General features: G+C 31.5%; 1 protein-coding gene across 3 annotated transcripts; it reads right to left on the minus strand.

The window, feature by feature from the left end:
• Positions 1–22,689: 22,689 nt before the first annotated feature.
• Positions 22,690–104,421, minus strand: LOC134707509 (uncharacterized). Of its 3 annotated transcripts, XM_063567311.1 has the most exons (13): positions 104,324–104,368; positions 92,995–93,098; positions 90,222–90,309; positions 83,420–83,661; positions 39,801–39,872; positions 38,678–38,749; positions 37,764–37,835; positions 37,173–37,244; positions 36,039–36,199; positions 34,786–34,953; positions 29,308–29,325; positions 26,202–26,341; positions 22,690–25,835 (listed from the first exon to the last, which is right to left on the minus strand). In XM_063567311.1, the coding sequence occupies exons 4-13, from the start codon at positions 83,599–83,601 to the stop codon at positions 25,809–25,811; spliced, it is 984 nt and encodes a 327-aa protein (XP_063423381.1). In that variant the 5' UTR covers positions 83,602–83,661; positions 90,222–90,309; positions 92,995–93,098; positions 104,324–104,368; the 3' UTR covers positions 22,690–25,808. The 3 variants fall into 3 exon arrangements, with proteins under 3 accessions (XP_063423381.1, XP_063423382.1, XP_063423383.1); XM_063567312.1 differs by lacking the exon at positions 90,222–90,309; XM_063567313.1 differs by lacking the exons at positions 90,222–90,309; positions 92,995–93,098 and having other exon boundaries at positions 104,324–104,421.
• Positions 104,422–125,295: the final 20,874 nt, after the last annotated feature.

The following is a 125,295-nucleotide window of genomic DNA, read 5'->3' on the forward strand; positions in this document are numbered from 1 at the left end:
TCCAATTGATGGATTTAGGCTCACGATATTTCGGACCTTTCGATAACACGTTTTGTAGAGAAGTATTATTTATAATGTTAAGGTCTCCGGTAATAAAGTAGCCAGTAGGATTATATGTGAATTGGGAACTAGCACAAGTGCAATCAGAAGGTTTAGACTTGAAGTCGTCAATATCGAGATCCTGCAAAACGCGTTTGTAATTGAAAATTTTAGTTGCAATAGGTTTGGTATAGGTATAAGAAATTATTGGTACAGACTGGTCTTTGAAATAAGGAGGTATTTTCGATTGATCTAATTTATGATGAAGGATATTGCCTTGGTTGACCCCATCGAGACCTTTGTTGGCAAAGGAAAGATTTAGAAAATATCTTTTCTCTTTTTCATCTTTTCCAATGCGAACTGGCTTGAAAAGTCTGTGACTTGCAATATCCGAAATTATAGCTTGTAGTTTGTATTGGTTTGAATGAGGGTTTGTAACAGTGGATTCCAAACATAAATTGAAAAGATAATGAAGTTTTGAAAGGGGTAATGAATAAAGTTTCGTGCGAATGTGATGAATACCTAACGGTTTTTGTATGATGGCAGCAAGTCATTAATAGAGACATCATGCAGAGAGGGTGATGTATAATGACGATGACCATGACTACGTCTACTTCGAGGAGTCGAGTTGAAAATATTCATCACATTCACCGAGTTACACGAAGGACTAGCTATAGATAGAATACCTTTACCATCAATTTTGTCATTGCAGCCATACGGTGTTGCAGTTCCCAATTGTCTAATCCAGTAGTCTTCTTTTTGTCTACGGAGAGTCGTTGAAAGATTAGGATTGTTAGAGCTATGGTATATCTTTTCGATAATTCGAACTGTCATAGAAACGATGGAATGATCGGGCTGATTGAAATGCTGGTATAGAATGTCGTTAGCATTGAGGTTAATGTCTGATCTCGGACCGCACATACGTTTGTTTAGCCTTCCTTTCGTTTCACCGACGTATACCAATCCGCAAAGGTTGCACTCTAATCCGAAGACCACATTTATCGATTTACAATTCAGATCATCTTAACTTCTGGTAAAATATGACTTCTTGGTCAAATTGCTAGTGAATTCAGCATCTGTAATTAAAATAGCACAAGTTTTGCAGCCTTTGGTCTCACATTTTGAAATGCGACAGTGTTGAACTGTGTCATAAAAAAACAAAATGTCCTTAATGAGAACTGAACAAGGCTGTATATGTGTAATTTTGCTGTTGTCACTAGGACGATGATCTGAATGAGTAACTGCTGACGTGTGACGGAGGATCATAATTACAATTTAGCTATACAAAATAAAAAGTTACGCCAACATAAGAAGTGTATTATATGCCTTTTAAAAACAGTCTGGTGAAATTTACATTTCATATTACATTGCTCGTGCCCTCCGATGAGATGGTAGCTGAGAAACAATATCTCGTTTGAAAAAAAAAACAATCGAAAGTCTGTAAATTAAGGCAACAGTAGTATACCGCGGTTCGAAACTCATAAATTGATTGAAAAAAAACCCAAACAAATCTGGTTTAAACTAAAACTGAGGGAAACGCATCAAATATAAGAAGAAAACAAAGACACAACAGAAACACAACATTAAAATGTAACACACACAGAAACGAACTATAATATAACAATGGCCATGACTTGGTACAGGACATTTTAAGAAAAAATGGTGGGTTGGACCTGGTTTTGTGACATGCCAAACCTCCCGCTCATATGGCAATGTTAAATATAATAAAAAAAAGAAAATATTACATGACAGGACGGCAATACAAATAAACGATAAAACATATAGGACAGAGAAACACACGAATAAAAGTTAGCGAAAGGCCCCAGATTTAAAATTTAATACGTCAGACGTGCATTTCGTCCATACAAGACAAACCAGATGAAAAAAAGTTCGAAATCCATAACAAGTACAAAGTTGAAGAGCACTGAGGAACAACATATTGCAATATGTAAAAGATGTAATGGTCATTAAGAAGCTGGATTTTTCATCTACTAAGTATTCAAATACAGTAATTGTGTCTGAATTGAAATGTATTTAATTAAATGATCTATGTGATATGCAAAACTGTTCAGAAGTCAGAATACTTACACAACCTGGTAATCTTTAAGTATTGTTGTTGTTCTTAAACAGATTATTTTCTGCTCTTGTACAGTCCTCATTTTATACTCTTAAGCTATTTCTTGAAATGCATTTATGTTGGAAGTGTCGATAACTTTGTGATTTTTGATTTTAAATATATTTTAGTGATTAAAAAAATGACCAAATACTTCAATCGTAATCAGTAGATGTTAGTTGTTTTTTAAGGAAATCGCATTCGACGAGGTCCTACATGGGAAAAAAGCTAAAATTTGTGCGAAGATTAATATAATTGGCAAATATGACATTTGATATTTCAATCACCACAATGCATTTTGATAGAAGATCTAAGAAATTTCTATTATTAATCGTTTTAAACGAAGGCAAGTATGGTCTTTCTTACAAACAGTTTAAAGTTATATTTTCTTTGCAAAAGTATGTCGGAAAAACCCTCAATTCGTACACAAGAGTTTATGAGCTTTATGTGTTATGTGTTATGTTACCTAATGAACAACGTAAACTATAATAAGATGAAATTAAGCAACTATACAACATTTGGTCTTCACAGTGGTAGGAATTTGAGTACATGAAACCTCTTTTACTTTCTATTTTGATATTACGATGCATGAATTCATTGCATTTATAATTGGTAATTTACAGCAAAAATTTACATCAAATGGATTTTTTTCTATCTAAAATTAACATTCTATGAGCACTTGATATTCACCTTCATAGATAAATAGTGCAAACTTACGTGTATGTTCTATCTTAAACGTAGAAGTAAACTACTTCTTTTTTATAAGTCAAAGTTGTTTGGTATTAAAGTACGACTTTCAATGTACCAAGAATTCTATGATGAAAATTCATTAGAATGCATTCATGTAAACATTTACATCAGCAACATCATGTTTATTTTAAGTATCAATTTAAAGAGAAGTAGGGAGTGTCAATTATAAAAAGTTCTAACAAGTGGAAGATGAAAGGAAACTTCATTAACCTTTTCAAATTGATGATTAAATTGTGTCGCATCTCTAAGAAATTCACTGTATATATTCGAAGGGCTTTGTTGTGTTTTAATAAATCAATTTGCCTAAATGTTTTTTCACGGTTTTTGTCCTCTCTCAAACTGACCAATTTGTGATCAATTTCGGCAATTGCTAATCCTTCACCTGATTTTGACTAAATGTTCAATATTTTAAGGTAAACAAGCATTCAGTAACTCTAATTAGGTGGCTGAATTTGAACATGTTTATAAAATTTCAATGGATTTTTAAAAACAACCTATCAGTAGCAAATAGCTAAATATATAAATTTTAAGGATTCATTTGTTTTACACAGTTTGTCGTTTGCTTTTTGTTGCACTTCGATGTTCAGTTGTTTGGTTGTTTTCCTCTCGATTTCAGTTTTTGTACCCGAATTTGATTTCTCTCAATTGATATAGGACTCTTGAACAGCAATTTACTAATGTGGCCTTTATTTACCACATGATTAGTTTGAAGAGATTATATCAGTCTGCATCTTTGAAATTAAAGCAAATTATAATAACTAAAAAACGATCTTTACGAGATGTATATTTGTATATAGACATGAGACATATTCGTGTATATATCCTAGTATAATATAAATTAATGTCCATTTCCCTGAAAAATTCTCAAAGGTTTTATAAAGATACCAAATAAATATTAAGTGCTACGTATGTCCGCTGAACGAAATTAGCATAAGTTATATTCTTTCAAAAATCTATTGGGTAATTCTTAATTGATCTTATTGTTATGATAAGTTTATGTGAACAATTACATATCACCGTTATACCTTTGAAACAGAAAAATCCTTAATATTGCTAGCTTAAATCCAAACATGAACGTCTCTGAAAAGACATGGATTTTAGAAATGCTTGTTTGGTGCAGTATAATTGATGCCCTTTAATGTCATTTTCAATTAATCTGTAAAAAATCGTGTCTATATACCAGCTTTGATTATTTGAAATTACCACCATTTTTCACTTCTCGTAACATCAAAATTATTTCATTTCTCCTTAAATACTGTTCTTGCACCTATACAGGAAGTTTTATCTAGCTCTTATTGTATAGTTTTATTTTTGATATTCACACGTATGTATTTAAAAGTGTTAGATTAGTTTTATTGATATTAAAGAAATTTCTTGGCATTCCCAAACAAAAGATTTTATACACACAGAAGATCAATTATACGTAATGACAACATTATTTTTATTTACCTGTGTAGGAAATGACGCCTACGGAGTATACGATATTCCCGGTCTTTTATTTTCTATCCTGATTTCCTTGATAGAGGGTTTATGCTCACAAGAAAGATATAAAACCAAGTGTTAAAAAATGGCGAAGTTTAAATTCTTCCTTCGTAAATTTTAAAGACGCCATCACGAGTTGGTTGACCAATATAACATTACCGTTTTCAAAGATGATAACGGATATGTTCCTTATTTTGTAACAACAAACCCCTTCCCTTTTCACGAATGTGATCGACCAAGTCAGATTATTTACCGGCTTTGTTTGAACATGACCAACACGACGGGTGGCACATGTGGAGCAGGATCTACTTACCCTTCCGGATTACCTGAGATTACCCTCAGTTTTAGATGGGGTTCGTGTTGCATAGTCTTTAATTTTCTGTGTTGTTTCATGTGTACTTTTATTTGTCTGTTTTTCCTTTTTTTTAGCCATGGTGTTGTCAATTTATGTTCGATCTATTAGTCTGACGGAGATCTTTCGTTCATCTCTAACACGTCAATGCGACAGCAAAAATTTCTAATTAAACTGTCCAACAACAATAATTGCAACAAACGTTCAGTTACCGAAGTACGATATGAGGATCAAGATTTCTGACACAATTTTAAGTACCTCATATATTTAGATAAATTTTCTGAATGATGTTATTTTTTCTTTTTTTAAAACAGAGTAACTGCCTCCTCCATACGACTGTTTTTATTTTCGTTTTTTATATATTCTGTTGTACTATAATTGAATTTATCTAGAAATTTTTCCGCCTCATAAAATTGAAAATACAACCGTCAGTGTATGTAAAGTGCAGATCCTAAAATATCATTTTCCCTGTATATGCCATAAATTTCTGATGTAGAATGATAAATAAACAGACGATTTATTTTTTTCTTTTTGAAGAAAATGAAGAAAATTCGTTAAAATGTATATGATTAGAAATGAATAATACTAGTAAGACAATGAACGAGATGCAAACAGGGTTTAATCGCGCCTAAATGCATCCAGCTGTGAAATATATACCGAAATAGGTGAATATTTTGGACATTTTACGAACAGATCGCGCAGGTGATTTAAAACTACCAGGTAAGATGTTGTTGCAGAAAATTATTCATTTCAACACAATTATGAAAGTTGTTTAACGTAGAATAGGTTTTGTACGGAAGCGTATTAGGGACATAGAAAAAAATAAAATTGGCAGTGAACTTTATTTTCAAAGTCGAAATTTTGACATTTCAAATCTCGAAATTTTGACTACAACTTGAAATGTTTACTTTTCAAATCCCGAAATTTTGACTTCAACTGAAATTTTGACTTTCTAAAATCTTAAAATTTCGACCTTTTTTAAAGTCGAAATTTTGACTTTTTTAAAACTCGAAATTTTGACTTCATAAAAAGTCAAAATTTCAACTTTAAACTCAAAATTTCGACTTTTTCTAAACTCGAAATTCCATCTTTAAAATCTCGAAATTTTTATTTCAAAGTTAACATTTTGATTTTTGAAATCTCGAAATTTTGACTTTTTCTAATTACTTTGAAAACTTTGATGTTAGTATTCAAACACAGTCATTATAATTTTAGAAGGAGTAGACATTGACGCAAATTATTAAAGCGTCATCCACACATTTTTGCAATTTATATTCAGAAATTGGTTTTGTTCTTTAATTAAGATCAGTTAGTATTTAATATTGAAGAGTTTCTTTCGGAAAGAACCTGCATTTTGAAAGAACATTTTTTTTCTCCATATTCCAGGCATGTTTTAGTTTCCACGTCACTGTCATAGGATCGACAATCTGATGATATTTAGCATCACAGTTTCAAAGGCCTGTTTAGATTCCCAATAGCAAGTCACTGACTTTGCCTTGTTTAAACAATGGTAAATCAAGTAGCAAAAAATGCCATGCATATTCAGAACAACCAATGAGCTGCTCAGTTTTCTAGTTTGGAAATTTTTAATTGTTGGTTCTTTTTTCTGGAACATTGATTAAACCGTACCAGTTGGCATTCTTATGACACAACTATTAACCCTAGTCTTTATATATTAGACTGTTGAATAAAGTATGTCGTAATAAAGGTGTGTCGGAATAACGAGGTTGTCTTGATACACATATATCATGTATATGAAGTCCAGACTTGAAATATGTATTTGAACGAGAAACATATTTTATTTATTCTTCGGCAAAAAAAAGATTTTCTATCTAAAATAACCTCTTTAAAATGGATTAGTTTATTAAAATATGCTTATCAAGTTTATGATGTATATGGCTCTCCGCTTGTTGATATAAATGACTGTGAATGTGATAGACGCAAACGTTTAAATACTGAGGAAAATCGAAATTTTGAGTTTTAAAAAAGTCGAAATCTCGACTTTAAAATAAGTCGAAAGTTCGAGTTTAAAATAAGTCGAAATTTTGAGTTTAAAATACGTTGAAATTTCGAGTTAAAAATAAGTCAAAATTTCGAGTTTAAAACAAGTCGAAATTTTGAGTTTAAAATACCTTGAAATTTCGAGTTTGAAATAAGTCGAAATTTCGAGTTTAAAGAAGTAGAAATTTTGAGTTTAAAGTTGAAATTTTGACCTTTTATAAAGTCAAAATTTCAAGTTCAAGTCAAAATTTCGGGATTTGAAAAGTCAAAATTTCAAGTTGTAGTCAAAATTTCGAGATTTGAAATGTCAAAATTTCGACTTAGAAAATAAAGTTCACTGCCAATTTTATTTTTTCTATGTCCCTAATACGCTTCCGTAGTTTTGTTATTCAGTTTCTTCATACTGAAATAAATTCCACTATGATGCTTTCTTTATGCAAGTCATGTTTACTGTCGAATAATGAAACTATTCTTTCATTTTCGCTGTAGAGCGATTCATTAGTATTGTATATGCGATGCATTTTCACTATGTGATTATTTTTTTTTATCTATTAGTCTTGATTTAGCCGACTTGCTCAAACAATAGATACAGTAAGAGAAGGATTAAATAAAGTTTAACTTGCGGACGAAAATTTGATTTAACACTCTATTAATATAAATTCAATAGAAATAACGTTTATTTCAAATGTATTCAATTTAATTTCTTATAAATCCGTAGGGATTTTTATCCTTGGTTTTATATATCCATTTCCATGACACTTTATCACTAATTACGTACATCTTGATATAGCTTAAACCGTTGGTTTTCCCGTTTGTAAGGTTTTACACTGGGGCCCTTTACAACATGCTGTTTAGTGTGAGCCAAGACTCCATATGTTAAAGACCGTATTTTGACCTATAATGCTCTACTTTTATAAATTGTAACTCTGACGGAGAGTTGTCTCATTGTAACATATGCCATCTTCTTATATCTATATATGGCTCAAACCGAAACGGGATGGGATAAAAAGGGATAAAAAAAAAAACACACTATGCTTAATATCAGTGTTGTCAAGTCGTACAATTTTGCCTAACCGGTTACTCGGATAGTCTTTCGACCGATTAACCGGTTAACAGGTAGTTTTAGGTCAGGTTTGAGAGCCTTACCTAATGTTCGTTTTCATAATACGATGGATTATTAAAAAAAATGGAAAATGGAAATGGGGAATATGTCAAAGAAACAACAACCCAACCAAAGAGCAGAACAAGCAGAATAATAACACTCATGAGTATTCAATGACTTTCTTTTGCATCATACAGTTATACGTTTTATAAGGATTGTCTGTAAGAAATACTGCCGAAGGTTTACTTTTAATAATCCAATACCACCGTACATGCTATGGCGTTTTTAATATCTTTATATTGAAAAAAAAACCTTCTTGTTCTCGTCAAATTATAATGATCCTTTCTCTTTCTCGCGATGTATCAGAAAAAAATGTGGGGTGGTTCAATTTGAAACTATTAAGCCAGTTACATCAACTATACATTTATTACATTCATTTTGATTTTAGCACAATTTTTTTAGTTGACATTTCGTTTAAAGTATAAAAAAGCCTTGCACATTTAGATGTAGGTCTACGCAATATTTGATCAAAATTAAAATAATGAAGTAAATCCTAAAATTTAATCGGATTATTGATTTAAAGTAACCCCCGATCTGATAGTGTGAGCCAAAATTTGTTCCTGTGAAAAAAAAATCCAATGGAACTTATGTCACAGAAAATATGTTCTGGGAGAAGTTTTTTCTTAGACAATATTATATAATTTGATCAATCTCTAGAAAATAAGTTCATATTTTCCTTACCTAGTGAATTTAGTTCCAGATTTATAAGATTTGCCTTCAATTGCAAATGTATCCCAGGCAAGCACACTCAGTACAGCATTAAGCTTTCATTATGGTTCAAGTGTAACAAGAAGAATTATAATTTAAGTGTAGCAAGAAAATATTTGTTTTTATTTTGTGTGAACTTTGTGTGATCAGTGTCTGAGTAGAAAGTTGATGAACCAGGGGTATGTCAAAGAACGTCTCGTCCTTTTCCTAAAAAAGTTCATCGGAAGGTACCAAGACCTTGTTGAAAAATATTCCGTATCAACTTCTCAAATAATACACGATGGTCTTTATGTATAGATTCTGCGTACTGATGTTGTTTATCATCTTAACAACATGTTTTATTGTTCTTTCATTTGTCTTTGTTCTATTATTAATATTACTTTTACTGTTGAATGGTTTTATGTGATATCCGTATGACGTGGCTCGGTAGGTACTTATACATCTCGTCAATGTGTTTGTATTGGCTTTCATTTTTTTTTGTGTTTTTTGTGTGTATATGCGAATCTTTGTATTTATTTTGTTCTTATAACGTGACTCTTTACTTTAAAAGATCCCGTCAGTATGATATTGGTCTATTATATGTCATTATGATATATTTCTATTATGAATTACTATATACGTTGAACTACTAACGTCAAAATCATTCAATCGCGTAGTGGAATTAACTATTTTTGGATGCTCCTAAATTCTATCTATAACTTTTGGACTAGTTTGAATCGCGGTCTATTTCTGTAATTTATTCTTACATTCTTTTGATTTTTTAACCCTGTATGCTTACATTACCTATTTAAATTTTAAAATTGTTTGTATGCACATTGAACGACAAATTTATGTGACGTATAAAAAATGTTCTGGTGTTAGACACTCACATCAATCAATGTGTTCGTAGATAGTATATGTTTTTGTGTTCTGTTAAATTGTTCCTTTTAAAATTGTTATACGATGATAACTGATGTACCCATATTTTGACTATATAATTATTATTGTGACTTTTTATTAAACGCATCATGTAAATATAACGGAATTTGATGAGACTGTTTTCAAAGTGAGAGGGTTAGCGCTATAGAACCAGGTTTATCCACCATTTTCTACATTTGAAAATGCCTGTACCAAGTCAGGAATATGACAGTTCTTGTCCGTTCGTGTTTGATGCGTTTTGTTATTTGATTTTGCCATGTGATTATGGACTTTCCAAATTGATTTTCCTCTGAGTTCAGTATTTTTGTGATTTTACTTTTTAATCATTGATTTCTATGAACTATGTGCATTTTCGTTTAAAAAAATATTACAGGAACTTATTTAAGTTTTTAGAACTTTTAATATTAATTGAAACAAAATTCATAGCTATGATTTTTTTTACGGGACTGCACTTAAACTCCGCCTTACAAATCTTTAACTGAAAAAAATATAGAAAAAATGTATTTTTAAGAATAAAATATTACATTTTGAGAAGCGTTTTTGTTACAAGCTTGAACAGCTATATATTTGATGAAGAATACATAAGAAGTTGGTATTTCAATTTGAAAATATCATAAATACTTAAGTCATCAACTAGTTTTTTTCATTTGTTGCAAGTCCACTTATCACATAAATCTACGATAAAAATTCCTCGCATCTTCGAAAATTCCACATCGGAAATGATTGCACTAATAGTAATAATTCATCGCATCTATAGTTAAAATGGATCGCTTTCAATGATCGATATGCTATATTATGTTGCTTTTATAAGACTTATTTGAAGGTTAATGTTGTGTTTGTACATTAAAAAGACATATCAAAATGAAAATATGTTGAAAATAACCTTCAAATCATTTTTTTTTTGTATTTTCAAAACGTAAACAAATACAGTTTTCGCATGATCCTTTATTCTACAATAGACATACTCGCATGTGATAGTGAAAATGAACTAGCTGGATTCGCCCTTCATATACACTGACCCTTCTAAATGAATACTGAATAACTAATCATAAGACAAATTGAATATATTAGTTCCTTTTCAAAGTTACACGCTGTGGTGAGTACTGCACAAAGCAAACAGTATTCCTGCAGTCACTTTATATCTTTTCCTTTATTGACCAGACTGTAGAGTAGATGCTAATTACTTGTACAGATCAAACTTATACCAAATTGTCTAAGAAGCTATTTTACTGTTCTTAATTGTCTGAAAAGCTACTGAACTGTTATGAATTGTCTGAATGGCTACTGAACTGATCTGAAATGTCTGAACAGCTACTGAAATGCTCTGAATAATCTGAACAGCTACTGAACTGCTCTGAATAGTCTAAAAAAAACTACTGAACTGTTTTAAATTGTCTGAAAATCTAATGAACTGTTCTGAATTCTTAAAACCTATTGAACTGTTCTCATTGTCTGAAAAGCTAATGAACTGTTCTTAATTCTTAAAACCAATTGAACTGTTCTCAATTGTCTGAAAAGCTAATGAACTGTTCTAAATTCTTAAAACATATTGTACAATTGTGTACAACGGTACAGGACTGTTCTAAATTGTCTGAATGGCAACTGAACTGTTCTAACTTGTATGAAAAACTTACTTACTATTCTGAAGTGTCTAAAAAAACTACTGAACTGTTCTTAATTGACTGCTAGCAAATTGTCTGAATAGTACGACATCAACCATTAACTCATTATGAATTAAGTATGAAAATTAATTGAAAGACTAACAAGGACTAAATCATTACTTGTTTAGACTTTTCCGTTTGTTCTATGATCAAAATTACCGTTCCAGATCAAAATTCATTTACTAATGCTTCTCCTATGTATGGTACATCAATTACAACCACAGTCATGGGCAACATAACCAAAGGTTGACAAGTCTTTAAAAAAGAAAAGGACACAAGCTCAATTGTACTTTCACATACGCAGAGGGTGCGTACATATTGATTATCTTTGTAAGATTTATTATATATGTAAGCGTCCTTTAAGGTTTTTAATATCAAATGTAAGTGTAATATGAATAAAAGATATAGGGTATACATACACAATAAACAAAGAGTATCTAGAGGACAACCGACATTCTTAAATAATAGACAGCTGTTTTCACAATAAAGCAAGCACTTATTCACCCGTGAATAAATCGTCTGCATATACAGCAAAGCATGTTGTATCAAAAATGTCCGATATCTAGGTCACCGCAATTGATGATGAGATGTTGAAAAAATGCAAACGTATTTTTATAAAACATTCAAATTGGATTTCTTTTCATATTCAGTAATATTACTTTAAATTATAAGGAAGTACTTACGTAGAGAACATTTCTTCTTTGTTCCGATTTGCGCTTTCAAGTACATATCTCCAGCCAAGGCTGTCTGTTCGAATCTTTTTATTTATAAACGCATTGATCTGTTTCATATGAATGGAGTTTTTATTAAAGAAAATTACTAGTGTATGGTGAGAGTGAATAGCCGCAATGTGGAACTTTCATCATGATCATTGTTGTTTAACATTTAACGTAGCCTTAACACATATTTTTATTTTTATTCAATGTCAGTTGATGTATTGGCATAAAGAGTGTACGAAACTTTGAATTTTTCGAAAAACTAAGGATTTTGTTATCCCAGGCATAGATTACCTTAGCCGTATTTGGCACATTTTTAGGAATTTTGGATCATCAATGCTCTTCAACTTTGTACTTGTTTGGCTTTATAAATATTTTGATATGAGCGTTACTGATGAGTCTTATGTAGACGAATTGCGCGTCTGGCGTACTAAATTTTAATCCTGGTACCTTTGATTGAACTATTTCCGTAGTTGGGTGGATTCAGCTTTATGTTCAGTTTTTTTACTGTCATGTGATGGCAATATAGTTTCGAAATTCATGTTGACCACAATTCTTATCCATATGTTTAACAATCACCAATATTTAATTTATTTTGTTGCCAAGGTCGGAAAACTGATACTTAGAAACCCCTCTATATTTAACAGTCTCACTTGACCAGGAGACAAATTAAATTAATTTAAACACCCAATATTTCACATACATATACTTGAACAACCAATACAATTACACATATTGAGAGGTATTATGTTTTACCCTTTATCATTATTTTCATGAATTATAAATGTATATCATATTGAAAGATGTGTGTGTGATTATTTTTTTGATTTTGTCGTTTCTAATACCATATAGACATGGCATATCTTTAAATCCCAGATTTTGGAATTGATGACCAATAACTTTAATATAAAAAAACATCCATTCATTAAAAAAAAATATACAACAAAGAAGATTCATTTATTACAGTTTGTTGCATGAAGAATATCTTGACTGAATTATTTCTTTTAAAACAGCAGGTGTTTGTTTTTATATCGGTTATCTCTGAAAAATAATATCAATCTCTGTCATAAAAGGACATCAGAAATATTGTAAATAAAAGGTACTGTTTTTTTTTTTTTACATTCTATTCAATTCCTGTCTTGCCAGCAGTATTCAACGGAAGTGATAAATCTTCCAAGACAACCGTAATTCATTAGTCACATTTATGTTAAGTTTTCAGAACACTAAAACAATATAATGTTAAGAAAATTATCATTGTATGATGAGTGGAAAAATGTGTCCTTACTTATTGCAGATTCTAAAAGATATTTAAATTCAGATCTACAAACATTAACAACACAGCTTAAACGCACATGATAGAACAATATGTAACATACAATGTACTCAGCGACCTTATTTTAATTAAGATATATTTTAACCTTGTGATACTCCTTTCTTGTTAGGTTAGAGAGAAAAGAGAAAGAGATTTCTAAGTTTTGTTGGTTTTGCTCGAATTTGCTAGAATATGTGTTGAAGGTGGTGCCTGACGCTACAGGGAGATAACTCTGTAAAACTAGATAAGCGATTTAATGACGTTGTGTTGTAAAGACAATAATAAGCTTCTCAATGATAAAAAATGGTGTTTGTCTAACTGCTATATAACCAGTGTAAATTTTCTGATAAAACTGTTGGTTCAAAAGTTTTGAAATATTTATATTTTTGTTAAAGGGTCAAAGTAAATACTTTGTCAAACTCTTATGAAATTTAAACAAGCCAAATTAATTTTACTGAAAGTATTGGGTACCACCTTAAGCAATCATTTAAAAATGAAGGTAGACAGTAATATATAAAAAATGTACAGTATTGAACTTTCGATACACAAGTCGTTCAGCAATTGTTTCCGACGTTGAAACGACTCTTAAATGACGTTTGTTGACTACTGCATAGATTCAACTGCTGAGATATGTTTCAATCCAATTCAGAGTTGTCTGCAACAGACATGAAATAACATTATCATTGTTGTGGTACGTGTACGTTACATGTTCTGTTCATATAGTTTATTGATCTTTCGAAACATTAAGATTATCACAGGTGCACTGTTTTTTTTTAGATATAATATTAAAGTATTGACCTGATACTGTACTTCATAGATATACCAAACAAATTCAAACCGAGGCCGGGTGCTTAGAAAGAATAAGCCTCTCATGTTATGCAAACACCCATCATGTCTATTTACACGGTTCAATATCTGACAAAGCGACACATTACACAAAATGAGTTGCATATAGCCGCTTAACCATTGTTTACACCGTTAGTTGAATGTAGGTAATTACAAATAATACTTAAAAGCCATTATGTAGTGTAAAATCTGAAAAAAATGTTGTGAAGAGGAACAACATAGACCATCCGGTATCATATCTTTCTAAATAGGTATATGTCTGAAGTTTTTATATACACAGTATTACAAAGGGAGAGTTGCATTACGTTTTTTTTTATTATATTAATATTTAAGTAGCGACTGATATTTGGTTCTTTTCTATAAAATCTCTTCTCACTAGTATGAAAAGAGGGACGAAAGATTCCAAAGGGACAGTCAAACTCGTAAATCTAAAACAAACTGACAACGCCATGGCTAAAAATGAAAAAGACAAACAGAAAAACAATAGTACACATGACACAACATAGAAAACTAAAGAATAAACAACACGAACCCCACCAAAAACAAGGGGTGATCTCAGGTGCTCCGGAAGGGTAAGCAGATCCTGCTCCACATGCGGAACCCGTCGTGTTGCTTATGTGATTACAAATCCGGTAAATAGTCTAATTCGGTAGCTCAAATTCATGAAAGGGAAGGGGATTGTAGTTACGACGTAAGGAACATATCCGATATCATTTGTGAAACGGTTATTAAAAAAATGGTCAACCAAATCGTGATGGCGTCCGTCAAATTTACAAAGGGATGATTTCAACTTCACCATTTGGAACTCTTGGTTAAATAGCTCCCTTGTGAGCAGTAACCCTCTATCAAGGAAATCATGATAGGAAATGCAAGCACGGGAATATCGTATCAATTGGGAGATATAAACCCCGTATGCAGGTGCTGCTGGAATGTTGATACTTAGAAATGGAAAGTTCACAATTGGAAAGCTGAAATCATCTCTTTTGTCGTAAAGTTTTGTCTTCAACCGACCCTCATTGTCAATTTCATAGAATGACAGTCGCAACAAATTTCGTTATATTTTCAACGATGTGTGAACAAAACAAACAGATATAATAGATTATAAGAATGTTAAAAATAGGGGTACCGCAGTAAACATTGTGTTATGATAATTTTAATCACGATAGACAAAGCAAAAATGAAAGACAAGAATACATGATTTTTGCAAAACATTATCTCTGATTTCATGCTTAGCCTTGTTATATGACTAACGTGCAATTATGAATAAAACTATTTGTCTGCTGTTAAACTCCTATAAATTATCTGTTTCTTAGTATTGAATAGAAATTTTCAAATAACATTTTTTTTGAAATGCGATTATATAGAAGATTAAAATACTCTACATTAATCAGCTGTGATTAACGCTATCGAGACAAAATATGCAAATAAAGCATTTGCTTGATTAATCGTATAAGAAACTATCCGAATAGAAATAGTTCCAAGTCTCAATTTGTAAACGCTGTATAATTGATAACACTCCATCCTTATCCTCTTGTCAATAAACCGGAAACAAAGCGATTCAATCGACCTCTTTTCAATTGATAACCCATGGTGTATGTAACATCATCCTTTTGAATAAGTAGAGCTCTATATTTTAATAAAGTATCTTAAAAAGTAGTATTGATAGACAACACACAAATGCGTACATCAAAATATATATTACAAAGACAGCATAATGGAAGATGCAATTCATTGACATTTGCAATGTGCAAATAATAATAGGTTTTCAAAATAACATGTAATGATTTAATTATTAAAATACCCATTGAGAACATTCTTACTTTTTCCCTTCTAATCCAATGTAAATAAATTCGAATTGAAGTTTATGAAGTTTATGATCTGGTAGGGTCATACAGTAAATGTTAGCTAAGTATAATGTAGAAGTGGGCCAATTCAAATAACAAACAAAACGACTAAGGAAATCATCTTAATGTACGTACATACAAATGTACTACTGGTACTTTTATTTTGACAACCGTTTAAAAAAAATGTGATGTGAAAATTTCGACGAATCCGATAAAACATAATAAATATTTAATCAAATCATTTCAGACTTAATATGATTAAAAATTAATTGGAAACAATAAAAAGAAAGAATCCATACATAAAAATTAAGCACGATTGGATACACGTTATACATTCATATATCATATTAAACCAGGCAAATGCTGGGCTGGACATGTATGCTTTTATTGTAGAATTATTCTTTATTCTTGGTAATGGAGAATAAATCCCAGACTAAAGAAGGTTATATTACAAATAAGAAATATATGGTTTGCAGGTTTGTTTCTCTTTTTTGGTTGATTTCAAAAAAAATTTATAACGGGAATTTTACAGCCCACAATACAAATTAAAAAAAACTTAATGTTGTAGTACGTCTATTGCCCGCGTCACATTGTCCCGATTTTTACGCCGATTGCAACACGATCATGGAAATTTTCGAAATCGGGACTGATCGTATCCAGATCGGACTATTCGTAGTGCCATCTTTAACCACCGTAGAACCATCGGCCTCTTTTCTAGCCTTCATAGACAACTTCGGGAAGGGATCTTAATTTTTTAACATGTTACAAAATTCACGAAGGTGCGTTTGATGTTGAGGGCTCGTATTGAGTTCGCATCACCATCCTCACCATCGTAATGTCACCGGGAATGCATCTTTGAACATAGTATTGCATTCGTGTTTCCATCGTTTCCATTGGGTATTTTTGACATTACGATGTCTACACAAATGAATCACGAAGCTACTCGAAGGTCTTACGATGACACCACGACTTCGTGAAGACCTCATAATTCCGTCGTGTTAGCATCGAATAAAAGTACGAAGACAAGACGTTTGAACTACGACGGCAATAAATCCAGCTAAATATAAGTTAATTTTCGCGCTAAAATACATTTAAAGTGCCATGCGCGATATGCACTGGTCAGTATAATAAGACAGTTAGGAAAGACGTTCATAAAACATGGAGCTCATATCATATGATTCTATGAGAACAAGAAAGGTGACAGCGTTGTTTCTATTAATTCAAATGGAACAAGAAGATCAGCTATTACAGGCTCAGGATTTACTTTGACAAGTAAAATATTATTTTTTGTCAATTTGTTATATCAACACTGCAGGTACACGTATATAGTGAAACCAACTTTTTCTTCATTATTCTGATTTTTTATGTATCGTCAGAGTTGCTGTCACACGAATGTTTACTCCATAACCATTTCGTTTTCTATATGTCATATTTTTTCGCATTTTTTGCTTTCCCCACATTCTTCCTTTTGTCTATATTATAAAAATATTCTCCTGGAAAGAGCTCTTATTGAATAAAAGGGATCAACGAACCCATTACCTGACCTTTAAGATAGATTAGTAAACATGGGCATAATTATGGGTGATTATTCAGACTAGTACACACATTTTATAATTCAAACAAGGCAATGCCGAGCGTGGCATCACCTCGTATATAACATATTGGGGACAAATATGGACACTACATTTGTATATGACACATACAGAAAAATGGTAAATTGAATATGCAGATTTGATACATAAACTATTTTTTAGAAATCAACCAAAATATTCAGTAACCCTTCAAGCCCACGGTCTTCCGTCTTATGATTAAACCAGAAATGAAATGTACAATATAATATATATTCAATATTGATAAAACAATTAAAAACGCGTGACGCCTTCGGCATATAATTCAAATGCATCGTAAGCTGTACACGCCGTCTTTTAGACATAGTATGGCCATCGTGTAGACTCGTAATCCATCATGTAGCCTTCGTAATCCATCGTGTAGGCTTCGGCTGAGATATGAAGCTTAATACCTGTCTTCAATTAACCTTCGTATGTCCATCTTTTGCTATCGTATATAATTTTGGCACCATCGTATAGACTTCGTTATTCATCGTACTTGCTTCGGTCACTTTTTGGTATTTTAACGAGATCGGGACCAACTTCGTACGAACTTACAATTTTCGCATTCGGGTGTCAATCATTATGCCCGTGTCACACTGTCCCGATTTTCATATACGATGGACACCCGAATGCGAAAATTGTAAGTTCGTACGAAGTTGATCCCCATCTCGTTAAAAAACCAAAAAGTGACCGATGCAAGTACGATGAATAACGAAATCTATACGATGGTGCCGAAATTATATACGATAGCAAAAGATGGACATACGAAGGTTAACTGAAGACGGTTAATTAAGCTTCATATTTCAGCCGAAGACTACACGATGGATAACGAAGGCTAAACGATGGATTACGAAGGCGACACGATGGATTACGATGATGGCGCGATGGCCATACGATGTCATAAACAAATATAGTGTCAATATTTGTCCCCAATATGTTACATACGAGGGGATATCATGCTCAACACTGCCTTGTTTGAACGGTTAAATGTGTGTAATAGTCTGAATAATCACCCATAATTATGCCCATGTTTACTGATCTATCTTAAAGGTAAGGTAATGGGTTCGTTGATACCTTGTATTCAAAAAGAGCTCTTTCCAGGAGAATATCATAATAATATAGACAAAAGGAAGGATGTGGGGAAAGCAACAAATGCGACAAAATATAACATATAGAAAACAAAATGGTTATGTAGTAAACATTTGTGTGACAACAACTCAGACGATACATAAAAAAATCAGAATAATGAAGAAAAAGTTGGTTTCATCATATACATGTTCGTGTATCTGCAGTGTTGGTGTACGAGGCGCGTTTATGATTTTCATTATTTTACTTGATATGACAAATTGACAAAAAATAATATTTTACTTGTAAAATTAAATCCCGAGCCTGTAATACCTGCTCTTCTGGTTCCATTTGAATTAATAGAAACAACGCTGTCGCCTTTCTTGTTCTCAAAGAATCATATGATATGAGCTCCATGTTTTGTAAACGTCTTTCTTAACTGTTGTATTAGACTGACCAGTGCATATCGGGCATGACACTTAAATGTATTTCAGCGCGAAAATTAACTTACATTTAGCTGGATTTATTGCCGTCGTAGTTCCATCTTGTCGCCTTCGTACTTTTATTCGATGGCAACACGACGGGATTACGAGGTCTTCACGAAGTCGTGTTGCCATCGTAAGACCTTCGGGTAGCTTCGTGATTCGTTCGTGTAGACATCGTAATGTCAAAACTGCCCGATGGAAACGACGGAAACACGAATGCAATACGATGTTCGAAGATGCATTCCCGGTGACATTACGATGGTGAGGATGGTGATACGAACTCAATACGAACCCTCAACATCGGACGCACCTTCGGGGATTTTTTAACATGTTAAAAAATTTAGAACCCTTCCCGAAGCTGTTCCCGAGGGTAGAAAAAGTGGCCGATGATTAAAGATGGTTGAAGATGGCACTACGAATAGCCCGATCTGGATACGACCAGTCCCGATTTTGAAAATTTCCGTAATCGTGTTGCCATCGACGAAAAAATCGGGACAGTGTGACGCGGGCATTATAAAAAAACGGGACAGTGTGACGCGGGCATAAACAAGACACAACCCTGCGACAGATCCATCCGTTGGATCTCCAGTTATAACTTCAGTTGTCTCATTGGCAAATATACCTCATCTTGTTTTTTCTTCTAAACAACCTATTTTATGTTCAATATAATACGTTTATTTGAAGGATCGATAAGTGTAACAGGATCGTTTCTAAATTTCTGGGCAAGGTAAATCTCTGTCAAAAAGAGGATGTGCTATCCCGTTGAAATAAGTTTTCAAGTACAACAAAACTTCAAAACCAAATCTGTATATCTATGGAGGAATTTAGTAAAGGTTTCAAGTAATTTGTGATAACGAAATCCTTGGCTTAATAATTTGCCAGTAATACATAGATTACGTTCGTTAAAATCAAAAACGTAACAACTAGTTGTGAAATATAAACAACATAAGATTCTGCCTAAGATACATCATCATCAAAAAAGGGTAAATAAGCAATAGGGAAAGAAAAATCATCCCTTTTGTCTTTATTTTAGTGCGTAGTTTTCTGTGTAAAACCGAAATATCTAAATCTAGGAAAGGACAGCTACTACCGATTAAATTTACTTTATTCAAAGTAACATTAAGAAAAATTTCGACAGTATATTCAAAAAGCATGAACGTGACTATTATACTTAGATTCTGGAAAAAAAATGTTTTTATTGGAAAAATGGAGTATTCATATTCGAATACTAGTATATGAAATTAATAAATATCCCCGACAAAAAGATCGAGAAAGAGAAGTATTTTCGGAACAGAAAGACATTAATAAAAAGACTGATGGCACTAGTCGGTGTCTCTTTCATACTGGTAAATTTGTACATACTTCTATGTTGATAAACTTGTGTGTTTATGTTATTGGATGCATATATTAACATTTAGCATGATTGATTAAAGTCCAATGGTAAACATTGCTTGCATAGCAAGTAGACTGGGATGGATTTCCTACGATTGCGACAGAAATTCTACCAAGCTACTATCTTTTGACTCCACAAAGAGTTGTTGCACTGGTTCTTAAACATGTTGGGCGAGTTGCAAACTCCCTACAAGAGGTGAAGAATTTATATAATTTTATAAATTTAACTGTTGGTCAGAAGAAGACAAGTGCAGATATGGGGTATACTTAAATGATATTGCAACCTACATTTTGTCATTCTCAATTGCATGTAAGCAAGGCATCTATAATAAGTCAATAAACACATTTCAATAATTGACCAATATACAGAACGACAAGTTTTATAAATCTCCATATGTTCTAAAGTAATCTTTAACAATACATGCCTGGCTTTCGAATATTGAATCTTGCCAGTTCTGGATGAAGGTAATTCCATATAACCGTTTCGGATGCCCAAATTATATGAAGTTTTATTTTCATATTCAAGTGTCACTACATAATTATATGTTTGCCTGATTTACGGCAGAATTGTATCTCGGCGAACAAATAGTATAAGTAGCAACTCTGACAATGTAGTATTAACGTTATCATATATGGTACCTATTCATGTCAGTGTTTCTGTGTCAACTTTTATTTACTATAGTTTTTGATTTTTGTAACTTTTTAACAAAGCGAAAAATGTTTATATTCAGAACAAGCCAACTTTTCTTTATAACAAATATTTATCTTTGAAATGTGATGGCACATTAACCGCAATTTTGAACCTCATTTAAAATATAAAAATACACATAAATATCTCTTTTAAATTGTATGTTTGATTTTTGCATTGCATTAAAAACATAAAATTAAAATAACAAGTTGCATAAGTTTTGATAATTGCATATCTTGAAAGGTAATCGTACTTTTTTTTTCTTTTTCAATAGGTTACAAACAAGTTCATTGAGTTTATTTTTTTTGAGAATTCAGGTCATTTACCCGGAACTTATACTTGTATATGTTTATTAACACATTTCTGTGTTTAATTTTGTTTCAAAGACTGCAATGGCTTGTGCTATTTAAAATTTGATTCCACTCCACAACATGCATCTGTGATACAAAAACAAAAATAGCAAAAATCAATGCACACACGATTTCGTAGGTAATGCCGAGTCCAATTTTTGATTAACTTTATTAAGATTCTGTAAAAGTCTAACAACATTTTGAAAAAAGTCCCATTAATATATCACACAAAACATGTCTCGTTTTTTTCATTTTTCATTTGTTACATTTTCAATACAAGTCTATTATACTTAGGAACTACTATTACTATAAAGTCATATTTATAGTATCAACTTAAAAATAGTGTATAGTTTATATTGTATTTAAATTGTAAAAAAAAAAACAAACTTAGAAATGTCATAACATGATATAAAAATGTTTCTATAGGGAAAGAGAAGTAATCACTATCGAGTTGGTGAAATAAACATGAACACGACTAAAAGAAGAACAAGTGTACATTAGAGAAAGCGAAATATTTTTCGGAAAAAAAAGAAATTGATGGTAATTATAGAACAAGGGTAATTAATTTAATATGCCAGTTGCGCGTTTAGTGTACATATAGACTTATCAGTGACGCTCATTTTAAAATAGAAAAAAAAATAAACAAATATAAAATATGAAAAAGAAGTATTGGAACTTGTCGATGTTTCATTCAGAATTATTACATACTTTAACCTCTATCTTGATGACATTGTGTATTTTGATTACTTGGATAGATAAATAAAAGTATTGTCTGTGTCATTTTGGTCTTTTGTGGATAGTTGTCTCATTGGCAATCATACCACATCTTATTTCTTATAGCTGGGTTGATTATCGTCCAGTGGAAAACATTACATGCAGAGCAGGCAAACTGTGAAGGTTTCCTTTGGTTTTGACAGAAATTCCAACAAGTAACAGACCTTTTATTACCGATCCCTCAAAGAGTTGTTTGAGTTGTTCTTTAACGTGCTGAGTGTGTGGCAAACTCCTTACACGAGACATCAAATTGATACGTATTCATAATATCTCGTTGCTTATTTATACATACTGCAAAGTCAAACAGACACAATTTCTTTTGATAATTTTTACTAACGGCCGGGAGAAGACAAAGAGAAAATATGGAGAAACTTTAATAATAAAATAAAACCCTAACGAAACAGAACAGGCAAGACATATATAAGTCAATACATTTTTTTTCAACAATTGACAAAAATATACTACGACTAGTTTTAAAAAGCACCTTTTTTCCGAAAGTCAATTCATTAGCGTTTATTTTACACAATAATTTAATATCTTATTTCAATTCTTTTTATTGCAAACGGTACATTAAGGAACATAACCTTCTTTTCGATTTGTTTCTGTATTTTACGCAACACAATGTGCATCTATTGTCTTTATACGGTTCACTATATCTGATTATGTCGTGTAACTATAGAACTAAGACTAAATTGTGAGAAGATAACTCTTATAACATGCTGACAGGAAGAACAGAAAAAAATGGGTCATCGAACTTGTTTTCTTGCAACATATCAAAATAGGTAAAATCACAACACTTTCTATTATAGAATTACTGTATCTCAGTTATATTCTCTACTTTCTGAGTTATCTAACCTTATTTGGCAAAGTTGGAAAAAACTGAGCATAAATATGGTGATTTTTTAGAAATTACAGTCGTCAGTTTGATAAAACGCATTATTTTCAATATAAACATCAAAAGTAGAATAACATACTACTCTCAAAATTTGATCATTTCCTTAAAGACCTAGACCTACTGTTATCTGCTTCCTCAAAATCGAAGCTGGAGCAAGAAACCTGAGCCAACTTTAGAGTAAGAGAGGCTGAAAATGTAAAAGCGATATTCAAATATGTAAATGTAAATTGATCACAAACCCACAACGCAATTAGAAATAAAAATACCCACGAGAAAACAAAAATTCTAGAAACAAAGACTGAGAAACTTGCGCCCCACAATAAACAGGTGATGATCTATGGTGTTCTGCAATAATAAGCAAGTCCTGTGTAGAATGTTTATCCGTTATGTAGCTCATGTAAACATACGTTCGTTGATTAGGCGCATCCGATGATGTTAAATGTCGAGGATAACATGATGCATATTTCGTCCTGTAACTGTTGGTTTTCGACTTAGGATTCTGAATGCCTCTTCAATTCGCGTCTGCATATCATATATGGGTTCTTCCGATTAGTAAGCAATGTTATATTTAGCATGAACCTTCCCTTTTCACGAATGTGACCTACCGTATAAGATTTTTTACTGAATTTATAATAACATAAGCAACACGACTGGTGTCACATGTGGAGCAGGATCTGCCTACCCTTCCGGAGCACCTGAGATCACCCCAGGTTTTTGTGGGGTTCGTGTTGCTTAGTCTATAGTTTTCTATTATATTGTGTCTTCTGTACTATCGTTTGTCTGTTTGTCTTTTTTACTTTTAGCATGGCTTTGTCAGGTTTTTTTTTCTTATAATGAGAATGTTCAACACATGCAGTTATACATGTACATTATAACTACAAAAAGAAAGCAATTTTGAAGTGTTAAAATTGATTTATACACTTTAATATCGGTCCTATAATCCATATTTACAAATGTATCGTACAAAGAAAGAGAAAAATACACAAACATTCTGTATCACAGTCTTATATATTGCAAAGCGGTATGTCATTTTTTCAGTGAATAAAACTTAAAACACATCCACAACATCGGAAAAAAATTAAACATTTAAATTATCCTGTATATTTTACAAAAAAAAACATCATTCGTTCATGTTCAGCTTCGTTCAACTGCATAATCATTAATTGTAAACACATATCTATACTTATAAATTATAATATTTACAAATACAAGTGGTGTATGTAACTAAAATGTATGTAACTGAAATGTATGTAACTAAAATGTATATAATAAAAAGAAATTACAATTCGTTTGTAAATAAACTGTTTCAAGCTAAATTTATATACACATGTCACAAAAATGGTGAGAAAAGTGCTTGTATGGAGCTCATTTAAGCACTGTTTCATGGTCATAATTTATAATAAAATGTCATTTCGTTATGAACAAGTAACTGAAATAAAAAAAGTGTTATATTTGAAGCAGTTTGCAGTTTACACGTCCAACATTGTAATACATAATCTGCAAGGTTAATTTTCCCGCAAACTTAAAACAGCATAATGAACTTTTACCATAATACAAGGGGTACAATCAATATCACGTGATGGATATACACACACCAGATTATAGTCGAACTCGCCGCTTGAAAGGTTGGTAGTTGCATTTTCTTGTTTATATCAATTAAATTTTGATTAATAAGTTGGCACACCGAATGTCGGATAGTATGTAGTTTTAAAATACACATTTTTTTTTGCTAGAAAGCGTGCAGTTATTGCAAACACTTCGACACAGTTCCAACTTTTCGACGGATAACTGTGTCGAAGTGTTAGCATTAACTGCACGCTTTCAAGCAAGGATAATTGTGTATTTCAAAACTAGATAGTATCCGACATTCGGTGCACTACGTTATTTATTAAATTTTATTGATATAAACAAGTAAATACGACTACTTACCTTTCAAGCGGTCTGCTCGACTGTTACTTCCGGTGTGTGTATATCCATCACGTGATTTTGATTGTACCCCTTGATAATAGTGTTTTCGTATTTCAATTAACGTGATCATGCACGTGCGTAAATTCAATCTTATACGCGAAAAAGACGGGACATAGGAAACGTTTGTCTCTTGTCTTTTGCCATAAATTATGTATATTCAATGTCATGTGTTTGTCGTTAGTAAATTAAGTGTGTTTTATATCTTACTCTCATTGTTAATAATGATTGCTAGTTCACAGATTTGTATCTGTATCATTTCGCAATCGAAAAAGGCCATTCTGTATCCGGTTTGAACATAATCCTCTCTCTCTTTCTTTCTCTTGTTTTTTGTATATACTTGTAGCGGACATTATTATTCATTGAAACTTAAGCACACCTTACTTCATTTATTAGACGATAAGTATAGTTGGATAAAGAGTTGTTTCACAAATATTGATGTCATAGCGTTTATGAAAAGAAATTAAAAAAATAATAGTGCATCTGTGCAACATTACATTAAGAAAGAGTAGATCTAACAATTGAAGAAAAAAACTTCAGTGTTTTTTATATTTTTGATCTGATATCAGTTGGATTAATCCCCTTACTCAGCTGCCATGAATGCCCTTTTGCCATTAGTTGTATCACGCACATTGAATTGTATGTAACGTAGTCTCTTTTTTTTTTTTTTTTTTTTTTATCTATGTCCATGCTTTATGGTGTTTCTCCTGAAAAACAAATGGTAAATATGTAAATAAATTTGCAATAGAAATGCAATTTTTTTTCTTCAAAATTTAATATATCAAAATAAATTTATGGTAAAAGTAACACACACAAACTGTTATTTTTGGACTTTTAATAAAAATTAAAGAGATGTGAGTAATGTAAACGTTACAAATTGGAACCAACTTTATTATATTTGTAGAAACTAAAGTTTAATTTCGTGATCTATACAAACAGATATGTTAAAGATAAAAATATTCCGTTATTTATTTGTATTAGAACATACGAAACCATACAATTTAAAAAATTCAAAATCAAAAAATAATAAAACATCAAACAAGCACACAAAAACTCTTTAAAAATTGACTTACGACTGTTGAAATGTCATCCGTACTTTTATTTTTCACTTTTTTCAGCGAACTCATTTTTAGTGAGATTAATATGATGAAAATCGCAATTCCGACAGCAGCAGAAATTCCTAAGACAAGACTGATAACCAATGTTTTTAATTCTGAAAGTAAATAAATAATTTAACGTGTTAGTAACTCGTTGATAGATATACACCCATAAAGAATCAGTGGTTAAAAGGCAATGACATTTCGTTGATACATATGATGTACTTTTACATCTCGTCATATGCGTTGTTTTATTGTACTTTTTTTTCTTCTTGCCTTTCATTTAATGCTGATGCTTTGTCTATTCATACCTTTTGCGCTTCTTAGTTACATTTTATGGTTTTTATAGCGATTTAGATAATAACACACTGTTCACTGCTATAATATTTTTTACATTGTTGCCTATCATGTCTGTTTGTTTTGTTCACACATCTTCAATATGATAGAATTTGTAAATAATGTTAAAGAATATGTAAGATAACAAGTTGTACTGTTTATTCCAAGCTCTGTTCTGGGACATAGCAAATTATGGCTTTAACATATAACGACTATATTAATGGAGGCTTTATCAGTTCAAACAACAACATATTTGGCATGTAAAGATGTATAAGCACAGAGCTACGTCATATGTATCAAGGAAACACAAAAAGGCATACAGAAAAGCATATCAGCTTAATGAAAGACAAGGATACAAAATTATTCATAGAACAATAACACAATAACGGGATGCACAAGTACAGAGCCAAGTCAAATGGAATCACCAAAAAAACATACCAAACAGTAAAAGTAACATATTCATTAGAACAAGTAAACGAACACTATAACACATAATTGATAATTATATACAACGCCTATGCATCTAAGTGAATTTTGTTGTCCATTTGTTTGATGTGTTTAATCATTTGAATTGCCATTTGAATTTTCCTCGGAGTTTTGTATTTTTGTGATTTTACCTTTTGTTTCTAGTTCTGCTCGTTATCGATGTATTGTATGATTGTGGATAATGAACCGCATTCGCTGTTCTATCCCTTTAACCTAAATATTTATATAAAATCTTGTCTCCAAATGAATATAAGCCTTCTTGGGTAAAATTCCTTAATACCAAGTTATTGCATCTCCGTACAGTTTTACTTACTTACTAGAATAATTTTTTTTTTAAATAAGATAGTACTTTACCCGAAGATCCGATGATGTCAAATCTTTCTGCACAAACACGCTCTTGGTTTGTTTCATGATTCTTGAATACGAGTAATAAAGGGGATCGTTGATACATGTTAATATTACGACTTCCTCGTGCAAAGTTGTCATTATATGTGGATGAGGCAATAATGTTTTTGGTCACAAAATTCTCAAACTGTTATGTTTCTTTTACATCCTTTGTTTAAAATATTCAGTCTTGTATAGCTTGCTCTTCAGTGTGGTCCAAGACTCCGTGTTGAAGGCCGAACATTGACGTATAATGGTTTACTTTTATAAATTGTTACTCGGACGGAGAGTTGTCTAATTGGCACTCATACCACATCTTCCTATATCTATTTAGTGTTCTTGTTGACTTTAACATAGAAAGGGGCTTCGAACGAACGACCTTTATAAAGTGGTGTTATTGTATAAACAAGTGTTAATTAAAGACTTAATGTATGTCATGGCTATCTCAAATGAGAAATTCTGCTATGAATGCATAAATCATCAAAGTCACTGTTATTTCTTTTTTTGTCTTTACCATTTATTCGTCACATATTCTCTCTGAGAAAAATAAAACAAAAAATAAATCATAGAACAAAACAAATTGCACTTAAAGAGGAGTGAAAGATACCAGAGGGACAGTCAAACTCATAAATCAAAAATAAACTGACAACGCTATGTCTAAAAACAAAAAGGCAACCTGACAGAAAAAAAGTACGAAAGACAAAACTTAGAAAATTAAAGACTAATCAACACGAACTCCACCAAAAGTTAGGGTGATCTCAGATGCATCGGAAGGTAAGCATATCATTCTGCACATGTGGCACCCGTCATGTTGCTCATGTTAGTGCAAACTCGGTAAATAGACTAATTCGTCAGGTGTCATTCGTGGTGAAAAGGGAAGTGGATTGTATTTACGACATAAGGAGCATATCCGATATCATTTGTGTAACAGTTATACCATAACGGTCAACCAACTCGTAAAATTTACGAAAGGATGACTTCAACTTCACCATTTGGATATTTTTTGAATACTAGCTTCCTTGTGAGCAGCAACCCTCTACCAAGGATATCATGATAGAAAATACAAGCCATGGAATATCGTATCAATATGGAGATGTATACTCCGTAGGCAGGTGCTGTTTGAATGCTGCTACGTGGAAATGGAAAGTTTATAACTGGGAAGCTGAAATCATCTCTTTTGTCGTAATTTTTTGTTTTCAATTGACCCTCATTGTCAATTTCTAGATGTAAGTCAGGATATGATGCATACTTAATTGTATCTGTTGTATCATTTATCTCTAGTTCAATAGGATAGAGGCGCTCAACATAGTCACCAAATCTTAAATTATCTAGTGAGAGAACATTATCTATATAGCGGAAAGTAAAGTTAAAGGATATCGATAGCTTCTTATCTTTCTTTCTTAGAAGTTTCTGTATGATTGCAGCCTCGTGATAATAAAGAAACAAGTCGGCAAAAAGAGGGACACAATAAGTTCCAGTTAGTTCCAATTGAAATGCCGACAGTCGAAAAACACGTCCTCCAAACGTAGGAAATATGTTGTCATCAAAAAATTATGCATCTTGATAATGTCAATTTCAGATAATTGTTTGTTTGAATCAGAGTGATTCTTTATAAAGTAGGATGTATCCCTACCGAAGACAAGATACTTGTATCTACGTTCGCCGTTCTTTTTTATGAAACAAAGCAAAGAACCAACTCTTTCAATTTGTCTTTTAGTTTGGCATGAGGAATACTTGTGTGAAAAGTAGAAAAGTTAAATGTTTTAATACTATTACAAGACGAGAGATTGTTAAGATTATGTGTTTTTTAACAGATCTTTGGAATTATATAGTATATCTGATTCCCGCCACCTCTAGAATATATAAATTGACATACCTGGCCCTGAGGTAGAACCTGGGAACGAAAAAATAACAATCAAACTTTCAATCATTATTTTACTTAAAAGTGAATGTGTGTGCAACAAGATAATGTAACAAATAACATGGGTTTTAAAAATATGGCTGTTAGTTGTAAAATTTGTAACTGGCTATATTGTAAAATGTTGAACACCAAAAAAACTATGTGGGAAAAGGAATGCTTTAAATACAGCTCCCAAATCAACTTATACAAAGTAAAATATTATCACTCGAAAGTAAAATACATCTTTCTGTTTCTGAATGTAAATGTAATTATCATCGGTGCATTTGTGAAAATCAATTCATTTATTTTCTACGCATTTTTGAATTCTAATTCTAATGTGAGAAGAAGGTAACTAATACATATCTAAATTAGATCAACTACTAAATATTGTGAAATAAGAAAAAACGTACAATAATAGAATTTCTTTTTTAACCATTGTATGATTAACGATAAAGACTTTAATTTCCGACAAATATGACTAACATATGTGGGAAAATGCTTCACATTTGTTGGAAGATTTGACGAAAAGAATACCAGAAACAGCGAAACACAAACATTCGCTTATCGTGAACAAATGTACATTACCAGTTGCTAAATTGCAATAAACTAGGTATTTGAATAAGGATAAAACTTGATAATCTGCAGTAAGCGAATGCCTTAAAAATTAGAAATTGCTTTCGACATTTCATTGCAATGGGATAAACACAAACTTCTGATCTCTAATGGATTAAAATGTTTTTCTTTAATTATAGTTTTAAATGTAATTAGTGTAGATAAGGTGTCATCCACCATCATTAATGATATTATAATAGACACACCCGGCCTAAATCTTTAATGAAATATGCAAATTCTGAGAGACGAATGAAAAATCATTTGCAAAACTTTGCTATAAATTTGTTTTTTTATTATCATCAAGGTTTCATAAATATAAATTTGTTTATGAACTCTTTTAGAGAGATATCAATGATGTATATTATATTAACTAATGTATTACTGGTAAATGATTAAGTCAGATATGTTGGTACGACACATTATAACTTCAAATCGTTATAGATATGAAGAATTATGTTTGAAGTTCAGTTATTGTTACACATCCTTATTTTTACAGAGATGTTGTTTACCATGCCTGGATCTATTTAATTAATATTGATTTTGATTTCAGTTAATTAAAAACAAACTACGTAGAATTTAAATTATGTTAAAACAAATATATAAAGTGAACGTAAATGCTAAAAATTAAAAACATCTTTTAATTTTTGTCATGGAACGAAAAGCTAAGGGTAAACCTCAACTTCTCCATTCTACTAGAAGGATTGTAATGTATTTAACATGTTTTGCAATTCAATTAAATGATATGATTGTATATAAGGTAAATCGGATGCATGACTTAAGGGCATACGATACAGTTACAGGGGAGGTAATGACGTTGCTAACGTAAAATGTTATATTCGCGACGTCAAACAGTTACATATCGGAAAAAGATGCATTTTTCGACCGATTTTTATCATTCAAACTGATTTAATTTGAAAACGAGTTCATGAACCCCCATTTTTCAAAACGGTAACTTGTTTCATTTTGCAGGGAGATAATGTGACCCAAATTTAATAAAACTGTAAATAGAGGATTTTTTTTAATTTTGAGAAACATGCAGCAAAAAATGACGTATTTTCCCCAATTCATGAACATTTGAAAAATACGAGTTATTTCTGAATAAAAAATGCAAAATTTCGTAGGATACTTATAAAATACAGAAATTACCGATTATTTAACAAAAAACAATTTGTGTTTATTTTTTATAACAAAAAAGTTATGTCTTTCTTTCGATATAAAAATTACGGCCACAAATCTGAATTTTGAGCAAATATACAAAATTTCGACCTCATTTTACTCGAAAAAAAGCACATGAAGGTATATTTTTTATTACATATTTGATTTATTCAGGTAAAAAATAGCCTATATGCAAGTTTTCACGAACTTGTAAATACAGGATCAAAACTGTATCGTATGCCCTTAAATGGTAAAACAGCAGAAAAAAACCGGCCAAAAAATGGTTTAATGAGAGGTAAATATTTTAGAGAAATATGTGTGTATTTTATTTGTTGCATTTTTCATTTTAATCAAATAAAATATGTGTATATGTAATTATCATGCCTGTTTTACAATTACAACAACAATGTATGTTTTGTTTTATTCACTGTTTCCAAGTTGCATTCCCAAAGGGAGATAATTCAGAAAAATAACATATATAAAGGAATGAGTAGTATTTTTTTGTTTGTTTTACTTTTAAGAAGTTACCAAAAAGCCAATGACGTGAAGAAGAGTTATTTTCTATGTTTTTTCTCCAAATATTTATCCTTTTATTTTGCTATGTCTTACACACATTTATTTTTCCTTCAAAAGACTGAACAAATCTGATTATTTCATAAACAACTCCGTCACCCAGAATTTGGTTGTATATTAAAAAACAGCATAATTTTGACATATGACTTTATTAATCTACCTATAATATAGACCCTTTATCTCCCTTAATCTAGGTTCGACTGTACTTTTAACAACATCAAACTGCAAATGCATTTTGCTTGATGACAGTGTTATTGTCTCTTTGACAAATTCTCCATTTCCATTCACAATTTTATGTCAATAAACCAAAATGCCTGTGCTCAGATGTCATGTATATTTAACAATAAATGACCCCATTTGAAAATGATCTAGACCTGATGCAATCTTACCCGACCAAGTGTATAAACTACACTGTATCGTTTTATAACTGAGAAAATTACAATCAGTTCCACCTTAAGCTTCTGAAGGCATAGGATCATCACAGGTCACTGAACAGGAGGAAATGGTTCACTCACTCAACTGCCCAGCAAGTTATGATAAAAACATGACTAATGTTGCCTTACAAGTGGTATATCTAACAATGCCATAAAAGCGCGAGGTTCGGCCGGCCATAAAAACCAAGTTCAAACCAATATCTTTTTCTTAAAATGTCCTGTACAAGGTAGGAAAAATGGCATTTGAGTTTTTATAGTTTGATTCTGTGCGTATTGCATTGTCGTTTGTTTTTTGTTGCACTTTTGTGTTTTTGTTGTTTTGTTGTTTCCCTCGGTTTTAGTTTGTTACCTGGATTTGTTTTCGATCAATCGATTTATGAATTTTGAACAGAGAAATACTACTGTTGCTTTTATTTATCAAAGTATAGGTCTTAAATGTACACTGTCGTTGAGCTAACATGCAGGGTCTAAATCTAATTATCGTAAACAAATGCACGCTTCTAGTTCTAAGGGTTCAAAATCAAAAGACATAATTACAATCAAATAACACAAAGTAAAAGTTATTCAAAGTAGGTAAAGGAAAGTGAAGAAAAAAATTTGAACGGATTACATTTTCAATTATTGCCGCCGTCACGTAAAATTGGCACCCTGTTTTTTTGTCAAAATGTTCTTAAGTATCGACCGCGTTTACTAAAGATCAAGTTTTTCGATTAGCGGAAGAGAAATCCTGTCCAAATATCCACTACTGTCCTACCTTTTATTGTGTTTTTTTAGCATCAGCAAAGTGCCTATCAGTTGCATCAGTCGTTTGGATTGCATGATTATTTTGATAGATTGCTAAGCTCGTGACACTTTTAAAGCCATAAACAGACATAATTTGATCATCAGAAAAGTGCCTATTTTAATGTGAGACGAGTTGCATCGGTCGTTCGGATTGAATGATTATTTTGATCTTATCTGCTTATGATACGCATAACAGTTTTTTTCATAAATTAAGCTAAATTGTCAAGACAAACGAAATAGTTACAATACCAAATAGCGTTATCTTCATATAAGGATCTGTGTGGCCTTTTTCAAAATTGGTTGCATTGAAGGGTCGGTTTAAAAATGTGTTTCTGAAAAGCTGCAATGGGATTGAAAGACGGAAGTTTTGGAATAATTGCATTGATTTTTCCCCCTTTTAACGTACATCAATTTGTTTTGCCTCGTATTTTGTTTTTGTTTTTGTGTCTGTTGATACCTTTACATGACTTTTGTCATTTTTTATTTAAAACCGTCAGGGAGATCAAATGCATAAACACTGTCAAATGCAATATTTTACTGCCAATTTTACCGAAATTATCGGAAAGTGCTGCTTTCTGTTCTCTAAGGGTGGATTTTTCTTCATGATTTGATTCACTTACACCTTCATGCTTCATAATGTAAAATTGAAATTGATTTCAAAAGGCCAAACTTTCTTCATGCCTCTATTTACAGAGTACCAAATTGAATCAATCGAGTTAACTTTATACGTTTCCACATCAGGTTTACATGCGTCGAATAAAAAATAGTTTAGGACATCATTTAGACGATCAGCCTTTTTGGATGTTATGAGTACTCTTTCTGTATTTAAACTCGTTTTTAAGAATTTGATCATGCTAGCGGATAGCAAACTGCCACTTTCAATATGGACTCCGTCGGGGTTGAAGTAATCGTTACATTCCCCGGGGTATTGGCTAGCAACAACCTGGACTATGATATATTTTTAATTAATCATAATCAAATTAAAATTCGAGAAATATAATAAGGATAAAAAATTATTAACACATACCAACTAAGAGCAGTAATAAAAAATAAATTAGCAAAATGAAATAATAGTGAGCCCTAATTTCAAATATATGGTTCTAAAATATGCAGCAAAATATTCAAAGTGATATAAAATGTTAGCATTAGTACAAAGACATAAACAAAGTATTTTAAGAATGATAAAAACGATAAAGTATCTAGAATGTCTAATATTCTTTTAATATTTGTCTTGGAATGACTAGATAAGATGAACCCAAACTTCTGAACTCTATCCAAAGAAATGTCATGCATTACCAAGCGTTGCAATTATAGTGTTTAATCTCTTATTACGACTAATTTACAAATACAGAAAACGTTTTATTTTAATCTTGTTTTCCTGATTTGTGTTATAAAGAAGGATAACTCGGCTTATCTACCTTTTAAAATGAAATGTGTGTACGGTAGTATATTTACCTATCTTATTTTATAAGAAGATGACGGAAATCAGGCCCCTTATTCCAAATGTGTTTTCATTCAATGAAAGCAAACTATAAGAGCTGTCTTGCAATTTTATATCTTAAAATTCTATCCTATTAATTTTTTTTTCTTTTACACCAAATTATTTTTTTAAGCTATAAAATATACCAAACTTAAAAACTTTGAATAATATGTAGCTTGATTATAAACATATCCGGCATTCATTTATTGGGTTTTATTCTAAGGAAAAAAAATACTTCAAATAATATTTTAATACTTGTTGAACAAATCTATTGATATATGTTTTTTATTAAACTGTATGATACCTGTAAAAAAATGCGGGATAATTTACAAAGAATCTACGCTTAGAGAACATGTATTTTTGCCTAAAATGAATTTACAAACTTTAAAAAAATATTCACACTTAATGAAATCTTACGTGGACAAGGGTCTACGTTACACTGTACTGTTTCATTACTGGATCCAAAACAATCATCACCACCGTCTGAAGGCACTGGATTATCGCAAGTTCTTGTTCGTGTAATTATTCCATCCCCACAGGTCACTGAACAAGAGGAATTTATCCACATACTCCACTGTCCAGCAACTTATAATATAAAAATAGATAAAACAGTCTCAAATGGCTGTACTTAAATAATTGTGACTTATCAATGTAAAATGTTTACACTGTATTTGTAATAACATGAAGGTTGTACAATTATTTAGCATGAACAAATGATCAAATGATCTATTTTCACTTCTACCCTCGTACTCTAAATACAAATTAATCAATTTTGTAAAGTAATCGTTACTTCGTACTCCTAACAACAAAATTGTTCTATCTAAATTTACCTGTGTATTTTGTTTTAGTAACACCGTTTTGTCCCAAGTAAGAGTTGTCTTATCGATACTCTTTCTTCGTCTTTTTTATTACTACCTGTAACACCTAGACACCTACGTTTTATTATTGTATTTGTAGTGTGTCATAGATCAAACTTAATCGTTTAATGTATGTTTATTTCTTTTGTTTAAATATCTTTTTGATCAAGTTCAACAGTTTATTTTGCTGTTTTATAGTGTGTCTTTTTATGTTGTAATGTTACACAACTGTCTCAGGTTAGATGAAGAATTGTGCCTGTTAAAACTTTTACACTCCCCTCTTTTGCATTTTTATGCACCTGTCATAAGTCAGGAGCTTGTTGCATAGTGACTGTCATTTGTTGGTGTGCTTCATAAGTGTTTCTCGTTTTATGTAGATGAAACCGTTGATTTTCCAGATTGAATCGTTTTACACTTGTCATTTTGGGGGCCCTTATAGCTTTGCTGTGATAAAAATGACCGTGATGAAGACCGGACTAGAACCTTTAATTATAAAAAAGGATATGTGGTATGGTTGATGCACAGTTTAAGCATATAACTAATTTTCCTGTAATATTTGAGATCTAGGGAGGGTTCGATTACATAAATAGGATCCCTACTTTCCACCGCCAAACCTGATCAAAACTGGATACTACTTTTACCTCAATACAAATCTGATTAAACTATTGTAATGAAGTTTTGGTCTATTTTACCCTTTATACATGTATACAATGAACGCAATATTTAAAAAAACAACAAAGTATTAAAATATTTTCTCTGAATTGTTTTTGCGGAATTGGCGATACATTTGTGAGCGAGTTTGACTTCACTCACCTATTAAACAAGTTGACGAATCAAAGGAATGGATATCAGTCTCTGTATTAAAGTCATAACACATTGCTTTAAAGGCTCCGTCAGGCATACTTGATTGGTTGTATTTCCAAATTAACAAATCTGTCATATTGCAACATACAAGCGGATTATTTGTCAGTGATCTAGAAAATAAATTCATTTATTAGCTTTTTTTGCTTTTTTTTCAAAGCTTTAACTATTAAATAATTTCTGTCTTGTACTTCTGTAAATTGTTAAAATCATACTGCATCTGTTTTAATGCAATTTAGAAATATATATTTAGTTGCCTGCTAAACGTCTATCGCTAAAACGATGCTTACTGTTATAAATTAGGCCCTTAGTTTTTTCGTTAGATTGTTTCAAATCTAATTTCTTGCCATGACCTTTAGCAGCTGGCTATAAGGTGTAAGTGTGTCTCATTGTTGAAGTCTGTACTGTAATCTATAATTGCTCAATTTCACGTCATTTGAACTCAAGTGGATTGACGTCTCATTTACATTTACAGCGGCGCTGTTCCTGGCATAATGTTGCGTCTATGATTTTTTTTTTATTAAATTTAATACGATATCACGTCATTTCCAACTTGGATATGGAAAACAAATTATCTATACTACTAAAGGAAGAGACCGATTTCAATGATCCACAACTCCCTTAAAATCATAAAAAGTCGGAAATATTTGTGACATGACGTATACATGTAGTGATTTGGACTTCCCAAATTAAAAAAAACCCAAGAAAACGCCAATTTTTTTTGAAAAAAAACATCAAATTTCGGAAACTGTAATCGATCCGTGTCGAATTTAACTTTATGTATGAATGAATAACACCATTTTATGCAATTTGTTTTCCATTTAATAAATGTCTAGTATACGAAGAAGCGTCAAACGATGAATGTGTTTAATGTTGAATAATCTGTACTTGAAGAGTGGATACTGCATAATATTCCTTCGTTTCAAATTTTTCGCAGCAACTATCAAAATATGTCATGATCAGATACATGTTAGTCATGTGGATTACCAATACCAACTGCAAGAAAGCAGCTGACAAATAAACAAAGGTGTAAAAACTTTCAAAATAGGTCCAACTAAGATACCTTTTTCTTATATATAAACTTACATTGTAGTTATATGTGTTATCGCTCTAAATACAGCAGCTGATACCATGGTCAGATTATTGTCCTTTATATATCTGTAAGTGAAATATTGACTCTGTGAAATACGACAAAGTCCTTAGAAATATCGTTAAAAAATATGATAGAATGTACTATTTTGCATGTGTTTTTGTTTGTCGACGCAAATTTAGAAAAGAGGAGAGTTAAATGAATCGAATGAGCTTACTTTTAATTAATTGTGTTTTTTTAATACTTTAGTATTATGTAATTGACATGCATAACTGGTCATGTTATTTCAAACGCTAAAATAAAACAAACATAATCGAATACCTAAATCAGGAATATTTCAATTATTTTTTCTGAATTGAATGGAAAAGATTTGATTCCTAATTAAGGCATTTGACTACATTTCTTAGTAACTCTGCCATATGCCAATATTCGCTAAAACCCCTCACATATTCAATATTCAGTAGTAATATAACTGCTGTAACATAACACAAAATTGTATGAAAGGTAAATAACCGATGTGTACTTAATCTAGAGGAGTGTTAAACGTAAAATAAAACAACCATTATAAGGATATTCGTTTTACTTACACATTTTGGAGAATAACGTTGGCAGAAAATAATCCTGAAGGTAAACTGGTTATTTGGTTAGCGCTAAGATGTCTACAAAAACAGAAGTATACAATGCATTCTTTCGTTCTGTTTGAATCAAATGAGATGCTTTCGATGTGCTTATATGGATAACTTTGAAGAAACGATTTCGCACAGCATACATTTGTACATTCCGATATCAAAACTAAACCAAAAACAAACACGTTTACAGTATATATCAAATTTTTACTTAACAAAATATATGTAATGCGTAAATGGTTTTTTGCTCAGCCATTGAATTTTCTCGTATCGCTATTTTACGGAATTGTCATTTGATCTTGCTGACTGATAATGTCCTTTCTCAGCGGAGTCGAGTGATATGAAAAATTATCGCTAGAAACTAAGGGGCACGTGGTGTTTCTAATGAAATTGACATAAAATTGACATGAAATTGACCCAACGTCGTCATAGGTAAGATAGCAATAAACAGATTATCATTGGTCATCTCAACTCGATTACTTTTATCACTTTCGCCGTACCGGCTAAAGCGAGATCATGAATCCCGTTGAGATGTTCAAACATAATCTAAAAGTACTTAATCAGCTTCTGAATATCATATTCACATGAAAATAGTAACTTATGCTTAAAAAAACTGATTAGAAGAAATTACTTCGTGCTACGTATAATGCATTGATTTTGTAATGGTCGATTTTTAAAATTTAGTTATCTCCTGCCAAGTAGAACGAATGAAATATATAACACATACATAAAATATTTTAAAAAGTATAAATATCTTGACTTTTAGACGACTTTGTGCTAATTGTATAATTATGCATCCACTAGAAATATTCAGTCGCTTCTTTACATTGATGCAGTGAATAAACAATAGTAACTTTTTCAATCCAGATACATACATTTCTGTTAACGATATAAGATCTTGAAACGCATCTGCTGCAATACTGACAATCTCGTTATTATCTAATTTTCTGAAAAAGAATGAAATATCATATACATGAAGAAAATGATATGTTTATCTTGTTATTACTATTTTTTAACAAAAAGAGAACACATTTTGTTTGATTCAATAATTTTCAACTTAGCAATATAAGGAGATATAACTCATATAATTTAACCTTAAAAAAGAAAATTGTAGTAAAATTATTATAAGTAGTAAATTATCACTAGGGTAAACAGTCAATTTATTATAGTGTATTGACAGTTGGGTATTTTGACACCAGAATGATGACCTTATATGTTTCGAAATAAAATAACTTTTTAGTGATTTACTGTTCAAAAAAGAATTGTAACTAGCTTGGTTGGTCTCTCTTTCAGTCTGGTCATGTTAAAAATGCATTCGTGAGATACAGAAATTCTACCTCCCTACAGGAAAACACATACGTTGTCCTGTGGAACAATTTGTTTTAAAAGAAACCTTACAACACATTCTATGTTTTAAGCAACACATATGTTTATTATATTAATTCGGGACAATATATTTAGCGGCAATAGAAGCTCAAAATATTACCAACTCATCTTATATTTGATTTATAACATACTTAAATGTATTTCAGATATGTAAAATGCAATGATAGAAATCATGCTATTGATAGATATCAATAACGTGCGTTTATGATAATAAGAATGTACGACAATATTTCGATGGGATTGTGACCCCAAAACAATATAAATTCGAATAGTCAGGTAAAATGTCAGCATGTGTTACAGTAAATACGCGGATTTTCCTAGTTTTACCTTTGATAAATGATGAATAAAATGTGAACCTTTAATTAACAAGCAGCAAAATGATTTTTTGTGTTCGTTGAACACTCCAGGCAATTGGTTTTTCTCCTGGCATCCTTTGTGTTTTTCCATTTAGTATTCCCTTTTAAAACTGAACACCCTGAGCACATGGATAGTCTCTAACTGAGGTCACTTAATATATTGCATGAATTCATCTTTAAATTGTGTCAATAAATGACTAGCAAGATGTGTGATGTAACATTGAAATGTTTCACACTGACTGTGCAATATACTTACAATATTTTCAATTCTGTGAGTCCAGAAAAGTCGTTGCCCTCAATTGCGATGAGACGATTAACCGATAACAGCCTGAAAAAAAACACAAACAGATTACAGATTACAGATGCATGCAACGTCTTGGGATTAAACAGGTTTGTAGAAACCAGCCTTCAACACCAAATGTGTAAAATTAGTACATTTTTATTGTTGTTTTATTATAGTGTGTATATGAAAATATACAGTGGTTTTAAAATTAAAATTAAAATATGAACGAACTCTTAAAAACAATTTGCTCAGGTAATTTGGGATTAGAGAAATGATAATTAATCCTTACATATGTGTTTTAATGGAAAAGAAGGGATGAAGGGAATTAATTCATGAATTTAAATCTCTTTCCTGACATATTATGAGAGAACATGTTCTCACTGCTGTTCTTCGTCTCACAATCACAGTGAGTATTTCAACATAGAACACATGGTTACCAATTGCTGATCATATATTGTGAATAGCTGGCTGATAAATATATCAAATCTGACAAAATATCAATTTGTTGCGGATCCAAGATTTAAAAAGGAGATTTGAAAGAGCCTGAAGAATTGTTTAAAAGTACACAACATTCACAAGTCCGCAGGATTTGCTTTATGTATACACGTTTGTCTCAGAAGGAAACCCTTGACATTAATTTGTCTTTTTTTTCGATTTAAGGGAGTCTTAAATGATAACTGTTTAAAAACTTTTAATAACATGCAGTTGTTTGTTTCTCTTCTGTATATTTTCAATTACTTTATACACAGTCATGTATACCCGGTTCTTTTTTTTATAATTGAAGTAACTATAATTGGTGATTTATCATATTTTTGTATATCTTGTCACATAAAATTATATGTGTTATACTGTTTACATCTAAGGTTACAAAAACTATTATCAATTCAATATAAACATGGGTCAGAGTACCCTAATTTTAAACTTGTAGAATTTCAAAAATAATTCGTTTTGATCGTATTAACTATTTTCTCTCGCTATAATTCTTTTCAATTGATTTCAATTAGTAATGTCTCTTCAATAAGGAGACATGATGGGGATCTTATTTTTTCTGTAAAAATAGATCAGATTGATTATCTAATTTCTTTTACTTGACTTTTTGTGATATTTAAGATGCGATTAGTGTCTCTAGGTATGAAGTGCGAAATACTTGCACAAACGAAAACTTGCTTTCTAGGGCAAGGTCATTTACAAATATTTCTTTTGAGAATAAAACTTTAACTGAAAATTCGAGTATTAAGTTAACACTGAATTTAATATTACAAATCATACACTCAGTTAATAATATTTCAACTATATAGATATAGGCAGATGTGGTATCAGTGCCAATGAGACAACTCTCCATCCAAATAACAATTATATTTAGCTATATATTACAATTTAAAACTAATTTCTTTTGAGCAAGCAGTCAAATGAATCAAATCCTAGATCAAGCTCTAAAAACAAAGAAATGTATTCAAGCAATACTTGTTTAACTTCAGTATATATTTTTCTGTTCCTGTCATACATAAATAAAAATAAAAATCAAATATTCTGTATTTCTCAATATGAAAATCATATTACAATTGTTATATATATGTTTTGACAACATTGATTAGTTCACAATTCTTTGTTCACTTTCATTATTTTAATCGTCTCTAGACAGTATGTAGTACATGAGGCTATAACAAATCCACTAACTCATAAATTCTTGACTGTTATTAAATGACAGATATAATTTATTAAAACTTGCTGTAACTGTTATGAATCTTAGAAAACATTTTGATTTAAGGATTGTATCTCCCCATTAAAATCTCCGGATTTGATTATAAATTTCAGTTCTTTTCGGCTTTATCAACTGTCCAAAGGTATTCTGAATTTTTGTAGATCTTTTCTAAATTGTTGAGAAGCGCATTGGGACCAGTAACACTTGAACCGTTTATGTAAACACAGCCATTAACAATAATTAGTTAACAAAGGTACCATGATTTTAATTAAGTACGTCAGACGCGCGTTTTGTCTACATAAGACTCTTCAGTGACGCTCAGATCAAAATAGATATAAAGCCAAAAAAGTACAAAGTTGAAGATAAAATTGAGAATGGAAATGGGGAATGTGTCAAAGAGAAAACAACCCGACCAAATAAAAAACAACAGCAGAAGGTCACCAACAGGTCTTCAATGTAGCGAGAAATTCCCGCACCCGGAGGCGTCCTTCAGCTGTACCCTAAACAAATATATACTAGTTCAGTGATAATGAACGCCATACTAATTTCCAAATTGTACACAAGAAACTAATATAAAAATAATACAAGACTAACAAAGGCCAGAGGCTCCTGACTTGGGACAGGCGCAAAAATGCGGCGGGGTTATACATGTTTGTGAGATCTCAATCTCCCCCTATACCTCTAACCAATGTAGAAAAATAAACGCATAACAATACGCACATTAAAATTCAGTTCAAGAGAAGTCCGAGTCTGATGTCAAAAGATGTAACCAAAGAAAATAAACAAAATGACAATAATACATAAATAACGACAGACTACTAGCAGTTAACTGACATGCCAGCTCCAGACTTCAATTAAACTGACTGAAAGATTATGATTTCATCATATGAACATCAGGCACAATCCTTCCCGTTAGGGGTTTAGTATCATACCATCATAACATATATGAGAAGAACATAACCCGTGTCATGCCAACAACTGTTTTTAGAATAAATGTCTTTAGTTCCGAAGCAAAGACGTTATCAGTGACTCAATATTAACGCCAAAATATGCAATCTTTAATGACTTGACAACAGTATCGTAACTATATCCCTTCTTAATCAGTCTATTTAAAGGTTTTGTAAGTTTCTGAGGTGAATACTGACACCTTTGTGCTTTATAAAGAATATTTCCATAAAAAATTGGATGTGAAATACCTGAACGTATAAAAAGTCTGCATGTTGAGTTATATTTACGAATGATGTCTTTATAGCGATGATAAAATTTAGTAAAAGTTTTGACTAGTTTGTGATATCGAAAACCCTGGTGTAATAATTTTTCAGTAATACATAAATTTCTCTCGTTAAAATCTAAAACATTGTTACAAACACGAGCGAATCGTACAAGTTGAGATATATAAACACCGTAAGATGGTGACAAGGGAACGTCACCATCTCAAAACGGATAATTAACGATAGGAAATGAAAAATCATCCCTTTTATCATAAATTTTAGTATTCAGCTTTCCGTTAGTGATATAGATATCAAGATCGAGGAAAGGGCAGTGGTCATTATTAGTATTAGCTTTATTTAAAGTAAGTTCAGCAGGATAAATTTCATTAATATACATACTGAAGTCGTCATTATTGAGAGCCAAAATATCATCCAAATATCTAAAAGTATTATTAAATTTGTTTATCAGATGTTGTTTTGATGGGTCTTTGCTTATTTTTGTCATAAATTGTAACTCATAACAATACAAAAAGAGGTCCGCAATAAGTCGTGCACAGTTAGTCCCCATTGGAATTCCGATAATCTGACGATATACGGAATCCCCAAAGCGAACAAAAATGTTATCTAGTAAAAATTCAAGGGCATATATAGTATCAAAGCATGTCCATTTAACATAGTTTTTTTGTTTATTGCTACTAAAAAATGACCTAAAAGAGTTTGAACATATATATTTACATTCTGATTTTTTGAATGCCCATTTAATTAGGTGTGTGAATTTTTTCTTAATGAGAATGTGAGGCAATGTGGTATACAGGGTAGAAAAATCAAAACTTTGAACAGATTCAAAATCACCAATATGAGCATGCAATTTATCAAGTACGTCCAACGAGTTCTTGACACTCCAAAAGTAATTTATTCCACTATTTTCGAAGGCCTTATTTGAACAATTTATTATAAGGTTTTTAATTGTACCAAGTGTGCTGGTTAGAAGAATAGACAATTTAGTAGTTGAACAATGGCTTGAAGACGAAATAAATCTATATTTGTAAGGGGTTTTGTGTAGTTTTGGAAGGCAATACAAAGAGCATTGAGGATCCAAAATTCTAAAACGTTGTGCCGAATACGGCTAAGGTAATTTATGCCTGGGATAAGAAAATCCTTAGTTTTTCGATATATTCAAACTTTTGTAAACAGGAAAACATGGGAAGAATTTGTACTTAATTTTTAGGCCAACGTTTACTTAGGCTCTTAATTATTGGTTAAGGCATGTATTTAACTATGATCATATTAGTGTTATACATGTATGAATGTTTGATTATATTAGTTTTATACATTTCTAAATGTATTATCATATTAATTTTATACATGTTTAAATATATGATCATAAAAGTGTATACAGGTATACATTTGTATTGATTCGTTGAAATATAAAGATATGTGGTATGATTGTCAGTGAATCAACTATCCACTTAAGACCAAATAACTAGATAATGAAGAATTCAAAGTCAGGGTACGGCATTCATTAATGCTCAAAACAAAAATCACCGTACAGCATTCAACATCGCGCAAACCTCATACAACATAAACTACATGTTTTCAAGTAATACGATATTTTTATCAGAATATGATTGGTATATGGTTGCAACTGTAAACAATAACAGTTACTGTCCTTACTGTTTGATTTGAGGTCACAGTTATAAAGTTACACACATTTTTTTTAATTTATATAGCTCTTGAATGAAATTTGTATACTATTTCGGTACATATTATCACAAAATTAGGAGTCATTACTTGGAGGACATATATATATATTTGGAAAATTTGAGGTTTTAATTACCTAATCTGGGTTAATATTTTGTGGCCGTAATTTTTTCTCAAAGGTATTTTTTTTTATGTAGTTGGTCTTTACAGACGTTTATAACTGAATATACTTCGATATATTCTTACTTCACCACCAAATGATTCGTATAAGTTAAGAAAACTGATTGATTGCATCGATTACTACAACAATCTAATTTTTTTTTATCAATGATCAAAAACAAACTTCGATCTTGCTACAAAAACTTTAAATTTTTGCGACAAAATAAGGATGTTCTTATCCCAAGATTAGATTACTTTAGCCGTATTTGGCACAACGTTTTGGAAGGTTTGGTTCTAAATGCACACCAACTTTGTACTCGTTTGACTTTATAACTATTTTGATCTGAGCGTCACTTATGATTCTAATTTAGACAAAACGCGCATCTGGGGTATAACATTTTTATCCTGGTACCTGTAACTATCTGATTCAGTTGTTTTAAAGAACAGTTTTTAAAGTTAGTGTTAGGAACAGGACAGATTATAAATTAAAAGCTTGGAGGCAATAGTTGTGTGAATTTTACAAGTAGAGAACACATATGATTACTAAGGTAGCTCGGTTGTCCTCTTCTATTTTGGATTTTGAAAAAGCAGATAACAATCGGTCTTTATCTTTCATGAAATGTGCAAATTTGGGAACAGTATGTAATTTATGTGTTAGGCATTTACTTATAGAAAAATTTGTTTTAATATATTTAAGACTGTCTTTTACAAAAATCAGATTTTTCTTATTTTATTCGTTTTTTTTAATTTTGTCATATACGGGTAGATAACTCAATTTTAAGGGGAGGTAACTCGATAATGTTACTTTTATAAAAGAATGTGTTGTGAGTTTACCTATTTCATTATGTTCCAAGAAAACGAATACCGTGACCCCATTTTTTTTATTCTTATCTAAAGCATATTATGAGAGCTATATTCTCATATTTTACCTTAAAATTCTATAGTTATAAAAAAGAACATGTGGTATGATTGCCAATGAGACAACTATCCACAAAAGACCAAAATGACACAAACATTAACAATTATAGGTCACCGTACGGCCTTCAACAATGAGAAAAGCCCATACCGCATATAGTCAGCTATAAAAGGCCCCGATAAGACAATGTAAAACAATTTAAGCGAGAAAAATAACGGCCTTATTTATGTAAAAAAATATCCGAAAAATAAATATGTAACTCATAAACAAACGACAACCACTGAATTACAGGCACCTGACTTGGGACAGGCACATACAAAAATAATGTGGCGGGGTTAAACATGTTAGCGGGATCCCAACCCTCCCCTAACCTGGGACAGTGGTTAACAGTACAACATAAGAACGAACTATAAAAATCAGTTGAAAAAGGCTTAACTCATCAGATAGACAAAAAATAAAAGTGAACGTGGCCGGGTACTTATACATCCCGACACAACTAGACACAATGAACAGATCTGAGAGTACTGGCAGTTATCTGACAGCTAGTTCAAAGCCATTTACAACTAATAAAAAAATCATGCCTCTAAGACTAAGCAATCAATCCGTACACATCCACCATACCATACACCCCTAGTTTTTGGTGGGGTTCGTGTTGATTATTCTTTAGTTTTCTATGTTGTGTCACGTGTACTATTGTTTTTCTGTTTGTCTTTTTCATTTTTAGCCAAGGCGTTGTCAGTTTGTTTTAGATTTACGAGTTTGACTGTCCCTTTGGTATCTTTCGTCCCTCTTTTACAACTAATAAAAAAAGCATGCCTCTAAGACTAAGCAATCAATCCGTACACATCCACCATACAATGGATTTAGTGTAAAGACGTCATAAATAGCCAGAGAAAAACATGAACTATTTTCGATTTACTAATTTCCTTTATATCACCCAAATTTGTTTTTTCCATGCACAACCTTTATAAATCTGACAATTTTGCTAAACCTGTAGCATGAAAACAAGAACTGTGACCAATACTTTTTATATTTTTTTTGAAAAAAAAACATGATATACACTACATTTTGATCATCTTGTAATAGTATTAAAACATTTGACTTTTCTACACTTTGACAAAGTATTCCACATTCCAAACTTAAAGACAAATTGAAAGCGTTGGTATTGCTTTCATAAAAAAGATTGGCTAACGTAGATACAAGTATCTTGTCTAAGGGAGGGATACATCCTACTTTGTAAAGGATCACTCTGATTAAAAAAAATGTTTATGAAACTTACATTATCAAGATATTTGATTTAATGATTGACAACATATTTGTTACGTTCGAAGGACGTGTTTTTCAACAGACTGTCGGCATTCTAATGGGAAAAAATTGTAACCTCTTTTTGTCGACTTATTTCTTTATTATTATGAAGCTGACTCCATACAGGAACTTCTTAGAAAGAAAGAAAAGAAGTAAGCAATATCCTTTAACTCTACTTTCCGCTATGAAGAGGATGTTCTTTGACTAAATAATTCAAAACTTGGTGACTATGTTGAGGATCGGTTGAAAAAAAAACTTTACGACAAAAAAGATGATTTCAGCTTTCCAATTGTGAACTTTCCATTTCTAAGTAGCAACATTCCAGCAGCAACAGCATACGGGGTATATATCTACCAATTGATACAATATTCCCGTGCTTGCATTTCCTATCATGGTTTTCTTGATATAGGGTTGCTGCGCACAAGGAGGCTTTTAAACCAAGAGTTCTAAATAATGAAGTTGAACGGACACCATCTCGATTTGTTTGACCGTCTCGGAATAACCGTTTCACAAATGATATCGGATATGATCCATATGTCGTAACTTCAAACTCCTTCCCTTTCATGAATGTGACCTACCGAATAACACTATTTACTGGATTTGTTATCACACAAGCAACACGACGGGTGCCACATATGGAGCAGGATCTGCTACCCTTCCGGAGCACCTGAGATCATCCATAGTTTTTGGTTGGGTTCGTGTTGTTTATTCTTTGGTTTTCTATGTTGTGTCATGTGTACTAGTGTTTGTCTATTTGTCTTTTTCCTTTTTAGCCATGACGTTGTCAGTTTTTTTCGATTTATGAGTTTGACTGTCCCTCTGGTGTCGTTCGTCCCTCTCTTTGACAAATTATCAAAACATTCTATGGATTTGAATTGAGAACTTCCACTTTCCTTAACGAGATTATTTTAAAACGGTTAAAACGTTTACAGTCCTTGAATGGTGTTAACTAAACACCGTTCACCATTACATTTACACAATGTGTCATTGCTCCATACACGTTACACCTTTGCACAATACAACTTACACATTATACATGTATCTATTTATCTGAAGTTACCCCTTATGCAATTTAATTTCAAAGAAAGTGTGCGAATACAAAAGAATTTATTTATTTCAAAACACAAGTTTTGATCAAAATATTGTAACTTCATGTTTAAAATTAAATATCAGTTCATAGTTTTAAACTTTGATAACCACACTTTATATACTAGTTTATCATTGCAACTCCTCTCAAAACACACAACAGAATTTCATGAAACCTTTTCAGATAATAAGGACATACTATTTAGTTGTGGAAATCGACGGGAAATTGCGATTCAATTTTTTTTCTAGGAGTTACGCCCCTTTGAACTTTTTCACTTTAACTTTAACCTATAATGGTTTAATTTTTAAATTGTTATTTGGATGGAGAGTTGTCTCATTGGCACTCACACCACATCTTCCTATATCTAGTTACATTATCGCACAATTGCTCATACACCGTTCCTCTTACACCATACACCATACACCATGATAGCACTATACACATTTTTTGAGAAGTTTATACTATCCCAGGGCTGTACTTAATGTCAAATATTATCTTGAAATTTTATTTTCTATATAATCACCGTCATGTACAATTGTAACCGTGTTTTTGGTCGATAATTTGGAAACTACCAACCGCGTTCATTAGAGATGACGTTTTACACTTACCTGTATGGTAAATGTTTTCAAACTGTTATTGTCTTACCTTTTATTGCGTTTGTACTGTATGATCCTGAACTTATCTTAAATGTTTTCTAAACGCTCACATACCCCACGTCTTCATATTGTCACTGGAGAAACAAAATCTCATTTCGCAAAGGAGCTGCGATGACAAACTACTGTTCAGTATTTTTGGGGAATTTAAATTCCAAGCGAGAGGAGTCAACAGTATAGTGAGGCAAATAATTTCAAAGGGGCGTAACTCCTAGAAAAAAAATTGAATCGCAATTTCCCGTCGATATGCACAACAACATAGTATGTCCTTATTATCTGAAAAGGTTTCGTGAAATTCTGTTGTGTGGTTTGAGAGGAGTTGCGATGACAAACTGTTGCAGTAGTACATTAAAGTGAAAAAGTTCAAAGGGGCGTAACTCCTAGAAAAAAAATTGAATCGCAATTTCCCGTCGATTTCCACAACTAAATAGTATGTCCTTATTATCTGAAAAGGTTTCATGAAATTCTGTTGTGTGTTTTGAGAGGAGTTGCGATGACAAACTGTTGCAGTAGTACATTAAAGTGAAAAAGTTCAAAGGGGCGTAACTCCTAGAAAAAAAATTGAATCGCAATTTCCCGTCGATTTCCACAACTAAATAGTATGTCCTTATTATCTGAAAAGGTTTCATGAAATTCTGTTGTGTGTTTTGAGAGGAGTTGCAATGATAAACTGTTGCAGTAGTACATTAAAGTAAAAAAAGTTCAAAGGAGCGTAACTCCTAGAAATTAAATTGAATCGCAATTTCCCGTCCATATCCACAACTACATAGTATGTCCTTATTAGCTGAAAAGGTTTCGTGAAATTCTGTTGTGTGGTTTGAGAGGAGTTGCGACGACAAGAAACAGGACTGACGGACGGACTGACGGGTCAAAAACATTATACCCTCCGCAACCCGTTGCGTGTGGTATAATAAAGCATATTGTATTGTATTGTATTGTGATTGAAGAAAACTTGTTAGTGGTCCCACAACTATAAACATAATCTGAACTTGAAACACAACGGCAACGTTTCCAGTAAGTAAATATCTGATTCCTCCATTGAAAATCGTCAAGGATAATGTTAAGGTCAGAATTTTTCAGTGCAATCACGATAAAAGGACAATTATAGATTTTTCACGAAAAACATTTTATATACCACATCTCGAATGAACGTGGTTGGTAGATTCAAAAGTTTGGACAAAAACATGGTGCCAACTTTACACGACGGCGATTATAAACAAAATGAACGTTAAATGTCCTCGATTGGGATGATTCGTACTTTTATATGTCTAAAACAAACAAAACATTCTCTGAAATTCACATTATCAAGATTTTTAGTTTCTAGATTGACAACATTTTTACTATGTTTCGAGGACGTGTTTTTCTATTTTTACTTTACTCATATGAGGCTTCCTTGTTACAAGAACTTCTAATGAAGAACAAAAAGAAGTAAGCAGTATCCTTTCACTTCATTTCCAACTATAAAGATGCGTTCTTTCACTAAATAATTCAAATAACTACTTTGAACACATCTATCCCATCGAACTTTAGATGAAGATATATAGATTCTACCACTGCATCGAGTGTAATACGATATTTATCCACTCGAGACAGTTAAATTTTCAAATTTAAAGTCCGAGCCGAGGACTTAAAAATTCATAATTTAACTGTCGAGAGTGGATAAATATCGTATTACACGAGATTTGGTGGTAAAATCTGTTTCTCTAATGATTTTCTAACATTATGCAGGCAACCTTATTCCTTCTTTTCGAATGATCTGCAAAAAGATGTGTTCTTTCTATGTGACGTCGTCAGGCATGGTCGCCTTTTTTCATGCCGTCACAATAGGAAATTCAGAGGAAAGCAAGAAAATTCGACGTCACAATCGGATTTTAACCAATGAAGTACTGAGATCAAACGAACCACTCGTTGATTAATATTTTTTTATACAAGGGATAAATTGACGAAGAATTAGAGAAACATCAAATACAGACGCCATCACGAATTTATTGACCGTTATGGAGTATCCGTTTTACAGATGACAACGGATATGCTCCAATTGTCGTAACTTCAATTCCGTCCCGTGACCTACCGAGTACGACTTACCACTGGGTTTGTATTAACACGACGGTTGCAGGATCTGTTTACCCTTCTAGAACAGCTGAGATCATCCCCAGTGTTTAGTCGGGTTTGTGTAGCTCGGTCTTTGGGTTTTAGTGTTGTGGTGTGTGAACTGTTGTTTGTGTGTTTGACTTTTCTTTCTTAGTCATGGCGTTGTCAGTTTATTTTCGACTAATGAGTTTAAAAGTTGCTTTCGTATCCTTCGCCTTTTAAAAAAAAACCAATATTGCATAAGAAGACGGGTACGATTAAGATATTTAATTACATACATATTTTGATCACTCTTTAGTAAATATGGTTACTGATGTTCCTCAAAACAAGTAGGGAAACTTAACCATTTCATGCTTAATTACGTAGGTTTTCTTTTTATAAAATTGCACAGGAATGTAACATTTCCGACAAAAGTATCACCATAGAATTGGAATGCACTTATGAAATGTATGTATGTAACTTAGTTAAAAATAGGCGCATGGTTACCAAAAGTTTACATGAATGTACTATACTTTTATTATGCAATTAAGTGGATATTTGGAAAACTACCATTCTTTATAATTCACTTTAATAAATCATTCGGAACTTACAATTTAACAAATGTTCAAACATTTAAGTATGGCTCCACCTAAGAATCATGCAGAGGGTGATACAGTGATAGTTGTCAAATTGACTTTTTTGGGCTTCATATGTTCTATTTTGATGAGAAATTAAAAAAAATAACAATTATGCTTGTGTTGTACATTTGGTTGCTATGGTTACGATGGCACCATAACAACCCTTTAATTTCAGTCCTTAAACCTCAAAAATTACTGTTTTTCATCACAGATTTTTTTATAAACTGCTAATTAATTGGGATAAAACAAATATATGTTATCATAGTTTCACATTTATTCTAAAAATTAAAGTTGATAAATCAAAGTTGCAACTATGGCAACTCTTGTTTCCATGGCAACCAATTTTTGCAGTTTTTCATTTTCTCAAAAGGAGTGAAAACAACGTTTTTCAAATTCTATTTTCTTCCAAGAGCAGGGTCCTATTGATAACCTGTGTGTTTGCATGTGTTCATTTGACCTTTGTCTATAACATATCAAAAATAATCATTTGTAGCCTCCTTTAGATTTTTCAGAAAAAAAAGTTTTTTTTGTCTCATTTTTTTTTTTTTGGCATTTTTTTCTTACAATAAGCTAAATTATTTTCATGTATTTGTAGCACATTTCATTTGATTGTGTCTTTTTTGCATGTATAACACCTAAATATTGAAACAAAGTAAAGAAACCAGTTACTTATTTATCATTTTCCTCAAATCAAGCTACCAGTTGCCATGGAAACAGAACACACCGATTTTGAGAAATACACATTTTTGATAAATGTATGCTTTAAAATGATAAAATTTTAATGAAGCATTTAATTTTTCTAAATTTTTCTCCATGTTATACATAGTTACATCAAATTATTCAAAATGATGAAATAAAGTTGAGAAGGAAGTTTGGTCGTCATGGAGACAAATGGAGACAAATGCCTAGATTTACCTAATTTCCAATTAAAATCACTTAAACAATATTTGTTCAAAATATCATTTTTTGCACAAAATCATTGTAAAGAGCAAAAATATTAAATATTGATGCTAAACTTATATCTTTCAAACAACCCTTTCAAGATATCTGTCATCCTCCCTCTCCCCTTCATAGAATTAATCTGGATGTTAACTCTGACAGTTAAGCTCTATATTTAATCAATGAAAGCTTTTCAGATATGTTTGTAGTGCAAGGAATCGCCTTTAAATCATTTAATAATGGAACTTATTCCTTAATCTTTTCTAAAGAATTCAATTTGAAATTTGGACAAGAATAGGGGTGTATGATCCATATCTCTATAGTAGTAATGGTTCAAGATAAAGCTCAACACTGTTTCTAAAAAGGACAACAAATTGGTTGCTCATAATATACATGTATCTCATCAACTGGACATGTGTTAAAGATCCATGAGCCATTACAGTCAATGTCAGACAGACATGTACACCTTACAATTGTTCACTTCACCTAATCTGGGTTAATATTTTGTGGCCGTAATTTTTTCTCAAAGGTATTTTTTTTTATGTAGTTGGTCTTTACAGACGTTTATAACTGAATATACTTCGATATATTCTTACTTCACCACCAAATGATTCGTATAAGTTAAGAAAACTGATTGATTGCATCGATTACTACAACAATCTAATTTTTTTTTATCAATGATCAAAAACAAACTTCGATCTTGCTACAAAAACTTTAAATTTTTGCGACAAAATAAGGATGTTCTTATCCCAAGATTAGATTACTTTAGCCGTATTTGGCACAACGTTTTGGAAGGTTTGGTTCTAAATGCACACCAACTTTGTACTCGTTTGACTTTATAACTATTTTGATCTGAGCGTCACTTATGATTCTAATTTAGACAAAACGCGCATCTGGGGTATAACATTTTTATCCTGGTACCTGTAACTATCTGATTCAGTTGTTTTAAAGAACAGTTTTTAAAGTTAGTGTTAGGAACAGGACAGATTATAAATTAAAAGCTTGGAGGCAATAGTTGTGTGAATTTTACAAGTAGAGAACACATATGATTACTAAGGTAGCTCGGTTGTCCTCTTCTATTTTGGATTTTGAAAAAGCAGATAACAATCGGTCTTTATCTTTCATGAAATGTGCAAATTTGGGAACAGTATGTAATTTATGTGTTAGGCATTTACTTATAGAAAAATTTGTTTTAATATATTTAAGACTGTCTTTTACAAAAATCAGATTTTTCTTATTTTATTCGTTTTTTTTAATTTTGTCATATACGGGTAGATAACTCAATTTTAAGGGGAGGTAACTCGATAATGTTACTTTTATAAAAGAATGTGTTGTGAGTTTACCTATTTCATTATGTTCCAAGAAAACGAATACCGTGACCCCATTTTTTTTATTCTTATCTAAAGCATATTATGAGAGCTATATTCTCATATTTTACCTTAAAATTCTATAGTTATAAAAAAGAACATGTGGTATGATTGCCAATGAGACAACTATCCACAAAAGACCAAAATGACACAAACATTAACAATTATAGGTCACCGTACGGCCTTCAACAATGAGAAAAGCCCATACCGCATATAGTCAGCTATAAAAGGCCCCGATAAGACAATGTAAAACAATTTAAGCGAGAAAAATAACGGCCTTATTTATGTAAAAAAATATCCGAAAAATAAATATGTAACTCATAAACAAACGACAACCACTGAATTACAGGCACCTGACTTGGGACAGGCACATACAAAAATAATGTGGCGGGGTTAAACATGTTAGCGGGATCCCAACCCTCCCCTAACCTGGGACAGTGGTTAACAGTACAACATAAGAACGAACTATAAAAATCAGTTGAAAAAGGCTTAACTCATCAGATAGACAAAAAATAAAAGTGAACGTGGCCGGGTACTTATACATCCCGACACAACTAGACACAATGAACAGATCTGAGAGTACTGGCAGTTATCTGACAGCTAGTTCAAAGCCATTTACAACTAATAAAAAAATCATGCCTCTAAGACTAAGCAATCAATCCGTACACATCCACCATACCATACACCCCTAGTTTTTGGTGGGGTTCGTGTTGATTATTCTTTAGTTTTCTATGTTGTGTCACGTGTACTATTGTTTTTCTGTTTGTCTTTTTCATTTTTAGCCAAGGCGTTGTCAGTTTGTTTTAGATTTACGAGTTTGACTGTCCCTTTGGTATCTTTCGTCCCTCTTTTACAACTAATAAAAAAAGCATGCCTCTAAGACTAAGCAATCAATCCGTACACATCCACCATACAATGGATTTAGTGTAAAGACGTCATAAATAGCCAGAGAAAAACATGAACTATTTTCGATTTACTAATTTCCTTTATATCACCCAAATTTGTTTTTTCCATGCACAACCTTTATAAATCTGACAATTTTGCTAAACCTGTAGCATGAAAACAAGAACTGTGACCAATACTTTTTATATTTTTTTTGAAAAAAAAACATGATATACACTACATTTTGATCATCTTGTAATAGTATTAAAACATTTGACTTTTCTACACTTTGACAAAGTATTCCACATTCCAAACTTAAAGACAAATTGAAAGCGTTGGTATTGCTTTCATAAAAAAGATTGGCTAACGTAGATACAAGTATCTTGTCTAAGGGAGGGATACATCCTACTTTGTAAAGGATCACTCTGATTAAAAAAAATGTTTATGAAACTTACATTATCAAGATATTTGATTTAATGATTGACAACATATTTGTTACGTTCGAAGGACGTGTTTTTCAACAGACTGTCGGCATTCTAATGGGAAAAAATTGTAACCTCTTTTTGTCGACTTATTTCTTTATTATTATGAAGCTGACTCCATACAGGAACTTCTTAGAAAGAAAGAAAAGAAGTAAGCAATATCCTTTAACTCTACTTTCCGCTATGAAGAGGATGTTCTTTGACTAAATAATTCAAAACTTGGTGACTATGTTGAGGATCGGTTGAAAAAAAAACTTTACGACAAAAAAGATGATTTCAGCTTTCCAATTGTGAACTTTCCATTTCTAAGTAGCAACATTCCAGCAGCAACAGCATACGGGGTATATATCTACCAATTGATACAATATTCCCGTGCTTGCATTTCCTATCATGGTTTTCTTGATATAGGGTTGCTGCGCACAAGGAGGCTTTTAAACCAAGAGTTCTAAATAATGAAGTTGAACGGACACCATCTCGATTTGTTTGACCGTCTCGGAATAACCGTTTCACAAATGATATCGGATATGATCCATATGTCGTAACTTCAAACTCCTTCCCTTTCATGAATGTGACCTACCGAATAACACTATTTACTGGATTTGTTATCACACAAGCAACACGACGGGTGCCACATATGGAGCAGGATCTGCTACCCTTCCGGAGCACCTGAGATCATCCATAGTTTTTGGTTGGGTTCGTGTTGTTTATTCTTTGGTTTTCTATGTTGTGTCATGTGTACTAGTGTTTGTCTATTTGTCTTTTTCCTTTTTAGCCATGACGTTGTCAGTTTTTTTCGATTTATGAGTTTGACTGTCCCTCTGGTGTCGTTCGTCCCTCTCTTTGACAAATTATCAAAACATTCTATGGATTTGAATTGAGAACTTCCACTTTCCTTAACGAGATTATTTTAAAACGGTTAAAACGTTTACAGTCCTTGAATGGTGTTAACTAAACACCGTTCACCATTACATTTACACAATGTGTCATTGCTCCATACACGTTACACCTTTGCACAATACAACTTACACATTATACATGTATCTATTTATCTGAAGTTACCCCTTATGCAATTTAATTTCAAAGAAAGTGTGCGAATACAAAAGAATTTATTTATTTCAAAACACAAGTTTTGATCAAAATATTGTAACTTCATGTTTAAAATTAAATATCAGTTCATAGTTTTAAACTTTGATAACCACACTTTATATACTAGTTTATCATTGCAACTCCTCTCAAAACACACAACAGAATTTCATGAAACCTTTTCAGATAATAAGGACATACTATTTAGTTGTGGAAATCGACGGGAAATTGCGATTCAATTTTTTTTCTAGGAGTTACGCCCCTTTGAACTTTTTCACTTTAACTTTAACCTATAATGGTTTAATTTTTAAATTGTTATTTGGATGGAGAGTTGTCTCATTGGCACTCACACCACATCTTCCTATATCTAGTTACATTATCGCACAATTGCTCATACACCGTTCCTCTTACACCATACACCATACACCATGATAGCACTATACACATTTTTTGAGAAGTTTATACTATCCCAGGGCTGTACTTAATGTCAAATATTATCTTGAAATTTTATTTTCTATATAATCACCGTCATGTACAATTGTAACCGTGTTTTTGGTCGATAATTTGGAAACTACCAACCGCGTTCATTAGAGATGACGTTTTACACTTACCTGTATGGTAAATGTTTTCAAACTGTTATTGTCTTACCTTTTATTGCGTTTGTACTGTATGATCCTGAACTTATCTTAAATGTTTTCTAAACGCTCACATACCCCACGTCTTCATATTGTCACTGGAGAAACAAAATCTCATTTCGCAAAGGAGCTGCGATGACAAACTACTGTTCAGTATTTTTGGGGAATTTAAATTCCAAGCGAGAGGAGTCAACAGTATAGTGAGGCAAATAATTTCAAAGGGGCGTAACTCCTAGAAAAAAAATTGAATCGCAATTTCCCGTCGATATGCACAACAACATAGTATGTCCTTATTATCTGAAAAGGTTTCGTGAAATTCTGTTGTGTGGTTTGAGAGGAGTTGCGATGACAAACTGTTGCAGTAGTACATTAAAGTGAAAAAGTTCAAAGGGGCGTAACTCCTAGAAAAAAAATTGAATCGCAATTTCCCGTCGATTTCCACAACTAAATAGTATGTCCTTATTATCTGAAAAGGTTTCATGAAATTCTGTTGTGTGTTTTGAGAGGAGTTGCGATGACAAACTGTTGCAGTAGTACATTAAAGTGAAAAAGTTCAAAGGGGCGTAACTCCTAGAAAAAAAATTGAATCGCAATTTCCCGTCGATTTCCACAACTAAATAGTATGTCCTTATTATCTGAAAAGGTTTCATGAAATTCTGTTGTGTGTTTTGAGAGGAGTTGCAATGATAAACTGTTGCAGTAGTACATTAAAGTAAAAAAAGTTCAAAGGAGCGTAACTCCTAGAAATTAAATTGAATCGCAATTTCCCGTCCATATCCACAACTACATAGTATGTCCTTATTAGCTGAAAAGGTTTCGTGAAATTCTGTTGTGTGGTTTGAGAGGAGTTGCGACGACAAGAAACAGGACTGACGGACGGACTGACGGGTCAAAAACATTATACCCTCCGCAACCCGTTGCGTGTGGTATAATAAAGCATATTGTATTGTATTGTATTGTGATTGAAGAAAACTTGTTAGTGGTCCCACAACTATAAACATAATCTGAACTTGAAACACAACGGCAACGTTTCCAGTAAGTAAATATCTGATTCCTCCATTGAAAATCGTCAAGGATAATGTTAAGGTCAGAATTTTTCAGTGCAATCACGATAAAAGGACAATTATAGATTTTTCACGAAAAACATTTTATATACCACATCTCGAATGAACGTGGTTGGTAGATTCAAAAGTTTGGACAAAAACATGGTGCCAACTTTACACGACGGCGATTATAAACAAAATGAACGTTAAATGTCCTCGATTGGGATGATTCGTACTTTTATATGTCTAAAACAAACAAAACATTCTCTGAAATTCACATTATCAAGATTTTTAGTTTCTAGATTGACAACATTTTTACTATGTTTCGAGGACGTGTTTTTCTATTTTTACTTTACTCATATGAGGCTTCCTTGTTACAAGAACTTCTAATGAAGAACAAAAAGAAGTAAGCAGTATCCTTTCACTTCATTTCCAACTATAAAGATGCGTTCTTTCACTAAATAATTCAAATAACTACTTTGAACACATCTATCCCATCGAACTTTAGATGAAGATATATAGATTCTACCACTGCATCGAGTGTAATACGATATTTATCCACTCGAGACAGTTAAATTTTCAAATTTAAAGTCCGAGCCGAGGACTTAAAAATTCATAATTTAACTGTCGAGAGTGGATAAATATCGTATTACACGAGATTTGGTGGTAAAATCTGTTTCTCTAATGATTTTCTAACATTATGCAGGCAACCTTATTCCTTCTTTTCGAATGATCTGCAAAAAGATGTGTTCTTTCTATGTGACGTCGTCAGGCATGGTCGCCTTTTTTCATGCCGTCACAATAGGAAATTCAGAGGAAAGCAAGAAAATTCGACGTCACAATCGGATTTTAACCAATGAAGTACTGAGATCAAACGAACCACTCGTTGATTAATATTTTTTTATACAAGGGATAAATTGACGAAGAATTAGAGAAACATCAAATACAGACGCCATCACGAATTTATTGACCGTTATGGAGTATCCGTTTTACAGATGACAACGGATATGCTCCAATTGTCGTAACTTCAATTCCGTCCCGTGACCTACCGAGTACGACTTACCACTGGGTTTGTATTAACACGACGGTTGCAGGATCTGTTTACCCTTCTAGAACAGCTGAGATCATCCCCAGTGTTTAGTCGGGTTTGTGTAGCTCGGTCTTTGGGTTTTAGTGTTGTGGTGTGTGAACTGTTGTTTGTGTGTTTGACTTTTCTTTCTTAGTCATGGCGTTGTCAGTTTATTTTCGACTAATGAGTTTAAAAGTTGCTTTCGTATCCTTCGCCTTTTAAAAAAAAACCAATATTGCATAAGAAGACGGGTACGATTAAGATATTTAATTACATACATATTTTGATCACTCTTTAGTAAATATGGTTACTGATGTTCCTCAAAACAAGTAGGGAAACTTAACCATTTCATGCTTAATTACGTAGGTTTTCTTTTTATAAAATTGCACAGGAATGTAACATTTCCGACAAAAGTATCACCATAGAATTGGAATGCACTTATGAAATGTATGTATGTAACTTAGTTAAAAATAGGCGCATGGTTACCAAAAGTTTACATGAATGTACTATACTTTTATTATGCAATTAAGTGGATATTTGGAAAACTACCATTCTTTATAATTCACTTTAATAAATCATTCGGAACTTACAATTTAACAAATGTTCAAACATTTAAGTATGGCTCCACCTAAGAATCATGCAGAGGGTGATACAGTGATAGTTGTCAAATTGACTTTTTTGGGCTTCATATGTTCTATTTTGATGAGAAATTAAAAAAAATAACAATTATGCTTGTGTTGTACATTTGGTTGCTATGGTTACGATGGCACCATAACAACCCTTTAATTTCAGTCCTTAAACCTCAAAAATTACTGTTTTTCATCACAGATTTTTTTATAAACTGCTAATTAATTGGGATAAAACAAATATATGTTATCATAGTTTCACATTTATTCTAAAAATTAAAGTTGATAAATCAAAGTTGCAACTATGGCAACTCTTGTTTCCATGGCAACCAATTTTTGCAGTTTTTCATTTTCTCAAAAGGAGTGAAAACAACGTTTTTCAAATTCTATTTTCTTCCAAGAGCAGGGTCCTATTGATAACCTGTGTGTTTGCATGTGTTCATTTGACCTTTGTCTATAACATATCAAAAATAATCATTTGTAGCCTCCTTTAGATTTTTCAGAAAAAAAAGTTTTTTTTGTCTCATTTTTTTTTTTTTGGCATTTTTTTCTTACAATAAGCTAAATTATTTTCATGTATTTGTAGCACATTTCATTTGATTGTGTCTTTTTTGCATGTATAACACCTAAATATTGAAACAAAGTAAAGAAACCAGTTACTTATTTATCATTTTCCTCAAATCAAGCTACCAGTTGCCATGGAAACAGAACACACCGATTTTGAGAAATACACATTTTTGATAAATGTATGCTTTAAAATGATAAAATTTTAATGAAGCATTTAATTTTTCTAAATTTTTCTCCATGTTATACATAGTTACATCAAATTATTCAAAATGATGAAATAAAGTTGAGAAGGAAGTTTGGTCGTCATGGAGACAAATGGAGACAAATGCCTAGATTTACCTAATTTCCAATTAAAATCACTTAAACAATATTTGTTCAAAATATCATTTTTTGCACAAAATCATTGTAAAGAGCAAAAATATTAAATATTGATGCTAAACTTATATCTTTCAAACAACCCTTTCAAGATATCTGTCATCCTCCCTCTCCCCTTCATAGAATTAATCTGGATGTTAACTCTGACAGTTAAGCTCTATATTTAATCAATGAAAGCTTTTCAGATATGTTTGTAGTGCAAGGAATCGCCTTTAAATCATTTAATAATGGAACTTATTCCTTAATCTTTTCTAAAGAATTCAATTTGAAATTTGGACAAGAATAGGGGTGTATGATCCATATCTCTATAGTAGTAATGGTTCAAGATAAAGCTCAACACTGTTTCTAAAAAGGACAACAAATTGGTTGCTCATAATATACATGTATCTCATCAACTGGACATGTGTTAAAGATCCATGAGCCATTACAGTCAATGTCAGACAGACATGTACACCTTACAATTGTTCACTTCAGTACACTAAAGTAGTTTTATCTTGTTTTGCTTATGATATTGAAAAACATACCAAAACACAAAACTTAACATTGACCAATGAATCATGAAAATGAGGTCAGGAGCAGATCAAACTACCTGGTAGGTAATGTTTTTATGGTTTTGTTGAAACATGAAAATGTTGTATAGGAAAAGGGACACCTCACAGAAGGAAACTTCTTAGCATAAGGTATCTGCATAAAATATTTGAAGCATCCATGTCTTCTCCCCTCTAAAATATAAAGCTTTATCATGTTTATACAAATAGTTTACACTGCTGCAGCCAGACAGTTATCAGTAAATCTTTTAAGTCTCACATGTATAGAGCTCTATTTTCAAAGGCAATAGAAAAATCAGTTAGCATTATTTTCTTTATTATTCTATATATATTTTTTTTTTACAGATAGTCAATCAAGTCTTTTTCTTTAAAGATGCAGACACACAAGCCAATTCAGTCCCTTTTAAACAAACCACTTGTAGGGTTAGGGCAAAAAATGTATGGTCCAGTCCTTAATGTAAGATCAGATCTTCTCTAGGCTATAATTCATCCAAAAGGGTACAATTTAGTATGTCCACTGTCTTATTGATATCTTATAAAATGCTGCTTCCAAGACAGTATGTGTACTGTGTCTGTGATAGCTCTACGTCTGTTATGTAACTCAATATGTAGTTCCTCTAGAAAATCTACAAAACAGAAATGAAAGTATTATAATAATGGTACATGTATGATCATGTTTAAAATAATTGTAAGAATAAGAATCAAATGTCATAAACGCCTGTTTACTAAAACAAGCATTTGACATCGAAACTTGAAACAGTTAAATTTGTTTTATTGCTTTGGGAGAGGAAAAAGTGAAAGAAGACAGTGGGACTCAGCAGTTATGAATAGATTTGATAAATACCGTAGTATATATATTTTTCTATATTTATCTGATCCAAGTTTTCAAAAAAGAAATTGACTCTTTAAAGTGTTGTTGTAATGTATGTATTAGTATTACAATTGGTTCTGCTAATTTCAAGTTTTCATTTATTGACAAACCTGTGTACCAGGATACAGTGATTTTCACCATTTCATAAGACTCTATCCAAAGTAACAAGCACATTGATTCACCTTATACATATATGATATAGAGTAACAAATGCTATATATACAATGTACATGTACATTTGTACCTGCATATATTGGTTAAAGTTTCATATCAATAAAATTGAACTTTTTCAGCCTAGTTGTAATCTAATGTACTTTTACAATGTGTGTATAGAAATTAAAAGGATCAGTACTAGTCCAGTTGAAAAAAGGCTTCAAAATATGACATGTATGAACAACAGAATAAAAGTAGCACAATTTATTAACAGTTCTCTATTTGTTTTGACAACTACATGAAAGTTGTCTGATATAAGAATAGCTTTAAAAAAATATGTTCTATTGGTTAATTACCATGTATACAATGTATCACTTTCTTCAAGGTTTCAATTTCTGCTCTAGTAACTTTGAATGACACTGGATGACTGGTAGAAGGTACCTTAAAAACAGATTGATAATAAATATTAAATTAAGCTAAACAAAAAAAAATAAATATAGAATATGGAGTTTAGTATGGCTAGTATCATGCGTCTATGGTCGGGTTGTTGTCTCTTTGACACACTCACAATTTGCATTCTCAATTTTATACTTCATACCTTTGCTCAAAACATATTTTGTATATATATTGGCTTAATTAGGAATAGGAAAAGAATTGAATATATAACAAACAAAAATACAAGAAAGACAATGTATGTATAATTTCAGTTGCTCATTCTGACATATTAAACAGATATACTGTATCATGTAGAGGAGCCTGAGGAGGGGTATTTGCGAAAAAATACCAGTCGAGAGAATGTTAAATTTTACGAGCCGTAAGGCCAGGGATATTCATTCTCAAGACTGGTATTTTTTCACAAATACCCATCAAGAACATGCTATATCTGTTTAATTACACTGAATGTTCTTGTTTAAAAATGCATTGATGATCATGACATTACAAACGTTCTGTCTGATAGAGTATTATTTGGCGGCGTTAAAAAATGAACAATTTTCATTTGATATTAGAAAATTGGTGAAAAATACACTGGCCATCAACCAATCAAAAACCAGGATTTTTACATAAGGTGTACATTGTAATAATAAATTATAAGAAAAATAGTTTCACAATGCAAAGGCATCCTGACATACATGTAGTGATCAAGATATTGAAATTGAAATTGAAGATTTCTGAAAGTTTCATGCAATCCAAGTCCTGGTGTTACATTGTCTTTGTGGAATTAATATGTTGCATCCATAAATTCCCAAGACACATGATATTTACATGTACAACTACAACTACATGTAAATGGCAAAAAAAAATAGAACATAAAAGATAACAAGAAAGCACACAAATTACACACTTACATAGACAATGACATATAAATCCTTTAAACATAATAAAAGCAGCCTTAAGAGTCTGTAATACATATGATGCTGTACATGTGAATGTCCTTTGTTTATGTACATGTACTAACTAAATGATGTATATATATATACATGACCTTCTGCTGTAGTTTTTTCTACGGTCGGGTTGTTGTCTCTTTGACACATTTTCCATTTTCATTCTCAATTTTATTTTTTATGTACATGTATATCATGTATATATATCATACCAGCATTTGTTTTTTTTTTTAAATAAAAAAAATGGATATAAATCAGACTGTTTAATAGTTTTCTGTTTGGAATGCTTTACATTTGTTATTTTTGGGTTGTTCATATCTTACAATACTACATGTATGTACACAGTTCGGATTAACGCATTGTTGAAGGATGTATAGTGTTAATGACAGAAGCATAGAAAGTATGTGACTGTCAATTGATCTCTAGCATGTCTACCTGTTGCATATATCATGGTAATAAAGAATGCTTTCATTGCTTTTGGGTTCGTTCGCCCTAATAACATATTCACCATGGGTTCATTCACCCATAGAGTCTGTTCGCCCTACTACATGTAAAAAAATAAAATATTGAGGGCATTGAAGTGAAATGTCTAAGATATTTTTATTCTTTAATAAATTTATGAAAACTGTATCATGGAAATATTTAAAAGTTGATGGCTTGTTTTTGATCAATTATTGATCAATGACATAACAAATCAAAGGAGAAATAATAAATTTGTTAATAGGCTATACAATTATTACGGTAATTTTTCAACAAAATTTCAACATATACTGTTCACATGCATATGATCAATGATGATAATCATAATAAACATGATAAACAACGAAACTAAAAAATATTTTGGAAAAAAAAATCAAAATCAGGGCAAATGGACCCTGGGGCAAACAGATACTACATTGTACTAGGGCAAAAGTGAATCAGGGCCAACGGCAATCATTCCAAATATTCCTATTTGGATATTTCAAATATTTAGGTTTATTTAATATTAATTAAATTAAAATAAATAATTTAACTTAACAGGGTAACTGTCATGATTTCATCATGTTCATGTCTAGCAGTTCACTAGGACCAGCAACTTGAAAGCTATTGGTCACATACATGTACATGGAACCCGGTAAACACTTGAACAAATACTAAATTGAGTCATTACCCCTCCCCCTTTCCAAAAAAAAAAAAATATCCTATTTTATAAATGTACTTTTATTCCACATTTAATAAATTAAGTACTCATGTTGTTAAACCTACCACTTTCAACTGCGAGAAGTATTTTGCATTCCTTCAACTTTGGCTATGAAAAGGCCTCATGACTGTCTGTATTTTGTCTTCAATCCTCATCAAGTTTCCATTTGTAAATTTTAATTACTCTGTCGAAACTCTATATCAAGTTTGTAACAGTGTGCTGTATAAACTCTGAGTGAAATATAAGTAGTAAACATCCATTCTCTGTGGGATAACACTATAAACAAGTCTGCTTTCTTCAGTTGTTATTTCTTCATCAGAAATATATATTTTTGTGATTGTAGATCTTTTCAGTTCCAAGAGTTAATAATTTCAAATGATATTTTACATCTCTGTGATACAAACTTAGCTTTAGTTGTCTTTAGAGTAACATAAGTAATAAACACAATTAGAATTTCGTTGATGACAACTGTATACTGTATGATAAACAACATCGTAAATTTGCCTCCACATGTTGTGAAGCAGAACCGGAAGTGATAACTTGTTTACAAGACACGATGCACCGGACAAAAATCATCAGTAAAAATGATTTTCATATCAAATTTAACGCAATAAACAATGAATCTTTACTAAATTATTAATTTCTCAAAACTGATAATTGCAGTTTTATAAAAAATTCAGAATACATTATGAAATATTTTCTTTTTACTTGTTTTGAAGTTCAACAAGAGTTGTCTATCTTGAAATAGTTAGAAAAAGCGGTTAATTTAAAATGAAAATAACTTTTTTTTGATAACAGCCTACAAATAAAATTTTTTGATATGTTGTTTGGGAGGTTCCATATTTTCTAAAATGCTAAATGGTTTACTTCAACTCGCCTGATCACGGCAGATATATGTTATAGCATCCATCATATTTCCAATGCTTATATAGTGAGAAAAACATGCCCATCTGAATTTTTATTAGGGTATAAATGACATTAATAGTAGGCATTAACAATTATGGTTGAAAATATGTTATTTTTTACTCAAAGTGTGTCACATAACCAAATATGAAGCATATTGGTTACATAGGGTAAATCACTTTTTCTTCATTTTGCATGATTCTTAGGTGGAGTGATACTTAATCATCCACTCGTATCCATCATTTGCATTAAAAGAAAAAAGTGTTATTTTATCACTTAATTGAACATAATCATTTTTTAATTACAATCGCAACGCAAGTAAAAAGAAAAAAAGGTATGTTTAAATTAAACGGAGACTAACTTACGTCACCGTGATGATGAAACAAAACTAGAAGGAAAAACATAGTTTGTATATGATTTTTAAGGCTATATTAAACTAGAGGCTCTAAAGAGACTGTGTCGCTCACCTTGGTCTATGTGAATATTAAACAAAGGACGCAGATGGATTCAAGACAAAATTGTGTTTTGGTGATGGTGATGTGTTTGTAAATCTTAATTTACTAAACATTCTAGCTGCTTACAATTATCTCTATCTATAATTAACATGGCCCAGTATAATTTCAGAGGAGAAGATTTTTGTAAAAGATTACTAAGATTTACAAAATAATGGTTAAAACTTGACTTTAAGGGCAATAACTCCTGAAGGGGTCAACTAACAATTTCGGTCATGTTGACTTATTTACAAATCTTACTTTGCCAACATTTATTGTATTTTAAAGTTTATCTCTTTCTATAATAATATTCAAGATAATAACCAAAAGCAGCAAAATTTCCTTAAAATTACCAGTCCAGGAGCAGCAACCCAACAACAGGTTGTCCGATTAATCTGAAAATTTCAGGGCAGATAGATTTTGACCTGATAAACAATTTTACTTCTGTCAGATTTGCTTTAAATGCTTTGGTTTTTGAGTTAAAAGCCAAAAACTGAATTTTACCCCTATGTTCTATTTTTAGTTTGGTTGACCAGGTCACGCCACACATTTTTTAAACTAGATACCCAAATGATGATTGTGGCCAAGTTTGGTTCAATTTGGCCACGTAGTATCAGAGGAGAAGATTTTTGTAAAAGATAACTAAGATTTACGAAAATTGTAAAAAAAAAATACTATAAAGGGCAATAACTCCTAAAGGGGTCAACTGAGCATTTCAGTCATGTTGACCTATTTGTAAATATTACTTTGCTGAACATTATTGCTGTTAATAGTTTATCTCTATCTATAATAATATTCAAGATAATAACCGAAAACAGCAAAATTTCCTTAAAATTACTAATTCAGGGGTAGCAACCCAACAAAGGGTTGTTCGATTCATCTGAAAATTGTAAGGCAGATAGATCTTGACCTGATGAACAATTTCACCCAATCTCAGATTTGCTCTAAATGCTTTGGTTTTTGAGTTAAAAGCCAAAAACTGCATTTTATCCCTATGTTTAATTTTAGCTGTGTTGGCCATCTCGATTGGTTGGCCAGGTCACGCCAATCAATTTTTAAACAAGATACCCAAATGATAGTTGTGGCCAAGTTTGGTTTAATTTGGCCCAGTTGTTTCAGAGGAGAAGATTTTTGTAAAAGATTACTAAGATTAATGAAAAATGGTTAAAAATTGACTATAAAGGGCAATAACTCCTAAAGGGATCAACTAATCATTTCGGTCACGTTGACTTATTTGTAAATCTTACTTTGTTGAACATTATTGCTGCTTACAGTTTATCTCTATCTATAATAATATTCAAGATAATAACCAAAAACAGCAAAATTTCCTTAAAATTACCAATTCAGGGGCAGCAACCCAACAACGGGTTGTCCGATTCATCTGAAAATTTCAGGTTTTTGAGTTATAAGCCAAAAACTGTATTTCACCCCGATGTTCTATTTTTAGCCATGGCGGCCATCTTGGTTGGTTGGGCAGGTCACCGGACACAATTTTTAAACTAGATACCCTAATAATGATTATGGCAATGTTTGGTTAAATTTGGCCCAGCAGTTTCAGAGGAGACGATTTTTGTAAAAGTTAACGACGACGGACGACGGACGCAGGACGACGGACGACGCCGGACACCAAGGGATGAGAAAAGCTCACTTGGCCCTTCGGGCCAGGTGAGCTAAAAATAACTCGCTTGATGAATGAATTAGAGAAAATCAGACTTTCCACCAACAGCGTCCATGTGATATTTCACATACATGTATATACTACTATCAATGAAATCAAATTGTCGTAATTTTTTGTCTTCAAAGTTTTCAATTATCATTATTAATTTCAGTCACATTCACTGGTCATAAATTAAGAAATTAAATAGAATTCATTTTTTCAACTTTCGCATCAATTTTACGGACGCCATCACGAGTTGGTTGACCGTTATGGAATAACCGTTTCACTTATGATATCGGATATGTTCCTTACGTCGTAACTACAATCCCCTTTCCTTTCATGAATGTGACCTTCCGAATTAAACTATTAAACCGGATTTGATATCACATAAGCAACACGGGTGCCACATGTTGAGCAGGATCTGCTTACCCTTCCGGAGCACCTGAGATCACCCCTAGTTTTTGGTGGGGTTCGTGTTGTTTTATTCGTTGGTTTTATATGTTGTGTCATGTGTACTATTGTTTGTCTGTTTGTCTTATTCATTTTTAGCCATGACGTTGTCAGTTTGTTTTAGATTTATGAGTTGGACTGTCCCTTTGGTATCTTTCGTCCCTCTTTTATACCTATAATTATAACGTACTCGTACGGGGACAGGACAAATATTTTTGCGATATCTGCATGTGTGCTATGATTAATATACTACTATAATATATAGACACTCTCTATATAATATAGCAGTGATCGCCATGGAGAAGAAAGTTAGAAACAATAGTTAATAGTTAATAGAAAATTAAATACACTTTGAGATTTATAATATAGGTATATATGTTACAGTGAATTTGTATAATCAGTGATTATGTAGAATCCCTGAAAGTTTCAGGGATTATGTAGAATCACTGGCTAGTTTAGTGATTATGTAGAATCCCTGAAATTTTCAGAGATTATGTATAATCACTAGAAAAAACGTCAGGGATCCTACATAATAACTGAAATGAAAAAATAGTTGTAATTATGAAGTTAGGCACACTATATTGAAATGTTAAACACAATACATTAAAATAAAATGCTTCACATATCGAATCAGATTTTAACAACACGCCTGAGAGAAATAAAAAGTTTAGTAAAAAGAAACGAAGGTACCCCCCCCCCCCCCAAAAAAAAAAAAAAAAAATGGGAATTTTTATAGATGCCTAAGAACACAGTTTGAATTTTTGCAAATTGTTCTTTGATCCAAAAAAAATACCACAAACACAAAACAGTTGTTCCATAATCTACTTCACCATTTGCTTTACATGTATAACAAATAACATGCTTGTGGATTTACAAATAGAGCATGAATATCCATTTGACAATGGCTTTTAATAAACAAACAATACATGTAAAGCTATCGTAATAAAGGGAAGGTTAATATTTGTAATTTTGAAGTCTTCAACTATATCTCGAAACATTATGTTGGTTATATCTTTTAGATCATTCTCTGTGTTTAAAAGATAAAATATTTCATCTAGCAAGGAAAATAAAAGAAACTTAAAATGATAATTTGTCCATATTAGTTTTGTTTATTAAACAAATAACCATTAAATTATTCATAATCTCTGAGATCATATTAGAGAATTTGTAGAATAATAATTAAAATGTTCAGTGATTATGTAAAATCACTGGTCATTTTCAGGGATTATATATAATTACTAATGATTTTAGTGATTCTACATATTCCCTGAAAAATCAGGGATTCTACATAATCCCTGATTATACAAATTCACTGTAACATATACATACATATGTTCATAGAATACAGAAACGCGAAAATAATTGAACAAAATAATAACAGACTTTGAATAAAAGAGAGGGTTTTAAAATATTCTCCTGTCTCCATGTACCTATATGACTTTTGATATCATTTCTCAAATTCTCCAGACATACAACTTATTAGAAAAATGAAACCTAACACAGACTTCCAGTGTTAATCTTGCACATAAATCTTATAATACTCCTCGGGGACAGGACAATAATTATCGGGTTGATAGAGACTCTATAAAATATCACGGGTGGATCCAGAAATTTTTATAAGTGGGGGCCATTAACTGCCTAAGACGGGGCCCGATCCAGTCATGCTTCAGTGATTCCCTTTATAAGCAACCAATTTTTTCCCAGAAAAAGAGGGGCTCTAAATCCGCCTCTAAATATAGCAGTGATCGCCTAGAAGAAATTTGAAATTGATAGTTAATAGCAAATATATTTTATATATAGAATTCGTATGTTCATAGTATACAAAAACACGAAAATAATAGAATTTAACAGAAAAAATAACAGACTTTGAAACAAGGGAGAGGGCTTAAACTGTTTCCAAGTACCTATGAATTTTGATACCTTTTCTGAAATTCTCCAGACATGAAATATTTTATTGAAATTATCCAGACACAAAATATTTTACAAAAGTTCCCCACTACAACAGTTTATACACTTTCAACCAAGCTCTAAATGCCCGCGATTCAGTTGCGGGTGTATTCTAGTTGAATATTGAAGGGGATTGTCTGATATGTCTGTATTCATGCAATTATGGTGGTTGGTGTTTTCAAGTTTGTTACTTATTGTTAGAATATCGCGTTTGCATTTCTATTTAAAAGAAGTTAGACTGTATGTAAGGCCATATCGTATGATTATAAAAATTTAAGGTCATGTGAGGGAGAATTCCCAAAATATTCAACCCTAATAAGGGTTTAAGGGGAATAACTTTAAAGATAGTTGACAGTTTTTAATATCTGCCGACTAAAAAAGCCTTAACTGTTTTATTATACCGAACAAATATTAATCTCACCGGCGATGAATTATGGTGGTAATTACAATTTGGTTTCACCGACGGTGAATGTAAGGGTAATTCCCTCGACAGCACAATTTGTCGATGTTATTCACCGGTACTGCAGATTTTTACAAAAATGTCCGAATTTATTCAGACCACGTGATTTTTTATAAGCAAATGATTATATTCAATTATACTGTGAGGTTTTTTAATGTAAATCATTCACACAAAAAAAACATTAAACTTATCGAATGATGCATTGAAAAATATTGAAGATTAAACCAAACGACATAGAAACGCCGAACGTATCGTCGACTTCCATTGCTATTGCCGCCAAGGCATACGAAAAAGTGTGATTCCACCTGTGGTTAGACAATAATGATATTTATTAAAACTTAACATAAATTTAGTAATTGAGAACAATCGATATGATGATGATTTTTTTAAAGATAAAATAATTAGTGATTTGTTTGACATGTATGAATAAACTTCTGAATCAATCTCTTTTTTTTTTTTTTACATTTTTATGTTTTGTGCTCTGTGGTTGGGTTGTTCTTTTTATGACACATTCCTCGTTTTAATTCTCAATTTTGTTTTAAACAAGTCATAATATACTTGTCAAAAAAGTATAATCACAAAAAAATATTAATCTCCGAGGAAAATTTTAAACATAAAATCCCTTATCAAATGGCAAAATCAAAAGCTCAAACACATCAAACGAATAAATAAAAACTGTCATATTCCTGACTTCATACAGGAATTTGTTTATGAAAAAAATGGTGAATAACACTTGGTTTAATAGCTAGCTAAAAATCTATCACTTGTATGGCAGTCGTATAAAATTCCATTATGTTGACAACGATGTGTGAACAAAAATATAAAACAAACATAATAGGTTTTTTAAGGAAAATAACTTCAAATGTCAAAAATGAGGTAGAGCGGTCAACATTGTGTTATAATCTTAATCACTACAAAAACAAATATTTAACAAAGAAGCCTATTAATTGGCGTATAGACAAAGCACATTAGAAAAAGGAAAGGCAAGGATACAAAAATTAAGCATTGCACTATTACACAATGACGGGATGTATAAGTACAGGGACACGTCAAATGAATACCAAAACAGACTAAACAGTAAAAGTTATATTAATAAAGATAAAAGAATATATAACATGTAATTAAGATGGGATACAACGTCAGTACCCATAAACTATAATTAAAAACCATCGTGTATTATTTGTGAAATTGACACAGAATAGTTATCAACAAGGACTTATTACTTAGGTTGAACTTTCTGCCCAGACGTTAGTGACGTTTTACAAAGTCTAAGTAGGTTCAGCTTTAGATTTAATTGTTTTAAGAAAAATGATAAGGGTGTATACTAATTTTTGAATAGTTCATTGCATTTCTATTCGATGACTAGATTCATTGTTTTCTGAAGAAACGTCAAACTAGTATACGGAAAACGAACATGTATCGTTAATTTCGTTTTAATAAACAAGTATGATAATAGCACAATACATCTAAAGTAACAACGTTATTCTCCCCGTTCTTTAGCGACTACACAAAGACCTTTTCCATTAACATACAATTTAGGATAGTAAAGTACCCATACTGAATAGCCGACTAACAAAATATCCCTACTTATTACTAATTTTATGTCACGGTTATTGTCAAAATGCACATAAAGCGCCTCTTTTACAGACGTAAGGGTCCAATTATATCCAGTACAAAGGTCGTATGCTCGTGTCTTTTAAAGTTCATGACAAGATTTATATTGGTGAATATGCTATGTGCGGTATATGGCATGAACAATAGTTTTACCATTGCTTCTATAACCACATCGTTTGCTCTTAAAGGTTGCTTATATGTTACCACTTTTTTAACCTTAATATTTATTTCTAGTCATTGCCATACAAGAGATTTTAGATCGTGTTGTTGCTAATTATAAAAAGGTAACATCTTTTCAAGCTAATACTTTTTTAAATGCATCTTATTCACAAATTTTTAGGTGCAAATGATATGGGACTATAAAAAAAGATGAGGTATTATTGCCAATGAGACAACTATCCACAAAAGACCAAAATGACACAAACATTAACAACTATATGTCACCGTACGGCCTTCAACAATAGCCCATACCGCATAGTCAGCTATAAAAGGCCCCAATAAGAATGTAAAACAATTCAAACGAGAAAACTAACGGCCTTATTTATGTAAAAAAAATATGTAACACATAAACAAACGACAACCACAGTAATAATGATAATGTATATGTTAACTTAAATCAAACTGCATACAACCACTCGCGTAAACATATTATACTGTAGACAAAGGAAAACCGACGATAAGGAATGTTAGAGCTTTCTTACAAATTGACGAAAGGTACGAACGAACATAAATGGAGCATGTATTTCATTTCCACAATAACAGTTAAAAAATAGTGTCAAATACAATAGACAACTTTTGAGTTCGATGCATTTCCGTCAAAAACTCTGGTTTTAGTGAACGTCATTTGTGCGTTTAGAGGCGTTGTCACTTCCGTTCCAATGTTGAGCGAGTGGTTGAAAAAATATAATTCTATATTGTACGAATTATTCGGCAAATTGAATTATCAAAATTGACAATCAGCACAGCTGTCATTAGGGAATTTTTATTAAGTACCTACGGAATAACAATTATTTCTAGTTTATCCTGCACAATGACGATCACTTAGACGCTTGATGAACGATTATATTGCAGGGATACAGGCGACCCCCTCTATCTGGTAAATGACGTCATAAAGGCGCGTATAATTGACGAGTTTTTCCTGGTGACGGACGAACTCGAAAGTGGTCTATTACGTCCGATACGTTAATTACGTAAACAACGAGTACACACATTTCCGCGGGATTTTTTAAGCACGAGTTTCACGATTCACATTTCAAATGCGACATTATTGAAGTAGGTAATATAGTCTTAATTTAACGACAAGCTTCACATTTATTTTTATTTTTTGTAGTACACTTTCAGCAAATTGTCAAAGTGGAATATCGAGAAAATAAATCTAAAATTTTGCACCGTTTTATTAGTATGAAGATCATCTTTTTTCCTTCATTTTCATTTCATTTTTTGGAGCGTTGCAAATTTTGAATCAAGGAAGTATCTGTGTTTTGATTTTTCTTATTTTGCTGTAAGGGAGGAAGACAACGTATTTGCTTTGACATTTCTTTGGTTAAATAGTGCAACATTGTAATATTGAAGAGTGGGGAGGGCCGGTTTTTGGTCATTTAAAGGCATTTTTTACCTGGTGGTATCATAGGTTAACTAATCGTACTTCCCGAAATCCTAAACATATCTCAATAAAAATCAAATTTAATAAGTGTCGTTGCATGTAGGATAATTTTACGAAATTCCACGACTATATTATTTAAATGTCAAAATAAAGGATCCCTAAAACGAGTCTTACGTTTGATTCATCAAGCATACGTACCTTTCGTCAATTTGTAAGAAAGCTCTGTTATGACACTAATGGGAGGAGTAGCACCGTTTGTCATAGTTAACTTAGATCGTGTTGTTGTTTTAAATGCATCTTATTCACAATTAACGGCCTTATTTATGTAAAAAAATATTAACTGACAGTCGTGAAATGTGTTTGTACTCATAAATTGGTTAAGGTAACACGATACCGAATTGCATATCTCCCAATTTCCAAACTTTTTTGCACACGTGTTCTTTGAATCGAGTTTCATTTTGTTTTCTTGGTATTTTCATAAGAAAACGTCAATTTTTGCGACAAATTTACTTATGTATATAGGGGAAATGCCTATTTTTCGGCTAGCCTTTTTAGAATTTCCAATGGATGGCTATGTTCTTATATACGGAGAAAAACAAAAAAACTAACATAATATCCAGGATTGCATTCTGAATCCTTACACGTATAGAAACTTATATGTCACTATCCTTATTTTTGAGATAAATGGCTTCAAAGTTGCATGATTGATACCCTTAGAATTTGGCCGAAAACGTGTGACATTATTGAATACATAATGTAAGATCATGTAACGTTATTCCTACTCAGAGAAATGGAAAACAAAATATGTGTCGGAATCTGAATGTTGTTTATTTTATTTTCATTTACCCTGTCGGGTGTCGTAAATTTCCTTGTAGTGCAATATGAAATATTTCGTCGTGCACACGGAAATTTCACTCAAATGAATTAACATTAATTTTGTCTAATTTTAACACCAAACGAGCATATTGTAATTGAGTGGTTGTTGTTTGATTATGTGTTAAATTTAGTTTTTCGTTCATTGTTTAATATAAATAAGGCCGTTGGTTTTCTCGTTTGAATTGTTTTATATTGTCATTTCGAGGCCTTTTATAGCTGACTATGCGGTATAGGCTTTTCTCATTAGTAAAGGCCGTATGGTGACCTACATGTATAGTTGTTAATTTCTGTGTCATTTAGGTCTCTTGTGGAGTGTTTTCTCATAGGCAGTCATACCACAGCTTCTTTTTTTTTTTTTTTTTTTATCTATACTTGAAACTTGCTTGAACTGGTTGGTTCCACGTGAATCTTATGATAATAGTTCATGAATAAATCACCGTAAATAGATACACGTTAAATTCACGTATTTTTTTAAAAATAAGATTATTCAAATAATATCTTAATTCTAAAATTTAATTAAAATCATGAAAAATGCCTTCATATTTTTGTAAAGTTCACGTGGAAATGACATGAAAAATTTCACGTGTGGTTCATTTGAATAACTGAGTTTTTAACTCCTTTCTTTAAGACACTGATGGTAGTGTCATCGCGTCATCCATGCAAAAATAGAGTACTTTAAAAACAAATTATCCAGTTAACAGTTTTATGATTGCTCGGTTTTTGATGGTTGTTTAACGTTCAGTGGCCAATAGTTCATGCATGTTCTGGATGATACAATACAATTTAGAAAACAGTGGTTAATAAAAGACACATTTGATGCACCAGTCAAAAAAGGTTGAACATTCTGTTAGTTGTGAAAATTATGAGTGAAAATAATGATCCTGATAAAATACACATTCTAAAAACAAAACTCAAATGATATTTCAGAACTCACATTCTTGATTTGCTACATACATAAGTATAGCGTACTCTGCGTGGTGTAAATTTGTCAGTTGGTTGCTAAGCAAGTCGGACAAACATTGCAACCTTTCACAAAATTATGAAAGTTGTCAGAAATATAAAATTCATTTGTATTCACTACGAAACAAGTCTCTTTCTGTCTTTTGAATAAAAAGTAAGTCAGTCGTTTGCTGGTAAATTTCGAGAGAAAAAAATTGTAACGGAACCAGTCTGACTAGAGCCAGTCCTGACTATCAATTTGTGTTTAAGGACGCAAGTGGATACATAGGGCTGTCTTTAATATATATCTTTATTTGCAAAACATACAAAAACCAATTTTGGTTGTGTCAAATACATTGACAAACAAACATAATGAAACATAATGAAAACTTTATCAAACTTTAACTGGACCTGAATTGTTTTTAATTTTATGTTTGCCGAATTAAGTTCTCATTTATTTCTCAGTCTACGTTATCTTTCTCAGGCTTCATTCTGAATTTGATGTCTGTCCCGTGTAGATTTGGTCTATAGGATTTCAAAGCTAGCACTTTTTTTTTTATAAATGTTTCAGAAACTATATCGGATTCACTCTCTACAGACCAATGAATTTCAGAGACTGTTAATACTTGGAACACAGTGAAAGTTTTTCGACAAAATAACAAAGTTAAACCACACTTTTTTACATTCCATACCAACAAACTATTTTCTGTATGGGTTTCAAAGTCTGATTGTACTATGTATTGTTCTTTTTCGCCTAATTCTATTCGAATTCTCATCCAGATGATAACCTATTTCCATTTTGCCCAAGCGGTGTTTTTGACGACCACTTTTACACAAATTAATAGTTGTACAATTCCTTTTGTTTTACGCATCATCCTAAGTTTCTATAGGATAGACTAGAACACACCCGTGACATCGCGGGTCCGTGACTGAATTAAAGTATATAACTCTGCGCAAGCCTTACTTTAGTATTCGTATTGTCATCTGATAAAATCATGCCAATTATAAGATACACAGTTTTCTCTGCTTTCAAATCTTTCTGTTTGAACCCGTCGAACTGAAACTTATCAATTATTGGTCATGATAAATACTTATTATTTGGAAAACAAAAGGTCCTGGAATGAAGTATTTTTTAATCAACAGCATTGTCCTATATTAGTTTATATATAAATTAAGTTGAATTCTTTGATTCTCTGTTTTACGTCACTCATGCCCGCTAACAAATTGAAAACTGTACCTATTCGCTTTTTTTTTAGTCCAGATTTTTAGTATTTGTATTGTTATCTTAGAAAGTCTTACTGATTTAAATTATTGGTAATATTAATTATTTGGAAAACAAAAGGTCCTGGAATGGAGTATTCAAGAGCATAGTCCTATATTAGTTATACTGAAAAGTTGAATTCTTTGATTCGCTGTTTTACGTCATGCCCTCTAACAAATTGAAGTGTATATATCATATTAATCCTGAATACACCGTTTGGTGGTGCGTCTGGCAGATGTGGAACGTACAGATAAGGTAATAGGTAACAGGTGAATATACTATTGGTATCGGTATCGGACTCGACCCGGAACTCCTTAATTATTGGCAATATTAATTACGTGGAAAACAAAAGGGCCTGGAGTGGTGTAATTTTTAATCTACACCTTTGTACTATATTAGTTATATATAAAGTTGAATTCTGTGATTCGTCGTTTTTACGTGATGACGGCTGACAAATTGGACCTCGTAATTTTAGTATTATAGATTTCTACGTTCAAAAGAAAATATTATTAATTTCATGGAGATATGGCGTGCATCATGAATAAGTATTTATTGCAACAATAAACCAAGAATAAAATAAAGTGACAAAACTCAATCTTTTATGCATAAGAACATATATAGATAAATCGTGCAGATGCTAAAAATATTCAAGAAACAGAATATTTAAAAGTAAAGTAATACATTTTTAAAGGTTAACAATGGGCATAAGAATTGCCGGAAAACGGAAAAGCAATCTGTCAAATAAGTTAACCGTTACGTACAATGTATTGCATCAAAACCTCTCGGCACTCTGCATCTAGAAAAAGTTTCCGTTAAAAATGTCACATAGTTACCAAAAAGATTTATTTAAAAATCACTTTGTGATTGCCGCTGAGAACCTGTTGCAATTTTATAGTATACACTAAAGCACACCCGTGATATCGCGGGTCCGTGACTGAATTAAAGTATATAACTATGCGCAAGCCTTATTTTAGTATTAGTATTGTCATCTGATAAAGTCATGCCGATTTTAAGATACACAGTTTTCTCTGCTTTCAAATCTTTCTGTTTGAACCCGTCGAACTGGAACTTATCAATTATTGGTAATATTAATTATTTGGAAACGTGACAAAAGATCCAGGAATGGGGTACTTTTTAATCAACAGATTTGTCCTATATTAGTTATAAATAAAGTTGAACTCTTTGATTCGCTGTTTAACGTCATACCCGCTGAAAAATTGAAAACTGTACCTATACGCTTAATTTTAAGTCCCGATTTTTAGTATTCGTATTGTTAACCTCTTAGAAAGTCTTACTGATTAAAATACTACAATAGGTAACAATTTGACAATTTAGTAGTGTCAACCCTGTGATTATGACCCGTGTATATAGCATATTAATGTTTGGTGGTGCGCCTGTCAGATGCGGAACGTTCAGATAAGGTAATAGGTAACAGGTGAATATACTATTGGTATCGGTATCGGACTCGACCCGGAACTTCTTAATTATTGGCAATATTAATTACGTGGAAAACAAAAGGACCTGGAGTGATGTAATTTTTAATCTACACCTTTGTACTATAATATTAGTTGTATATAAAGTTGAATTCTTTGATTCGTCGATTTTACGTGATGACGGCTGACAAATTGGACCTCGTCTTTTTAGTATTATAGATAGATGTGTGAACGTTATCACTGTGATTAAACGGCCGTGGGTAACTTAAGTTACCCACAGCCCAAGATGGAGCCGCCTGGCTTCGGTTAGGAAGTTTGCTCCTATATAATTACAATACCATGAATACAAAATAAATGTTCAGTAATTAAAAAGTTATATAAATCTTTTAGGGAAACTCTGCAATGTAAAACGTGGTTTGTTAATTCAAAATAAACGATTACAGCACGATTTGCCAAAACACTTATGATGTCCGTAACTTCAAAACAACTTGTCCGTAACTTTTTTCCTTATACCAAAAGGGATGTCCGTAACTTTAGCATGATGTCAGTAACTTTCAAAGAATCTTTATTCATGGATGTAATTATTTTTAAAAGAAATGATAAATAACAAAAATACCGAACTCCTAGGAATATTCAAACGGGAAGTCCTTTATGGAGTGGCAAAGCCAAAAGCTCAATTTTACACACCAAACGAATGGAAAACAACGGTCATATTCCTGCCTTGGTACAGGCATTAAAGTAAAATTGCAATAATACTGAACTCTGAAGAAAATTCAAAGAGGAAAGTCCCTTATCAAATAGAAAAATCCAAAGCTCAACCGAATGGATAACAACTGCCATTTTCCTGACTCGGTACAGGCATTTTCTTATGTAGTAAATTGTACAGCAAAATCAAGGTATCTTACATTCTACTGGCTTTATAGATTGTTACCTGCTTAAGTTTAAGATGATTAATCATGACATGCAGGTTATAAATCTCACCATTTTCAACTGTAGAAATTACATTACCTAATAGTGAACATATGAAAATAACCTTTAATAGGAGAAAAAGTTCGGAGGTTACCAGTTCGGAGGTAAATCCTTAGCAGAAATACATAGATTAATCAATCCAAACCTCTAAAGAAGATATGTATGATTTGATACCCGATCTTATTGAATCCCTGAGGTCAATGAAACTTTTATAAGATTTTAAATAATATAAGGTATATAGGAATTTTTTTTTTGAGACAAGTGCCTGTGCCTTCCATCTACTCCTAGATATTGGCATTTTTATCTCTCACAATCAACAACACGTCTAGCGAGATATAGTGAAGAGACCATACTTTTTGGCTCACAATTCAAAAATTATCTAAAGGAAAGGTACCATTTTTTTCTGCGGCTACACAGGTCAAGGACTCATCAGTACACAATCTATAAAGCTAGAAGAATGTTAGATAAATTTCGCCGTACCGTCAGATCCCGTTTTATCGCGGGAATAATTTTTAAAAATTTAATGGAAAATCCGTGACACTCTGGTTTGCTTTTTTCTCTTGTTTAGTTTGAAACTTATCGTTATTGTATAAATCTATGTAATAATTAAGGGGTTTAATAGTGTTTATTGTCCTTTAAGTGTTGAAATTGTTAATCTTACAATTTTGAAAAAAAGTTACCCACATCCGAAAATGAAGTTACGGACAGTCTTATTATTTTTGACTTATAAGTTACGGACATCTTATGCATTTTTTAAAAGTTGACCTTGCGCTGAAGTGAAGTCAAAATTAACAAATTTGTAATAATGGTAAGTGATTACTTTATTCAAAAATCCAATCCATATTTACAAAGATCATGAAAAAACGTTGCAAAACGTAGATTTCGTATCAACTATCATCTCAACAAGTTTAGAGTCCGCCATCTTGGGCTGTGGGTAACTTAAGTTACCCACGGCCGTTTAAGCACAGTGGTTATTCGATAACGTCAGGAACGATAACTCATGGCGTAACGTCATTCGGTATCGTGTTACCTTAAAATAAACACATAAGCATAACTGATACATGTACAAAAAGTCTAGTGTTCCTAAACATTAAACAATTACAAAGCGAAGTTTTCAAGCAGAAATATCACGTTTTATATGTTAAGGTTTTTTTTTTGGAAATAAGAAGGTTCTACTTTACAGAAAGAACCTTTCGGACTTGTAGTTCACAAACAACTGGTTTGATATTTCCCTGATATGACCGATTTAGTAATAACATTGTTAATTTTCATATTTGAAAAAAACTGTCGTTTTTATCGTTTATAAAGTGGTTAAACTTTTTTTGCTTTTTGTAACCAATGCACGATACATATAAAGGAATACGATCATTAATCTTTTACCTATAATCTGCACCTGATATAAAAAAGTTTGAGCACATTAGTTATATTGTACCAACCTAAATTCAGATGAACAAAAGATGAAGATAGTTTCTTCTTCAAATTTTACTTCAAGCCAATAAACATTTTAATATGTATATATACTATGATAAACGGTGCTACTCCCCCACTATTGTCAGACAGATATATACAGTTTTAATCTTTCTATACAACTAATATAGACATATTGCTTATAGTCTAATTTCCAGAGGGTCCAGGGATTAAACCCCCCTTTTTTGACGATCAATGCATTTGAAAGGGGACATTTAGTTATCTGTGTTTGGGACCCCTCCTTTTTTTAAATGGCGAGATCCGCCCCTGAGGTAAAGGTCAAGCGAAACCAACAAGACTGATAGGTACATCATATTTCCATACATAAATAAACTCATCATATAGTATAATAATATAGAATGTATATTTGCATATAATACTGTAAACGAATTTATTTTCACTGATATTTTATTTCGCGTTTTACCCGTTCTAGTCAACTTCACCAATTATAATATAAATATTGCCTACAGTATAAGAAAAACTGATCAAAACACATAAAACTTTACTTGAACCACTGAACCATGAAAATGAGGTCAAGTTCAGATGACACCTTACAATTCTTCCATACGCTAAATCTACTAGACTTATTACTTGTATTATATATTATATTGACTTGACCATCTGAACCTAACCTTGTCTACTGATCCATAAAATGAGGTCGAAGTCAAGTGAAATCTGTCTGACGGGCATGAGGACCTAGCAAGGTACTCACATACCAAATATAGTGATCCTTTTTATTTAATCACAATAGAGAAAATTGAAGTATATACAATCGCAAAGAAGTCATCATCCAAGCTTACAAAATAATTTAGCATTAAGCATAATGGTATTATGCAAAGGGAAAACTTAAGCAAACCATAACTTACTATTGCAACATATAATAGGGAAAATTTAATATTTGAAATTTCAATATTTTTTTTCTTGTTTTATCAAATATTTAAATATTTCATGGAAACAACTTCGACTTTAGTAAAAAAAGAAAAAGTGTAGTTTAGGGTTATTTATATAATTATCTTCTCCCAAAGATTTTTTAAAGAACCTGCTTTATATTTCCTTAAAACAAAAATGCAAGGAATCTGTATCACAATTAATTAGATTTTACATTCTTTCCGCGAAAAGATAAAAGTAGTATGAAAATTATGGTCACATTATAAAATTTTTAAAACAACACGTTTAATAATGTCTTGCATTTGAAGCACTTTTTTGGATTTACCTTCATCAGGAACGCTCAAAGCCAAACATTTGAAGATGTATAAGTACCGAAACCGAGCTATATGTCAAAAATACCTACAATAAATAGCCAAATTCATCTAATTTAAAAGCAAATTTTGCCTTAGGGAGTTGAAATCTTAGATTTGTAATAATTGCAAAATTTAAAAACGAACAGTTTTAGTAAAGTTTGTTAAATCATGTCAGTAACGGAGTACTGACTACTGAGCTGATGATAATTTCGGGGACTAATTAATAGTCCTTATAACTTCGACAATCTGCTTCATACAGATTTTTATCCGAATCTATCCTTGTATATATAAAAAGTAAAATATTTTTTATCCGATTCCATCCTTGTATATATAAAAAGTAAAATATGTATTCCTTGTAAATGGCTAGTAAAAAACTGTATCGTTTTTAATTGAATATTTTACTTCATAATCAGAATGGAATTTCGGTTGATTAATCAATATTAAATAATATTCTAACACCTTCAATTTATTTTTAATGTGCATCATTCCTGAGATAGCCACTGTAATTTTCAAACGTAGATTCCAAGATTATTTACATTTCAACGATTTTGGCATGTTTCCTGCAGTACTCAGATTCAAGATGACAGAAAAGCATGGCTAGTGTAGAATGCAAACATATTTAATATTTAAAGTCTGAAGCCTCGGTCACAACTTTTATCGGATGGCACAAACGGACACCCAACGTTTGAAAATAAAAGTTTTCCGTTGACAAAATTGTTATCCGTTGAGAGTCCGTTGATGTAAAACGGACGCGTAACGAATGCATAACGAACACACCCCGGATATGCAACGTATGAGTAACGGAGACGTACCGGTCATAACGGATTTCAAACGTACATCTTCCGGACGAGTACCGCATAAAACGAATACCTAACGAATGCGTACCCGATAAAACAGATGAACAAGATATACGGAAAAATTAAAGGCGACAATATTTTACATGTAAATCGCATAAATATTTATAATGTTTCTGTGTAACTGGTTTTGGTTTGTTCTTCAAAATGCCGCTAAAGAGCTGTGTCTGGCGTGAATAAGAGCTGCTTGATTGCGAAGACGTGGCCTTACTCTAAAATCGAATATTAATAATAAGAATTCATGAACCCTAAGAAATCTGACATACCAATAAATGGCTTTTCTGACGCGAAATTTTCAATTGGCATTTATCCGTGTCAGATCCGTTCATTATCCGTTTTATCCGTTATACGTCCAGTAGAAGTCCGTTTCACATTCGTTCAACATCTGTTTTATCCGTTGCACGTCCGGTAGACGTCTGTTGATGAATTTATCTGCCAGACTTCCAACGGATGTATAACGGACACATAACGGATACAAAACGGAAACGAAACGAACGAGTACCGTACAAAACGGACGCCTACCGGACGTTCAACGGACATTTCATCCGTTGGACGTCCGTTCAAAGTTTTGAACATGCTCAAAATTTTCCACCGGACAGAACGGACTTCGTCGGAGAAAACGTACGCTCAACGGACATGCAACAGATATGGACGGACGTCTAACGGATAAGAACGCAGGTCTAACGGACTTGAACGGATTGAAAACAGTTATCCGTAAGGCGTCCGTTCGAGCTATCCGTTAAGGTGTGAACGAGGCTTTAAGCATAATTTATCAAAACTTACAGATTTGTAGTATTTGCTTCTATACCATCTGGTACTGACGTTAACTGTTTGCTGTTACAAATAACATATATTTTTGGCAACTGTTCTCGACACAGGCAGTTTGCAGAAGTGCAAGCATTTATTCCATGATATGAAGTGATAATAATATAACTAATAAAGGTTATGTACAAAATTTTCGACATTTTGTTTCGTTGTTTCTTTCTAGTACGATAAATTTTCCATATATATCACAAAACGAATTTCTGAAAAAGAAACACAAAATATTTTCTACAAATTATACTGCTTAAATTGATATATATTTTTTTAATTCTCATCATTTAAAACAGGAAAAATCACAAAAATACTGAACCCCGAGGAACATTCAAAACAGAAAGTCCCTAATCAAATGGCTAAATCATAAGCTGAAACACAGCAAACGAATGATTGTCATATTCCTGACTTTGAACATGCATTTTCTTAAACCTAATGATAGCTAGCTAAACCGCGCACTTGTATGATAGTTGTATCAATTATACTGTATTGACATCAATGTTTGGCCAAATCAAACAGACATAATAGTTAAAAATGTAAAAAAAAAGATACTGGTACAGCCGTCAAGATTGTGTTTTAAACTAAATCACTATAAAAACAAAGGAATTTGTAACAAAGTCACATAAAAATGCATATAGAAAACGAATATTAGCAAACATACAGACAAAATTACAAAATTTTACCACAACACGATTACATACTGACGACAGGTTTAAGTAAACTCATCATAGATATCAGGACTAAATTTTGTATATACGCCAGACGCACGTTTCATCTACAAAAGACTCATCAGTGACGCTCGAATCCAAAAATATTTAAAAAAAAAAGTCAAACAAAGTACGAAGTTGAAGAGCATTGAGTATAAGTACAGAGCTACGTTATATGTATTGAAGAAAAACAAAAAAAAAGGCATATAGAGTATAGACAAAGCACTTTGTAATAAAAGCAAGACAAGAATGTGCAGAGTCGCGTCATGTGTATTAAAGAAACACAAAAGACAAAAATACAAAATCATGATAGAACAAAAACACAATGACGGGATGAATAAGAACAGAGTCACGTCAGTAAAAGTTGTGTTCATAAAGACAAATAAAAGAATATTATAATTAATACGTAATAATTCTTATATCATTTGCATATCTATAAATACTTGAATTGGATTGGTCAAGTAGACTTTTTCTATTGGTTTACACTTCGATAAACCATGTTTCCGAAACTACTTTTGTAATCTATTCATGCGCGATACACATTTTGGCAGGGATACTGAGATTTTCAGCAAGTTGAGATTTTAAAACAATTGCATAACAGTTGTTTCTATTCTAATGCATATATAACCAAAAAAAGAAATAAAATAATGCACTAAAGCTTCGAAAATGTATAAAATATAATTTAAATAAATTTCCGGGAAATTTCACGAATGATTTTGCGAATTTACGTCATGGCAAAACACAACGTCATACGATTGAAAACTTTCAGACGGAAGATTATTTCGTTACTTGTGCGCTTCCAATTCGCATAGTATCTAATTAAAATGATTTTTTTGAGGTAGGTGCTAGTTCATTTTAGATTCTGTTGCATTTATCGAACATTTGAGTTTTTTTAGAAAGTCAAGATGGCGGCGTACTCCTTAGTTACAACATGCCGTTGTGCTTTTGATGGTACATATAGTAGCCATCAAAGTAATAATGTAAATTAATAATCCTGTATGTTTGGCTGAAGAATTATAAGGATTAAACACATTTTTTCTAGAGGTAATTGATGTGTAAACCGGGTCTCTAACTCACAAACTTGACATAAAAGTCCTTCGGACTTTTATTCAGTTTGTGAGTTAAAAACTTGACATTCGGACTTTTATTCAGTTTGTGAGTTAACCGCCCCGGTTTACACATCAATAACCTCTAGAAAAAATGTGTTTAATCCTATATTAAGATTTTAACAACGTCTGTAGTGAGTACGCAGAATCTTTACCTCAAGACCATCGTGTATTTTGTCAGAAATTGATACGGAATCTTTATCAACAAGAACTGAGTATCTTCCAATAAACCTTTTTTTTTAAGAAAAGACGTTTGTCATACACTTATCCAGGAATTACCCTTAACCCGGAATTTACCTTTATCCAATAACCCTAAACAGGGAATAAACATATTCTGTGATATTTTTTCAACAAAGTAAAATTTGTTAAGTATTTCTTTTTAATTAGATTTACAGTTGATTAATAAGTATTTATTGGTATATAGTATTTCGATTATTTTGAATACTGCACTCATATCTAAGTAGTTCTTCTTTGCAAAGGGAGAATACATTTAAATTTTAATTTCATGGAATGGGAGACAACTACTGTAACAACCTATTACTCTTAAACGGAAACGCGTTTACTCTTATCCAGAAAAAAGTAATGTTTTATTATTGACTTATTGTTAACACAGGAGGGCATTTCCAATATTTAATCAACTAAAAATAAATACAAATGAACAGTCAAATCAAAAGAAATTTTATTTCCTCAATAGACTTGTAGCTTAAAGTCGAAGTTTTTTTTGTCATTTTCATCTGTCATGAGACAATCATTTGGTTTTTTTTTTTTTTTGGGGGGGGGGGGGGGGTGCAAAAAGATTTAGAAAAATATATCCTTGCCAAAACAATCATAGTGCAGGAAACAGTTGTGGTCAAAAGTGGAAAAAATTTCGGCCAACAAAGCGTACATAACTTTATGATAGATTGCAATAAATAGCCATTCTGCAAATACGACCACTTACATGTAATTTGAACTTTAGAAGATGACTGTCTCAATTGGCAATCATACCCATGCTCAGATTAACAATTTCTACTTATTTACCATTTCCACCTAATCATCAGATGGTTCTTTTTATGACTCCTTTCAACATGTGTCAAGATTGTTCCCCTAAAATGATGACTTTTGACTTGTTCGCGAAGTGTGCCTTTTATATAGAAAATTATGATCGGTTGGAACTATAAATAATCAACAATAAATTAAGGCTAATATAAATGATAACACTCCTCACAAAATTTGTTTGCGTATTCAACTCACAATTATATGGAAAATATACTATTTGTTGATCCTATAAGCTTCGTTTAAAAATACGTACAAAATAGGAAACAATTTGATGCATACAATGTATATATAAGACTACCTTATTAATATTTAGAATATACTTTCAACTGAATTAGTCTGGCTTTAGTGTACATTTTTTTTTATTTTGAATGTCAGTACTCTAAAGCCCGTCAATATTTGTTTTAAAGAAAAGTACATGTATGGTTAAGTAAAAGTTGATAGTTTTTTTGATGCTGTTGTTTTTCTCTACTTTCTTTCTACATGAATCAAAGTCCCTGGTATACTTATGAAACTGCTAGCATCTTATAAATATAGTAAATGCGCATTGAACTGCACATTAAAATTCTACTCTGTATAATGTTACTCTGTACTCTGTATTATTTATAGTTTCTCTCCTGCATATTTATTATAGATTGCAATTGGAATTCAGTGTGAGTCGATGCTCCGTGTTGAAGGCCGAACTTTTACCTATAATTGTTCACTTTAACACATTGTGACTTGGATGGCAATTTGTTTCATTCGCATTCGTGCCACATCTTCTTTTTTTTTTATTTAAGCAAACAACTACATGTACCAATTGTTCATCGAATTTGAATTATTGTTACTTTTTTTATCCCGTGTTTTGGTAAAAAAATAATTTTGAAAATCTTTTAAAGGCTTATATAGTTAATAGATTGAGTCGATCTTTATCATTTTTAGGACTGTTATGTACTTACTATTTCTAAATAGTAGATAGACCAACGTAACATTGTAAAAATGTTTTTTTTTCTACATTGGCATGATGTATTTAAGGAGAGGGTTGAGATATCAAAACACATGTTTAACACCACTGCAATTTTGCGCAGTCCAAAATCAGGAACCTTCGGCTTTGTTGTTCTTGTATGATTTTTGATTTTAGTTTCTTGTGTATAATTTGGAATTAAGTATTTTCACTAGTATACATATTTGTCTCGGGGTCGGGTGTAGGAGTTTCTCGCTGCAATGAAGACATTGGTGGCCTTTATCTGCTTTATGGTCGGGTTGTTGTCTCCCTCGACACATTCCCTATTTTTCATTCTAAATTTAATTTTGCATACACATAGTCGTTGAAAAAAATATATAACATCAGTCACATTGACTTCCAATATGAAGTACAACAATAGGGGATAAAAAGTAACTTCAGGGAAAACAAAACACTAATTTCGTTCGAAGTGTGCCGAAAATTTAACAATTTGACATTTAAATATACAAACCAATCAAATGCGAACTTTTGATAATTGTGATTTTTTCTTTTTTTTTTTTAAAGTAGACAACTTTGAGATATGTTATGATTTTTCTATAGCATTTCCATAGTAATTTAAAAACTGGGTTTATAATTAGAAATTTCGAACTACTACAGAAAATTAAGTATTACAAGGTAACCTTGCAGATTTTGCTAAACATTAATTTTACAGGAATGCAGATTTAACACTGCGATGTCAATATAGTATAAGATTATATAAGTACACAGAATTTAAATTTGGCATCTGCTGGGTTTTTCCGGAACGCATAGTGTATTTAGTTTTAATTGTATGATAACCTATTGAAGAAAGTTAAAATGTTTGAAACACGATGCTAGATTACAAGGTCGGTAATGGCTCTCCGTTCATTTTATCTATTTGAAGGCTAATTAGTTATGACTGGTTGTTGGCAGATTTATTAATTTTGTAATGGTAGGTTCAGATGCTTATACTGCTTATTCCGATAAATTAAAACAAACAAAGGGGGGTTAGAGCGGTGGTACCTTTATAGCTTAGACGTTAAGCACGTTATTGCGTCAATGCCGTGAAATGCGACAGAGCAATTTGATAAAGAGTCTTTCTATGAAAACTGACTAGTTCAGCTTTATGAAATTTATATCCATAGATGAGGCAGGTATTACTGTTTCCAAAAATATTAAAAATATTCTTTAACTTTTCAAAATAGTTTCAAATAATGATACAAATATTACCAAAAACGTCAAAAATATGCGTGTCAGACGTAACAAATTATTCGCAAAATAACTTTTGCGGAATTTTTTGTGGTCTAATAAAAAGTTTAAAATCCGTGAAAATTCGCATGAATGATAAACGTCTAATATAATTTATGACGCCATTGCGGTTTTTTGTGTTGATCGAACGGTAAAAAATTATTTTTTTCAAAAATGAATAATCCTCGCTATGGTCAGGTTTCTGAAAATGCTAAGTTATCAAAATTTATCGCTTTTTAGAATATCAGATGATATAAAATTTTGTTTTTATAAATTATTCCTACAAATGTGCTGAGATAGACCATTTCAAATCCGGAATTTTACAGCACTCGCACCACAAATAAAAACGCATTGGCCTCGGGAAAATGTCTTGCAAGATTGTCCAATGACGAATTTCGCCGCTTTTTACTAAAACACTGTCAGTTTCAACGTCATTTTATTAAATATTCAATTTGTAGCATATAAAACAGTGCTTTTTCATAATTGTGCTCTCACCCCACAATACGATAACATACTTTTTGATGAGCTGTTAAGTCGAAATGACTTCATTTTTTAACAAATCAAATGTCTTGCAAGTTTGTCCACTGAGCAATTTTCTTACGTTTTGAACGTTTTCGATTCGGGACGCTATATATACATATATGACTTTTTTGTGTTTTCAAATTATTTCTAAAAGTTTGTTCTTTGTTTTGGTGTTAAACACCACTACATGTATAAGCGACATTTGTTGTATTTTATTGACCTGTCATCAAAGGTAGGAGTAGCCGAACATCAGGCGACCTTAAGTTAAAATAGTTGCAATAACTGTCGATTAGGATCGGAGTCGAACAAATCTCGCCACGAGCGTATCTTAAAATTACCATGCTTTTTATCACTTTATATGAACTCATTAGGCCAATCATCCTCCTAGGCCATCGAATTTGAAAGCAGTTCGTATTATCATATGATATATGAACGATATTTCATTGTTTTAAAATAACAAGTACGGTCCGATTTTATGTTTTAAGATCAGAGGACAAAACAAAATAACCAAATTACAAATTTCGAAAATAGATAGAATCATAGAAACCACGAAAAGAACTGCAATATATAAAAGTAGTTATAATCAAATAGAAAATTAATAAATATCTAAAATGAAAAAAAAACCATATGGTAATTTGTCAATAAATACTTTAAATAGGTAAAATATTAATTACATCATATCCGAGACAGAGAGAATTAAATATTGTTAAGAGATAAAGAAACTAAAAAGAAAAGAGCAAAAAAATAAAAGTTAAAATGAATATAAAGAAAAATACAACACAAGCCGAATTAGAAGTCTGAAAAGTTATTTGCTTGCGTATCTACCAGTAGCAAATATTTCATACATATTCAAGACTTTGAAGTATCCATATCGATCAAAAGTGAATACAATCAAAACGAACAAAGTATTCTCGATTACCGACGTAAAACGTCAAATTTTGACGTTACCAATTGGGACGCAATATCGTGCGTAACGTCTTAGCTCAAAAATGTTTTGTAAACACTGTTAGTGTATAAAATATACTACATGCATTAACTTATTTGATTTTTATTCTAGGAAAATACGAAAGTCCATTAATATCAAAATACACTTTTAAATGAGAAAACACGTTTTTAAGTAAAAAAACATCCGTCGTTTTTGTAGAGTTATTGAGAAAGGAAAAAATAAATAAAAAACAAGTATATGAGCTTACCAGGAGTTCATTTAAATACGAGAACGTTCAAACCAATCGATCTGCTATTTTCTTTTTATGTATAATCAATGTATTCACGGTGTACCCTCTAAAATAAAATGATAAAATCACAGAATAAAAATAAAAATTGTGATAGTTTTTCTGTTGCTGTACAGTATTAGAGGCTGTATTTTCCGATTGATTAATTGCTACAACTGTTTAATCACCGGCAAAATTGAAATATCGAGCTGAAGGTATTTTTTCCACTCCTATTCTCTTATCCACATAGAAAAAGGTTTTAAGTTACACATATTTCAATCCACCCTTTTTACACCCTCGCAAACTAAAAAGATCGTCCCATTGTCATAAAATGTAAGAGTTTGATGTTAAAAATAATAGATTGAATTAGTAATTAGGTTTAGAACACTTACCTATGTAAACCTAATAGCTAAGATAGTTTACCACTAAGTCACTTTTTCTTCCTCGACAAACCATAAAGTTTTTTTCTTGGACCCTCACAATATATTTTCGGTATTTGAGAACATGTCAATATCATCAAATAGTATAAGTTGGGTAATGGTTGGAGCGTTATAAGTTACATACATGTATCTTGTTTATCTCTAATCATTTGGATTTAATTATTTTGACACGAGTGAATTTTATTTGTCAAATCGATTTCGGCATATTACTTGCATGACGATCTGAATTGTGTGTGCAAGATTGTTATCAATTAAAAGATAGCCACACATAATTAATACATATCTTTTCCTTTTCATCTTTGTGAGAGGTGACATATTTCATCAGAAAAAATAATAAAAAGTTAAACATTTCGGAAATAGCGCGAACTAGAGCTGGTTCCTATTTCAAATTTTGTAAGGGGGTAACAGATACAAGGGAGACATTATTTTAGATGTCGGCAGCTATGATTCCTATTTCGGTATTATTTAAATGAATTTGTAACAATAGTAATAGTACATGCTTGAAAAATACAATTCATCAATATAACTTACGATCTCAAATAATAGAACCGCTTGTTGAATACTTTAATTATATTTATTTGAAAAAAAAAGAAATTTCCAGGATCAAAGTATTTCGTAAGAGTATATTATCGGGCTAAAAGTAATTCCTGGATAAGTGTATAACATTTGTTCTTTGACATACCCCTCGGTCATCAACTTTCTACTCAGACACTGCTGATGTGTCCAACGTCGTAGTAAGAGCAGCAACCTCTTAAATACAAATAGGTTGGAAAATGTATATTTCATATGAAGGTGAAGTTGGTATATTGCTACTAAGGTAAGGGAAATTAATAATCGTCTCGTTTGTCATGGATTCTGAAACTTGGAGTAGCCTGAATGTCAAATTCGATGTATAAGTCTGAAATGAGGTAGGGCGGCCATGTCTGTTGTTTCTTAAGTATCTAGGTCTGGGGGTATATTAATGAAACCCAACGAGAAAAGTTTGGATTGTTAACTACAGAACATCATCAATATATTTGAATGTGAAATTAATTGACCAGGCTCCTTTCATATTCTTGTTATTGACCAGTGTCTGAAGGAACTCCGATTCATATGAACAATAGTACTGGTCAGAAAGGAGAGGCGCACAGTTCGTTCCCATAGGAACGTCTACAGTTTGTTGAAAAAGTCTACCCCTAAATTCAACAAATATGTTGTCAATAAGAAACTCCAGTATACTGATCATGTTTTTTTTCTGTTTATCATGTTTTAGACTGGCGTATGAAATTATAATCCTGGTACTTTTGATAACTATTTACTTTTTTGTACACAAAATTCAGTTCACATAGTTTCCACTATATTGAGAAAATTTCACATTTTAAATATCTCAAAATAAATTGTGACGAATATTGATGTACGGACCAATAGGCAGAATGACCAGTGTTTTCATTCAAATCTTTCTTTCTAAATATAAATGTTTGTTGATCAACATGATTGTCTATAGCGTGTATCAAAATTTGTCTACGTTCGATGATGTGAATTTGCAGGTGGTATAATTATAACACATGTAACACATCAGAAACAAAGAAGATTTGCAATGTTAGTTGAAACGATAATATATGTACATGCATTGGCATATTTTTAAAAGTTTTTTTTTATTATATGCCTTTAAAGGGATCCAAAAAATAAAAAAAAAATCTTTTGGCTTGTAGTAGGAGGATGTGCACCGCATTTTTTATTTAACTTGCAAGGTGCCATTTAATCGCGCTTTGGTTGCATAATTCATCATTTGTTCATATGCATTTCTTGTTGTATGTTCATTTTAAAAATTATATTCTCTAACGTAAAAAAAAATCACATATGGTGATTTCTGTATTTGAAACACGTCTTATTTTCTTCTACCAATAGGATAATATTCTCTTATAAACACTTTTTATACCAACACGATTAATTATTTGATACAAAAAAGCTAGTAATTCCAATACGGATATTTCTTATAATTGACGGTCATCATTAAATGTTACAGTCATCCTTTATAAATTACGGTCATCCTTTAAATGTTACAGTCATCCTTTATAAGTTACGGTCATCCTTTACAAATTACGGTCATCTTTAAACCAATAAGGGTCACCCTTGTTTTGAATTGCTAATTTCGTTACGATTGTGATTTATGGTCATCTTTGTTTTTTTTTAAATCGAATTTCCGGTTTCATGCAAATTTCTCATTAGTAATTTGTGATTTCCGTGTGAATCTTTAATACATTTACATCGTACCAATAAATCCTTTGTATTGCAAATTATATAGAAATACTTAAACGGTCAATACAGATACTAACCTAATGTTTCAGTTTCATTCGCCATCTTGAGATGACCGTGAATCGAGTTACGATCATCAGCTTTAGCCCAGTGGACTTTGTGAAACGCTATGAAAATTGATGACCTGAAAGATGTTTAGGTTTTTATGTACATGTTTTTTTTTCTCATTTTGTATCAATATAGAGGGGACAAGGGGGGTCCGAATAACAACAAAACAGCAAATTGATTTGGCTCATAACAGATAACAAGGAATAAAAATTGACAAAAACAGATAACAGTAAATGAAAAATTAAAATAATTCGGTCTTTGACAAATCAGTATTTCTTATTACGGATATAATCCTTTGTAAATAAACTCATCATAGATACCAGGACTAAAGAATATACGCCAGACGCGCCATGTCTAAAAAGACCCATAAGTGACGCTCGAATCCAAAAAAGTTAAAAAGGCAAAAAAAGTACGTAGTTGAAGACTTTTGAGGACCAAAATTCCTAAAAGTGTTGCCAAATGCAGCTAAGGTAAACTATGTCTGAGGTAGAAAAACTTTAGTCTTTCAAAAAATTCTAAATTTTGTAAACAGTAAATTAATAACTATAACCATATCAATGACAATTCATGTCAGCATAAAAAGTGCTGACTACTGGGCCTGTGATACCCTCGGGGAAATAAATCTCCACCAGCAGTGACATCGACCCAGTGGTTGTAAATAAACTCATCATAGATACCAGGACTCAAATATTTATATACGCCAGACGCGCGTTTCGTCTACAAAAGACTCATCAGTGACACTCGAATCCAAAAAGTTAAAAGGCCAAAAAAGTACGTAGTTGAAGATCTTTTAGGACCAAAATTCCTAAATATGTTGCCAAATACAGCTAGGGTTATCTATGCCTGAGGTAGAAAAGCCTTAGTATTTAAAAAGATTCTAAATTTTGTAAACAGTAAATAATGCATTCCATTTTCTATGACTATGTTTTTAGTATTAATTTATGTATCTAGAATGTGTTAAATTACTACTAAATAAATTATAATATTTTTTATACGCTCGTTTACGGAACGTATTATTGTATACTGTTGTCCGTCTGTTGTCAAAAACTCTTTAACCAATTTGCATTAAACTTTGGGAAATTGTTTATATCTATTGACGTGAGCTCCTTTTTTTTATAAATTTTTTATTTTCAGTTTCTGGGTAATGGGTTTCTCAACAAAATTGGTGTTTTGTTTTTTTTTAGTTTTCTGATAATATCTCAAAAATGCTTTCACAAAGCAAGGAATTTGGTAAATCATTTATATCTATTAACATGAGGTCAATTTCAATTTTAATACATTTTAGATTTTACGTTTCCGAGTAAACGGGTTTATTAATTAAAAAGGGGGGATTTTCCAGTTTCCAGACATTAACACAAAAATGTTTAAAGCAGTTCTCATGAAACTTTGCTGAAATCATTACATCTATTGTCGTAAACTCCCTTTCGATTTTTTTTAATTTTAGATTTTATGTTATTGAGTTAAGGGATTTTAATCATTAGAAAAAGGTTGTATTTTATAGTTTTCAAAAATAACTCAAAAATGCTTTCAGCAGTTCTCATGAAACGTTGGTGTATTGTTTATATATATTGACTGAAGCTCCCTTTGTTGCTAATAAAAAAAACAAATGACCTAAAAGAGTTTGAATATTCTGTCTTTTTCTGAATGGCCATTTAATGAGGTCTGTGTATTTTTCTTAATAAGATTATGAGGCATAGTGGTATATAGGGTAGAAAAATTAAAAAGCACCAATTATAAGCATGCAATTTATCAAGTACTTCGAACATAATTTGACACTCCAAAAGCAATTTATTCCACTATTTTCAAAGGGGTTATTTGAACGTTTTTTATCAGCTGAGGTTTTTGATTGTACCAATTCTACTAGTAAGTAGAATACATAGTTTAGTATGGAAAATATGGCTTGAAACAAAATAAATCTTTGTTTGTAATGAATTATGTGCAGCTTCGGACCCAAGTACATGGTTGGAACTTTCATTGTACAATGCATTTGGTTCTGTTTTGAAAAAAATCACAGAGCTGAGTATATGTACCATATTATATAAAAGGTTAAGTGGTTATTAGGACCTAGTCCTTAATTGAGATCCTTGTCAGATAATCCTGGCCATATGTTTTCCTTTTTGTCATATTAAGAATTGTTTTAATTTAATATGTTCGTACGGTAAACAAGGGACATTATTCTCATACAAAGAAATTAGATAATTCTAAATACACATTAATAAAAAAAAAATGGAATTTATTACAAAGGATAGTCATAAGATATACTTTAATTGTCTTGGGCCTCACTTGTTTGATGGGTATATGTCAATGGAATCCTTCTCTGAATACGGGACAAACATATTAGTAGTGGTAGACCCTAGTGTCCAATGATCTTCAATTTATACCGAATATTGACTGTCAAAAAAAATGCTAACATTCCAATTTTCCATAACAGTTAATAACAAATACATTATCACAATAACAGATAAAAAAAAATAAAACCCCAATAACAGCTAACAAAGAACAAAACAATAACAGCTAACAGCAAATATATTTTCAAAATAACAGATAACAAAGAATTAAATTGCCCCATAACAGCATAACAATTAAACTCCTTGCCCCTCCTCAATATACATGTACAGTTAGAGCTTCACACACTTCTAATGCAATTATCCCTATACATATTGAACATCAAATATCGTGTATATGCATATATACAAATAACACAGTTTGACAAATAGTTTCTTTAAAATATACAACTGTTGTTTCCAAATACCTCTTGACCAGTATCATCACCGAATTCGTTTTATAATTAATTGTCTCGACTTTTTCGTAAAATGAGTACATTTTATTTGTTCTCGTTCACTAGATTTATATGACCGAGCCATCGAGTCATTTATTATGCATTATAATTTTACGCTCAAATACAAGTCTACCTATTGATTTGAACATAAAAATAAAACACTATACAAAATATCAAGCTTATAATTTAGTACACCAAAATCTGAGTAACGGAAGAAAATGATAAACATATATTTAATTGTCAAATGCAATGGAGATATAAGTAAATGTCCGATGGAAAAATATGGACCAATCAATTTGTTTTGCACAATTCTCTGATGAGTTTATTTACAAAAACGTAACCTATAGTAGTTCTTTAAATAAATAAATAAATAAATAAATAATCTTTATTTCAAGAGGATGATCCCATTAGTTAAAACTAATCTTCCTGAGAGTCCTCAAAATAATAATAACATAGTTATAAGTACAAACAGTATAATAAAGTTATATTATACACAATATACAATTGTATTGAAATAATAATGAAAATGCATATTAATTTGCACAATTGATGAAAAATTTGTAACATTTTGTTTTAAAAGATACAAGTGTATTACTCATTTTGATTTCATTTGGTAAACTGTTCCATATTTGAGAACCTGAATATGTAAATGTTTTCTTTAAAAAATTTGTTTTTGGTTTTGGAAGATTTAATAGTTTTTCATCAGCTGAACGTAAGTTATAGTTTTGATTATTAGTAAAATGAAAATTTTCTTCTAAATAGTTAGGAACCATGCCATTAACTGATTTAAATACAAGTATTGCCTTTTGGTATTGAATTCGTTTTTCCACATTTAACCAGTGTAAACTTTTAAACAATAAACTGGATGATGTCATTATGTCAGCTTCTACTATAACCCTAGCAGATTTCTTTAATAATTTATTAAGTTTATTTATTCCACTTTCACAACAACTTCCCCATATATTGCAACAATAATCAAATAATGGCAGAATGTAAGCATTAAAATAGATAATACGTATATGCATAGGTAAATATTTTCTTATCTTTTGTAATAAGTTGATTCTATTTGATATAGTAATTGACATTTTATCTATTTGCTGATTCCAATTTAAGTTTTTGTCAATATATAAACCAAGTAGTTTTTCACAATCTACATTTTCTATTTGTTCATTTGAAATATTTATATCTAAACTGTTTCCAGTTAAACAAAGCCTTTGTTTTGAACCAATAATCATTGATTTATTTATTTGGAGAATACATGTACCAAGTCATAGATATGACAGTATGTTGCAGTTCCTTTTACTGGTTGATATAGTTTACCTTTAGATTGTGTCAGGTTCTATGAACTCTATTACTCCTATTATGTAATTGACCTTGGAATTCGGTAGCTTGGTGATGCGTTTGTTTTACCGATGTTCAAAAACAAATCAAGATAACGAACACAAATTGAGGAAATCAAACGATTTTTAGGGTGATTGACTGGACGCGTTCACAGTGAAAACGTCTATATTTTAATAATGCTAAATTTATTATTTATCTTATAAATACAAAAAGTGTTTGAAATTGTGAATACTTAGTACTTACGGTAAAACTATAATTGTAGTGTCAATAAAGGCGCAATTACTGAAATATACGTAGAAAAAAAAAGTGTGCTGCCAATGGGAAGTTTTACATTCGTGACCAAGGGTAAGCAGATTCTGATTCACTAATGGCACCCGTCGTGTAACTCATAGTTAGTAAAAATTATGATTCTTATGCTAAGTGGATTTTTAACCCTAACAATTCTGTTAAAATCATTCATGAAAAGGGGAGAGGGTTGTGATTACAACATAAGGAACATATCCTATATTATCTATGAAACAGTTATTCCATAAAGGTCAATCAACACGTGATGGAGTCCGTTAAATTTACGAAGGGATGATTTTAACTTCACAATTTGGAACTGTCGGTTGAAAAGCTTCATTGTGAGCAGCTACCCTATATCAAGGAAATCATGATAGGAAATACAAGCCTTGGAATATCGTATCAATAGGGAGATTTATTCTCCGTATGCAGGCGCTGCTGAAATGATGCAACATAGAAATGGAAAGTTCACAATGGGAAGCTGAACGTATTAATTGAATTGCTTAATAATATCTAGCAAACATTCTTATATTAAATAAGATAGATCTATACTTAGTTATAAGTTTAAACATTAGTTAACAAATTTATTGGTCTTCACGGAAACTGAATGAAAGCCAAAATACGTTTATATATGGCTGTGTTAGAACACTGTTATTGAACATCGGTAAACGATTGTTGCCTTGCTTTGATCAAAATGATAATTTCCAAATCCAGTTAATCGTGACATTTTCCATAAAAGGAATTTTCGAAACACATCCAAATGATTCATTTCCACTTCTTGTAATATTTAGAAACTCATTGAATGTTACCTTTACATGAAATTAAACACATCTGGTTTTTTTATTAAATGTATAAACATGTGTTTACGTATGACACAAGTGAATGGTTATTTTAAACATTGAATATTTAATTCTGATTTTTATACTAGTAGTTAATGTCTTATCATTTGAATTAATAGGTGTGTTAAAATAAATGTAAAATCAAAAGAATACAAGCGACTAAATGAATGTTTCTTTTATTCATAATGCCGTGGTTACACTTTTTAAAAGAAATACACAATAGGCATATTGACAAGCGGAAAGAAGGAAAGGTAAACTTCTAATTACATTCTGTAGAGGACATGCATAAAGGAACTTTGTACTATATTCTATGAATACATTGAACGACAAAACTATATTAGATATCTACATGTGTGACGTTTACAATCTGACGTCGAACGCACGATTAACAACTGGAAATAACAAATGTCTGACGTCAGAGTCAATGTTGATCTAACCGTTCGGCCCCAGTACTCACAAACATTCGATCGTTTATGGGTGTAAAGCATACATAAAATTCAAAAATAAGAAAACAACTAATGCGGTTGTTTAATTTGATTTATTCCTTTCTGTGCTTCTCTATTAAAAATTTGTTTGTTTTGATTGTGATAAAGATACTTGTGGTTCTTGTATATCCTGGTAAATTTGTGTATTCCTTCTTTTTTTTTTTGCTCATATGCTCAATCTATGCCATATTGTGCTTCTTTGTTACATATTTATGTTTGGTTTGTTTTTTTGGTGATTAAGATTATATCACGATGCTGACTGCTGTACCTCTTTTTTTACATTTTTACCTATTATACCTGTTTGTTTTGTTCACACACCATCGCACATCGTTGTCAATATAATGGACGGTTCAATCAATCAGGTTTCTACATAAGAAAATGCCTGTACCAAGTCAGGGAAATGACAGTTGTTATCCATTTGTTTGATGAGTATGATTTTTTGGTTTGCCAATTGATTAAGAACTTTTCGATATGAATGAGTTCAGTATTTTTGTAAGTTTACTTTTAAATAATTTTATTGAAAAAAGGCAATTGGCAGTCATCTAGAGGATGAAATGAGCTAGACAAAACGCATATCTTTTCAGAGAAATGCAATAAAGCCATGGTTTTTGTGTCGGTCATGTTACTCAATATGCAATGTTCCGTGTTTTCAATTTGTTGATTTTATTGACCTCTCAATCTATAGCCCAAACTTTTCTTAATATGTCAACTACAAATAAAACAATTAAACAAATTCCGGTTTCGGATAATAACACTTGAGAAAAGTCATGCGTCCAAAGCGCTTTTATCTGTAATATTATATGCTATCTGATGTGTGTGGTCTACATAATATGCCCAAATTAGTTGTATCATACCGTTGATATGTTAATGCAATGTGTTAAACGTCACGTTTAAATTTTCTTTATACAGCATATTCATATTTTACAATTAATGTATTATCTGCCATGTCAGCCACAAGTTTCTAATTTGTTAAACGTCAAACATACAAGAATGTTTGTTATAGTAAGGAGCTTGCAAGGCTCGGATTTCATAAAGTGATAAATTAACTGTTAGTGATTTTATTTCAAACTAAATATGCAAAGAATAATTGTGGAGTGTGTTTACAGTATTTAAAATCGAAATGTAAAATAAACGTATTGCTTTTTAACCTCGAAACATGGGTTACATTAAAATAAAAATTTACATAATAAAGTAAGTAGAATTAGTCCTGTTGTAATGTTTACAATATTTTATAGACATAGAACACAAGCGACACTTTAATTTAAGCCTTTGCTTTATCCAGTTATTCATAAAAAAATAATTTGATGTAGGAAAATAATTATTAATAATGATATACTTATTAAATATGTTTACACACTTCTCTGTTTCTCTGTTTCTCTCTTTCTCTCTTTCCCTCTTTCTATCTTTCCCTAACTCCCTTTATTTACGCATTATAGCATGACATAGATTCTAAGAATGTAAGATTACAAAGAATATATGTTCCATAGAATGAGACCTAAAAATTACATAAATTTGGATTTCTTTATGCAAAAATATAACTTTTATCAGATACATATTAATGAAAGTGATTAAATATATGATAAATTGCTTTTAAAGATGTTATATTTATGATAAAGATGACATTGCTGAAGATAGTATCTACTAAATTTCATTTCAAGCTTAAAAACACCCATAATAAAAGTAGAAAATAACATTGCGTTTTTTGCGTGTTTTGAATAAGGCATTGTAAATAGCTCTAACACTATACAATGAAATCTAATAATTTCTACATAAATAATTTTTGTTTTAATCTAATTTAAACATTTCTTAAAATGAAACTGGCAATTGCGAGATTCGTGTTTTTTCAAAGATCTCAGCGCTCATGTATAAATATCAATTCAACAACCTCTCTTATACACTTTTTGAAAATATGTTATGTGAGAAAAAAAATCATGCTTAGTTTTCCAATTTACCAAACGCTGAAAATAACAAATGTCTGACAAATGTGGTTGTTATTCGAAATGGTAATAACTTTGATTCACCAAGGTGACACATAACAACATTTGACGCGTTTTGACCGCTAATAGAAAGCAAAACTGAGACAAACAACATATGATGATCATAGGAAACAAAATGGAATTTGGTTGTTATTCGAATTGTTAAAAACTTTGTTTCACCAAGAATAATGTGACAAAATTAGAAATTATTAAGATACTAAGGTTTTAACTCCCTAAGGCAAAGTTGGCTTTAGATTAATTTGGCTATTTATGTTTGGGAATTTTGATACATAGCTCTTCAATGGTTTCGGTACTTATACATCTTCGGATTTCAAATATTTGTCTTTGAGCGTTCCTGATGAAGGTAAATCAAGAAAGCGCTTCGAACGCAAGAAATAAATAACGTGTTGTTTTCAATTTTTTTATGTGTTTTTACAGCTAAAAAAAATAAAACTTGACATAAACAGTGCTCATAGGAAACAAACTGGAGTGTGGTTGTTATTTGAAATGTTAATAACTTTGACTCATCAAGAATCATGGTAAAAAATAATTAATTTTGAAGCGTTTTGACCGCTTATAGAAAACAGAACTGACACAATCAATATCGGATGCTTAACATTCTTCAGATTCTAATTTTCACTGAAAATCTTTTGAAAGAAAACGATCATTATAATTAAAAAAAGTATCATGCATATACAAATTTCCTGCATAACAAATGGCAACAAGAAAACAAACAATCTTAACAAATTTCATTCTTATAATTCATTTTATGTTGGTTTCTCTTCTTTTTTGTTTGTTATCATTTTTGTTTTTACATAGTATTCATAAAGCGAGTTAAATTATAAACAAGATTTCCAAAATTTTAAAGGCTTAAACTCTTAACCTTTTTAACTCTGAAATTTACATCAAACTATCTTAAAGTTTTATCTGCTACATAAATCAGTTGAACACGATTAATGTCATAAAAATATAATAATTCTTTAAACTTTTTTTATAAATAAAAATAAAATGTTTTAATAAAAACGACGATATTTCAAATGGTAAATTTCAAGTGATATATATCATTAAATTAGTCGTGTTCTCCTGTGAGACACTATTCAATTTACAGCTTTGTTTACATTAGATTTCTTCCTAATTAACAAGCATATTTTAGATCTGTTTTCCAAATTGTGTTCCATAAGTCGATTATTTGAAGAGAATTCGGTTGTTGGTTGTTAATTTATTTTGATATAATGTACGATATTGTTTGTAATTCCTGTTATAAATATCCTTCTCATTATGATTTTATTATATTACATGTAAAATTAAATCCAATTGCACGTGACTGGTCTTATTTAACCACAAACGAACTGTCCATCCTTAAAGAGATAAATGTGCATTAACATTTGATAAAAAAAAAACAGCAATTACAATGACTGGTATAATAACTTAGCCTTCACACTAACTGGAAAAGTAATCACTTATAAACATGTGGTAAAAAATAAATGTTGAACTAAACAATGTTTAATTCCCATGACGCATCTAAGTAACATTCAGTTGTGGATTAAATAAACACTGTTAACAAGGACAGGCATCATGACAATCCTAACAAAATAAAAACGAACACTTCATTAGCTTTACAACACCAAAATTATTTGAAAAAAACGAAAACAGGCACGTTGTTTTTCAGTTTAAAGTTGTGCTAAACACTATTTGCAACAACTAACGTGGCTTCTGACTAAAGACATAAGTACTTGTTGAAAACACAGAGAATTTAATTTTATCAATTTAACTTTTCTGTCTTATTCTCAATCAGTTTCCACAATTTTTAAACATAAAATAAGATATTTTACTTCATTATATACATGTAGAACTTATGTATATGTTAACCCGATCAAATTATACATGTACCAAATTAAAAAAATGTGTGCAGTCTCATTCTGAAAGCGAGTGTCTAGAGTTGAAGCTGTTGATAAATGTCCAAAAATAAAAATATTAGCGTCTTCATTCAGGCGTAAAATTTCAGGTAAAAAACATATAATTGTTTGCACTATAAATAAGTGAATTGATATCGGTTTCTATTTATCTCTTGCAATCATCATGTAACCCAAATTAGTAAATGGAGTCAACACTGCATTACTAATGTTCAAATTTTATAAATCCACCAAGAAGAAACTAATCAATATGAATGAAAACTCCAAAATGGAGCGGAAATAAGTGCCTCCACAAGGTAATTATTTCATGCATCACTTGGCGTGATAAGTGATTAGTAAGTAAGAATTAATTTACTATATCAGTTTGATCGGTCAATTTATGAGACAGGGATGAATGGATGGATATATAGATGGATGGATGGATGAATTTTAACGCCAAAAAGTCAAACTCTTACTCATCTGTTAATATTATACATATATAAATACTCAGAACACACAAGTAGAATCTTACAATATTTGTTTTACCGTGTATGTTGTGTTTCAATATATATTTTCATTATATTACAAACATATTTAACAAAATTTAATTTCAGTTGAATTACTGTAAATACTGAATTTAATTAAGGGTAACAAAATATACTACTCATTGTTATTGTTTCATCAAAAATATAGCACTCTTTTGTAATTTTTTTTCAAAATCATTATACATACATATTTAACAGTAACTGTTGTTTTCTAATTACAATGGTGTTTTGACAATAATGACAGAAAAAAGTCCCAGTTCTGCTTGAATTCACCACTATTACTCAAATCAAAATTCAAGTTATAAGTAACATTTTAAAACAGTAACGAAAGAGAAGATGTGTATCTAATCAAAATATTATTTATTTTTTCGTGGTGAATTCCTATACATTAATGAATAAGGTGAAAATTATTCATATTTAGAAGGACAAATTATAAGTTCTTTGTAATGAAAATAATGTATTCCGCACTTCAAATAAAGAATATACAACTATTTACAAAGCTATACATTATGGTTTCTGAAGTTAAATGCACTATAAAATTTATGTAACTTCATGATATGAATGTAAAAAGAAATACAAAACTTTATGATGTAAATAGCAAGAATAATAAGAGGTTCATTTAATAGCATATTTTGATGTTCATTTTAACTGACAATTTTTTATTTAGAACTATGCAGTTGTTTATCTACCCGGTCATTACGTTTATTTGAGTTTCTTCATGGTTCTTTTCAATTATGTGATAATATGACCAAATACTTCATGATTTTTTTATTATTTGATAATTTAAGAATTTATTGTTCATTATTTACTTATCTTTTTTTAAATATTTTAATGATAATGACAAAACAAAATGTGATTATGTGAATACTTGGACACCCCTTAATCAAATAATTCCAACCCGAGTTCTTGTGTACAATTTTTCATATGAAGTTTTCATATTATTCTATATTATTCTTCGTCCAAAGCAACAGACATACAAATCAAAACAAAACAAACCAAAAACAAGTAGTGGAAAGTGAAAATTAATGAAAAGAAATATGAAGACACGAAAAATACAACATATTCACGACTAGAAATTGTGGAAGTCAGCTCTTCTGACATGAAGTTATAAAAAGGAGAAACATATAATGAATTAACAAATATTATTATTTAAATTCCTTACCTGTGTGCTCAAGTAAATAACTAATGATACTCATCATATTATAAATTAAATTATAATTTATACCTGAGAAAATATGATTATTTACAATTCACTATACGCCTCAACACTTTATGTAAATTTTTACGACATGCGTTGTTACTCCTTCCGATGACTTTAGTGATAAAACATGGAATACAGCATATATCAATATATAAATAAAGCTGTTTGAAATGCTAAGTTGGATATGAGATGATCACTTTACAAAAATTGCTTTCTCTTTTGTAGACAATTGAAGTGGCGACTTCATTTTAAAACGCCTATGTTGTTTATCGCTGTACATGTATTAATACACATTTGTATGACTGGACACTGTCGCAACATTTATCTAGATACAGAAAACCTTTTAAAAGAATCTCAGATTATTATCAGGAACATGCATTGTACATATAAAAGTACGAAGCTAATTTGTACATATAAAACAAATGGCCATAATTTGGATGCAACATTGAGTTCCATGTACAACTAACACTCACATTTGGTCTTAAACCACGAGCTTGAATTCAAACCATACAAAGAGAATATTAGGGTGTCCTATTACTTTAAAGGTCGATTGTATATCATTCAAACAAGGACAAAATTATTTCGCTTACAAAACATCAAATTGAAATCGATTCAGAAAAAAATGTTTCGTTCTAGACTCTTGTGGACGGTTGTCTCATTGGCAATCATACCACATCTTCTTTTTTATATACACATGTTATCTGCTTTATCTTCTTATTAACATTACAATAGATGAGTTTCATGTTTATATTCAATTCATTGTTTGTAAGGGAATAATCGAACGCTTTAAAAAAAAAAAACAAGAACGAAGGAATAAGATTTAGATTTTTGATTTATTTGTGTACTTAATGGTCTCATCATATCTATATTTGTTAAGCACTTTCCGACTAAAATGACTTTGGATTGAATAGAAATTTAAAAAAAAAAAAGAATCAGAGATATTTCATATTAGTAATTTAATAGATGACTTGTGCAGGTATGTTAAATAGTTGACGTACAGACGAAATGGCTACCTTTATTTTGTCTGATTTAACCAGTTTTAAGATTTGTTATTTAGAAATTATTTAAGATGTTATCTACTTATTTTCAATTATGATCAAAATACTTGCTCATTTGATAAATATCTATTTTACAAAGCGTTCTAATGTAAATGAAATGGGAAAAAAAGATAAAATGGAAATTTACATCTCATCTTTTGCAACAGTTTAGAGCTTGAGAAGACACCGACGCCCTTTTTTCGCTTCAAATGATTACAAAATAAATCATTTTTATGAGCCATATAATTATTTACAAAAATCATAAAACTTAATACCTACAGAGGGATGATTTCATATCTAATTCAATATAAGGAAATGTGGCGTTAACGTAAATAAGATGGCAATCCAACACGTACAATCAATTCTATATTTCTGTCAAACTTCGACGAAGCATCGAATTATAGAATGGTTAATTTCTATTTTATAAAGCAATTCAAATGCAATTGAGATGACACAGTCGCCCTTTTTTCACTTCAAATCGTGTTAATGAGATATATTATTGTTTACAAAGATATCTAGTTTAATCATAAAACTAAATATCTATACGGGGAAAGTTTCACAGAGACTTAAGAGTAGAACATAATCCAATGGGTCTTTAATGCAGGGAAAATATCCCACATTTGGAGCCGGACACTTGCTGACCGCTTATAAAATTTCTACTACATCAAAATGGATACCACACTAAACACAGAACACATAAATGAAAATAATTTCAAAAACATACAAGACTAACATAGTCAGAGATTTCGGACTTGAGACAAGCACAAAGAAAAAAACGCAAACAAATACATTTAGTCCAACATCTAATGCGGCAAGGTGAATCACATGTGAATTTACAAAGTACATTGATTTACATTGACAGTTCTTTTGAGTGTTTTGTCATTTGATTTTGCCATTTGATTAGGGACATTACGATTTGATGTTCCTCTGAGTTCAGTATTTTTGTGATTTTACCTTTTACAACAAACCTCATTAACCTCTCTGTCTATATATATGGGTTCACAATTGTACTTAAATCCTCCCACTTCTGATAAAAGACTTTTTAAAAATATAAGATATTGCTTCAATAATTTATATCGTTTTTGTGAGTGAAAAAAAACCATAATAATATTAATATCTTCAGACAGTTTTGTTGAAGTCCTTTCATTGTGTTTTTTATTAAACACTTTATTTTTTTCATCGAAATCCTCTTCATGTCATAAAAATGAGTTATGCTTAAACCCTACATTCAATCCATATGATATCAATCGTTTTTTATATATTACCTTTTATTAGGGGGGATCGAATTGAACTCAATTACAAAACAATGTCACACAAATATGTTGGTTAAATATTGTTTGTTGACATACATAGAGAAAAAAGAAAATCAAGAAATACTGAACTGAGAAGACAACTCAAAAAGGAAAGTTCCTAATCGAATGACAAAATCAAGAGCCAAAACACATCAAACGAATGGATAACAACTGGCATATTCCTTACTTGGTACAAGTATTATCTTATGTAGAAAATAATGGATTAAACTAGCTTTGAAGCTAGCTAAAGCCATCACTATTATGACAGTCACATACAATTTCATTAATTGATAATTGCAACGATGTGTGAACAAAACAATCAGAAAAATTAATCTGTCCATTGATGGTAAAAACAAAGGAGCAAAAAAAATGTACAGCACTTCGGTGTTGACATGAATATCAGTATATGGTAATTTTTATAAATTTCCTGTTAAAAAACTTAGAATTTTTCGAAAAACTAAGGATTTTCGTATCCCAGTAATAGATTACCTTAGACGTCTTTGACACAACTTTTGGAATTTTGGGTCCTCAATGCTCTTCAACTTTGTTCTTGTTTGTCTTTACAAGTATTTTGATCTGAGCGTCACATGCGATTCGTATGTAGACGAAACGTGCGTCTGGAGTATTAAATTATAATCCTGGTACCTTTGATAACTATTTGTTGTTTTGTAGTTTAAACCATAACTATAAGTAGGGTCACTTACTTACCGGCAGTTCAGAAACAAATATTCAACACAGGATATTGACTTGTGAACGGTTAGTTTGACTGTTGTACGATTGTTTGCAAATTGTCGCCAAAAATTGAAAAAAAGTCCGAGAGGTCTTTAATAATACACTTCGTACTGTAAGCACTGTTTGGGCCGACTGTTCTTTCAAAGTCAAATTAAACATCGTTCATTTACATTTCATTCAATTCAGGAATACAATTTAATGCATTTGCAGTCTCAAAAGAGACAACACAGACCATAATTTACTGCGAGCGAAAGTTAAGTGTCACATCATAATTTATAAGGAAACGTTAAAATGGAATAAAACACTGAATATCATTAAACAAAACGTCCTCAATCTTTTAAGATTTTCATCCGCTTACATTGAAATGGCCGTTGCGGTTTCGGAAAAAAATGAATATATCAATCATTTTAGTTTTACAGGTTGCATCAATTTGACGTCATTAAAATGAAATAGGATAATAGTATTTGACACTGTACAGATTTAATCATTTCCAATACTTTATTCAAAGTGTTCTGCATTTTTGTTGATCCTTGTCTGTAAATTCTAGTGAAATTAGCATTTAAGTAAATAAATAAATTTGGTCTTCTTATTGTTTCTAAAAAAAATAATGATACATACAAACAATAACAGTGAGCAGATTTAGATCATACATAACGATAAAAATAATAAACAACGTCATAGCATTGAGTGCAAGGAAAAGAGACTATGTGAAACCAAATATTCTTATTCTTAGACAACATATAATTGTCACTCTATTCACCTTCATATTTGTCAAATTTATGCACAAACTTTGGATTCTTTTACCCGCCGTCAGTTTACTACTTCGCTATTAGCTGTCAATTTGGTCCAATTTTGTGAGAAAAAAAATGCTTAAATGCATCGCAAATGTATTATTGGCTTAAAGTTAGTCAATAATTCAACTCATTTAAATCCATATTAATGCAACCAGTACTTTGACCGGATCACACATAATATTACCGCTATTAAACACAAAATGCATGTCAACATTTAAAAGTGAAACAAAGGAGAAGCCACCAAGACAAAAGAAAATAGTTGAATGATTTGCCTAACACAAATTCCTTCATATCACATGGTAAAACGATGATTTATATTGTTATTAATAATAATAATTATATATACATATATATATATATATAGTTATAGCTATTAGCATCAAGTAAGAGTTAACTGTGTAGGTATCACAACAACAACAAAAACAGCATCAAGTTCCTTTTGTTATAGTAGGCGACCTGTTACAAATAAATGCAGGATTGATATTGATAAAATTGAGAATGGAAATGGGGAATGTGTCAAAAAGACAACAACCCGACCATAGAAAAAAACAACAACAGAAGGTCACCAACAGGTCTTCAATGTAGCGAGAAATTTCCGCACCCGGAGTCGTCCTTCAGCTGGCCCCTAAAAATATGCATACTAGTACAGCGATAATGGACGTCATACTAAACTCCGAATTATACACAAGAAACTAAAATTAGAAAAATACAAGACTAACAAAGGCCAGAGGCTCCTGACTTGGGACAGGCGCAAAAATGCGGCGGGGTTCAACATGTTTATGATATTTCAACCCTCCCCCTATACCTCTAGGCAATGTAGAAAAGTAAATGCATAACAATACGCACATTTAAAATTCAATTCAAGAGAAGTCCGAGTCTGATGTCAGAAGATGTAACCAAGAAAATAAACAAAATGACAATAATACATAAATAACAACAGACTACTAGCAGTTAACTGACATGCCAGCACCAGACTACAATTAAACTGATTGAAAGATTATGATTTCATCATATGAATATCAGACACAATCCTTCCCGTTAGGGGTTTAGTATCATACCATCATAACATATATGAGAAGAACATAACCCGTGTCATTCCAACATCTTTTTTTTTTAATAAATGTGTTTAGTTCCGATGCAGAGACCCGATAAGTGAATAAATATTAACGCCAAAATAAGCAATCTTTAATGATCTGACAACAGTATCGTTACTATATCCCTTCTTGATAAGTCTATTTAAAGGTTTTGTTAGTTTCTTAGGTGAATACTGACATTTTTGTGCTTTATAAAGAATATTTCCATAAAAAAATTGGATGTGAAATACCTGAACGTATAAGAAGTATGCATGTTGAGCTATATTTACGAATGATGTCCTTATACCGATGATAAAATTTATAAAATGTTTTGACTAGTTTGTGATATCGAAAACCCTGTAATAATTTTTCAGTAATACATAAATTTCTCTCGTTAAAATCTAAAACACTGTTACATACATGAGCGAATCGTACAAGTTGAGATATATAAACACCGTAAGATGGTGACAAGGGAACGTCACCATCAAAAAATGGATAATTAACAATAGGAAATGAAAAATCATCTCTTTTATCATAAAATTTAGTATTAAGCTTCCCATTTAGTGATATAGATATCAAGATCGAGGAAATGGCAGTGGTCATTGTAAGTACTAGCTTTTTTTAAAGTAAGTTCAACAGGATACATTTCTTTAGTATACATACTGAAGTCGTCATTATTGAGAGACAAAATATCATCCAAATATCTAAAATAATTTTTAAAGGAGTAGGTCCGGTAATGGCCGATTTTTGCCTCAAATTTCAGGTTCATCTAACAAAGGATTTTGAACTCTTTTTAAACACTTAAGTGTCTATTTCAATTGATTCAATTAGTTAATGTGAAATATTTTAACTGATTCAGTCATTAAAATCGCTCGGATTCAAGCTTAAATATAAAAAATCTTTCAAATATGCCAAAAAACGTCACTTTGCAGATAGTTTTTGTCAAAAATGAAAGTGGCCACATCCGTGTTCATCCTTAACCTTTATATATGTTATGTATTATCATCAAATACAACTTACATTTCAATATCATGGAGAAACACGAATGCGGCCACTTTCATTTAAGAAGGAAACCGTATAAAATTTAACTAAAATGCTGAAATTGTGAAGATTTTAGTAATTTAGCATGACTTAGTGATGCTAGTACCCGATATATGTGCATTGTATTGTCAAAAAAAGCCCATATTTATGTAGCAGAATTATTGTACTTTTCAAAAAATAGCTGAAGGATTACATGTTCACACTTTTGTAAGACTGCTATATTTTGGGGCCAAAAAGGGGTCTTACTGAACCTGCTCCTTTGTTTATGAGATGTTGTTTCGATGGGTCTTTGCTGATTTTGGTCATAAATTGTAACTCATAGCAATACAAAAACAGGTCCGCAATAAGTGGTGCCCAGTTAGTCCCCATTGGAATTCCGATAAACTGACGATATACGGAATCTCCAAAGTGAAGAAAAATGTTATCTAGTAAAAATTCAAGGACATATATAGTATCAAAGCATGTCCAATTGACATAGTTTTTTGGTTCATTGCTACTATAAAATTACTAACAGAGTTTGAACATATATATTCACATTCTGACTTTTTAAATGCCCATTTAATTAGGTGGGTGATTTTTTTCTTAATGAGAATGTGAGGCAATGTGGTATACAGGGTAGAAAAATCAAAAATTTGAACAGATTCAAAATCACCAATAGAAGTATGGAATTTATCAAGTACGTCCAACGAGTTCTTGACACTCCAAAAGTTATTAATTTCACTATTTTCGAAGGCCTTATTTAAACAATTTAGTATCAGGTTTTTGATTGCACCACGTGTACTGGTAGGAAGAATCGACAATTTAGTAGTGGAACAATGTCTTGAAGACGAAATAAATCTATAGTTGTAAGGTGTTTTGTGTAGCTTCGGAAGCCAATCCATAGTAGGTACTTTCATTGTATTTGGTTCTGCTTGTAAAGCGGTAGCTAAAAGTTTATGTTTGTTACAGATGTCGTTTTCTGAAAATGGAGTCAGCTGGAATGTTGGTGAATTGGTAATTCAGAACCTAAATGTAAAATTTACGTCAAACAATAATAATATTTTTAGCGGGACAAAAACAAATTCCTTGGCTAGTTCTTTTAGTTTATGTTTGATACGAGAAATAGGTTTATTGAGAAACTTTACATGAAATATTTAACTGAAGTTAGACATCAAATTCTGTTAAAAATTTTTGGTCCATTTTTTTGGACCATTCTGTTAAAGAACAAATTCCTGGATATTTTGACAATACTGAGCTCCCTTTTATTTGTTATATTTACAAGAAATCTACCCGGAAATTTGTGTTTAATTATAACCAATTGTGTAAAGATATTAATATCAGTGAAAATACACCTACTTCATGTAATTGTAGTAATTCCGCATACATTTATGGACCCATTTCCCATGTTATAGCAGGAGATCTTAACATCGTTCAAGACCGAGAGTTAAAATCATTCCTCAGTAAATGAAATTAATATCGTCCCCCGTCAGTTATTAATTGGAATAAGTGTCGTAATATCATCCACGACTCCTATATTCCTGGGTTTTTGGTGGGGTTTTTTCCTCTTATAGATGATGCATATTGCAATTCTAAAATATTTCCTAAAACTGATCGCGTGGAAGATCACAAATAATGTTATATTATATTCAAATATTTTAATAAAGGATTTGATTTTGAAAATATTGCCGGTATTGTAATGACTATTCTATAAAAGAACATATTCCTGGCTACTGTGATTATACTGTGTTTTATTATAGCGAATTGAGGGAAGATATAAGTTTCTTGACAATACACCTACGTGTAATATGCCACATGCGAGTTGTCGGCTATGTTTGACACGGGGTGACAATTTCGAAGCGAAGAAAAACTATCAATGTAAGCTCAAGTATCAAAATTTCTTTTTTTAGAATTCGTATTACCATATAATGAATTGCACAGTAGAACTGAAATATATTCTATTTTCTGCAAGCAGAAGCAGTCATTTTCAGTGTTCTGTTTCATTAAACACCTCTCTCTAGTTTTCCGGAAAGGAAATTTATTTTCTTTTACCATTTGGATAAATGGTAGAAAATTAGCAGGCCGATTAAGATTTTAAGATTTTGAAATCGTTGAGAAAAGGATTTTCATCGGCTGCATGTCTCCTTGAAGCTGTATTGTAATTTGATGTAAAGGATGCCGGTGAGTGTTTCATTGGAGAGAGTACTCGTGTTCGTTTTGGAGTGGGTGATTTTTACGGCCTGCACGAATGCTTTTTAGAGGAATCTAATGATGAACTTTGATGGAGTTAGGCTGTTGGTTGCGTCGAGCTAATCTTGTATGGAGGTCTGCTCTATGATTTTCCTCCAGGCTTCGGTGCACTGAGCCACAGCCGTGACATTTTTCTAAACATGATAATAACTGAAAAGGAAAAGAAATCATTTTCCAGCTTTAAAACAAAATGTTTTCCTTTTCTACTTTTTATGAAATCAAAAGCAGATGTCTTATAAAACTAAAAAACAGTCAAAGTGAAGTACTTTTAGTTCGTAATGTGTTATCATAATATAGTAGGTATGTTTGAACTTAAAAGTATCAGCTAAAAACTGATTTATATGCAAATCAATTCAATTTTAAGAAATATTAAGATCCTATTTTTTAAATTCAGTAATAAACATATATATGCAAGCTGATGTACGTATTCAACATTTTAAAGATCATTTTACTTCTTAATACAACCATGATAATCATATATTTCGTCTCAAACTTAAGCAATAGTTTGTACAACGCACAACAATATCGACAAAAGCCAATCAAAGCTTTAAACAGACCCATTCATAAAGAATATAGTTACGGTACTGTTTCGTGTCATTAAAGATGGCATATTTTGGTATTTGTATTGCTTCACTCATAGTGTCTTTGCATCGGAAATGAAACACATGCTTACCACTTTTTGTTTTTACCTTGATTTTTTATTTTATTCAATTATATCTTTGTTAGTTTAGTATGGCGTACATTTTCATTGAACTATCACACAATTTTGTTTGATTTCTGGCTGTGTTTAAGACCCGTTGGTGTCTTTTGCCTGTTTTCTGCTCTTTATAGGGTTTTGAGTAATTTTCAAATTTAGAGAAGGGAGATGTGGTATTAATGCCCATGAGACAACTATCAACCAAAGTTCAAATGAAGATGATGTTAGCAATCACAGGCAACCAAACTATATTAAAAAGAAAAAGTAAAGTTATGGTGCTGTTGGAAATATGTACATGATCTGTGTCTTGTTTTTCATTACATGTATATGGTCAATGAATGAGTGCGTCGATATACTTCGGAATCGGAAAAGCTTTTATTTAAAGAATAAAATAACTACCTCATAATCAAGCCTACACATTTTATAAAACAACTTTATGATTACTGATTTTCAAACAAAAAACACATATAGTGGTGTCACTCGTTCATTAATTATGTTAACATCAAAGGTAATTAAATGTAGGTTATCTAAATTTTAATCATAAATTAAAACATTAAAAACTGCATTTACTTATTTAGCGTGTCTACGCAAATTGTACATCTTTCGAAATTTTACGTATTATATATTGAAAATAACCGAAATGGCTCCACATAAAAGATTGCGAGCACTATAAAAATTGTAATATGAAAACATGGGTATATTTCTCCACTTCTACGTTTTATTAAAAGCCTTGTAGAGTTTTATTCTACCATTTTACAATATTCAAATTGAAATATTAAATATTCTCGATCATCAATTCAAATGATTTTAGAATTAAAACTTATAATCACCTGTTTTTTATTCGTTTTAAGAAAGCGCACATAAATAAATTCACAATTGTACCAAGACAACATTTGAAAGAAGAATAGTTAAACATTCGATAACTTTTTAATATTTTATTTAGATAAATATTCATGTATAAGTCTGTTAACTAATTGTTATCATAAATTAGAACATTAAAAACTGCATATACTTATTTAGCGTGTCTACGCAAATTGTAAATCTTTCGAAATTTTACGAATTATATATTGAAAATAACCGAAATGGCCCCACATAAAAGATTGCGTGGACTTTAAAACATGTAATATAAAAATATGGGTGTATTTCTCCACTTCTACGTTTTATTTAGGTAAATGTTCATGTATAAATCTGTTAACCCTATTGTTTTTTCTACATATATATTACTGAATATAAATGATGACTAATTCTCCTCGAGAATAAACAAACATTCATATTCGGACATACTAAGGGTTAGGTGTGTCTGCGTTAGAAACCCGACTACCAAACATCCTCAACATACGAAGGTTCAGATTTTATAGGAACTCCTTTTTGGGGGCAACCAAGGGCTGATACAGCCGGGGGTTCCCAAATCAAGACAAAAAAAGGGGGTCCAACCATTCAAATGCATTGATCTTTTAAATAAAAGTTGTATCCAACCCGCGGAAACCCCTTCCACTGGGTAAATGGGGGGAGGGGGTAAAATCCCATTTTCAAACATCAATGATTAATTTAGAATAGAGACGAATGACTGGGATAAAAAAAATCATTGAAGCGAAGAAGAATTTAAGGATTAATTTTGTATTCAAAACAGATGCTTTATTTTTTTTCCACTATTGTAATTTCCTAAACTGTGTGTTTTAATATCTTGAAACAATATGTAATGCACACTGTTAGTATTTTTTTATGTTCATGCTATTTGAAGAATAATCAATTTCTATTATTACGAATAACAATGGATTTTGTTTGCGTGATTTGGAGGATATATTCATTTACCATATAAAAAAGAAGATGTAGTATGATTGTCAATGAGACAACTATCCACATGAGATCAAAATGACACAGACACTTGTTTCAGAAATAGAAACTATGAAGTATAGCAATAGAACTGGAGTGTAAATATAATATTATGTACCATGCGTTTTGTCAAAATAAGAGTCGTCATTGATCTTCTAACGAAAATGGATAATAATAAGTTAAATAGCAATGAGTACCGACATTCCCAATACAAAACCAGAGTTGTCAAAAAGAAGCATTGCTTCAAAATTAGGTATAACAACAAGTATAACAATATTTGCAATGAGATTCATCGGAAGAACATATCCCACTATATTTTATCACATCAATAAGGTTTAGGAAAAAGTATTTGCCATGATTGTAGTTGTTAAAAATTTCCCAAACATTAATTTCATGTGAAATTTTATAAATTTGATAAATAAAAAAGTGGAATATACTGGTCCAATGAATATTAATTATTCAGTGAGACATTAAAAAAAGGAAATATATGAAACATCAATTAAACATTTGACAAAGTTACATTAAAATTCAATAAAACTTAAATGATCTTAAATATAGATTATTTTATCTGATATTTCTAAAAAAATGTTAATCATAAATATGGAAATTAACGTACTTCACCCTATATTATAATAATTTTGTTTATGCATTTTGTCATACTTACGTTCGGTAACTCTACATGTTACTGTTGTTGTTTTTATGATCATGGTTAATTAACTGGTTTAAGCAAAACAAAATATATTATATGCATGTCATCACATATAAAATCAATTCCACTTTATGTTAAAAAAAAATTAAATATGATTTTATCTAAGAGTAGACAAACTAATTTACATAAGTCTTGTCCAAACTTACACTGTGATCATGCGTGTCATATTTCAACGGTTATCTTTGATCCCATCCAAGCTATGTCGGGTGTTAATGGGATAGAAAGACATTTACCTTACCCAGGGTAAGGAATTACAAGTCATAGCCAACAAGTATTTGGTCTTGCCCTTAAATAATGTGTGGTCTGAAGTGGAGCGTCAAATATCCAGTTACATTACTGTAGTTTGACCCAGCAGGGATTTAGGACCTAATTTACTTGAGACGCTTTCACGGCATGGGAAAAAAGGTACGGAAAATAATTTACTTTCAATTCATTCAATTATTCAAAACTCATCAAAATGGCGTTTCTTGACGGCATTTACTACATTACCAAGACTTCTTCCTCTATTGAATTTTAAATCAATCATGCATATGTTTTATATAATAATTGTCAGTAAAAAAAATCTTTGAAAATAATATATCAAAACCAACATTACTTTTTTGCGGTTGTAAAACGACCGATGTATAACAGAATTAAAAAGACATGAAAAATATATATTAAGAAATTAAATTCTACATTAATTTAGATATACAACTTTATTATGCTTTAAGGTCTGGACTTCATTTTAATATAATGTATATGTTCACTCAATTAAAGTTATAACACTTTTCTGGTAAATAAAAGCATTACTAAGTCTTGCTCGGATGTAAAGTACATGCATTTAGGTATACAAAAAAGTCAATTACCTGCATATGGGACGGTTAATACATAGCTTATGTAAAATGTTGTTTGCTTTGATGTTTTGTACATGAATTTAGATACAAAAACGTTAATTACACAATGTACCTACCTCTTTTTTTTAAACAAATCATTTCCAAAGAACTGTTATACAAATATATATACTATGCATTTGTAAAGAAAATATTCTAAATGTTTTCGACAAAACCCGATAGTGATATGTATTTGAATCCTTTCGATAGGAGAGAAATATCCAAGAAACCGACATTGTTAGTTAATATCTAAAATTTCGACCAAATGTATCTCTAAAAGTAACACACGGAGTTGAAATAAATTGCATATTCGTTAAAAATCACCGTAGAATAAAAAATGTATCGAATAACCTGAGTTTAAAAGGATGTAATGAAAAGACGATTTGATTGATCAATATACAGTGTAACCTGTGTAATCCGACACAATAGGAGACCGGGATGTTGGATTAAGCAGGGTGTCGGAATACTCAGATTTTACTGCTAGGATAAGCATATTTTGGACCATGTACATGTGTCGGTTAAAGCAGGATGCTTATTTGACGGATCAGACAGGTTACACTGTATCGATATAGCTATTGAAAATGTTGTTACAGGTCTATTGCTTTTGCGTGTAAACCCTAACCACGAACAGTATGTAAGTTAATACTAAAAGTACAAGACTGAAGCAGAAAGAGCAATATGTGCAGTGTCATTATCTCCAAATTCATAAACATGTGGTACTGATCCATTGCACAACAGAATCACATGTCTTCTCAGTTCGTGTAAAAGACGTGTTGGGAGTCTGTAATTCCTTAACGAGGCATCCCTATGTTCAGCAAATTTTGTACATCTTGTTTCTCCCTGATTATTTTTCACTTCATGTGTTCAATAGAATTCATGCATCTTGACATAGCTGACATGATATGGTGTCTTTCAGCCAAAGCATGATCATCAAAATGTTACGATACAGTCATATCATGTCAGCACCGTAAATTTTATAATTCAGGGTGCCGTCAAGAATATCAAAATTCAACTTTGAGTCATGCAAAAGCATTTGTCTATTGTCACAACACCCTTTCTTAAATAAAGGCAACAGTAGTATACCGCTGTTCGTAAATCATAAATCGATTTAGAAAAAAACAAATCCAGGTAACTAAACTAAACTTAGGGAAGCACAACAAAAAATGAAGTAACCAATATATTATTTTGTTGTCGTTATAAGCCGTGTGTGTCTCTCTCCAAACACAAATTCGACTGTCAACTAGTCAAAACAAGAATCAAATCACGACTGACCAATGTAATTCGCCCCAATGTTGGTTTTTAACCCACTGTATTTGTTTATGAAGATGCGTAAACTACGGTTTCGTAGGTTGTCTGATTTGTGGATGAACAAGATAGTTTTCATATTGTCATAAACCAGTAAAACTGCAATTCAATTGTTTCAAAAACCGTTGTAAACAATCAAAATCGATTCATTAAAAACATTATCCCTTTCTGTCAGTTAACTGTTCTTGACAGTTTATCAAAATTCCTTCCACTAATTGTAAAGGTAAATAACAAAAAAGCCCAAATGCATTCTTCATTTTTTTTGGCATTCAATCAATCAATTATTGTGATAAACAAAAAACGAAATTACATGTGCACGAACAAACATCAAATATCCAATTTCCAATTATAATCAACGTTGAAGATAAAATTGAGAATGGAAATGGGGAATGAGTCAAAGAGACAACAACCCGACCATAGAAAAAACAACAGCAGAAGGTCACCAACAGGTCTTCAATGTAGCGAGAAATTCCCGCACCCGGAGGCGTCCTTTAGCTGACCCCTAAACATGTATATACTAGTTCAGTGATAATAAACGCCATACTAATTTCCAAATTGTACACAAAAAACTAACATTTGAAAAAAAATACAAGACTAACAAAGGCCAGAGGCTCCTGACTTGAGACAGGCGCAAAAATGCGGCGGGGTTAAACATGTTTATGAGATCTCAACCCTCCCCCTATACCTCTAGCCAATGTTGAAAAGAAAATGCATAACAATACGCACATTTAAAATTCAATTCAAGAGAAGTCCGAGTCTGATGTCAGAAGATGTAACCAAAGAAAATAAACCAAATGACAATAATACATAAATAACAACAGACTACTAGCAAATAACTGACAAGCCAGCTCCAGACTTCAATTAAACTGATTGAAAGATTATGATTTCATCATATGAATATCAGGCACAATCCTTCCCGTTAGTTGTTTAGTGTCATACCATCATATCATATATGAGAAGAACATATTTTTAAAAAGGTTTAGTTGGTTTCTAAAGCCTCGGTCACACCTTACCGGATAGCTCGAACGGACGCCTAACGGATAACTTTTTTTTCAATCCGTTCAAGTCCGTTAGACGTCCGTCCATATCCGTTGCATGTCCGTTAAGCGTCCGTTTTATCCGTTGCATGTCCGTTAAGCGTCCGTTTTATCCGTCGACATCCGTTCTGTCCGGTGGAAAATTTTGAGCATGTTCAAAACTTTGAACGGACGTCTAACGGATAAAATGTCCGCTGAACGTCCGTTAGGCGTCCGTTTTGTACGGTACTCGTCCGTTTCGTTTCCGTTTTGTATCCGTTACGTGTCCGTTATACATCCGTTGGAGGTCTGGCAGATAAATTCACCAACGGACTTCTAACGGACGTCTAACGGATAAAACGGATGAGAAACGGACTTCTACCGGACGTATAACGGACATAACGGATGATGAACGGATCTGAAATGGATAAAATTGATGCCTATTGAAACGGATGAGAAACGGACTTCTACCGGACGTATAACGGACATAACGGATGATGAACGGATCTGAAATGGATAAAATTGATGCCTATTGAAAATTTCTCGTCAGAAATGCCAAAAATATTTCTTAAGGTTCATGAATTCCTATTATTCATAATCGATCTTAGAGTAAGGGCATATCTTCACAATCAAGCAGCTGTTTAACTTATTCAGGTCAGACACTGCCCTTTAGCGGCATTTTGAAGAACAAACACACACCAGTTACAAAGAACTATGACTCTGGAGGCTCACAAATCAAATAGAATTGCTTTCATTATATTGCATGTTTTTGTAGTTTTGTTTGGTAGTATTTGCATGATTTTTTATGTGATAGTCGGTTAAAAAGTTCATCAGAGCTCATGTTTTGTCTGTTATTATGTATATATATGCCGACTCGAAATAAAATATACTTACTTAATTACTTAACTAGAACATTTTCAATATTAATGCGATTTACATGTATTATTATTGTCGCCTTTAATTTTTTCGTATATCTTGTTTATCCGTTTTATCCGGTACGCTTCCGTTAGGTGTCCGTTTTATGCGGTACTCGTCCGTTGGATGTACGTTCGACATCCGTTCTGTCCGTTACGTCTCTGTTTCTCGTCCGTTGCATATCCGTTGCATGTCCGTTATGCATTCGTTAGGCGTCCGTTTTAGTTGGTCAGTACATCAACGGACGCCCAACGGATAACAATTTTGTCAACGGACAACTATTATTTTCATCCGTTAGGCGTCCGTTCGTCTTATCCGGAAAGGTGTGACCGAGGCTTAAGGTGAATAGTTTTGGAAAATATATATTGTGTATGTAAATATGTTAATAAAAAATGAAAACATAAAAACTGATTTCACGGGGTTTTTTTCTTTGCTAGTAGACAAGGGATGTTTTTTTTTAAGAGAGAACATTGTTTGTATCTGTCGAATCAGGAGTTTTAAACATGAACGGAAAAGCAGCAGGTACTACTAGGATATTAAGACGTAAGAAAATACAGTTTTCCCATGATCCTTTATTCTACAATATACATACCCGCATATGACAGTGAAAATGAACTAGCTGGATTCGCACTTTATATCATTGTTCATTACGAAGGTAGTTTTCTTAAATGTTTGAAATCGAGTTTTATGTTTAAACACAAATGGCATGCATTTAACATTTTCGGAGAAGGCGCGTACCGGTATATTTCTGTTTGCTAGCTACAAAATATATATAATGAATACTGTTCTTTGAATAGCAAATACCAAATTTGTCAAGTTTTTTTGTCTTTTTTAAAACTGTAATCCCCTTAAATAAAGTCATCATACATACCAAGATTATTATTTTTTTAGATTATACAAAATCAATGAAAATATTGAATATTATCGGAAAATATTTTAAAAAACTTTAATTAGTTGGCCCCATTTTTAATTTACAAACGGGTTCATTAAAAAAAGTTCACATTCATGTAAACAAATAATAGAATCAAGTTTGAAAAAATAAGTTGAGTGCTCCTAAACATTTTGTCGGGAAATACGTATTGGCGTCTTAGTGGTTCAACCTTAACTGGAACCTCTAAATTTCAATCTTACTATATTCCTATAATGATGAGTTATGATATTAATTGCTTCAAGAATTGCGAAAAAAGGAAACGTATTCAAAAAGAGAGGGGGGAAATAACGAAGGAATCAAACTAACGTTTCATAAGGATCAAAAGACAAATAATTGTATACAAAACTACACAACATATATGTCATAAACATGGACACACTCTAATTGCATAATTCCTGATATGATGTTTGGTGTATTATTTACCAAATTGAATGTAAAATATATATGTCATCTAACATTTGTTCGGGATATCTTATCTTTTTTAAATATAATATTATTAAGAGAGAGACAGAACGTATCTACACAAGTCTTGTCGAAACTTAAACCGTGATCAGGCGTGTCATATTTCAACGGTTTTCTCGTCGTTGTTATATCTTTATATTTCTTTAATCTAACAAAATATGGTATTTTGAATATGACAATTATGTGTGAAATTTAATTGTTATTTAAATACTGACGATAAATGAAATCATTTATTTATAGTACAGGAGTAGGTACCAGAAGTTCAAAACCTAAACTGGTCTGGTTTTCGAAATTTTCAGTTTAATGTAGCGTCGATCTTTTTGGTGCTTGTACGGATATTATAAATTATAGTAATTTGAACTTAAAATGAAAGAGGTGTGCCTGATTGAAATTGAGGAATTTAACATAGAAAGTAATGGGACCATGAATTAGTGGTGTACTCTCATAAATCCACAGAGGAATTGATTATATGAATATCATGTTGCAATTTTATCGATTCTTAACGAATATGATACAATATGCTTTGTGATTATGATACCTTGATTTTCAAACTTAATTTAAAACAATGTTGTTGCCGTTGGTTTGTTGTCTCAATAATCCCACATTTCTTTTTCATTGATATGTATCGTTAAACAGACTTTTATACTGTTATTTAAATTTGTCATATTTTTTTAAAGATGTATAAGACAAACAAATATGTGTGTGTTTGTGTTTTCGCCGCATACGAGAGAAATTTAAGATAATCACTTCCTTTATGAAAGCTATAAACGATTAGTGTTGACAAGCTTGAATTACCACTATGCTACATGTAGTAGAAAATTGTATTAGACGAAAAACAAGTCAAGCATTTCCAAATTTGTATTTTCCATCCAGGATTACACAACAAAACTATTATAGCTTGTACTATATTTTCAACAGCATAAACTTCTCCGTAAGGCTGAGAAGTATAATTAGATGGAATTGGCCCTTTTACATCTACTGATGTGTATATCAGTCAACAGATTCAGCAATAACCCATGCTTAAGTCCCAATCTGTGGGCATTTTGAATGGCAACTTTCTATTGCTTCTGTAAAAAAATATCTTTTACTAAAGCCTGAATTATAGTAAGATTTTTGGAATACATATTGTAAATACATGTAGCTTACTGATTATATACTATAAATTAATTAACAAAACTGATAGTACTATACTTAACATTGATATGGTCATTCAAATATTGCATGCGTATTATAAATAGGTTGTAACAATATGATTTGAATGATTCTATACCTAGACCAACCAGCTTGTTTGAGATTTAACGTGTGGGTTCATCGGGTCAGCCAGCAGAGCGACAATAGCCCTATCAAGAATACAGATTGGCAATCATCATACATGTATATCTTATCGCTAACTTGTCGTATCTCTACCGTATGCTCTGTTGAAGAGCAGTAATCAAACGTCAATTTCAATACTTTGGTTTGACCCAGCTAGGATTAACTCAAGACCTATGATTCTCGAAACGAGCATGATCCAAGACATAAAATAAGGATGATTTTGCATTCGCTTTATGATTCGAAGCTTGTAAGTATTTGGTTTCTTGACAGCATAATGCTACATTCAACCTTGAACTCCTCCTTCATTAACCTTGAATCAATCATGCAATATCGGTGTTCACTTAAATATAATCGTAACATCCAGATATATGAAGATATGGTATGCGTGCCAATGAAACAACTCTCCATTCAAGTCACAAAATTTGTAAAAGTAAACCATTATAGGTCAAGATATCTGCATGTTAAACTATAGTACTAATGTAGGTTTATAAGTGGTAAATTACACGAATTAAGATAGATGTATAAAACTAATCACATTCCTCATGACAGAGAATGTCATTAAAACACGATTTGATTTCAATTTTCCTAAATGTTTTTTTCAATTCGTTTTTTCTACATGTTATTTCGTGTGAAGTAAATAAATTGATATACAAAACGACATGAAGATTGGTTATTTTCTCTACAGGCTATGAACTTGTGTTTGATATGTTTATACTGTTTGATGTTAGTGGAAAACTGATTCCATGCAGAAAAATTCTTTAAAAAAATTCCAACGTGGCATTTTTAAGACGTATTTTGGTCATGTAAGGATGTTTAAAACAAATTGCAAATAAAAAAACTGATTTCAGTTGTTGTTTGTTTTATATATATATATATATATATGCACAGATCTAACATTGTTGGGTTGGTGTTTTAAAATTAGACGAGTTGTATATACATTATGTACACAGCCATGTATCACCATCATTGGTGGCGATCCGATGGATACATCTGTTGTAGAGTTGTCACTGACTCAGACGTACTTATGAATATAATTATTTTCTGTGACTGTATCTTCCATTAATTTGTAGGATCCTTTACTATAGATAATTTAGCTGATGTGTAACAATAACATCTTCATGCCTTATATATCATGTACTGTAGTACGCCGCTAGATTAAAACTGACGAGGAAAGGTAACATACGGCCAGCGAAAACTCTATTATAGAGCCCAGATGGTCGTGTGGTCTTGCAGGACGGCTGCAGTGCAGGCGATTTGGTGTCACGATATCACAGTAGCATGGGTTCGAATCCCGGCGAGGGAAGAACCAAAAATTTGCGAAAACAAATTTACAGATCTTACATTGTTGGGTTGATGTTTAGACGAGTTGTATATATATATATATTAATTTCTTACAGACAAATGATTGTTAAAACTACAATAAAGTATAGCTTGTATCAAATATTTCTTTACTGTATACTGAGCCAACCAGTTTGTTCAGGATTTAACGTGTGGGTTCATTAGTTCGGCCGGCGGAGAGACATTAACCCTATCAAGAATACATCAATAGAAACATCATAGCTTTCCGCTCTCTACTCTTACCTCTAGATACCGTGTACTCCCTAGAAGAGCAGCGAGCAAATGTCAATTTAAATATTTGGTTTGACCCAGCTGGGATGCACTCAAGACCTCTGATTCTCAAAACGAGCACGATCCATTGTACATGTATAATACAGGGAGGATGTTGCATTCGCTTCATGATTCGAAACTTGTTATTATTTGGTTTCTTGACAGCATAATGCTACATTCAATCAATCATGCAATATCGGCGTATACTTAATTAGAATCGTTAAATGTAGATATAAAAAGATGTGGTATGCATGCAAATGAGACAGCTTTCCATTCAAGTTACAATATTTAAGAGTAAACCATTATAGGTCAAGATATCTGCATGTTAAACTTTAGTACTGGTATAGGTTTATTAGTGGTAAATAACACGAAATAAAATAAATATGAAACTCATTACATCCTTCATGAAAGAGAATGTCATTTAAACACGATTTGATTTCAATTTTTGTCTTAAATGGGTTTTTTTTTAATTAGTTTTTTTCTACATGCTATAATATTTCGTGTGAAGTAAACTTATTGATATACAAAACGACATGAAGATTAGATATTTTCTCTACAGGCTATGAACTTGTGTTTGATAATTGTATACTGTTTGATTTTAGTGGAAAGTTGATATCATTAAGAATAATTCATCATAAATTCCAACGAGGCATTTGTTTTAAAACGTATTTTGTACATGTAAGGATGTTTAAAAAAAAAAAAGATTTCAGTTAGGGTTTTTTTTGGGTTTTTTTTTTAAAGATAATTTTTTTTTTCCTGCAAACAAATGATTTCCTACTTGGATATTACCAGAGATTTCCTATCAAATACATTCTGTCTTAACACATTTCATATTTGTAATGTCATGTTGACATAGTTGTGGATCTTACTTTGCTGAAAATTAATGCTGTTTACAGTTTATCTCTACCTATAATTAAATATTCAAGATACATGTATTAACCAAAAACGGCAAAAAATTACCAATTCAGGGTCAGCAATCCAACAACCAGTTGTCCGATTCATCTGAAAATTTTTGGGCAGATAGATCTTAACTTGATAAACATTTTGACCTTCTGTCAGATTTGCTCTAAATGCTTTGG

Source organism: Mytilus trossulus, chromosome 2, assembly GCF_036588685.1.
Source record: "Mytilus trossulus isolate FHL-02 chromosome 2, PNRI_Mtr1.1.1.hap1, whole genome shotgun sequence".
In the NCBI taxonomy this organism is placed as follows: Eukaryota; Metazoa; Mollusca; class Bivalvia; order Mytilida; family Mytilidae; genus Mytilus; species Mytilus trossulus.

Coding starts and splice junctions, on each gene's coding strand:
- LOC134707509 (XM_063567313.1), bottom strand. CDS start 83,601: ATGTCGAAAATTTTGTACATAACCTTTATTAGTTATATTATTATCACT. Junction 39,873..83,419: donor GAAGCAAATACTACAAATCT/GTAAGTTTTGAT, acceptor GTTTTTTTTCAG/GCTGTTATCGGTTAATCGTC. Junction 37,836..38,677: donor CTTATATCGTTAACAGAAAT/GTATGTATCTGG, acceptor CTGTTTTTGTAG/ACATCTTAGCGCTAACCAAA.